Here is a 121,275-nt window from a genome sequence, read left to right on the forward strand (position 1 = left end):
TTTGGGGCAGAATAGACATTTTTACAATGTTGAGTCTTCCTGTCCACAAGCAAGGTATGTTCTTCCATTTACTTAAGTCTCTTTTGGTTTTTTGCAGTAGTGTCTTATAGTTTTCTTTGTATAGGTCTTTTACGTCTCTGGTTAGATTTATTCCTAAATATTTTATCTTCGTAGAGGCTATTGTAAATGGTATTGATTTGCTGATTTCCTCTCCGAAGTTCTCTTTGTTGGTATAGAGGAATCCAACTGATTTATATATGTTTATCTTGCATCCTGCTAAACTCTTCTATTTAGTTTCAGCAGTTTTCTTGAGGATTATTTAGGTTTTTCTATGTATAAGATCATGTCATCTGCAAATAGAGATACTTTTACTTCTTCTTTGCCAATTTGGATGCACTTTATTCCTTTATCTAGCCTAATTGCTCTGGCTAAGACCTCCAGCACAATGTTGAATAAGAGTGATGATAAAGGGCATTGTTGTCTCGTTCCGCTTCTTAAGGGGAATGCTTTCAGTCTCTCTCCGTTTAGGATGATGTTGGCTATGGGCTTTGCATAAATGCCCTTTATAATGTTGAGGTGTTTTCCTTCTATTCCTATTTTGCTGAGAGTTCTCTCATGAATGCCTTTTCTGTATCAATTGATAAGATCATGTAGTTCTTTTGTTTTATATATGTGATGGATTACATTGTTTTTCTAATGTTGAACCATTCCTGCATACCTGGTATGAATCCCACTTGGTCATGGTTAATTATTTTTTTTGATATGTTGTTGAATTGCATTCGCTAGAATTTTTTTTGAGGATTTTTGCATCTAAGTTCATGAGGGATACTGGTCTGCAATTTTCTTTTTTGTGTGTGTGTGGAGTCCTTACCTGGTTTTGGTATCAGGGTTATGCTAGCTTCAAGAATAAGTTTGGGAATATTCCATCCTTTTCTATGCTCTGAAATACCTTTAGTAGTAGTGGCGTTAACTCCTCTCTGAAAGGTTGGTAGAATTCTCCAGTGAAGCTGTCTGGGCCAGGGCTTTTCTTTGTTGGGAGTTTTTTTAAGCTACTTTTTCAATCTCTTCTTTTGTTATGGGTTTATTTAGTTGTTCTGTCTCTAATTGTGTTAGTTTAGGTAGGTAGTGTGTTTCCAGGTTTCCAAATTTGTTAGAGTACAGTTTTTCATAGTACACCCTTATGACTTTTAATTTTGGTTGGGTCTGTTGTAGTATCACGCATCTCATTTCATATTTGGGTTATTTGCTTCGTCTCTTGTTTTTCTTTTGTCAGTTTGGCCAGTGTTTTATCTGTTTTGTTAATCTTTTCAAAGAACCAGGTTTTGGTCTTGTTAACTCTTTCAATTGTTTTTCTGTTTTCTATTTCATTTAATTCTGCTCTAATTTTTATTATTTGCTTTCTTCTGTTGCCTGAGGGCTTCTTTTGTTACTCTCTTTCTATTTGTTCTAGTTGTAGGGATAATTCTTTGATTTTGGCCCTTTCTTCTTTTTGGATGTGTGCATTTGTTGATATAAATTGACCTCTGAGCACTGCTTTTGCTGTGTCCCAAAGGTTCTGATAGGAAGTGTTTTCATTCTCATTGGATTCTATGAGTTTCTTTATTTCATCCATAATGTCTTCTATAATGTAGTCTTTTTTTGAGCAGGGTATTGTTCAGTTTCCAAGTGTTTGATTTCTTTTCCCTGCTTTTTCTGTCATTGATTTCTACTTTTATGGCCTTATGGTCAGGGAAGATGTTTTGTAATATTTCAATGTTTTGGATTCTGCTAAGGCTTGCTTTAGGACTTAATATGTGGTCTATTCTAGAGAATGTTCCATGTGCACCGGAAAAGAAAATATACTTGGCTGCTGTCAGGAGAAGTATTCTGTATATGTCTATGAGGTCAAGTTGGTTGATTGTGGCATTTAGATCTTCTGTATCTTTACTGAGCTTCTTCTGGATGCCCTGTCCTTCACCAAAAGTGGTGTGTTGAAGTCTCCTGCTATTATCGTGAAGCTATCTACCTCACTTTTCAATGCTGTTAGAGTTTGTTTTATGTGTCTTGAAGCCCTGTCATTGGGTGCATAAATATTTAACATGGTACTATCCTCCTGGTATATTGTCATTAATCATTTAATCATTATATAGTGTCCTTCCTTATCCTTTGTTGTAGATTTAAGTTTGAAGTTTGTTTTGTCAGAAATTAGTATAACCACACCTGTTCTTTTTTGATTGTTGTTTGCTTGACCTTTTTTCCATCCTTTGAGTTTTAGTTTGTTTGTGTCTCTAAGTCTAAGATGTGTCCCTTGTAGGCAGCACATAGACAGATTTTGTTTTTTAATCCATTCTGCAACTCTCTGTCTCTTTATTGGTGCATTTAGTCCGTTTACATTCAGCATGATTATAGATAGGTGTGAGTTGAGTGCTGTCATTTTGATGTCTTTTTGTGTGTGTTGTTGACAGTTTCATTTTTGCACTTTTTTTTTGTGCTGAGTAGTTTTTCTTTGTAAATTGTGTGTTCCTCTTTTTCATTGTAGTTGATTTTATTTTTGCTCAGTCTTTATGTTTTTCTTGTTTTTTTTATTTTGATGTGTAGCATTGTTAGTCTTTGTGGTTACCTTAGTATTTACCCCCATTTTTCTAAGTTTAAACCTAATTTGTATTGCCTTGATTTCCTCTCCATGTGAAAGATCTTTGCTTACTTTATTTAGTCCCTCTTTATTGACTTAATATTGTCATCTTTTACGTCATGACATAACTCATTCCCTATTTTGAATGTTTTTTTTTTTTTTCTTTTAATTTTGATTTATTTTTGTGATTTCCCTAATTGGGTTGATATCTGGTTGCTTTGTCCTGTGTTCTAGTCTTTAATTGATATCCAAAATTGATTTTTTTATCCAGAGAATTCCCTTTAGTATTTCTTGTAGTTTTGGTTTGGTTTTTGCAAATTCCCTAAGCTTCTGTTTATTTGGAAATGTCCTAATTTCACCTTCATATTTGAAAGACAATATTGCTGGATATATTATTCTTGGCTGGCATTTTTTTCTCCTTCAATGCTTTATATATGTCACCCCATTGCCTTCTTGCCTGCACGGTTTCTGCTGAGTAGTCCGAACTTATTGATTTTCCTTTGTAAGTGGCTTTTCACTTTCCCCCGGCTGCTCTTAAAATTTTCTCCTTATCTTTGGTTTTGGCAAGTTTGATTATAACATGTCTTGGTGAATTTCTTTTGGGATCTACCTTGTATGGGGTTTGATGAGCATCTTGGATAGATATCCTTTCATCTTTCATGATGTCAGGGAAATTTTCTGTCAATAAATCTGCAACAATTCTCTCTGTATTTTCTGTTATCCTTCCCTGTTCTGGTACTCCAATCACTCACAAGTTATTCTTCTTGATAGAGTCCCACGTGATTCTTAAGTTTTCTTTATTAAAAAAAAATTTTTTTTTACCTGATTTTTCTTTGAATATATCAGTGCCAAGTGTTTCATCTTCAATTTCACAAATTCTGCCTGCCACTTCCTCAATTCTGCTCCTCTGACTTTCTATCGAGTTGTCTAATTCTGTAATTTTATTGTTAATCTTCTTAATTTCTGATTGCTGTCTCTCTATGGATTCTTGCAACTTATTAAATTTTTCATTATGTTCTTGAATAACCTTTTTAATTTCTTAACTTCTTTATCTGTGTGTTCTTTGGCTTGTTCTGTGTTTTGCCTTATCTCTTTCCCTATGTCTTGAAGAGTTCTGCATATTAATCTTTTGTATTTTACGTCTGGTAATTCCAGAAATACATCTTCATCTGAGAGATTCTTTGATTCTTTGTTTTGGGAGTTTGTTGAAGCAATCATGATCTGTTTCTTTATGTGATTTGGTATCGACTGTTGTCTATGAGCCATCAATAAGTTAATGTATTAATTTATTTTATATTTGCTCACTGTGTCCTAGTTTCTTGTTTCGTTTTGTTTTGATATACCCAATTAGGCTACTAGAGTGAGCTAACTTAATTATTGGGGCCTTTTTTTTTTTGAAGGTCTAATGTCCTCTGTTACCAGATGGCTAGATCTGTTGCCAGATATATGAGCCTAGGAGTCCATTCACTATTCTTGTATAGATTCAGCTCAGAGGTTCTGATAGTCAGTCACCTTGTGTATGGTGTAGGCTCTCACCTACTATCTTAGAGGAGTAGTGGTAATTGATGTATGCACTGGTTCCTGGTAGCAGCAGGGGGTCACGCTCTGAGGAAGGCAGGGGGTTGACAACTTGCCCCAAGTGTCTGTGAGGAAGGCACGTCCCTGTGTTCTGAAGCACTCTGGTGGGTGGGCTCTGCACCTGTACCATGGACATCCACTGCTTTTACTTGTAAGGACTGATAGGCTCCACTTATCTTTGGATCCCTGTCACAGGTGGCTAGTTGATGTGGTTGGAGCTTCCAGCTCTCAAGCACCTGCTGTGGGTAGGTGAGGGCCCTGTTAAATAGGCAGAGTGGTATCGAATGTCCAAAATCTGCCTCTCCACGGCACAGCTGAAGCAGTTACAGACAGACCTCAACAGATTCACCCTAGCAATATAACAGCCAGATCCTATCTGGTGTAATGGAGCCACCTGGATTCATGCAGGGGTGAAAGACAAAGTCTGTGGATCACTTGTGCCTGTACTGGAACTGCTTCTGCTCTGAGTTTCCAGATTAGGGGAGTCAGCTGATTATTCCCCCCCCCCCACCTTTGTTAATTTGTTCCTTCTCCAAGGCCAGGATAATGGCTCAGGAAGCACAGCAGGACCTATCTGAGGCCCAGGGAAATCGACTATAAGTGAAGCTGGCTGGGGCAGAGGAAGGAGGGATCAGACAGATAGGGAAGAGTTCTTTTAAAAGAAGGAGCTATTAGATCTAAAAACTAATTAGACAAAATCACTTATCTTGTGCTAAGAGTGCTGTTTTATCTCAGATTCCAGAGGCTGTGTAGCTTGTGTGTGCTGGCTGGGTCCCCACTGAGATCGCCTCAGGGATTTAGGGCTGTGTCCCGCTCTTGCCTTCTTTCACTGAAGCAGCCACATCATAAGTTCCACCACCAGCCCTGCCACTGCCACACTTCTTTCGCTGAAGCAGCTGTGTGCCCGAAAACTACCATCAGCCCCACCACAGTCATGACAAGGAATAGGGGCTAAGATACTGCCACAAGCTCGGCAACTCCTCCCTGCTTCTGCACCGTCTCTCCCTGCCCGGTCACTCAGCCCAATTTCTTAACTTGCCTTTGATGCTCAGGGTTCCTGTTTTGTCATATATATAATTGATTCACTTTGTTTTTTGGGGGTCTTTGTTGTAAAAGGGACCACAGGAAGCATCTGACTACTCCGCCATCTTGGCCCTGCCCCTGTCCTTTTTTTTTTTTTTTTTTATGTATACATCTATTGCTATATATTGACCTCTGAGCACTGCCTTTGCTGTGTCCCAAAGGTTTTGGTATGATGTGTTTTCAATCAAGGCTGTAATCCTTTATGGAAGCAGACTGCCACATTGAAATGCTGGCCTTTGGGTTTCAGCTCAGAACTTTAACCACTGTTCCACCAAGGCACCTGAAGGGTATTTTAGTTTTGTATAAAATTTTATGTTAATCTTTGTTACCCTTGTGGGAAGCTGGATGAAGGATGCATAGTATCTCTCTGTACTGTTTTTATAACTTTCTGTGGTTCTATAATTATTTTAAAATAAAAAGTTTAAAACTTTAAAACTAAGTTTAAAACAAACTTAAAAATGTATGCTCTTTATAATAAATAGAATCTTACTTTTATATGGAAAGGACAAGATGTATTCATGGCCTACAGATGAGACTTGCTCAAAAAGCAACCTATGTTTTACTGAAATTTCTTCCTTACGTTTTGCTCCTCATACCAATGAAAGAGAAAGAGAGAAATATGTCAGTTCCAAAGATCCAATGCCTACATGGGAACTGTACAATTAGAAGACTTATTATAGGAAATGCTTGTGAAGCATAAAGGAGAGAAAGCAGTAGTAGGTAGGGAGAACCATCAGACAACACTATAGGTCTGACTCCTGTGAAAGGTGAGGGGTAAAGACAGAAGACAGAGAAGAAGTCTCGATTACAGCACACTTCTAAGTAAGTTCTGGACAAGCTGAGGGGAGTTCTCAAGCTAAAATTGTCATTTATAGAAGCCCCACTTCCTGCAGAATAGTCCTACACTGGTAACTCCACTGTGCTTACACTGAGGCTGGGAACAGCCCAGGGGAAATGTGGCCTCAGCTCAAACACTGTCCTTCAACTATGCACCTGCAGCAGGAGATCTGAAAGGTGCTTTTTTTACAGCCACTAGAGTTTTCAGCTAAGTGATTTCAAAAACATAAAATGTATAATTGTGAAAATAGTATATGCTCAAACTACATGGCTATGAAGATGTAGTGTTATCATGGCTCAAATCTTCCAAATCATGTTTCTCATTCTTAGAGATCTCTGAAATGAGTACAACAAATGGTTACTGAGATGTTTTTAAAAGAATTCACTGCTAAAAACTTAATCATATGTACTCTTGAAGGACAACACAAAATTTTAATCATATGGTTTTAGACCAAAATATTTTGGGATATCACTTGGCAAAAACTAATACGCACCATAATTATTTTATGATTCTACCATTCATGCCATGTGATGTATATTTCAGGACACAGAGCTGCAGCTCAGCGTTGGCAGTACCTGTAAGAGAAGACTATTGATATCATCTAGAGCTCTATGATGGATCCAGATGACCACATAGCAGTCATCAATGACCTTTCTACAGGAAAGCTATTGTGTGGCCCCTTCAAAGCAAAAATAACTGCATGAAATCTTACCAACTTCCCTGGTAGTGATCCAAATGTGATTCTCTCTTCAGGAAGCTGAAGAGAACAATAAAGCAGGGAAGACATGAGGAGGTTTTCACTACTCCATACTCAAGACAGCACCAAGTCTTTCTAGCATAAAACAAAGCTTTAAGCATAGCAGGTGGGAATTTCTGAAAAGAACTTAATATTTATGCTCGTTTCCACCTTAATCTTAGCTCCTAATTAACACTGTTTTGACAAGTAAGATTTGAGACTCTAGCCCTAGTCAAGGCTTGTATTTCCAAAGCTTTCTGCACAATATTATTGATTGATAGCTTCTAAGTATGCTCACTTAAAATAACATCAGAAGGTAATTCTGAATTGAGGAAAGGTATTCATTTTCTTCTACTAGTTTTTAAGTCAATGAGGATGGATTTTAAAGCCTTTTTCGTTCTCTATTAAAAAAAAAAAACTCCTTCACAAACAGATGGCCTTCCCCTCCTACCACACCTGTTTTACTGGTTACTCACAGACAAAGCTTCAAACACAAAAGACACACACTGATTTACTAAAAATATTGCATTATTATAACGTACATGTTCCTTTAGAGAATGTAAAAGAACTGAGGTGTTTTCCAGCTTTAAAAGAATCACTGTTGTCATTAATAAAAACAAGATTTTACTCCATCAAAAATCAAAAGAGATCAACTGCCTTTAGTAAAACATGCTCATCATAATCATATAAAATAATAATTTGCAAAATATTAAGGACACAATTTAAAAAACCCAAATTTCACCATCCAGAAAGAATCACAATTAATATTTTGAGTAACATACTTCCAAATGTCTCTCAACATATAAGCTTATGGAATTAAATTAGGACACTACTATATATGTTGTACTGTATTCTGCTTTTTTCAATCTGCATTATGCTCTGTACATATTTCTGTGTCAAATATAAACCAAACCCACTGCTATTGAGTTGCTTCTGACTTATAGTGACCTTACAGGACAGAGTAGAGCTACCCCATACGGTTTCCAAGGCTGTAAATCTTTATGGAAACACACCGCCACATCTTTCTCCCATGGAGCAGTTGATGGGTTTGAACCACTGACTTTTCAGTTAGCAGCTGAGCACTTAAACCTCTGTGCCACCAGTGCTCCTTATGTCAAATATAGACCTTAGCAGTTATCATTTTTGATGGCTGCATAGTATTCCATTACATGGCTAGCCCATAATTTATTTTACAAATCCTGTTTTGAGTAATGATTAGGTTGCTCTAATTTTTTTGATATGCAATGTTCATATATCTAAAAAAATATTCTTGAAGGTTTATTTTATCATCTTCTTGGAATAAATTACCAGTAAAAAAAAAAAAAAAATTACTAGTAGCATAATTATTAAGAAGCCTTGGTGTCATAATGGCTAAGCATTTGGCTGTTAACCGAAATGCTGGTGGTTTGAGCCCACGCAGCAGTTCTGTGAGAGAAAGACAGGGTGGCCTGCTTCCATAAAGATTACAGCCTAGGAAACCTGTTATAGATTGAATTATGTCCTCCAAAAACTGTGTGTATCAATTTGGCTGGGCCATGATTACCGATATTATGTGATTGTCCACCATTTTGTCATCTGATGTGGTTTTTCTATGTGTTGAAAATCCTACCTCTATGATGTTAATGAGGGAGGATGGGCAGTAGTTGTGCTAGTGAGGCAGGATTCAATCTACAAGATTGGATTGTGTTTTCAGGCAGTCTCTTGAGATATAAAAGAGAGAAGTGAGCAGGGAGACAGGAGGACTTCGTACCACCAAGAAAGCAGTGCTGGGAGCAGAGCGCATCCTTTGGACCTTGAGTCCCTGTGCAGAGAAGCTGTTAGTACAGGGGAAGATTTATGAGAAGGCCAACAGAGAGAGAAAGGCTTCCCCTGGAGCTGACTCCCTGAGTTTGGACTTTTAGCCTACTGGACTGTGAGAAAATAAACTTCTTTTTGTTAAAGCCATCCACTTGTGGTATTCCTATTATAGCAGCAGTAGATAACTAAGACAAAACCCTATGGGGCAATTCTATTTTGTCACGTTGGGTTGCTGTGAATTGAAATCGACTTGACAGCAACTAATAGCAACAACAAATATAATTATTAGGTTAAGACTTACGTACTTTTTAAGAGGTTGCTATGCCTTGCCAAATTGCCTTGCAAAAGATTTTCATCAACTTATACTCTTACCACTATTACAAAAGAATGTGTATTTTCTCACTGTGGAGTAAAGAATTACTTTACTGCAAGTAATTTGGCCTTTGTTCTTTCCTGAGAGACAACTCTAAACCCTTGGAATTTCCTAAGTATATAAAGTACCTTTGTTATCTAGACCTTTAGATCACAGCTGAGGGTTTGTACTAATGGGTTGCGGCTGTCCCAGCCAGAGAGATCACCACGTGGGCTGATATTAGCTGACCTCAGTGGGGGGATAGGGGCTGATCCAATCGGTCAGGACTATGTAACAAAACAAACAAAAAAAAAACCCAGTGCCATCAATTAGATTCCGAAGCCAATAAAAGCTCTGGAAATAGAAACTACCTGGGCTTCCTGGTTGGTGAACAATTCATATGAGAGGGTAGTATGTCCTTTGGGACACGGAGGCTATGAGCTGAAAACTCCCAGACCTTGTTCTATATGTCTCTTCGTCTGTATCCTTTTTGCCATAATAGAGCTGTAATCATAAGTACTGTATAGCACTTATGATTGTGAATCATTCCAGCAAATTATTGAACCCAAAGGAGTAGTGGGAGTCAGCAGGTTAGAAGTGAGGGAGTTGGGGTCTCCTGAGCTTGTGGCTGGCATTCTGAAGGGGTAGAGGGAAACCCCTGAATTTGTAACCAGCAGGTCAGAAGTGAGAGAACCTAGGGGGTCCTGAGCTTGTGACTGGGATCCTGATGAGTAAAGGAAAATCTTGGATTTTCCTTTAACTTGTGAGATCCGACCTAGCTCTGGGTAGCTAGGGTCAGAGAAGTGCTGCATGAGCAGCTGGTGTCAGAATTAAATTGATGAGAAAAAGTATAGATTTTTATTTATTTCATTTGAGACATCCATATGGTACATTTACCAACTCAATGACATGGGCATTTCATAGGTTAGGAAGCCCTGGTAGTATAGTGGTTAAGTGCTATGGCTGCCAATCAAAAGGCTGGCAGTTTGAATCTGCCAGGTGCTTCCTGGAAACCATGTGGGGCAGTTCTACTCTGCCCTGTAGGGTCGCTATGAGTCAGAATTAACTTGACGGCAATGGGTTTGGTTTTTTGTGCTTTTGATAGGCTAAAAAAAAAAACCTTGATAGATGAAAAATAGCATCTCAGTGTTATTACTTATATTTCTTTAAATATTTCTAAAGTTGATCATATTTTCATTTCCCTATTGGCCATTTGGAAACCCTGGTGGTGTAGTGGTTAAGTGCTACAGCTGCTAACCAAAGGGTCGGCAGTTCAAATCCACCAGGCGCTCTTTGGAAACTCTATGGGGCAGTTCTACTCTGTCCTATAGGGTGGCTATGAGTTGGAATTGACTCAACCGCGCTGGGTTTGGTTTTTTTTTATTGGCCATTTGTATTAACTTTTTCCTTTGCTCATATTTCTGTTAGGTAATATTTTTTCTTGTTGACTTGAAGATCTCACTATACATTAGACTAAAAAACCTACCCACTGCTGCTGAGTCATACGCTAGACTAGGCAAAAGGAATTTACAGAATTTCTAAAAAAGATACTTTTATTCATTCTTGTTTTGGAAGGCCAAAATTTTAAATCTTATCCCCAACACATACAAGCAAATTCCTAGAATTCTACCAAGAAAAAATGCGTATTGCTAGGACATGATGATTCAAAAGGCTGTGTTTGCTGCTCTCAAAATCGAATTCAAAAGACAGTTGTACAAAGGATTTGTTTGAACATAATTTCTAACAGTCATTTCAAATTCAGTTATTTATTGGCAATGAAAATCAAGGTAAACCAAAGAGCGCAAAACTAGTTTATGTCTCCATACATGCTGCTTTCAGCTTATATTCCCTGTGAATTCTTCTTTTGTACTCTAAAATTGTAGTATATAATCTCCTCTCCGTATCATTTACAGAAAAGAACTGGAACTCACAAAGTAAATTAGCACAACAGTGTGCTCCCTTTGTGAAAGTCACATCACTACCTGTGTCCCCAGTTATGCTTTAATTAGGTACTCCACATCACATCAAGGAGAGAAAGCCATCCTCAATTAATGGCTTTCCATTGTTTCCTGAGAAACATGGTAAATTCAGACACCTACTCAACTACATCTCTAGGTGTTCATTATTCCAGAGGCTCTAAAGAATATGAAGCACAGGCAGAGGATGACTTTCTTCATTCTCACTGAGCCTAGAAAATAAATAAGTGCCACCCTTCCAGGTTTGCAGAGAAGAGTCAAATAGATCAGAAGTAAAACATACGTAGGTTCATTGCCATTGTATAAATTTTTTGTTGTTGTTAATTTTTATCTTGCTTTATTGCCATTGCATAGTTTTTTTTGTTGTTGTTGTTAATGTTTATCTTGGTTTATTTCCATTATATAGAATTTATGTTAAATTTTTTATTTATTGAGGATGTGATGCAATATATACAGACTTCCTGAATATAGAAACGATGACTAGGGACTTAGGCTTAAATTCGGGGTTGTAAAGAAACAGACCTAAAACAGAATTTCTTATTAAATGCAAAAAGAACACACCTCAAGGAGAGAGGAATCCTCTTACTTGATCAGTTCTCCTCTTGCCTTCATCCAGAGGAGAGCCCGAGCTATTTACTCAATGTGTATGTCTGTGACACAACATTCTGCTCGGAAAAGCAGCGTAAAATCATTTACCCAGGTCAGGCCACAATTAATGCAAGTTGAAAAATAAAAGTGCAGATGTCTTCTTTCCCTAACTCTAATTATCTCCCCGGGCTAAGAGCATGAGATGGTGCCAAACCTTTGTATAACATCAGAATACGGAGGTATATAAAATCCTGTCTTGTTCGTATGTTCACTATGTGCTTCATGAGGCTGTCGTATTTCCTAATCAGATTGTAAACTCCTTTTGGGCAGGGAATTTAATCTCATAATCTTCTTGTACCCCTTACAGCAGAAATGCAATGAATACTTGTTTATAGATTTCCTTGCAAGCTTTGAGAAACGAGCTATAAATACCTAAAACAAGTGTGCAACACAATTTATTCGTAATAAAACAGATAGTGCCTTGAAGAAGACATTATAAACTCTATGTAGAATTCTGCGAGACAAGATTTATTTGAAACTAATTAAAGACATGATTAATAGTTTTCATAAAAATATTGAATTGCCTCTCAAAACAGGCCTTTATATATTCTGTGTAAAGGAGGCCTGGTGGCAAAACGGTTAAGCAGTCAGCTGCTAACCAAAAGGTCAGTGGTTTGAACCCACCAGCCACTCCCGGGGAAAAGATCTGATGATCCGCTCCCATAAAGATTGTTAGTTGTTGTTGTTGTTCAGTGCCGTTGAGTCTGTTCCGACTCATACCGACCCTATGCGCAACAGAACGAAACACTGCCCGGTCCTGCACCATCCTTACAATCGTTGTTATGCTTGAGCTCATTGTTGCAGCCACTGTGTCAATCCACCTCTTTGAGGGTCTTCCTCTTTTCCGCTGACCCTGTCCCTGTACTCTGCCAAGCATGATGTCCTTCTCCAGGGACTGATCTCTCCTGACAACATGTCCGAAGTATGTAAGACGAAGTCTTGCCATCCTTGCTTCTAAGGAGTGTTCTGTTTGTATTTCTTCTAAGACAGATTTGTTCGTTCTTTTGGCAGTCCATGGTATATTCAATATTCTTCACCAACACCACAATTCAAAGGCGTCGACTCATCTTTGGTCCTCCTTATTCATTGTCCAGCTTTCACATGCATATGACGCGATTGAAAATACCATGGCTTGGGTCAGGGGCACCTTAGTCTTCAGGGTGACATCTTTGCTCTTCAACACTTTGAAGAGGTCCTTTGCAGCAGATTTGCCCAAAGCAATGCGTCTTTTGATTTCTCGACTGCTGCTTCCATGGCTGTTGATTGTGGATCCAAGTAAAATGAAATCCTTGACAACTTGAATTTTTTCTCCGTTTATCATGATGTTGCTCATTGGTCCAGTTGTGAGGATTTTTGTTTTCTTTATGTTGAGATGTAATCCATACTGAAGGCTGTGGTGTTTGATATTCATTAGTAAGTGCTTCAAGTCCTTTTCACTTTCAGCAAGCAAGGTTGTGTCATCTGCATAACGCAGGTTGTTAATGAGTCTTCCTCCAATCTTGATGCCCCGTTCTTCTTCATATAGTCCAGCTTCTCGTATTATTTGTTCAGCATGCAGATTAAAGAGGTATGATGAAAGAATACAACCCTGATGCACACCTTTCCTGACTTTAAAACCATCAGTATCCCCTTGTTCTGTCTGAACAACTGCCTCTTGATCTATGTAAAGGTTCCTCATGAGCACAATTAAGCGTTCTAGAATTCCCATCCTTTGCAGTGTTATCCATAGTTTGTTATGATCCACACAGTCGAATGCCTTTGCATAATCAATAAAACACAGGTAAACATCCTTCTGGTATTCTCTGCTTTCAGCCAGGATCCATCTGACATCAGCAATGATATCCCTGGTTCCAGGTCCTCTTCTGAAACTGGCCTGAATTTCTGGCAGTTCCCTGTCGATGTACTGCTGCAGCCGTTTTTGAATGATCTTCAGCAGAATTTTGCTTGCTTGTGATATTAACGATATTGTTCTATAATTTCCACATTCAGTTGGATCACCTTTCTTGGGAATAGGCATAAATATGGATCTCTTCCAGTCAGTTGGCCAGGAAGCTGTCTTCCATATTTCTTGGCATAGAGGAGTGAGCACTTCCAGCGCTGCATCAGTTTGTTGAAACATCTCAACTGATGTTCCATCAGTTCCTCGAGCCTTGTTTTTCGCTAACGCCTTCAGAGCAGCTTGGACTTCTTCCTTCAGTACCATCGGTCCCTGATTATATGCCACCTCTTGAAATGGTTGAATATTGACTAATTCTTTTTGTATAATGACTCTGTGTGTTCCTTCCATCTTCTTTTGATGCTTCCTACATCATTTAATATTTTCCCCATGGAATCCTTCACTATTGCAACTCGAGGCTTGAATTTTTTCTTCAGTTCTTTCAGCTTGAGAAATGCCGAGTGTGTTCTTCCCTTTTGGTTTTCCATCTCCAGCGCTTTACACATGTCATCATAATACTGTATTTTGTCTTCTCGAGAGGCCCTTTGAAATCTTCAGTTCAGTTCTCTTACTTCATCAATTCTTCCTTTTGCTTTAGCTGCTCGACCCTCAAGAGTAAGTTTCAGAGTCTCCTCTGACATCCACCTTGGTCTTTTCTTTCTTTCCTGTCTTTTCAGTGACCTATTGCTTTCTTCACAGATGATGTCCTTGATGTCATTCCACAACTCATCTGGTCTGCGGTCGCTAGTGTTCAATGCATCAAATCTATTCTTGAGATGGTCTCTAAATTCAGGAGGGATATACTCAAGGTTATATTTTGGCTTTTGTGGACTTGCTCTGATTTTCTTCAGTTTCAGCTTGAACTTGCAGATGAGCAATTGATGGTCTGTTCCACAGTTGGCCTCTGGCCTTGTTCTGACTGATGATATTGAGCTTTTCCATCATCTCTTTCCACAGATGTAGTCAATTTGATTCCTGTGTGTTCCATTTGGTGAGGCCCATGTGTATGGTCACTGTTTATGTTGGTGAAAGAAGGTATTTGCAATGAAGAAGGTGTTGGTCTTGCAAAATTCTATCATTCGGTCTCTGACATTGTTTCTATCACCAAGGCCATATTTTGCAACTACTGATCCTTCTTTTTTGTTTCCAACTTTTGCATCCCAATTGCCAGTAAGTATCAATGCGTCTTGGTTGCATGTTCGATCAATGTCAGACTCAGCAGCTGATAAAACCCTTCTATTTCTTCATCTTTGGCCCTAGTGGTTGGTGCGTAAATTTGAATAATAGTCGTATTAACTGGTCTTCCTTGTAGGTGTATGGATATTATCCTATCACTGACAGCGTTGTACTTCAGGATAGATCTTGAAATGTTCTTTTTGACGATGAATGCAACACCATTCCTCTTCGAGTTGTCATTCCCAGCATAGTAGATTGTCCAATTCAAAATGGCCAATACCAGTTCATTTCAGCTCACTAATGCCTACGATATCGATGTTTATTCATTCCATTTCATTTTAGACTATTTCCAATTTTCCTAGATTCATACTCCCCCCCCGCCCAGCTCCCCCTGCATAAAGATTACAGCCTCGGAAACCCTTTCGGGGAGTTCTACTCTGTCCCATAGGGTCACTATGAGTTGGAATTGACTCAATGGCGTATAATAGCAATATATTCTGTGTGTGTATGAATGTATGTGTATTCCCTATCATGGTTGAAAATCAGTTTTAGTCCCAGATGTGATAAATAATAAAGGACAATAGAAACACAGTGTAACAGTTTTGTTTGTTCCTGCATGAAAGGCTATTATTAGATACATCTCTAAAGCTGAACTGGAACTTCAAGTTTTGTCAGCCTCCCTCTTAAAAGACATCCTTTTACATTCAGAGGACTCAAGAATGTCCAAGTTCCTGAAATGTACACACACACACACACACACACACACACACACGCACACAGATACCATAGTTTCCAGGTAACATTAAAATGATTAAAAGACATCAAGTTTTTTTTACTGCACGCATTTTTTTTTAGAACTGTTTCATTTAGATGGCTATATAAATAAGTAATAATTTGAAGTTTTCATAATGGTTTGCATTAATGTCATTATCCTACACAAACATTTAATAACGGATAAAGAAGTAAAATGCTTTGTTAAATGTATAGTAGTCTTGGATTTTAAGAACAATTTTTCATGCTTCTCTATTGGATTTCTGACTGAACACGAAGTTCTGGACTCATGTAGTTCAAATAGGAAGACAGAGTTTTATTTGTGTTGGTAACTCCGGCTTTGCAAAATGTTTTATCTGCAAGTTAGCCATTCCTTGAAGAAATTAACATATTTTTTACTCAAGATTGGTTAAATGATCTAAAATATGATGGTTTTAGAAGAATTATTACAACTGGGAGAGGGGGATGTTCATGGTATATTAAATGAAGAAAGGAAGTTACAATAATAGTATTTGTGGTATAGTACTAATTTTTAAAAAAGCTTTATATGTGCGTATACAATTGACTTATACATAATTGTAAGACTATGCCGTCATGTTATCAATGGTTCTTTAGTCGGAGGGATTATAAGGTCTTTAAATTTTATTCTTTTTTTGCTTTTCTACATGTCCTTAATTTTCTATACTAATTTTGTATTTGATTTAAAATTTGGTTAAAAAAAAGATTTAGAATAGAGTTCACATAAAAAAAAGTTTTTGTATTCAAATGTCTCCAACACGAAGCCTATTTACCTGATCACTGCAGGTCAGGGCTCTTTGAGATACTACTTTTGCTCTCTGCTGAGAAAGAGATAGCAATGTTCCAGTTAGACCTGAACTATCTGTTGCCAAGGGACAGTCTTAGGTGAATGTCAGAATCAACAAAACACACCAGTTTGGCTGATTTCCTTAGCAACCCTATTAAAAAAAACCAAAACCAAACCCGTTGCTGTCGAGTTGATTCCGACTTATAATGAGCCTATTGGATAGAATAAAACTGCCCCGTAAGGTTTCCAAGGAGCGGCTCATGGATTCAAACTGACGACCTTTTGGTTGGCAGCTGAGCTCTTAACCACTACACCACCAGGGCTCCTTCTTTAGCACTAAAAAAACTAGGTTAGCTAAAATACTGTTTTTCTTGAAGTGATTAAAATACATTAGATTCTATCACAGGATTTCTGAAACCAAAACATCAGATGGAAAAAGGATGACACAAGGACAAAATATCAGATAGCTAGATACATTTTTTATTCCTTTACAACCATTTATTTTGGTTCTTCACATTATAGAGCTCTTTCTATGGAAATGGTTCTCAATCGTCATTAAGCACATAAGTCCTGAAGGATCCAACATGGCTTCTAAAAGTAACTAATTTTCAGTGGGGCAAGGGAGCAAGCCTCCTATAGTGCAAATCAGAATCAGGGAGAGGCATTTTACTTTGATAAAAATACTCCTAGATGGTTCTAATATCCCCTCACATTGAGAACCACTGCTCTATAATACGGTTGATTTTTGTTATTCTCAGTAGTTATGTTTATAAAGCCACTGTGAGTGCTGAATTAGTGAACACTGAGTACTAATGGAGCCTCTGGTCACAATATTTCCATCAATCAATCAATGCATAGCCTTGTTTTATGTGTGTTTCTTACTTAATATACATTGCTGATTCATAACATCAAACTCAGTGCCAACAGCACTGTAGCTCATGCCTGAATGAAGCTTATCTAACACTTACTTTCTCTATAAGGCACATCACAGCCTTTTGGTGCTTAGCAACACTAGACAACGTTTCAGCACTATGCTCAGAGCCCATTTTAAACAGCAAAATCGCTAACAAAACACAGAAGAATGCAAAAAACATGGCACTAAATAGGCTGGGAAAAGGACATTTACTTACAGTATGGAGCTGAAAGAAGGAGGCAGAGTGTCACCTTGTTTCACATCAGCTGAGAACATGCTTAGTGGGTGACTCAAAATTTTCACCATTCTGTGCATGTCCGTGAATGACCGTGAAAGCACTGTGAATATTGATTTTGGGGTCACAAATTTTAGTGAGTAGATAGATTCATGAATATAGTCCTTGATTAATGAGGATCAACTGTATTTTGCTACTTCATATTGAATGTTTAAATCAACATCACAGGCAACTATAAAAAGCTTTACTACATTCTGCTAAACATTGTTATTGCTACCTAGCCTCCGTTCCCCCTTTCTCCCTTCCTAAATGTACCCTTTCTTTCATGTTTCCAAAGCCCATGTGCTTCAGGGAATGTTGACTTGATCTCCACCTTCAGGGATAGGCCTGAGTAGTATAAGGGTAATCTCAACTCCTTGCAACAGTGGTTGGTCTAGGAATTCGGCTGTGGCATTTCCTTGGCCAAAGGACTAGTTTAGGGAGGATCAGGAGAGCCAGTCTGAGCCAATGAGACTTCAGGGAAAGTTTGCAGGGGGCTGCCGGGAAGGAAATTTTCTTGCTGTTAGGGGAAAGCCACCAAAAGAGACATGTTCTCTTTCTCTGGAAGTCATTGTGTGCACTTGTATAGCCCAGGACTTTTAGAGCCTCTCTCCCAGTGAAGGAAGCTGGCCCAAGAATGAAACAGCTTAGAGAGGAGGACACAACTGAAGGACTGCAGGGGCTGAACCAGCCCTGAAACCCTCCCTCCTTCTAAAGTACAAGGTGAATACCCTTCAGCCAGTTGGGGTAAAATATTCCATTTCTTACAGCTGAAAGCATACTAATACTGATAAACATAAATAATATTGAAGAATTCTTCAAAATGTAAGTATATCATCTCACTTATCACACTTAGAGCCCTGGCGGCGCAGTGGTTAAAAGTACAGTTGTTAACCAAAAGGTAGGCAGTTCGTATCCACCAGTGACTCCTTGGAGACACTATGGGGCAGTTAGTTCTACCCTGTCCTATAGGGTCACTATGAATCCGAATCCATTAAACGGCAATGGGTTTGGTTGTTGTCACACTTACCATGATTTGAGTGTGAACTGAGTTTCATTTCATAGATTGAAATGAACATGGAAAGAAAAGTTACTTCAGTCTCTGTAACTATTGATTTAAGTTAATCGCCTTAAATAGCATCTTAAATATTAATTTTAAATGTTTCCATTAAATACAGCACAATAATATGGCTGGGTTATAAAAGTCATACGAAGGCTTTTAGCATTCATCTTTAAAATAACGATCTTAAAAGAAATCTCAATAATGGGATTTGTGCTTAAACTATGTTTTACGTATATCCTTGAGATCTAGTATTAAAATATCAGTGCTGATAAGAACTGATTAAAATATACTTCTTTGTGAATAATTTATATATCATATAATCAAATTGAAGAATTACACTGAAGAGAAATTTCAATAACTATAGTATCAATGTAAAATAATCCTTATTGGTGCCTTTTCAGATAATGAATTAATTCCTTTAAGTTTGTTGAAATATTAAAAAAAAAAAAAAACAATATTGAAACCATAAAAATAAAAGCAGGCTTTTTTTTTTTTCTAGTGAACTCACCATTTTCCTCTTTGACAAAATGATTTCACTCTGTTCTGCAGCTTGTTTATCAAATCAGTACCTTTAGGTCATGGGGAAGGGGAGATGATGAAAAACAAGTACAAGGTAGTTACATGATTATTTTGGGGAGGGTAGGAGAAAATATTAGGAGAAATATAACAGCATTGAAAATAAACGCTTTTGAAAATTATTTAGGTGCCAAAGTAATTGTGGAAAACCAGTCTTACACCTTCGTAGAAAAATTTTCTGCCCTTCAAAGGTGCTTATTTTGGGGCTTCTGCTTTCTCTACATTAAACTTGGCGATACTTATCTTGCAGACTACAGATCCACAGGCAGTTTGCCATCCATCTTCCATTACTTACTTATATCAAATTTGCTAGATTCATACATTCCTACATATTATTATAGCATGTGGCCACAGGGGAAGTATTCAGGATAGCTAAATATTGAATAAAACACCAAAAACCAAACCTACTGCTGTTGAGTTGATTCCAACTCATGACCTATATATCTATAGGACAGAGTAGAACTGCCCTGTGGAGTTTCCAAGGAGCATCTGGCAAATTCAAACTGCCGACCTTTTGGTTAGCAGCCATAGCACTTAACCACTACACTACCAGGGTTTCCAAATATTGAATATCTGGGTTTAAATTGATTTCTATTTTGCTGACATAAAAAAAAGTGGGAAAAAAAATAGCTGACTTAAAAGACAAAGCTCTTAAACTAAAGAAAATGATTAAATTAACTCTATTCTTTTTTGTAGTTGGAGATCATGTTTGAGATTTTAGAATGGAAGACAGTATCTGAGGAGGTCTAAACAATAATATGAGCTGATTTGTAGGCTCTATTTCTAAAAGTCTAAAACCATTTTAATCCAATATGACTTTGTTTTGGGAAATCTTATAAATAAAATATTTAAATAAATGAAATTTTGAGTGAAATAAAATATCTGGATATATTACTATCTTAGAATATAACCATGATAGATTTATCTGAGGGGGCGGGGAAAGAAAAAAATGTACTGAATAAATTTCTCTCAGTATTGCGTAACAGATTAAAGTTCGTTGTTCAATTTAAATGGATTTGAAGTTATTGAACATGAGGAACTGCTATGAAGTTCCACCTTTTCATATCAAAATGATAACATTAGGCATTCATACTCATGAGAACCAGATTGGGCAGAGAGAAAGCTACGTGATCCAGGCAGAAACACTTTAGAAGAAGGGTTATGAAGAAAAGAAACCTGACTACATGTGTAAGATAAGTGCTGCCTCAGCTCTGCTCTTAGAGGTGGTAAGTTTATTAATAATGGGATGATAATTGGGTCCTTTGTGGCGGGTTTATTATACCACTTAATACTTTTTAACTGAAACCTTGAAATGTCTGCTCAGTTTTCCTAAAACTTAGAAGCTACTTCAATTAAAAAAAAAAAAAAACTTACCAATGAACTTGACTGACAATAGATACACGATAAATTTATTCAATTCCCCTGAGTGAATTCAGAGGTAAAATTTTCAAGATATACAGCAATGTGGATCTGGGTATTTGAAATTTGAAGAAACTCCTGGGAATCTTATGATGCCTGATGGTTCTATTTTGGTCCAGTTAAGAAATAGGAGAAAGCCCTTGAAAAGTCTGTATTTCTTCAGAAGAAAATTGAAGTCTAAAAGTTTGACAAAAGTAGAAAGCTACTAGCCAACTATAATGAAACAATATAGGATTTTATGTAATAAAATAATTTTTAATATTTTGACAAATGATATTTCGGTTAGGTTTAAAGTCCATCTACTGGCTAAAATCCATTATAGTTTTGTCTGTTCATTCGACAAATATTTATTGAATGCTTATTGTGTGCTAAGCAGTATTCTGAGCTCTGGGAATAGAGAACTGAACAAACAAGATCCCTGTCTCATGGAACTTAATTAATAAAAATTAATTGGCACTTGTGTATGTATATAATAATTTGTAACTTAAACAAAGATTTGTGATGCAATGTATCAAAGAAAATGAAAACAAACAAGTATTAAAATGTCTTTTAAACTTCACCCTTTTGAATAGACACCATTTTGGTGTGTTCATATTCCTTGCTAGGAATAACAGAAACCAGTTTATTAATAAACACTGCCTGGATGGTGGACAAAACTATAATATCCCATATCTTGGTATAATGCAAATGTCATAAAATAAGAATTATTAAAACTGACTGATAACTATATAGTTTAAAATATACTTAGAAAATGTCTCTCATATAGATGGGTATTGGTTTAAATTGTTCAGAATTCCAGATTTTTTAGTGTTTCTTCCTTTCTTCCTTCCATTCTTTCTCCCTTTCTCTTAACCCCCTGCCACCCTTCACTTCCTATTGGAGTAATACCCTTTCCTAGTCAGAAGTCTTGTGAAACTAGCAATTAAAAAACTGTCTTCGGTTGGATTCTTTAGAGAAGCAAAACCAGTGAAGCATGTATGTCATTGTTGTTAGGTGCCATCGAGTCAAATCCGACTCATACGACCCTATAGGACAAAGTAGAACTGCCAAAATAGAGGTTCCAAGGAGTGGCTGGTGATTCAAACTGCTGACCTTTTGGTTAGCAGTCGAGCTCTTAACCATTGCACCACAAGGGCCCCATATATGTATATATATATGTAGAGAGAGAGAGAGATTTATCTCAAAGAAATGGCTCACGTGGTTGTAGAGGCTGACAAGTCACGAGTCCATGGGTCAGGCTGAAGGCTGAAGCATCTCCTTTCTCCTGACTCACATAGTGGCAGGGGCTGATGAACCCAAGATCAGCAGGTAAAATGGTAGGCTGCTGGCTCACACAATGTGGAGGCTGATGAATCCCAAGATTGGCAGATAAGATGGCAGGCCACTGGTTCACAGGCTGCAGAGGCTAACAAATCCCAAGATTGGCAGGCAATATGGCAGACAGCTGGGTCAAATCCCAAGCAAGTTAGCTTTGCCAGAAGATCAATATATGTATTGGATGTAGGCCATACCTTTAGGAAAACTCCTCTTACAACTGATTGGCTGATCGCATCAAATCACATCATGGAGGATGACTACATGATTACATAACTGTCAAACCAGTGAGAATCATGGCCCAACCAAGTTGACACACAACCTCAACCATCACAAACACTAACTAAAAATAGAAGCTTAGTATTAAGTCATTCTCTTCTCCTTTTTCCCTGTCAAGTTTTCCTTTCTCTCCTACAGGATTAGTCACATTTTTCAAGGTTAACCTACTTACCCCTTATCCCTGGCACTCCTGCAACTTCACCTGTTTATAGTTACCTTAACCTTCAAGCCTTTTCCCAAAGCATTGCTGTAAATCTATCTTTTCTCCACTAGTTCAATAAATTATTTTTTTATTATTATAAAGTTTCTGAAATGAAATAGATGGCAAAATTCTTCCTAATGTGTCAGAGAATGGCTGTTGATTTTCCCATCTGCAGTCTGAACAAGATAAGCTTATAGCTACATTTCTTGTATTCATCTTCTTATGTAGTCATCTTTGTTCTCTGTGTATAAAGAATTGTGTATCGTTTTCTACCACTGGTGCAGATATAATTCTAACAGTGTTGCAAATTTTACAGAATTTTTCATTCTGCAATAATTTATTGACCAGGTACTACAAATTTATGCAGGACACTGTTTTAGACACTGGGGACATGGTAATGAACAAAATAGCTGTATTTTCTAATTTACTCATATTTATGTTTAGTAGTTTTTAGAAGATTATGTATTTCTGGTTAATGTTAGGATAAACCAACCAATGTCGACATTGCAGATTCTTTGCCCCCTCCCTTTTTTTTTAATTATTGATTTTATTTTTGATACAGCTCTTACCTGGGACATAAATAATTTTTTATGAAAAAAAAAACCATTTCACATTTATTAAATTTATAAAGTACACTGTTGAGGAGCCATGGTGTGACAGTGGTTGAGCTCACAGCTGCTAACCTAAAGGTTGGCTGTTCAAACCCACCCAGTTGCTTCTTGGGAGAAAGACCTGGTGGTCTACTTCAATAAAGATTACTGTCAATAAAACCCTATGGGGCAGTTCCACTCTGTCACATGAGGTCACTATGAGTCAGAATTGACTAGATGGCACCCATTAAAAACATTCTGTTATACTAACTAGACAGAGAGTGTATCTCAGTTTAATGTCCAACCATCTAAATCTAGAGTAACTAGAAAATACACGTGAACCTTCTTAAGAACTTTATTCACTATATTGAGATAATAATATTAGCATATAATTAGGAAACAAATTTAATCTTCTCCAAGCCCATGAAGATTTATGGGGAAGTAGGACATTACTCCCCCTTAGACATTATATTTTCCCCCTTCGTTATTCTAAACAACTTTCAAGATGAATCTGGCTCAAGAATGTAAGTGGTGGGCTTCCCAAAGGCTCCAACAAGTGTCTGCTTAACTGCAGAGGAAGGTTAACATGGGTATTGTTGGCATAGGGTGAAGGCTGAAGATGTGGCCCAAAACAAATCTCTTTCAAGTGTTACATTCTGTCTTTAAATGCCATGCAAACTGTTTTATTGTATCCACAATAGTTTCATGTTTGTTTTAATATAAAAACAATGTTTGAATTTCTTACCACTGATTAGCATTGTTGCTCCACAATATGATATGCTATGTTTCCACTCCAACTTCCTGGCACAGCTCCATGTGTTCAGGGCATCTGTGTATCCCCATTTGAGAATCACCAGAGTAGCATAACACAAGCTCTAACTGTTATCAAATTGTTGAAGAGATCCGATTTCATATTTTCTCATCTGTTAAACCTCCTGCTTTAGTCTGCACAGTGTTGCTGCAAAGATCAGAAGTCAATATATACAACTAGTTTATTCAACAATCTGAAGTTAGGTCAGGGTACAAATATGAAATGATTCTATTATTTTCTTTAATCACTGCTTTCAACTGTGCTCCAGTGATTCCCCTCTCCCCATTCCTTAGTAACAGCTTGGGCAGATCCCATAGCTTTCTGGTCACTTTCAGTGATTGCAATGTTCGTTCGGTCCAATTTAAAACTCTACCTTATATCCGTGTGCAATTTCACCTCCTTCTCATCCCTCCAGTTCCAGCAATTTCCACTTAAGGGAGCTGGATTGGGGAAGGAGTGGGATCAACTTTTTCACTTCCTCTCCTCTCTTTCTTTTGAATGGAGAAAGAGTGCAAATACCTGTAATTTAAAAGAGGCAGGTGTGGTCCTCTATTGTCTGTTACTGTTCCTCTAGCCCAGATCCATCAGTCTTCGGATCTATCACTTCTGGGTAGCAGCCAGCTAAATACTGAACCTCTCCTGGGATACATGTGCGTATTATTTCTAGGGGCAATGTTGGTGAGGGGCTTCCCAGGGAAATATATTCCGCCCCAGGAAACCTGCCTAACTCAGTCACTCTTGTCTCTTGTTCAACTGCTTTTAAAATCATCCCAGTTCCTTGCAACTTACTTTGGAAAAAAAATTCATTGTCATTGAGTCGATCCTGACTCAGGGCAACCCTATGGGACGGAGTAAAACTGCCCCATAGGGTTTCCAAGAAGCAGATGGTGCATTCGAACTGCCAAGCTTTTGGTTAGCAGCTGAGCCCTTAACCTCTGCACCATCAGGGCAAAATACACTGTGTTAATGAATGGATTGGAATCATGGATAGGTAGGATTGACAGAGCAAATATAGCAAAATATTAATGATTGTGTACCAGGTAGTGGGTATATAAATGTTCAATGTACAATTCTTTCAGCTTTTCTATAAGTTTGAAGTTTTTCTTAATAAAATGTTGGGGGCAATATATGCATGTGTTATCTGAAAAATAATATTAAGTTTGAAGAAAAAAATTCATCCCAGTTCCATCCCACATTCTACAACTCATAGCATTTTGATGTTGTATTCTTCTTACCTGGTGGCCTGTCCTGTCCTCTTGGATAGGGTGCCACCAAGATGGCTCAATTAAAGAGGCCTCTCACCACTGTGTTCCTTTGAATCTCACATATTTTGTCACAGTGAAATGTGGATGCAGGCTGCTAATCATAATCTCTCTGTCTTTCTCCTACAGTCTTTCTCTCTTTTCTTCCTGCTCTGGTATCCACAATGAGCTGATCAGCCCATCCTCAATCTCTGTGACAGATTCTCTTGTACCTACTTCTTTTTGCTTAGCTTAGGATGGGGAGGGAAAAAGCTCCCACCCTCTACAACAGAAAAGTTCTTGGCCTTTCACTCACCAGTCCTTGGCCCACTATCTTTGAATATAGACTTAAGTGGGTGCTGGAGTGATGGTTATAGAGGGCAAAGCCACTGTGGTCATCTCTTACAACTCAGAGGTTTCTGGGGCTTAGTTGCCTTGGGTGCTCCTTAGAGTAAGGGAGGACATAATGTCTCTTTGTTGTTTTGGGGGCCATGGTTGAAAACTCTGGGGCAACAGGAAAAGACCCCACTCAACATCCTGTTATATGCGCTAGAATTTGCTTGAAATGTACACATTTATGCAAATATAAGGCACTATTAGGCAGCAGAAACACCTGAGGTAGTTCAAGAGGGACAATTTTGTGGTTTATGTACTCATCAAGGGATAACAGCATAGTTATATAAAAAAAAAAAAGTTTTATTTCATTCTTATACCACCTGTGAAATGGTCCAACAAAGCTTGCTAGCTAGGCACTGAGTGAGCTACTGGTACTATTTCTTAGGGATATGAATAAGGAGTTGAGGGAGGGTTTTCCTTTCTCTGTACCCAGGCCATGTATTTAGAGCCTTCCTCTGAATTCAAAGGGAGATATTATTGATTGTTTAATTTATTCCTATTGTTTGTTTTAACACAGAGATATAGAGGATAGTCTTACACCCTTCAAGTGTGCTTGTAATATTCACATTAAACTATAATCCCTGTACCAGAGATATTTCATAGCACTGAAGATTCTGTGTTACCATTTAATGGCGTCAGATGTATATGGGCCAATCACATGCCCAGAAGCCTGGGGAGTTTGTCCACCAGACTGCTGAGTAGGTTGGCACCAGCTCTTCCTCCACTATTGGCTTCAGTGTGCCAAAAGGAAGCTTTTTAGAGGGAGAAGGAAATTGACACACACCAAACATTATGCAATAGGTGAATTGAAGTCCCATAATGTCATACAGTGCTTCCTAATGTCACAGTAGTGAAGAAGCGGCTCTTTCTACCCAGCACCTGCCATCTGTTCTATCTCTATAGTGGGTTAAAGAATGCCCCTCCAAATTCATGTCCACCTAGAACCTCAGAACATGACCTTATTTGGAAATAGGATCTTTGCAGATGTAATTAGTTAAGGATCTCAAGATGAAATTGTCCTGGATTTAGAGGGAGGGTTATCCTAAATCCAATCACTGATGTCCTTATAAGGAAATTAGAAGGTAATGTAAAGATAGCAGAGATTGAACCGTTGTGTTCTCTAGTCAAGGAACACCAGAGATTTCTGGCAATCACCAGAAGCTAGGAGAGAGGCCTGAAACGGTTTCTCGCTCAGATCCTCCAGAAGGAATGAACTCTGCTGACACCTTGATGTCAGGCTTCTGGCTTCCTGAACTGTGAGAGGATAAATTTCTGTTGTTTCAGTTCGTGATCATTTGTTATGGCAGTCCTAGGAAACCAATGTAATGCCTATTCCTAAAATGAAAAAAAAAAAAAAAATGAAGCCCTCTCAAAAGTCTGCTGCCTCTAGTGTGTGTTCACTTCATCAACGGCACAGCCTTCCCACAGCAATCCTGAGCCCAAAGCTCATCCCAGCCTAAAGTAATCTCGTAAAGAAGGTGTGCAAGAAATATTGCTTTTCTTTATATTCTTAAATCTACTTCCATCTCCCATTCTACCAAGCAAGAGGAAATTCTACCTGTCTCCACGAATGAAGTGCTGTGTGGAGGTACTGGGGTTCTTACACAGAGCAAATAATGGAGGAGTCTTGCCAGGTTTTGCCCTTGCTGGTCACTGTTGGGAGGAGCTCTGGTGTGCAGTGGTTAAAGCGCTCAGCAGCCAACCAAAAGGTCGGTGGTTCGAACCCACCAGCCGTTCTGCGGGAGAAAGTTGTGGCAGCCTGCTTCTGCAAAGATTACAGCCTTGGAAACTCCATGGGACAGTTCTGTCCTGTTCTATAGGATTGCTATGAATTGGAATTGACTCAATGGCAACAAGTTTTGCTTTTTGGTTTTGGTCACTGTTGAGTTGCCATAGTCCAAGGCTACAGGATTCTGTAAGTATTGTTAGTTTGCTGAGTCTGTGTCAAGTTAGGGGCATAAGAATCCGTGCTAAGAATGAAAAATTGGGGCCTAAGGTCTTGCTTCCACAAGGCTATGCCAGGGAGTAGAATGTGGGCTCTTACCATACTCACACTACCAACACCCCTTTCCTTTGCAGTTTTGGGCAATCTCTTTTCTTTTCCCTACTACTCTCTTTTCCTCGCCCTTCAGAGACAGTTATCATAAACACCTTAATGAATTTAGGCCAGAGTAACTAACCTGTGGCTGGTAGAAGTTTTTGGTTTTGTCTCACACAGTGCTGGTTTTGTTTGTTTTTAACCAAAACTAGTTACCAGCATTTAAAAATTAGATGAGTTCACATACAAATTAATAATTCTAGCTTCTCATGAAAATTTGGAAAATCTGGCATTTGTTAGAAGGCCACAATTGGCTGGAGCAGAGAAGGGCTGGAGCAGGGCTGGAGCAGGGAAGGTCTGCCCCTTAAGACAGCGATGATACTCCCACTCAGGCCCTGAGAGTCCACTCCACGGCTTTACAGCACCTACCTAACCTGCAGATAGATTTGACTTTGGAATTGTCTGCCATGATCTTTCAAAAGGCTAAGAAGAGGGACTCTTTTCGGGAATCTTATCCCTAGGCCATAAACAGAGATCAAGGTGAGGGACTACAAAGGATCTGATTATCTTTGCAGAAACTGGAAGGGAAACATCACAAAATAATACTACAATAAATTATCCCTTTATACTAACAATAACAATAAAAGTAGCTACCTTATACAGAGATTTCACGATAGCCTAGGCTTGTCACAGAAGTGATGCCATTTAATTCTTACAGAAACTTGTGTGAGGTAGGGGCTATTTACCTATTTTACAGATGAGAATACTGAGGTTCAGAGTCACAAAGAACCCAGGTCTATATGACTCTTTGCTACTAGGTTACACTGCCTTGCCTATGATAGATCATAGTGGCCAATCTTCATGACATCAGATGTTGGATTAAAGAAGTCAAGTCACCTTGGCACTATTGACAAGTACTAGTTACTACCTACCTACCTGCCTACACACACACACACACACACACACACACACACACACACACACGCTTTTCAATGGAGGCTATTTTCTAAGCATCTCCTGAAATCAGGATATGGCATCATGCTTTTACAAGTAGCAGTTATTCAATAGATATGCTGATTTTGTTTGTCCTGGGAACTTGCCTTAAATTTTACTGAGTGTGTGTACATGTATTTGAATGTGAATTGAGGGGGGACTGCGTGTGTGAGGGGGGACATGAAGGTAGAAGGAGCTGAGGAAGGAGAATACAACTCCTGATGCCACCTGTGGTGGACCACAGAAATTGCTGAAAAGATAAATAAGAGAAATCCTACAGAGTATTTTTCGAAAAATATAAAATAGCTGCAGAAAAAGGAAGGCTTACAATGAGTAAAATTGCTTTGTTTTGTTCTATTTTTCCTTTCTTTTGGTAAACACTCACAGAAATAGAAAGCTAATACGATTTGCTATTGTATTGGCAAGTTAATTGAGAATAAAGCCTTTAATTTGCGTGCTTATAGTCTAATAAATTTCACATTGTCTAATAAACAAAAATTACATGTTATAAGCATTTATTTATGTATTTTGAAATAATAATTGGTATTTCAAAAACATAACAAAAATTTCACTCATGAATTTAAGCTAAAATATGATGATTTATGCTAGAATTGAAGTTACTATTGTTTAATATTGCTTATTAGAAGAAATTAGATTGTGAAATAACAGATAAGGAGACTATAGATGTTGATGAAATTGTAATTTAATTTCTAGATGGGAAATTTCATGTCATTATCTTGTACAATAGTAGAGAACACCAAGCCAACTAATCTGATGACTTTCTAGTAGCTCTGGTGAGGTGATTTTAAAAGTGATAATGTTTTTTGATGGGGGGAAAAATAACAGATAAAAGAAACTATGTGAGAATTTTATTATATGAAAAAGTTTGTTAATTAATTTTACTGATTTGCTGATTTTTCATGACCTGAGATCATTCTCTGGCTTTCAGTAATGATTTGTAACCTAGCTTTTAAGCCCTACTGCATATCCTAAAGAAAAACAACAAGATGTATTGATGGGCAGTTTCTAGTTTTTTTACAGCTATTACTTAAAGTTTGAGACTGTTTATATAAGAAGATAATAGCTAAATGGCATTTACTAAGTTTAAGCTCTGAATTAAGGAATTATGTATACTATCATTTTATAGCTAAAACAGAGTCTTAAAGAGAAAAAATGACTTTCCTAAGGTCACCCAGCTTGTAAACAGCAGAGGTAGGTCCCAAACCCTGATCTCCTGAGATATTCTTTCTATTTTGGACACTTGCTCTCATTGGATTGGCTGCCCTTTGCCTAGTTTAATGCTAGTTTCATGCTAAGTAATGTTTTAACCCACTAATAGCATTGTATTTTGCTTGCTGTTATTGTTTTGTTTGCTACTCTTGGAGTATTGCCAATCTGGACACATTTATTAGAACTGTCAACAGAAGATATGTTAAATGACAACATTTGGTATTGCATCATGAAATTTCAGACTGTAGTAAACTCTACAGGATAAATGACAAGTTTCTTCAATAAAGAATCTCAAGGGAAAAAAAGTGGGAGTAGGTACCTATTGTTTAAAAGAGCCAGGAAACATACTACCAATGGATTGTTTTAAATTTGTTTGGATCCTAATTCAGACAAATCACTGAAGAAAAATTGTAAGATGATCAGGAAAATCTCAACAGTGCGTATATAATGACAGACACTAAGAAAACTGCTGCTAAGTTTTAGATATAATAATGAAATTGTTGAATGTTTAAATATTTTTTAAAATTTTATCCTTAGAGGTACATATTGAAAGAGATGAATAGATGTGACATCAAGGATTTCCTTTAAAATAATACCTTTGGGGATGGGGCGAGGTGGGGAATATAGAGGAAGATGATTTGTCTTGAGGTGATAATTGTTGAAAGTTGGTTCTGGATACACGGGTGTTCATTACACTGTTCTGTCTACTTTAGGCATGTTTGGTATACTTCGTAAAAGAATACATTGTTGAAAGATGAACCCAAAGTAGATCTTTATTTTGATTTGATATTGAATAACGTTTCACTTCAGGAAAGCCTTTGAAGAAGCCTGAAAGGGCCTTAAGGAGTACTGGTGCTACAGTGGTTAAAGCTATCCACTGCTAACCCAAAGGTCGTCGGAAGCGAGCGGCTCCTCGGGAGAAAGATGTGGCAGTCTGTAGTCCGCTTCCGTAGAGATTTACAGCCTTGAAAACCCTAAGGGGTCGCTATGAGTCAAAATCCACAAGAAGGCAGTGGCTTGGGATGGGAAAGGGCCTTAGAAGTAACCTAGTCCAATCTTCACACCCTCCCCTTTTCTTTTGAACACAAAGCAAGCAAACAAACCTTCAAGGCCAGAGATGAATACGTGACTTGCTCTTAAAGCAATGACTTCTAAGTTTAGAGAACAAGCAAACAGTGGGAGGGATTAGACCTATGGCCATTTCCTCGTGCTATCTCGTTTCTGCTGCTGTATTTTCCCTCGTCACCTGTTGTTATGATTTGCTTTTGTTTTTCAAAGCAGAATTATTACAAAATTTAATATTAAAAATGTCCGCACTGTTCCCTAGTGCGCCCCCCTCCCCCGTCCAGTTTCAAGCTAGGATAATCTCCCAAAGATTTCTAATCTTTCCTAAAATAAATCTTGCAGCATGGATGTAAAGATAAAAATGCCAGTTGACAGCATCTGGTCATCCTTCTTAAGTTTAAACTTGATTTTGCTAACTAGTTTTTTTTTTTAATGTGGTCAGGGAGTAGAAGAATCTATCCCTTTAATTTTCCTGCCCACGTGACAATGTTTTTGTTTTAGGGTAATTTCTAATGTACAAGAAATTCCGAGTTTGCGTCTGCGCCAACAGATACAGTAATGACCGTATTGACACTACTGGTTTTCAAAGCGCAGAAACTTCAGGTACCGCGAGAGAACAATTTGGGGATTTTCGAGTTCAAATTTGTCATTATTTTTCTGTGACTTAATTTTCTTAACAGTGTTGATATTGAGGACCTGAACTGAGCTACCTTTTTTTTAATTTAATTCCCAATGACATATTTCTCAGATTGTGTCTGAAGCATAAAACAAAGAATACGCTACATTCACACTCCTTAAATGGGGTTACGCGGCTTCGGCAAGCGTTTACTGCTGTACTGCGCCTGCGCAGCTGGTCCCCCCCATCCCCCCGCGCCGGCTTTTCCCGGTCCCGCTAGCAGGGGGCGCTGTGAGGTAATGAACAAGAAGAGTTCCCAGGGCTCTGGAACGCTGTGTAAAAGGGCGGCCGGCAGAGCGGGCTGAGAGCCATTCTATCCTCAACTGCCGTGGTCTCTATGGCCCTTTGTCCTCCAGCCTCCCCCGGGCGCTGGGCCTGTGGGCCTGGTTGCTAGGCGGAAACGGGGCGGTGGCGGAGGCCGCGGCGGCTGCCCGGGTGTTTGAAAAGCGGCTACGGAGGCGGCAAAAGGTCCTCGGGCGGCGGGCTCTCTACCTGCTCACAGGCCCGGCGGCAGAGCAGCCTTTGCCTTGGGTTGGGGCCGGGTTAAGGGCTGAGCTGGCGGCCCGCGGCAGGGGAGCCGGGCGCGCTGCAGGTAGCAGCGGCGTCAGGCCGCGGAGCAAGGCCCGAGCGTCAGGGGCCCGGGGCGGGCGGGCAGCAGGGCCGCTGCCGGGAGTCCTGCCTGGGGCCCCGGGCTTCCCGCGACTCACCCGCGCCCCTCTCCCCCCAGCAGACCCCGCCTGCGGGCCGGAGACAGCGACCATGGTCTCCAAGTCTGACCAACTGCTCATCGTTGTGTCCATCCTCGAAGGTGAGCGGCCCCGGGCTTGCTTTTGCAACTGCTGTTGCCAGAATTTTAAAAGAGTAGTGTGGGACCGAGGTTCTGTTAACTTTAAAAACCCTGTCATCTTTGCTTTTATGATTCCCAAAGACTTGTTCGCAGTTGTACGAAGTGAGGTTTGTTAGGCAATTGCTTTAAAAATCTCCCAAGGGAGCATGAGAGCTGATAGGGATAGGTGATATTTAACGTGACTAGCTGTAGCCCCAGAGAATCTAGAAAAAACAATTTCCTTCAGAAGCAGCATGCCGATGATTTTTATATATGAGCTGAAAGTACCTGGAAGACACGTTCTCTTCAGCCGCCTCCCGGTGATAGCATTTGTAACAACTTTGCCTTTGACTTGAATAAATGCTTCTCGGAATTTCAGAAGAATTTCGGAAGCCGTTTCCTTTACCAGTCTTAGGGAGGACTTAGATGACTGCAGTTGTTAACGTAGGCCTATTATACATATTTTGAATTTTTTTTTGTGGTTGAATGAGTGACATTTGTTTATTAAAGGCCTGAGTGTCCGGCCCTAAAGCTGAAAATATAAGACTGGTCCTGGTTCTAAAAGCTAACAGAATCATGGAGAATGTGTCAGCAAATCATCGTGATGTGGAAGGAGTAGCCACCTCTCACTGGGGAAGTTGGAGAAGGGTTACCAGAGGAAATGACATTTTAGGAATTTGCTAGGGGAAAAAAGGGCATTTCAGGCAAAAGGAAGAGCAAAAAGTATATAAGGTCTGGAAAGCAAGGCATGTTCTGAGGTTGCTTAAATTCTTTGTGATGGGAAAGCAGAGTGCAGGAAAGTGGAGAGCGTTGGACCTGATAGGTAGACTGAAGAAAGGTTATAAATAAAGTGGTAAGGAGCCATCATCTTGAGCAGGCCAGAGGCATGGCGATATCTTTGTTTTTTTTTTTCTTCTTCTAATGGGAAGGTATTTTGTGGAGAAGAAACATTGTTTGAATAAGGTCCCTGGGTGACCCTAATGGTTTACACTCTGCTACTAATGTGAAGGCTGATGGTTTGAACCCACCCAGTAGAACCTGAGGGAAAGAGGGAAAGACCAGTTGATTTACTGCTGTAAAGGTTACAGCCAAGAAACCCTTATGGAGAAGTTCTACTCTGTTACATGTGGGGTTTCCATGAGTCAGAATCGACTCTAAGTCAACGAGGTTTTTTTGTTTGCTTGTTTGTTTGGCATTGTTTGGAGGGTGAGGGGGAAAGGAACGTTGTAAACCTACTTTTTAAGTTTTTGTAAAAATTGGACATAAGACTGACCAGAAGCCATAAAGAGTCAGATATAGGGCGTTTTAACTGTTAGGTTGCTGATTGTTTAAAGACACAACACTAAAGTCTTCTTATAATTTGATGAACACGCTTTTGAATTAGAACTGTGCCCCAGGCTATGAAGAAATGGAAATATAAGGTACTGTCTCCCATCAAGGACCTAGAAGAGAGTCTGTCTACTTGAGGAGTTCAAATTACTATGCAGAAAACAATATGTTGGGATGTTTTATAATATTAAAAATACATGATACGGGCTATAAACATAGGTTTTGGGGTGGGATAGAGATGATGGCTGAAGTGCCTTGTGTGATACGTAAATCTTAGATTGGCTAGGATACAAGGAAAACCATTCCAGGCAATCGGACAACATAGGCCAATGTGGGAATGAGTATTGGGATTGGGGTTAGGAGAGTGTCATGGAACAGTGAAGAGGCCAGCAACATGACCAGGGTATAAGAGGATAACTATTTAGGAGTATCAGGGTGAGAAATAAGCCTCTGAAGGTAGAGTTAGTAAGGAGCACTGGTGGTGCAGTGGTTAAGTGCTTGGCTGCTAACCAGTTGTAAGGTCAACCGTTCGAACCCACCAGCTACTCTGAACGAGAAAGGTGTAGCAATCTGCGTAAATCTCTGTAAAGATTATAGCCTTGTAAATTTATGGTGCAGTTCTGCTCTGTTCTATAGGGTCTCTGTAAGTCCGAATTGACTCTATGGCAACGATTTTTTTTTCGTTTGTTTGTTTAGCTAGAGAAAGTAGGCCTTGGAAGGATCTTGAAAGCCAATCCAAGGAGTTTAGACTTAATTTGCTGAGGAATAAGGAGACAAAACCTATTGCTAAACTGGAGAGTGTTTTTTCACAGGGTTAGTTTAGTAACGTGCAGGCAAGAAAACCAGGAGTCAGGGATGTCAGTTAAAGCTTGTTGCCACAAACAAACATCAAAAATTGGCATGTGGTCCTCCGTCCAAACTGTTTCTCCTCTGTGTTTGTATTTCCATTTGTTGTCACCACTCTGTTGTTTTCAACCAAGAACCTGGTAGTCATCCTAGATTACTTCCCCATGCCCAGTTTCCAAATGGTCGCCAAGTATTGTTGATTTTATTTTCTGAGCAATAAAAACCCATTGCCATCGAGTCGATTCCAACTCGTAACAATGCTTTAGGACAGAGTAGAACTGTCCCATAGGGTTTTCAAGGCTGTAAATCTTTATGGAAGCTGACTCTCACACCTTTCTCCTTTGGAGCGGCTGGTGTGCTTGAACCTCCAGCCTTTCGGTTAGCAGTCGAGCGCTTAACCCCTGTGCCACCATGGCTCCTTTTCTAAACACCACCACCAGAAACCGCCTCCCCCTGCCAGGGCTGGTGACTGTGCAGTGTCACTATGACCCAGTGTGGGAGACCTACAGCAAGTGGTGGTGCCACAGGGAGCATTGGAACGCCTGCCAACTCCTGATTAAAATTACAGGGTCAGAGCAGGAGGTGAGGAGGGGCTGAGTGTCCATCAGGGACAACCATGGATACCACCAGTTCACCATAACCATGAAGGAGCTTGGGGGTGTGATGTGGACACTCACAGGTGTGGAATTGAGAGAAATGGAACTGATCTTGGATTCCAAGTTAAAGTGGCTGTTGATCCAGCAATTCCAAGAAACCCACCCAAAACTGAGAACGCCAGCACATCTAGCTTCCTCACCTTCAACCATCCAGACCACCAACAACAGCAGACTGATGGCTCTTACTAGCCTCCTCACCAGGTCCCTGCTCTGCACCATCCACTTTGTGCTCCTGACCTTTGTGAAGATGCGCTTGCTTGGTGGCCTACTCTGTGTCATAATGTGGCTGAATAGACTCACGGACCACCTGGGAGAAACTGAGGCAGCCTGACCAGGAGACCTGCAGCCCCCATGCCATTGATGCTGTGTCCAGAGACTGAGCCCTTCAGATTGGATGAGCCTTCCAACCTCCCACCAGGGCCCCTGCTGAGGGGAAAGTCCCCTGGTCCTGGCCTGGGAATACACTCTAGCTCCTGCCCTGCTCATGGCAACTCCCAGGGCCCTGACAAGGCCTCTGCCTTTTTCAACCTCCAGCTAAGGAGGGGATAAAGGAAAGGCTGTGGTGGTCCCCTTAGACCCTGTTTCCTTGATGGCACCTGTAATCTCACCTGTGTGTCTCCTCCCTGGTGCCCCCTTTCCTGGTGGCTCTAGGGTGGCTATACCAAAGATAATTGACTCTTAAACATTGTTCAGGATTCTGGCCAATAATGGATTTCAAATTCCAGGCCAACTACGAAGTACAAAAAAAAAACAAAACCTGTTGCCTTCGAGTCGATTCTGACTCAAAGCGACCCTACTGGACAGAGTAGAACAGCCCCATAGGATTTCCAAGGAGCAGCTGGTGGATTCAAACTGCCAACCTTTTGGTTAGCAGCTGGACACCTAGCGGTGGTGCCGCTAGGGCTCCATACAAAGTATAAAACTTGGAATAAAGCAACAAACTCCAGAGTGTGTCTCCCATGGGCAAAGATCCTCAAGGGCCGAGCATACAGAGATCTGCTGAGTCCACCTTCTGTTCATCTATACGTGGAGAAAGGGTTGCCTGAACATGGATGATTGAAGACAGTCTTGGACCGTCACTCAACTAGGGTCTTTTCTGTTTTCACTGTATGTTTCCTGTTAAAATCTTTGAATTAAAAAAAAAAAAAAAACCCAAAACAAATCTGTTGCCATTGAGTCGATTCCGACTCGTAATTACCCTATATAGTAGATGCTAAATAAAAACTTTTGTGAATGCCTTCCTTAGGGATTCTCATTATCTACCTGATCTTTTTAGTAGTCTGTTTCCTCAATGTTTGATTCATGTTTCTTATGAATCCTGAAGGTGAATGTATGCGAGTATGTTTTTGGGTAATTAATGGAATGTATGATAAGTCTGTCACCCATAACACGTCGATTTTAAAAACATACACTAAGTGATTCTCTTTGATTTTTATGCACTTCCAATTAATCTGTGTGGTCTTGTTCTTCCAGGTCGTCATTTCCCTAAACGTCCAAAGCATATGCTTGTTGTAGAGGCAAAGTTTGATGGAGAACAGTTGGCTACTGATCCTGTGGACCACACTGACCAGCCAGAATTTGCTACCGAGTTAGCTTGGGAAATTGACAGGAAAGCACTTCATCAGCACAGGTGACTATTATTTTCTTTTTTAATAATTTTTTGTTGTTGAGAATATACACAGTAAAAACATAAACCAATTCAGGTTTCTACATGTACATTTCAGCAATGTTGATTGCATTCTTCAGTTGTGCAACCATTTTCTCCCTCATTTTTTAAGTTGGATGATTATTATTTTCAATTTAAACTGCCATCTCTATTCTTCTTCTTTTTTCCAGGCTGTTATAAATTTGGAGCCCTGGTGGTGCGGTATTTAAGAGCTTGGCTGCTAACCAGAAGGTCAGCAGTTTGAATCCACCAGCCACTCCTTGGAAACCCTATAGGGAAGTTCTACTCTGTCCTATAGGGTCGCTATGAGTTGGAATCGACTGAATGGCAATGGGTTTGGTTTTTTTAGTGGGTTATAAATTTATGAAATAAATTTATATTTGTCCTATTAGATTACAGTATTAATAATAGTAGTATTTATTAATTTTTTAAAAAATGTGCCAGGAACTTTTCAAAACACTTTGTTGTATCAATAACGCATTTAAACTTTAGAACAACCCCATAAAGTGGGTGTTATTATTTTCCCCACAGTACAGATGAGGAAACTAAGGTGTAAGAGGTTAAGTAACTTGCCCTTGATCACTCCACTGGATAGTGGTAGAACTCAGGCAGTCTAGCTCCAGAACCTAATCTGCTTTTTTTCTCTTTTTGACTAATGTGTGACACTAGACTACTATTCTAGTAGTACCATACATATGCCTAAAAAAAAATTAAAAAAATACCCAGTATTAACTATGGATTGAAATTTGTTGTAATTTGTATTTCAATTTCTGTTATAATTGCTATTAATTCATTTATTGTGTAATTTATCTGGCTTGCCCAGGATATATAAAGATGGTCAGTGAAAAAGTTATAAGGTTATAAAAATTATATTAGAGATTTTTCAAAATTTATTTTATATTTAATTTTAGACATTTAAATATTTTATCAGTGTATAAAACAGGTTTAAAATTAAAGCATTTTATTTTTTTAATGAACTTTTGTGACTAGAAGCTGGCAAGAATATCGATAGCTTTAAAAAAATTAAAAATATATTTCCTTCATGGGAAACACATAATCACTCCAATATTTCTGCTTTCTCAGTAAATCAAAATAGAAATTAAAAAAAAAAATGAAAGTAAGTAGAAATTTATTTTCTTTTATTGCTAGATTAGTTTATGAATTTATTTGAAATAGTATTAAATTCTTAGTGAATGTAAGAATTTTACATTTCTTTTCAGTGACATCTGGAGTGTCCCCTTAGAGTAGTGCTATGAGAGGTTAGTGCCTGCGTTTGTGCTTGTATTTACAACTGTGCTAGTGCCGAGAGGAACCACTCTGATTGTTGTAGACTAATAAAATAACACAGGTAAATTGAATATGTAAGTGATGATTTTGTGCCAAGTGCAGGATTCATGGTAATTTCAGTAGATAAAAGCCATGGCGGAATCTAATGGGCTCACTGTATAAGCCACTGTAAACCTGTTAAACCAAACCCCTTGCAATTGAGTTGATGCCGACGTGTAGTGACACAATAGGACAGAGTAGAACTGCCCCATAGAGTTTCCAGGGAGCACCTGGTAGATTCGAACTACCAACCTTTTGGTTGGCAGCCATAGCTCTTAACCACTACGCCACCAGAGTTTCCAAGCTACTGTAGGGGTTCGGAACAATTCAAGAAGAGCCTGTGCTGTATCAGTCAATATCATGCTTACAAAACATTGTCATCTGTTAACATTAAGTTACTGTTAAACTTTATGGTTTTATGATATTTAATTCCTAAATTTATTTTGGTTTTATAGTTATAAAAAGAGCTGTGTGCATATATGTGTATTTGTCGTTTTATGTTTGTAACAGTATAAGAAAAACTTAACTTAAAACCAATCCCAAGGATAATATTTGCCTCTAAAAGGGCTGTGTACAATACAGGGAAACCCTGGTGGCATAATGGTTAAGTGCTATGGCTGCTAACAAAAAGGTCAACAGTTTGAATCCACCAGGCGCTCCTTGGAAACTCTATGGGACAGTTCTACTCTGTGCTATAGGGTCGCTATGAGTCAGAATTGACTCAGCGGCAACAGGTTTTTTTTTTTTTTTTTTAATACGATACAGAGGGGCCCTGGTGGCACAGTGGTTAAGAACTGGGCTGCTAACCAAAAGGTGAGCAGTTCAGATCTTCCAGCTGGTCCTTGGAAATCCTATGGGGCAGTTCTACTCTGTCCTATAAGGTCGCTATGAGTCGGAATCAACTTCACAGCAACAGGGTTTTTTTTTTTTTTTTTTTTTTACATACATTACAGAAGTTTGAGAAATATTGACCTACTGGATAGCCTCTTAGACAAGAGAGACTAAAATTTTGGCATGTTCTATGTATTAATTAATGAATAGATAAGTAGATGTAATTAATAGTTCATTCTCCAGGTGAAGAGTTTTGCAGAAAAGTGTGGAATGAAAATAGCTTATCCAACAAAACTATAATTGATTTGATAATAGTTGGCACTTGAAAAAAGGCTAATAGAAAATTCAATATTAAACAAAAGCCATTTTATTTATCACGTGAATTATGTTACAGACTACAGCGCACTCCTGTCAAACTCCAGTGTTTTGCCTTGGATCCTTTGTCTTCAGCCAAGGAAACCATAGGTTACATTGTTCTGGACTTAAGATCTGCTCAAGAAACAAAGCAGGTATTGCCCTTTAAGGCATCTTGTTAAAGATAATGTTAGTTGATTGTTTTTAGGAGATATCAGGTCGGTGAATAGAACACAGAATATTGGACCTGATAGATCATGGGCTTAAGCCAATATGGCAATTCTCGTGTTTTATCTTACGAATTTGACTTAGAAAATCCTGACCCTTTTAAACATTCCTTCAACCTAGAACTATTGTTCTCAAAGAAACTTCTCTCTAAGCCTAAACCTGTGTCCATGTTGCTGTTCCCTCAAGCTCAACATGTTCAACTCCTGAGCTTTCCTTTCAAAGGAAAGGAATATTCCCTTTAATGAATGGTAACCACTCACCTTCCAGTTACATGAGCTAGAAATGCAGAAGTCGTCCCTGAAACCTCCCTTTCCCTGCTTCTGTAGTTATCCTTTCCAGTTGGTTCCTTCCCCCCATCCGTCTGCTGCGTTTTCATAGCTGCAGCCCCATCCTAAATTACTATCATTTCCACCTTGGCTATCTCTTCCTGTTTTTTCAATGCCTTACATAGTAGCCACAGTAAGTGAATTTACTGAAACACATTTATGCTATGTAACTTACTCCCTCCATCTTACCCTCCCCCCCGCAAAAAGAAAAATCCTCCTGAGTGTATTCCAGTTGCCACAAGGATAAAACCAAAGTTTTTACCATGACCTATGAAGTCTGACCTGGCTTATCCTTGGCAGCCAGTATCTCTAGGGAGATGTTCAGGTAGTTCTTGGTGCTTCATTCTGTGAGAGGCCTTTATGTTTCAAAACCAATCAAGTACATAGTTTATACCTAGAACTCCACCATTAGACCTTTACTTTAGTCTTTTGTTATAATTTTTATTAACATTAAGCTTTTCATTTCCTATTTTGATATATAGTGAAAAAATGGAAATATGTTGGTCAGAAAAGGTATAATAGGAAGGAAGCGTGAAAAAGGAGGAATTAGGGAAACTGAGAATTGGTAGGTTTTTCTTTTGTTGTTGTTCAGGGCATGAAGTAAGATTGAGGGTTTAGGGCTAAAGGTAGAAAGAAATATATTTGTTTTCTTCCCATTAATATTCTACCTGTTGAAGCATAGGAATGGAGGCAAGGAAGGCGATCTAAACTTCTACTTAGTTTTTTCAAAGGGAAGTTCAATTGAAGGTTTCCTAAGCAGGATTAATGTCTTTTGTGGGCAATGTGGGAAAAAATATTTTAAAAGAGAGGAAAGTGCTGAGACGCTATAAGAAATTTATTTAGAACAACAGAGAACATTTCCCAATACTTCCTTTTTTTTTTGCCTATTAACTGTTAAGGTGTGTTGTTGTCATTCTCTAGGCACCCAGATGGTACCAGTTACTGAGTAATAAATACACCAAGTTCAAGTCTGAAATACAGATAAGCATTGCTTTGGAAACAGATACAAAGGCACCAGCAGATAGTTTTAAAGCAAAGGGAGCACCCCCTCGAGATGGAAAAGGTTTGTGCATCATTTCTAAGGACATTCTCTGAGAAGTTCCATTTTTGAACTAGAACTTTTGGAAGGGGGGCTATTACAGGGAAATACACACAGGAGTCAAAGCTGATTTTAGTGCTTGGGGAAATATTGTGACATTGTTACACGTGTAACACTTGAGGCTCTTAGCTCTTGTTTACATCTTAGAAATAGGGAAAGCTTTTCTTCCCCTATTTGACAGCTAGCAGAAAAAAGCAGAATATTGTATTGTTTTTAAAAATTGCTACTTAGGAAGATTTCCTTCTTAGAACAAGTATAGGAAAGACTAATACGCTTAGGCTGTTTTCTGTTTATTAACTCAACAATAGTTTTAACAACCTTCATGTTTCTTTTTAAATATTTTTGTGTTCTAATTTTCGCTTGGAATGATGAAAATCGGTTGAGATTGGATGAGATGAAAATGATGAAATTGGATGAGATGATCTCTAAAGTCCTTCCAGTCTAGTATGTTTTGATTAGACCTCCTGTGAAAATTTTCTTTTATCTAGAAATCAGAAGCATTTTCAGATAGAAGCAAATAGTGAAATTGAAATAGTATAATTGGTGGTACAATATGTTTCAGTCAAACTGGATGTAATGTCTTAGAATTATATGTAAAATTAATATTTATAACACTGGTTCTGTGGGCTCTTATATTCTTAGTTGAGAGTAGTGAATTTATAAATCAGTGTCTTGTCCCCAAAGTTTAATTTCTAAATTGCTTTTTAAGTTGAGATTATGGGAATTGTAGCTCAGAATTTTAGCAGAAGCTGTTTTTCCTTCAACTTCTTTGGCCATCTCTTTATAACCTTTGGATTTTCCTTCCTCTTCCCAACCTTTAAATGTTAAAGAGATCTCATCTTGTTCTGTTTACAGTCGTCCCACATGATTTTATCTATTCCTGTGACTTCAGTTAATCTTTTCTGTGCTGAAGACCTGCACCCAGGCCTTCAGAATCAAATATCCACCTGCCTCCTGGACATCTCATTTGGACATGACTTGTAGGCCCCGTAAACTTGAGATGGGAAAGCTGAATATCAGAGTTGCTGTGTTTGCAAAGATGCCATAACTCTAAGTAGTGAAGCCAGGATAAGCACTCAGAAGTCAGATTCCAGAGCCTTTATTATTAATATTTTTTTAGTTAAAATTTTACTTAGATTTTTTTCTGTTGTGAAGCAATGTCAAGCTTATAGCAAAGTTGGAATGATAAAAATAATTTTTTTCCTGTACCATTTGAGAGTAATTTGCCTCCGTAAAGTACATACCTGAATAGAAGGCAGTGGTGATTCGGTGGTAGAGTTCTTGCCGTCCGTGAGTTTAGCTCTGAGTTCAATTCCTGACCACCATACCTCATACACAGCCACTCCCCGCCTGTCACTGGAGGTTTATGTGGTACCAGGATGCTGAACAGGTTTCAGTGCAGCTTTCAGACTACGATGGACTAGCAAGAAAGACCTGGTGTTTTCTTTCTGAAAAATCAGCCAGTGAAAACCCCCTGGATGGTGGGGATGGCACAGGAACGGGCCCTATATTGTACGTGAGGTTGCGATGAGTTGGGCTGACCCTACGGCAGCTAACAGTAACAGTGTACCTGAATACTTAAGTGTTTATTCATGTAAATAAAGGATATTCTCCTACATAACCATGATAGAGCCATCAAAACTGAGAAATGAGTGTTAATAATACTTTAATATAACATTGATTCATTACTACCATCAATCCCTATTCAAATTTTACCAGTTGTCCTCATAATAACCTTTTATAGCAGAAGTGTCTAGTTTAGGATGAGGTGTGGCATTTAATTTGTATGTCTCTAGATTCTTCTTCAGCCTGAAACAATTCCTCAGTCTTTTCATGGTCTTGAACTTTTTGAAGATTACAGAACAGTGGTTTTCTAGAATGTCCCTTGACTTGGGTTTGTCTGACGTTAGATTGAAGTTATGCACCTTTAGCAGAAATCTCACAGAAGTGATACTATGTTCTTCGCATTGCATTCTGTTCAGTGGTGAATAATTTTGATTTGTCCTATTACTGATGTTCATTTTAATTACTTGATTAAGGTGGTATGTGCTAGTGTTCGCAATTGTACATCTTTTTCCTTTGTAATTATGTAATAAGTGTTTTGTAGGGGGGTATTATGAAAATATTCTGTTCCTTATGCAACCTTCAACTTATGTATTTATTTATATCAGTGTGGACTCATAGTTTTTTCTTTTTGTTCAGTGGGTTACAGTCTTTAACTATCATTATTTATTTGTCACAAATTTGGCCAGCAGGAGCCTGTTTTGTCTGAGCTTGTTTAGACTGTCCTGATCATTCTTTGAGCTTTCTCTTGCTTTCTGGTATAAGAAAATGTTCCAGGCTTATCTTCACTTTCCCTGTCTCAGCCCTGAATTCTGCTGTTTATCCAAGAAGTCCTTCCTCTTAGTAAAGAGTGAGTTTTAGACGTCAAGATCTGGGTGCTAGGTATGCTTGTTGCTATTGGGGTATTGTTGCACTTTTCAGTGGACAAAGTGAGGAATATGTGCATGTATGTATACACACATATGTCTACACATATATATATATACGCATAGATACATGTGTATATACACAGTTGTATCTATACACATATACCTTTACATCTGTATTTTTGTATTTATATAGAACAACATGAATTCACATCGACAATTCCAGTTTTAGTCCTATACCACAAGATTAATTCTAGCTTTCTCCCTTTCCGTACTTGTAACTCCTTTCGCCAACAGTGAGAAACCTGCCAGAGCTAATAGCCTTAACTTCTAAGCTCTACTGCCTTAAAAAAACCAAACCAAACCCAGTGCCGTCAAGTTGATTCCGACTCATAGCGACCCCATAGGACAGAGTAGAACTGCCCCATAGAGTTTCCAAGGAGTGCCTAGGGGATTTGAACTGCCGATCCTTTGGTTAGCAGCTGTAGCACTTAACCACTATGCCACCAGGGTTTCCTACTATATAATAAGAATAATAGCTACCTTTATTTATGTGCTTAGTATTTGGATACTGTGCTAAGTGGTTCACTTTCATCATTTAATTTAATCTTCCCAACAGCCTTATAAGAAGTTCTGTAGAGGAAAAATGGAGACTAAAGTTGTGCAATTTTCCGGTTCAACTAGTAATTGACAGACCTGGGATTAGAACCTAGGTGTCCATGACTCAGCAATCTATGCTCCTAATCATTATACTGTTTTCATCCAGTGCTGCAATAAGCATGGTATCTCTTTAGGATTAACTCCTAGAAGAGTGATTGCTTGGTTTTAGGATATGCACATGTAAAATTCTGATAACTCCTACACAGTGTCTCCAACAAGTTGTACCATTATATACCTACCCATATTGAAAGTGTCCACTTAACCTGCATTCTCCCCAGCACTGGATATGGTCTGTTATTTCAGTTGTGTGTGTGCATATTTAACCAATTCGAAGAACTGTAGTCCCTTTCGGTGCTTATTTGATTATATTGGCTCGCTTCTCAGATTTGTTTCATGATTTTTCCTTACTAGAAAACTATCTAAATGTTGCATTATGGCATTTTAGAAGAACCTTTATGGTCTGACTTCCGCTCATCTCTCCATCATGTCTTTCTATGTGTTCGACTTTGCTCTATGATGCAGCACACCACGTCTAGTTCAGTTTCTAACCACATGTGTTTTTTTGCTTCTGAGCCTTTGTGTGTACTGTTTTTCTGTTTGGCACACTCTTTTCACGCTCCCATTCTCTATTTAGGAACCATTCTTTTCTTAGCCAAATCTTTTTACTTCTTCAGTTCCCAGTTAGGATTCACTTCCTTTCAGAAACTTGTGTTGAATGTCTTTTGTATCTGGTTTATTAAATTGAAGTTTTAAAGTGATTTATATTGTTTCAGAATTTGGTTCTCACAAATAAAAAAATGTTGGTTAAATAACAGCTCTTGGGAGATGGTAAGAAATGAAAGGAAACCTTACTAAGATGTTAACAGTATCTCTGGAAGCTGCCAAGCGAATTGAAATGTAGAATCAGCTTTTAAAAATCTTGTAATGGATTATGTCAAACTATAATGCAGTTTAATTGTGTTTTACTCTGTTAAGTACCTGCCAGCCTGTCTGGACTTGACCCCAGGGACATTGTGGCAGTGCTGAATGAGGAGGAAGGCTACCATCAGATTGGACCAGTGGAGTATTGTACTGACTCCTTCATTATGTCGGTGACCATAGCATTTGCCACCCAGCTGGAGCAGGTAAAACTTATACTGACTCATAAAGAACTTGAAAACTATTTTTTAAAAACTCTACCTTCTAAGGTAATAAAAATATTAGTAAGTAGACTTTCACTTTTTAATATTGATTTTGAAAAATGTTTTCTTTCGTACCAGAAAACATTTTCGTTTAAGGAGGGGAGAAAAAAAGGTATGGATGATCTAGACGATGGTAAATAATTAATTAAATCTGTCAGGATTTAGAAGAATGACCACCAGTAAATGTTGTTTCCCATTGTATTCTGTGGCATTGTGAGGATGGCATGAAAGGGGAGTGTCATTTTTTTTTTTTTAAAGTATTGAATAATTAACTTTTTAGAGAAATTTGCAATGTTGGGAACATACTGTTTCAGTGGCTGTTGGGTCTGGGATTAGGTTTTATCCTATTTATAAGCTAACAAGATAGCCTGTTACTGTTTCGTGGATGCTGGCAGAAGACATGGGATTCTTGGGTGAGAGACAAGGGACTTTATTACTTTTGGCACAGCGGACAGCATGAATATCAGCATATTCCCTTCAGTTCCCCTTACCTCCGAGTCCCACGGGGACTACACTGAGGTACCCAGGTGGTTGCTCACATGTAATAGGTTTGTGTTGCAGCTTCAGAACACTGAACCTGGGGAGTCCAATGCTTTTAATGTAAGCAGTAAGCAGACCTGGTCTTTGTCCCAGAGGACATGTTATATTATTGCCCAAGGTTTCTACTTGCATAAAAAAACCTGGGAAATGGCCTGGGTAAAGGAACAGTCAGGGTCTCAAAGTCTTGGCACACTCAGCAGGAATGTACAGGAAGCTTAAGATCCCATGGCAGATAATTAACCCATTGCCCTTGAGTTGATTCTGACTCATAATGACACTACAAGACAGAGTAGCACTGCCCCAAAGCGTTTCCAAGGCTGTAATCTTTATGGAAACAAATTGCCAAATCTTTTTCCTGTGGAGTGACTGGTGGGTTCGAGCCGCTGACCTTTTGGTTAGCAGCTGAGTGCTTAACCACTGTGCCGAGAGGACTCCTTTGGCAGACAATTAGTGACCTCATTTTTACTTGACTTGCCAAATTTGTCAGGTAAAGGTTTTTCCTAGGAAATGTTGATTTGCCACAGTGAATTTATGTCTACCAGCAAAAGCTCTTTTTATGTATGAGCTCTTTCTGGATTCTCTCTTCCTCTCCTAATTAGGTATTGTCATTCCCTTATTTCCACTTCTTCTATGTACTTTTGTTTTCATCCACCAGCTTCCTTATTTTTTTTCTTCTCATAAAGCCCTGCCTGTAGTGTGTCCCAGCTTAAAATGCCATTTTGGTTTGGGCAAAGCCAAGTGTCCACTGTATTTTTATTTATTAACTATGCCTGAACACTCGTGCGCACTTCAGATAATTAGGAATCTACTGTTCTTTACTGTATTTTTAACATGTGCAAAACATTTTGAATTGCCATTTTATTTTTAATATTTTTTGACTCCCTGGAAAGATTGAGTGGCATAATTGTTAATATATATCTGTAACTTACTATGTTTTATGTTGTGTGTAATAGGCATTGTCCTATGTACTTTGCATATGTTGAGCATAATCCTACAGCAACCATAGGGGATTATTATTTCTATTTTAGAGATGAGGAAACTGAGTCTTAGGGAGGTTTTACAGCTCATAAGTGGCCCAGGTGTTTCTGATCATAGGGTCACATTCCACATTATTGTTTCCACATTATGCTCTGTTGTCTTTAATAGGGTTTGGAATAAGATAGATTCAGTATTTACTACTCCTTTAACTTAGGCACCTAATCTCTCTAAGGTTTACTTTTCCTCAATTGTATAGTCATGATACTGCCAGCTTTGCAGTTGTGCATGGGTGGGTAATGAGATAATATAAGTACCTGGCACATCATATTGTTTAGCTTGTTTGAGAAGTTACACTTGTATAGTAAAAGCTTGTTATGGGTAATTGACCTGTTGAGCTCACAATTAAAACTAATACAGTTCTTGGTAATGCAGGATGACTTCTTGGGACATATCTTTGTGGCAAGCTCTTTGCTGTCTCTATTAAAAAGTAATCCCGTAGGCCATCTATCCCTTGATACTGCTTACTTTGTCGTGTTTGCTTTTTTTATTCTTTACAGACAAGCCAAAGTTTTTAAAAATTAGTCACTGAAGTTTTTCTTCTTAGTCAAGTCACAGGCATTGTGGGAAAACATCTAGCAGTAAATAAGCAGACAAACAAAAACATCTCTTTCAGATGCAAAATAGTGATTTCTAGGTTGTAGTAGGATGGAGGAATGAGTTTGAAGCAAGAAGACTGAGTGGCAATAATCTTGTTTTTAAATATTGAAAATGAAGGGTAAAAAAAACTCAGTCTCTAAATTCCAGGATAATAAAGGATTTTTAAAAGAATCTGATAATGAGAATTATTTATAGTTAAATGTACTATGAACTATATACCACCACTTCTCTGTCAGTTTGTCATATTCCCGGGGCCTGCGTGTTGCTGTGATGCTGGAAGCTCTGCCACCGGTATTCAGATACCAGCAGGGTCACCCATAGAGGACAGGTTTCAGCCGAGCTTCCAGACTCAGACAGATGAGGAAGAAGGACCCGGCATTCTACTTCTGAAAAGCATTAGCCAGTGAAAACCTTATGAATAGCAGTGGAACATTGTCTGATACAGTGCCAAAAGATGAGCCTTGCCAGGTTGGAAGGCACTCAAAAGATGACTGGGGAAGAGCTGCCTCCTCAAAGTAGAGTGAACCTTAATGATGTGGATGGAGTAAAGCTTTCGGGACTTACATTTGCTGATGTGGCACAACTCAAAATGAGAAGAAACAGCTGCAAACATCCATTAATAATTGGAACCTGGAATGTATGAAGTAATGAATCTAGGAAAATTGGTAATCATCAAAAATGAAATGGAACGCATAAACATCGATACTCTAGGCATTAGTGAACTGAAATGGACTGGTATTGGCCATTCTGAATTGGACAATCATATAGTCTAATGTGCAGGGAATGACAACTTGAAGAAGAGTAGTGTTGCATTCATTGTCAAAAAGTACATTTCAGGATCTATCCTGAAGTGCAACGCTGTCAGTGATAAGATAATATCCATACGCCTACAAAGAAGACCAGTTAATACAACTATTATTCAAATTTATGTACCAACCACTAAGGCCAAAGATGAAGAAATTGAAGATTTTTATCAGCTTCTGCAGTCTGAAATTGATGGAACACCCAATCAGGATGCATTGATAATTGCTGGTGATTGGAATGCAAAAGTTGGAAATGAAGAATTGGTAGTTGGAAAATATGACCTTGGTGATAGAAACAATGCTGGAGATCGAATGATAGACTTTTGCAAGACCAATAATTTCTTCATTGCAAATACCTTTTTTTACCAACATAAACAGCAACTATACACATGGATCTCACCAGATGGAATGCACAGGAATCAAATCGACTGCATCTGTGGAAAGAGATGATGGAAAAGCTCAATATCATCAGTCAGAACAAGGCCAGGGGGCGATTGTAGAACAGACCATCAATTACTCAAATGCAAGTTCAAGCTGAAACTGAAGAAAATTAGAGCAAGTCCACAAAAGCCAGAATACAACTTTGAGTATATCCCACCTGAATTCGGAAACCGTCACAGGAATAGTTTTGACGAGTTGAACACTAATGACCAAAGACTACACTAGTTGTGGAATGACATCAAGGACATCATACGTGAAGAAAGCAAGAAGTCATTGAAAAGACAGAAAAAAAGAAAAGACCAAGGTGGACGTCAGAAAAAACTCTGAATGAAACATGCTCTCAAACATCGAGCAGCTAGAGCAAAAGGAAGAAATGATGAAGTAAAAGAACTGAACAGAAGATTTCAAAGGGCGGCTTGAGAATACAAAGGTAAGTATCATAATGACATGTGCAAAGGGCCAGAGATAGAAAACCAAAAGGAAAGAACGTGTTTGGTGTTTCTCAAGTTGAAAAAACTGAAGAAAAAATTCAAGCCTCGAGTTGCAATAGTGAAGGATTTATGGGGAAAATATTAAACGACTCAGGAAGCATCGAAAGAAGATGGAAAGAATACACAGAGTCATTATACCAAAAAGACTTAGTTGACGGTCAGCCATTTCAAGAGGTAGCATATGATTAGGAATTGATGGTACTGAAGGAAGAAGTCCAAGCTGCGCTGAAGGCATTGGTGAAAAACAAGGCTCCAGGAATTGACAGACTATCAATTGAGATGTTTCAACAAACAAATGCAGTGCTGGAAGTGCACACTTGCCTGTGCCAAGAAATATGGAAAATAGCTTCCTAGCCAACTGACTGGAAAAAATCCATATTTATGCCAATTCCCAAGAAAGGTGATCCAACTGAATGCAGAAATTATAGAACAATAAATATCACATGCAAGCAAAATTTTGCTGAAGATCATTCAAAATCAGCTGCAGCAGTATATCAACAGCGAACTACTAGAAATTCAGGCCTGATTCAGAAGAGGACATGGATCCAGGGATATCATTTTTGATATCAGATGGATCCTGGCTGAAAGCAGAGACTACCAGAAGGGTATTTACTTGTGTTTTATTGACTATGCAAAGGCACTCGACTGTGTGGATCATAACAAACTATGGATAACACTGCGAAGAATGGGAATTCCAGAACACTTGTGCTTCTGAGGAACCTTTACATAGATCAAGAGGCAGTTGTTCAGACAGAACAAGGGGATACTGAGTGGTTTAAAGTCAGGAAAGGTATGTGTTCAGGTTCTATCCTTTCACCATACCTATTCAATCTGTATGCTGAGCAAATAATCCAAGAAGGTGGCCTGTATGAAGAAGAACAGGGCATCAGGATTGGAGGAAGACTCATTAACGACCTGCATTATGCAGATAACACAACCTTGCTTTTTGAAAGTGAAGAAGGCTCAAAGCACTTGATCAAGACCAAACACCACAGCCTTCAGTATGAATTGCACCTCAACATAAAGAAAACAAAACAAAAATCCTCACAACTGGACCAATAAGCAACATCACGATAAACGGAGAAAAGATTGAAGTTGTCAAGGATTTCATTTCACTTGGATCCATAATCAACAGCCATGGAAGCAGCAGTCAAGAAATCAAAAAACACATTGCATTGGGTAAATGGGCGGCAACAGACCTCTTTAAAGTGTTGCAAAGCAAAGATGTCACCTTGAAGACCAAGGTGCACCTGACCCAAGCCATGGTATTGTCAGGCACGTCATATGTACAATGAATAAGGAAGACTAAAGAAGAATTGATGCCTTTGATTTGTGGTGTCGGTGAAGGGTATTGAATATACCACGGACTGCCAAAAGAATGAACAAATCTGTCTTGGGAGAAGTACAACCAGAATGCTCCTTAGAAGCAAGCAAGGATGATGAGACTGAGTCGTACATACTTTGGACATGTCAGGAGGGCTGTAAAGTACAGAGTCAGCGGAAAAAGAGGTGGATTTACACAGTGGCTGCAACCGTGGGCTCAAGCATAACAATGATTGTAAGGCTGGCGCAGGACCAAGTGATGTTTCATTGTGTTGTGCATAGGGTTGCTATGAGTTGGCACCAACTTGACGGCACATAACAATGTGAAATATATACGGTCATCTTTTATTAAAGTTATTTGGATTTGACTATGGAAGAAAGTAAAAGAAAATGAAAGTCTCTTTGAATTTCAGTCCTCAGAAATAATACAGAATGGCTAATAAACTTCTTGCCTGGTTTAAGATATTAAATGCTCTGGGCTAAGATTTTTTTTTAAAAAAACCTCATTTCATCTGTGTAGTAAAGCCTGTGATAGTGGTGTAAGGATTAGGTGAAATATGCCTGCCAAAAAACCGAACCCATTGCCGTCAAGTAGATACCAATCCGTAGTGACCCTAGAGGATAGAGTATAAATGCTCCATAGGGTTTCCAAGGAGTGGCTGGTGGATTCAAACTGCTCACCTTTTGGTTGGCAGCTATATCACTTAACCACTGTGTCACCAGGGCTAAGGAGAAATAAGTATGTGAAGATAAAGCTCATTTTAAAATGTTTGACTGTGTTGATTCAAGGACAGGCTGAATGAAATAAAAAAATTCTTAAGACAAACTTTACAAAATTAAACTAGTAATTTGGTTACTAGGGATTTAGAAATTTTATTTCTTAATTTTAAGAACTCAATAAAAAATCATCAAAGTTTTAGCAAATATTTTTGGAGTGCCTCAGGCATGCTAAGTACCTCTAGTAGTTTAGAAAGTAATACTCTTTTCTTTTCCTTAAATGTTTAGTTAATTCCATGTACCATGAAACTTCCAGAAAGACAACCTGAGTTTTTCTTCTACTACTCGTTACTGGGGAATGATGTTACAAATGAACCCTTCAATGATTTGATCAACCCAAATTTCGAGCCAGAGAGAGCATCTGTTCGCATACGCAGCAGTGTAGAAATTCTTCGTATTTACCTGGCTCTTCAGTCTAAACTACAGGTGAGTGTTGCAGCAATTTTTTTTTTTTTAATACATGATTTTTAAATGTTAGGGAGGTACTTAAATTCTATCCTACTTAAGTAGTGGAGGTCATCTTAATACCCCCTCTTTTGATTTTTTAAGGATTGTCCTGGCTCAGTGAAGTCATTGGCGTAAGAGTTACTTGAGTATTTTAGGAAATAGACTTTTTTCCTAGTTATTGAGAAAAAAGGAATATTGGTTATTGATCCTTTATAAAATTGTGCCTTGACCCCAGAGCTTTGGGCACAGTCAAGGTTTTAGTGCGAGTGAAAATAAAAGCCATGGGCTCAGAGTATTCTCAGAAGTTAGACTTTGCATGCATTTTGGCCAGGAATGAGGAGAGAGGTATTAAGAAATTTTAGTAGAACTAAATTTTAGAGGCGGTTCTGAATATAAGATATTTAGTAAACTGAAGACTATACAGAATGATGAAAAGCAGGAAATAAGCAGTTTGAATTATTTTATATATTAACGTGAGTCCTTACCAAAAGGATTAACTTCATATTATTTTGATTCTAATGGACATTTAAGTCATAAGAATACTTTCTCTTCAGCCCATTAAAAAATCACACGTAATAACATTAAAGCTAATTTACAGATTTCCCTTAACTCTGTCACTGTTGTCATTAGAGGTAAAAATATTTTTGTAGGATGATTGCTTATAAGGGGAAAGAATAGTATATAACGTATACCTGGAACAGTATTCTTTTGTAGTTGTCAAAAGGTGGTGATGTGGAACTTTTGATTAGCTATCATTATAAACTGGGTGTGTGCGTGTTATCCTTATAAACAGTACATTCCACCCATTTTACTGTTAAACATTGAGTTTTGTATATAAAGTCTAAAAGGCAGAAAAGGAGAGAAACATTCAAGGTGTTTATGGGTGAATAAAAGAAAATTATTTGAGGTTCTGTCATTTTTAAAGCAGACTTGATCCACTGACTTATTTTTTATAACTGTTTAAAATGTTAAATACATTTAACATGTTTTTGTTAAAATGGAAATAGAAAAAATTTGAGGTTTCTCTGTTCTATTTTAACAGAACAACCCACTGTTTTGTTTTCTGTTATTTTAAAAAAAAGTATTCTTAGATATATGGAAGAAGGAAGAATTCAATATTGGTTATGTTCTGTTTTTTTTTTTTAATACAATGCCCATGGAAATGTATGGGTCTTGTTTTAGGAATTTATCTTTTAAAAAAAAACATATATTTTTTTTTTTGCTTTTAATTATTAAACTTTCATTGTTATTTAATATCCTTATTGATCCTCTTTAGAGAACTGTATCATTTCTGTCAAGTAGTGTCATAATAGCAGAACCAGAATTGGATCTGAAGTTTGCTGGCTTTCTCTTGAAGTTATGTTTTGTGTGAGATGATCTCCAGCTTCATTTTCTGCCTTCCTCCACCTGAGCACTCTAACCCCTGGCCATATTGCCTTCTTTGAACAAACGTTTATTTTGCTGTATGTCAAACACTTGTTAGACAGTGGATAAGTACGATCACAGCCCATTTTGGAGTTTGGAGTTGATGGTGCAGTGGGGAAGACAGCTAAGTAAACAGGCAATTAAAATTCAATGAAATAGGAAGGTCAGTATTAGCATTGAACTGGTCAGGGGGCCATCACCTGAGCTTGGACTTTATGCAGTATCTCATTAAATGGAAAATTACTTTGAACTTCCCGGAATGTACCATGCTTCCTCTCACCTCCTGACCTTTGCGCACAGTTTTCCTTGGAATGACTGTTTCCCTTCAATGTCCCCAACCTCCTCACACACTGCTTTCTCTAAGATAACTCTTACTCCATCTACAGATGAAACACTCCATTTATTCCCTATCTGTCCCACAGTACTTAAAGAATGGGTGATTGACATGATATACAGTGAGGTTAGAAAAGTACGTAGCTTTGATTTTTATGTAGAGTATCATTTTATAATATACAAGAGTTTTAGAAGAGATTTGGCCCATGTACCTTTTAGTTGTCCTTATTAACTGGCATCTGTAATTTTTTTTTTTTAGCAAAATATGGCACGTATTAAATAATTGAAACAGTTTAGTTGTGTTTACACTTGTGTTCTGTGTAAGCGAGGAGCCTGCAGGCCCAGTGGTTAAGTGCTTGGCTGCTAAACGAAAGGTTGATGGCTCAAAGCCACCAGCCACTGTGCAGGAGAACGATGTGGCTGGCAGTCGGCTTATATAAAGATTTACAGGCTTGTAAACTCCGTGGAGCAGTTCTACTCTGTCCTGTAGGGCCACTATGAGTTGCAGTCAACTAAATGGCAATGTTTTTTTTTTTTTCCTGTGTAAATCACAGTGTATTTGCTTGCAACATACAGTTTACAGTTTCAGGAAATTTGAGTTTGCTTTTTTGACACCTTGTTTTCTTGCTGATAAAGAATGCACTTTTTACTATTCTTTTGATACATTTTAACATATTTTTATTTTCTTTTGCAATTTAACTTGTATGCCAAAGTTACTGAAAATAACTTAGTAACTAACTTCATTGTAAATCCTCCATTTATATTTTTAAATAAATTCTACATTTTAAGAGAAATTGTATTAAAGCATTGGGAAAGAAAAAAGCCCCCCCCCCCCAAAAAAAACCCCAACCCTTTGTTGTCAAGTCAATTCCAACTCATAGTAACCACATAGAATAGAGTAGAACCGCCCCGTGGGGTTTCCGAGGAGCAGCTAGTGGATTCAAACTGCTGACCTTTTGGTTAGCAGCCGAACACTTCACTACTGCGCCACCATCGCCTTTTAGTGTAGGTAAAATATATTTTTTCATTCAAGTATGCAGATATATAAAAACTAATTTATGCATTTAGCACTTTATTATACAGTTGCCATGTGTATGGTAGTACACATGGGCAAAATATTGAACAATGCAGGAAGTACCAAAGGAAGATGAATGGAACACACAGAGTCACTGTACCAAAAAGAATTGGTTCATGTTCAACTGCTTCAGGAGGTAGTATATGATTAAGAACTGATGGTATTGAAGGAAGAAGTCCAAGCTACACTGAAGGCATTGGCGAAAAACAGGGCTTCAGGAATCGATGGAATTCCAATTGAGATGTTTCAACAAATGGATGCAGCACTGGAGGTACTCACTTATCTATGCCAAGAAATTTGGAAGACAGCCGCTGGGCCAACCAACTGGAAGAGATCCATATTTGTCCCATTTGAAAGAAAAGTAATCCAACAGAATGTGGAAATTATCGAAAAAAATCATTAATATCACATGCAAGTAAAATTTTGCTGGAGATAATTCAAAAGTGGTTTTAGAAATTCCAGCCAAGTTCAGAAGAGGGGATATCATCGCTGATGTCAGATGGATCTTAGCTGAAAGCAGAGAATATCAGAAAAATGTTTACCTGTGTTTTATTAATTGTGCAAAGGTATTTGACTTCGTAGATTATAACAAATTATTGGATAACATTGTGAAGAATGGAAATTCCAGAACACTGTAGATAGATCAAGAGGCAGTTTGAAGAGAACAAGAGAGGATACTGCATGGTTTAAAATCAAGAAGGGTGTGCATCAGGGTCGTATCCTTTCATTGTACTTGTTCAGTTTGTATGATGAGCACATATTCCAAGAACCTGGACTGTGTAAAGAAGAACGTGGCATTAAGGCTGGAAGAAGACTCATTAACAGCCTGTGATGCTGATGACACAACCTTGCTTGCTGAGAGCGAAGAGGACTTGAAACACTTAAAAAACTACAGCTTTCAGTATGGATTACACCTCAACATAAAGAAGACAAAAATTCTCACACCTGGACCCATAAACAACCTCATGATAAACAGAAAATACTGTAATTGTCAAGGATTTCATTTTACTTGAATCTACAGTCAGTGCCCATGGAAGCAGCAGTCAAGAAATTAAGTGATGTATTACATTGGGCAAATCTGCTGCAAAAGACCTCTTCAAAGTGTTTAAAAGCAAAGATATCATTTTGGGGACTAGGGTGTGCCTGATTCAAGCCATGGTGTTTTTAATCTCCTCATATGTGTGTGAAATCTGGACAGTGATTAAGGAAGACCGACGAATTGATGCCTTTGAGTCGTGGTGTTGGCAAAGAATATGGAATATATCATAAATTGCCAGAAGAACAAATAAATCTGTCTTTGAAGAAGTACAACCAGAATGCTCCTTATAAGCAAGGATGGCTAGACTTTGTCTCACATACTTTGGACATGTTATCAGGAGAGACCAGTCCCGTGGAGAAGGACGTCATGCTTGGTAAAAGTAGACGGTCAGCAAAAAAGAGAAAGATCCTCAGTGAGATGGATTGACCCAGTGGCTGCAACAGTGGGCTCAAACATAGCAATGATTGTGAGGATGGTGCAGGACCGGGCACTGTGAATCAGAACGAACTTGACAGCACCTAACAACAATATGGTAGTGTAGTGAGATATTAAAGTAACCGTAGTGCACAAAAAGGGATAGAAAGGCGATATTATATGAGTATTTAGTAAAGAAGAATTGAAAAAGAGGTAATGGCTTCATTATTGAGATACTAGTAAACTTTTTGTTTTATCACCAGTTTTATCGTATATGAGGACCTCATATTTAGTCATGTAGTCTTTCATGAATCATTTTATAACATTTTATTTACTTATTTAAAAGAGAGGAGAAGATATAAAACCCTGTTTTTTATTTTATTTTTTCCCTTCATATTAGATCCATCTCTGTTGTGGAGACCAGTCACTTGGAAGCACAGAAGTACCATTAACTGGATTACTCAAGAAGGGCAGCACAGAAATCAACCACCGTCCAGTCACAGTTGAGGGTGCTTTTACCCTTGAACCCCCAAACCGAGCCAAACAAAAACTTGCACCTATTCCTGTGGAGCTGGCCCCAACAGTGGGAGTGTCTGTGGCTCTGCAGAGAGAAGGCATAGACGCCCAGGCAAGTAGTGACTCTCCTTCCTTGCCCCCACTCCCACACAGCTTCTCCGGAGTTGCCCGAGATTACTCACAGAAGTTGAACCTCAGAGGAGTTATCTAGCATGAGAACGTATTACTATTAATTAACGGCCTAAAATATGTGATACCTTCTCTTCAAAAAGGCCTTTTGAAAAATGGCATGGCTTCAACTGCTGTATTTTTATGAATGATTGTATCCAGAGACTGTTTAGCCTTTTGGGACATTTCTCTCATGTAGTAGAAACCATTTTCCCCCTTGTATTCAATGAAAATGGCCGAAAAAGAACTCTGGTATAGAGAACATTTTTAGACCTAGTTTCTAGCAATCTGCATTAATGGTATCTTTCTGGTTGGCACAACTTGAGTTCAGTTAAGCTTCTTAGCTCATTAGTGCTTTATAGTACTCATACTCTTTAGCCAATCTTTTGTACAGCGATGGGAAATTACAGTGTTTTGATTATCAGTTATTAACGGTACATTCCACCCCTTTTTAAAATCAACTTTAGTGACCTTTCAAAGAATTGACCTTTATGTAGATTGTGAATTAAAGATATAAAAAATGAAGTGAGATTCTAAGATAAACATGCATACGCTTTTAGAGGGGAGTAGAACAAATGCAAGAAAAATCATACTAGACATCTTTTTTTTTTCTTTTCAATAATATAGACCTCCGTTATCCTGTCTTGGTAGGAGTAATCATTGAGACACATATGCCTGACTTCTTTTCTAGAATACGGTTTTTTACCCATCAGGATGCATTTTGGTTCTCAGCTCTGGATATCATATATCCTTCCTGTTCTTCCTTTTTCTGGTCCTAGATGCTATAAGAAAATTTGCAAATTATGAAGAAAAATAGACTAGGAATATCCAAACTGGGAAAGCAAGCTTGTATTTTTAAAAAACAACATCAAGTTTTTTTGCTTAATTATGAAGGAAATTTCTTTGCAAATTGTACTTTATTTAAAAATTGTTTTTAGTCTTTAATTGAATTAAAGACCCAGAATGAACATGAGACAGAACATTCACAGAAGAGAGCTTTAACCCCCATAAAGGAAAAGACACCCACTGTGCCAAAGTCACCAAGTGTGTCCCCTGCACTGCCTCACAACCAGTCACCTCCAACAAAAGACGATGCAACGGAAAGTGAAGTGGAAAGTTTACAGTATGATAAGGACACAAAACCAAATCCAAAGGGTAAGGATTTGTTTTTACAGATCTTTTAGGTATCAGATTTTGCAGCCATTAATATACGTCTATGAGACCTTTAAGGAGCCCTGATGGCACAGTAGTTCATTGCTCAGCTGCTAACCAAAAGGGCAACTGTTCGAACCCACCAGCTGCTTGCTCCTTAGTAACCCTATTGGGTTTTTCTACTCTGTCCTGTCATTTTGCTATGAGTTGAAATTGACTCAGCAGCAGTGGGTTGAGCGCTTTCATGAGTTCTAAGGAAAAATTATGTATTTTTAAAGAACTAATAATGTGTGGTGATATAAAAATTTTCAATTTAAAGTAATTGCAGTGTGTTTAACTTCATAATAGAATTTGCTTTTAAAAGGTAAGAGACTTTACAAATAGCAGCCTATTCAAACAAAATTTAAGAATGTAGTTCTTTCGATGGGTTTTTTAAACTATTAAACTCTCAAATATCTTGAATTCATTGGAATTTTAGAGAAAAGAGCTACTAGCTGCCTTTTTACTTGAATCCATGCCCATGAAAGCAGCATCATACTTGGTAAAGTAGAGGGTCATTGAAGACTCTCAACAAGATGAATTGACACATTGGCTGCAGCAGTGGGCTCAAGCATAACAACGATTGTGAAGATGGTGCAGGACCTGGCAGTGTTTCACTCTCTTGTACTTAGAGTTGCTATGAGTTGGAACCAGCTGGACGGCGCTTACCTCCACCAACAAGCTGCATTTTGTAGTAAAATCAGTATCACTTTTGATCCTAATATTGAGCCTGAGTATTCATACATCCTCTTTTATAAAAATTTCCATCCATTGCACTTGAGGACTGCAGAGATATTTAGAAGTGTAATTAATTAGATCAGTGGTGGATTAGGAGTTAGAAGTCCTGGGTGCAAGTTCTACTTCTGTCACTGAGTAGCTTTATGACTTGAGCTACTCACTAAACATCTCTGGTCTATAATATGAAAGGGTTGGAGTAGCTATCTCTATCTTTTCAAGTTTTAGCTTTTTGTTATACTATTTCATATACGCCTAAAATAACCAAAACTAGTTTTTAAAAAGTGATATCTTTTACCTGAACAAGTCTCAAATACAGCCCTTTGAATGCTCAGTTATGTGCTGCTACTTTTGGAAATAAATTAATGCCTGCCAGACTGTAGTCGTACATTACTGCGTCAGTCCTGTATGCTTTACACAGTTGTAGGATGGGAATTAGAGCCTAGGTTGTTGCTCAGTTACACTTGATCGACTATGTAATTTTGGACAAATCACTTGAAGATACTTATGCTTCAATTTATATGCTCATTAAACCAAGTAGTCCAATATCTTCTTGAAGGTGAATGAGATGATAACTTTAAATTGTTTGATAACTTAAGAGAAACTTTTAGCAATTTTTTTTTTTTGAATGTTCATTTTAGCCATGAATTCTTCTGTACCGGCTTTGGCCCAGCCAGTGACCACGTCCAACGTTTCAGAAACAACTTCAGGACAGAAGGTTGCTGTTCCAGCAGCATCACATCACTTTTGCTTTTCAATAGACTTGAGGAGCGTCCATGACTTAGAAGTTGGTTTTCCAGTCAACTGTATATTAAGGTGGGGTCTGATTTTGTTTCTGGGTATTATTTCCTAAAGAGAAGTGCCTCTCCTCTGTTTTGAGAGCTGCAGAGAAAGAAATGTCACCAAAGAAGTTACAGGCAGTCTCCAGATTACAAACGAATTCCATTCCTAAGTCTGACTTTAAGTCAAGTAGGTATGGAAGTTGGAACAGTTAGGTACGGTTGATATCTAATGTCAGTCAAATGTTTATCTTGGTACACAGTATATAGTATACCTTTCTATGCATTAAAACCATTAAAGAAACACTTCAGATACACTAAAACTTCTTTAACATAATAATACAGTAGTGATGTTTTGATGAACGTTGCAAAGTAGTGCCCATGTGTTATTATGAACCATTGTGAGTACCTCAGATTTGTAATGAATAGGCTTTATGGGGTTTGGTTTGTAACTACGGGATGTACGTAAGTCGAATGTTCATAACCCAGGGACTGCCTGTATAACATTTGTTAGATTTGTGAACTAAAGGGGTATAAGGCTTTGGCATAATGACCTTGAATTTGAACCAGGCTGGCATTGGTGATACAAGAGGTATTATTAGTCTTGCCTAGTCTGGCATAATTATAGGTATTTATAATAATTTATCAGTTATTCTCGTGTGCCATCAAGTGGATTCCAACTCATAGTGACCCAATATGACAGAGTAGAACTGCCCCATAGGGTGTCCTAGGCTGTAATCTTTACAGGAGCGGATTGTCAGGTCTTCTGGGGAGTTGGTGGGTTCCTACCGCTGACCTTTTGGTTAGCAGCTGAACTCTTAACCATTGTAAAACTAGTCCTCCTTAATTTATCAGTACTGCTATTTAAAATACAGTGGGTCTTGAACTTATAACATCTGGAAAAGATGCTATAGGTTAAAATAATGTTTTTCTATGAAACTATTATAATTGGAGGTTATATTCTTAATACCTATATTTCATAGCTATGAATCTAAATACCATACTTAATGACTGTGTATATGAGATGTAAATGTAATTGTATATAATCTGTCAGCTGAATGGATTACATAGTAGTTTGTTTTTAATGATGTTACATTTTCATAGATGTTTATACTGTGTCTAATATAATAACATGATTTGGGGCTGTCTAGCTTCCTTTGCATAAATTTCTTTGGAACAAGCATTACAATTTGAAATAAATGTCTTGGTCTTTCTGTGATTAAAGTGAGAAAAATATTCTGCAATCTTGGATTGCCATTCCCAGGAGTCTCAGCAATTACCTTGTTCCCTGCTGTTATTTGAGACAAAACTGCCTTTGAGATGGATAAATTAATTCATACTTGCATCTTATTTTTTAATTATTTTATTCTTCTCTACCTGAAATTCTCCAGGTTTTGGTGCAAGTAATGGACAGAATCAAAGGGACTAAGCACTGAGTGTGATCCTGAGTTCATAGAATGGATGTCTTTCCATCTCAGCTTAAGTTCTGCATATTACCTGAAGTTTGAGGTTGAAAATCATTACTTAAATGTTGCTTTTATTTGAAAATTGAAGACTAAAAAAAATTTTTTTCCTCACAGACATAGCTTTTCTCAGGGTTTATGTAACATCTTTTAGAACTGCTGTTAGAAATAGAATTATTATTACTTATTTTTTTTTTTTATTCTCTATTTTAGGTTTTTTTTTTATCCTACACCCTTAACTGTGATCTCTCTTCTGGTGCTACTGGAGAATCTCATTTTAGGGTACCTAGACAGAATAATATAGAAACATAGGGAAGGAAATCGAAAATAAGGTGCTGTGAGGTGGAAACCTAGTACAAGCCACTTAGGAAACACTAATACTAGGTTTTGTGTCTCCTCATTGCCATAAAGGCCATTGTGCTTGCAACGTGCCTCGTATTAGAGGTACATGGGCCACATAAGCAAAGAGCTCAGCCTTGTGAAGACAACAGATTCAGAAATAAAATTATATGTAAGGAAGACTAGTAGTTTACCTGGCAGGGATAAGGGAAAAGACTGTTTTAAAAATAGGAAATAAATAGTTATGATCCACTTAACTCTTTACATATAATTCAGTTGATAAAAACTACTGCTTCTTTGACTTAAGGCATTTTTAGAAATGCTGGCCATTTAGCTTTCTCTCGGTTTGAAAATTTTTATGTAATCATGCTGTTCATTGGTATGAAATTGTAGTTTTGCACTATAAAATGGAATTCATGAGACAACACTGATATTTGAAAAAGTTTAATTTGTGGTAGCTTTGTTTAAGTTGTTTGTCTTTTTTTTTTAATCACTAAATCCAGTGCTGCAGTGGTAAACCAAAAACCAAACCCATTCCTGCCAAGTCGATTCTGACTCATCACAACCCTATGGGACAGAGTAGAGCTGCCCCATTGAGTTTCCAGGGGGTGCCTGGTAGATTCGAACTACTGACCTTTGGGGGTTAGCAGCCATAGTTCTTAACCACTGTGCCACTAGGGTTTAGGGTTGAATTTCTGGGGCACGAACTACCGCTCTGAGATGCCTTGGTTTCAGTGGATGTATAATTATATACGAATAGGGTGGATGCAAATGGTGGTTCTTACAGGAAATGCAGTTTTTACTGGTAGAGTTTAAATTCTAATTTTCATATGTGAATAACAAGATACAGTATGAAATATGTGTGACTATTGTAAGGTCTTTATATTTGGCTTTAAATACAAAAAAAAAAAAAAAAAGTTCAGCAGCAGTCAGTTGTTCCTTCATTTATCTGGTGTGATTTTTATGATGACAGGAAGTGGTAGCCTTTCGTCACCCTTTAATTCACCAGTAATACATTTGAGTTGTTTTCATCCTTACTTCTCTCTTCAAAGACAGATGACTACGTTTGCATCATTTTGGAGTTGACTGAGGGTTTCTTTGCCCATAAACGATTAGGACACTATTGTAAAAAGGAAGCTAGGTATATAAATTAATTCTGCAAGTATTTCTTGAGTGTTTACTATATGCCAGAAACCCTGGTGGCATAGTTGTTAAGTGCTACGGCTGTTAACCAAAGGGTCGGCAGTTCGAATCCGCCAGGCGCTCCTTGGAAACTCTATGGGGCAGTTCTACTCTGTCCTGTAGGGTCACTATGAGTTGGAATCGACTCAATGGCACTGGGTTTGGTTTTTGGTTTTTACTATATGCTAGAAACTGTCCTTGTTCCTGGAGTGCAAAGATGAAAAAGATAGATGTGTGCCCTCAAGAAACTCAAACAAATGGCGGCTTGGTTTTTAATTAGTCAATTTTACCCCTAAATCTTTGCTTGTTTGGAGTGTATCAAAATGATTATCTCTTTCTTATTTGGTGTTACTGCCTTCAAAATACCAGAATTCTCTTTTTTCTCCAGAGGGACGTTGAAAGATTATCTGTTAAGCAACTTTGTAAACTAGTGTTACATAAATAAAAGCATTTTCTTTTTTATTTCTGTAATGTTTACTTACATGATTAAAGCCTATCTTGCTGTGTTTCTTGTTTAATGTAGTCAGTCTTAGTATAAGGAATTCAGGATATTCAAAAAAGTTTCTATATCAATACTGAAAATATTTGCGTAATTTGAAAGTTCGTAATAATAGTAAAACCATCATGTTTTTAGATGGTTAAAATCTCTACCATTTTTCTATTTTAAAAATTCTATTTGATCTGAGAGGAGCCTTGGTGGTGCAGTGGTTAAGTGCTTGGCTGCTTACTGAAAGGTAGTCGGTTTGAACCAAGCAGCAACTCTGTGAAAGAAAGATATGGCAGTCTGCTTCTGTAAACGTTACAGCCTTGGAAACCCTATGGGACAGTTCTACTCTGTCCTGTAGGGTCGCTATGAGTTGGAATTGACTCCATGACAGTGGGCTTGGTGTTTTGGTTTTGGTATTTGATCTGAATGTTCAAATTTTCCTTTAGTTTTTTTTTTAAATCAGACTATAAATTTCATCTGGAAACTGTAGTTAGACTTTGTTATTCTTACATTCTAGGTACTCCTATCCATTCTTTGGAAGCGCAGCTCCCATTATGACTAATCCTCCTGTAGAAGTTCGGAAGAACATGGAAGTATTTCTGCCCCAGTCTTACTGTGCATTTGATTTTGCAACTATGCCTCATCAGCTGCAAGATACCTTCTTAAGGTAATAGGTACACTATGTTTATGAATTAATTTTCTTAAGTAACAGTAAGTATTAAAAAGAGAAATTCCTATAGGTTTAAATCCAAAGCAGTTTATGCATTTGAGATTTGAGAAACAAATTGACCAATAAACCCTGACATCTTGCGCTTTCACTGCAGTCTTACGTGGTGACGAAGGCTCTGTTCAAATTTTCACATCTTATCATTTGCCTGGGTTTGGATATTTGAACATTGTAAAAACAGGATCTGTGATTAATAAGGCAGTCTTTCCTTTTTGTACTATAATATATGAAGATAAATAACTAAGAACTAAATATTGTTGCTGTCTCACTGAATCATTGTAGTATGTTATTTGCGTTTTCTATTTTTTCATCTGTAAACTGAAAGTGTTAACCCAGCTATCCGAAATGGGCTTGTGAATAAAAATGAAATCTATGAAATGTCTTTTTTCTTTCTCAGTATCACAATTCAATTTTGTAAGTTATTTTAAAAGAGAAAATGAATGGTAATGAAAAATGATTTAACCATTTGTAGAAATAATAGTTTTTGAAGGTTTTTTTTTTATTGAATGGCAAGAAGTCTAGAAAATATAATAGTATTTCGTATTTGTTACCTGTGCGACTGAGTCTTTAACAATTGTGTGTTAGATAACATTCTAGGTAATAAAACCATCTTTCACTACATTAACAGAATTCAAAGATGTTAGTTCAGGAAAGAATTTAGTTCAGAGGTGGTAGATATGAACATATTTCTCTCTTCCTTAGGATTCCATTGCTGGTTGAATTATGGCACAAGGATAAAATGAGTAAAGATTTACTTCTCGGAATTGCAAGAATCCAGCTTTCCAACATCTTATCTTCAGAAAAAACTCGGTTTTTAGGTGCTAATGGTGAACAGTGTTGGCGTCAAACTTACAGTGACAATGTGCCGGTTATAGCAGCACAAGGGTAATGCATTTTGCACAATTAATGTCTGCTTTGCTTTTATTAATCTAGTGATTCAGATTTGCTAACCCAAACCACAATCCTTTCATCTTTTTTCTAATCATCTTCTGTGACCTGTGGGGCTATATTCTAGTTTGCTTTCTAGTTTTCTTCTCATCCCCATTTACCCTCATGAAGTAAAGAGTCTCTGTGGTGTAATGCTATAATACTTACTCAGACTGTTGACTTTTTCTTTTTCCCTCTCCTATTAGCTTGACAATTTTAAATTCACAATGTTTTCTTATTTAGTAGGTAGTAACTCTGGTGGCATAGTGGTTAAGTGCTACAGCTGCTAACCAAAGGGTTGTCAGTTCAAATCTGCCAGGCGCTCCTTGGAAACTCTATGGGGCCGTTCTACTCTGTCTTACAGGGTTCCTATGAGTCGGAATCAACTCAATGGCACTGGGCTTTTTTTTTAACTCAAGGTTAAATTCATAATGTATCTTTACATTATTTTACATTGGACTGTGACTGTTTTTTACTTGAAAAATATTTAAAACTTCTACCTCAGATCTAAAGCTTGAGAATGTTACAAGTGTTCGGCAGTCAGAAGCAGTTTTTAAAATAGTACGTTTGCTCATTTATCTTTTAAAAATTAACAGTAAAATCTTAAACTCAGTTTAACCAGGTATATCATATGCCTTTATTTTTAAGACGTAATAAGAATGTAGAAGGAAATCAGGCTTTTGTAAAAATCTGAGATCTAAAAGTCGGTATTATTGATATGTCTTCCCTTATTCTTCCCCATCCATTGCCACTTCCAGAGACTGAAGGATTTAGTACAAGTTTGATTCGCTTGGAGACCTGGGAACTGGTTTTCTGGAGAATCAGATATACTGGATAGCTGAAAATTCTTTTTGTTCCAACTCTTGTTGTTGAAAATCTCTCTTAAAAATTAGTGTTCTTTTCTGTCTTCACAAACACAATATGAAAATAATCAAGTTATTAATAATTGGAAGCTTTTTTAATGCTATTTGTTCTGAATGTTAACTTTAATTGTACTGAACTGTAGACACAAAGTTTTAGGACATTTATCTAAGTGAGCACTTCACGTATGTTCGGGAATTTCTTTCAGATGTGGTAGTGTTCCATTTTACTTTATTCAGTTCTTCTAATATCTGTGAAATTAGGAGAAGACACCTCAAAAGTTGGTTAAGTAAGAGTTCAGGTGTGTGGGATCTGTGCATGTTTTGTTTGAGGGTTTATGTGATATATTTAATTTAGACAAAACCATGTTTTTTTTGTTGTCAAGATTTTATTTTCCCGTAATGTTTTTGTTTTTGCTTATTTAATGATAAATGCTGCATGTGATTCTATGGTGCAGAGAGTTACTTATTATGATAAAAATAACATATAACTCTCCTAGGCATTATCTTGAGGCAATGTCCGTGTCTAGTAAAAGATTTATGCACAAATATGTTCATTCCAGCAAAAATGAAGGGAGAAAAATTAGAATAACCTGTATAATCAAGAGTGAGGGAATTTTCAGGTATCTTTTACTACATATATTTATTAGTATATTTTACAGGCATTAAAAATCACATTTTAAAATTAGTGTCTATGACATGAGAAAATGCTCCTGATACATGTAGGAAAAAAGCAAAATTGTGTTAACGTGTAGTTGTACACATGTACCTACGTATACATAACACAGAGAGGAAGAAAATAAATATTAGCAGTGATTACCTGTAGGAGTAACATTTTAAATTTCTCCTTTATACTTTTTGGTTTTTCCAAATAATCTGTAGCTGTTTTAAATCTTTTTGTAGTAAATGTTGGTATGTACCTTATAGGTGTTTGTGATGATAAAATAAAATCATGTATGTGGAAGGTCTTGAAGCCTGTACAAACTGCTATAATTTAGCAGCAAGAATTTCAAGTACAAGAGGTGTTGCCTACTCCTTGATGCTATGGCATTGAGGAGATAAAAGGAAAAATAATACAAAAATATTTCCATGAATTTTAGGATTTTTCTGATTTCATTTATAGGTCAAATAACAGAATAGTAGATCTTTCTTACACTGTGACCCTAGAAGATTATGGACTAGTAAAAATGCGTGAGATTTTTGTCTCTGAGTCATCTCAGGTAAATATAATTGAATATTATCAAATTGTTCTTTAAAAGGAATCTAATGGATGTGTGTGTATGAGCGTGTCTGTTTAAATATGCTTAATTATTTATATCTTAGGGTTTACCAGCTCTACCACAGAAGCCATCTTCTCTTCCTCCAGCACTTTGTCCTTCAGAAATCCAGACAGAGCCTCGTGAAACCTTAGAATACAAAGCAGCACTTGAACTAGAAATGTGGAAAGAAATGCAAGAAGACATTTTTGAAAATCAGGTTACTTTTTAAATGTTACTTAAAAAATCTATTTTTGGCTGTTCAGTATATTTTTTCTTCTCCATAGTAGCTTTTCTCTCTGTTCCATGGCTACCCTGTCTAGTTCTTTTGAATGTCAAGAATACCTTACTCTTTTCTTATTTTTTTTTTGAATACCTTACTCTTAAAAATTAAGAGAATAAGAAAAATACTTGAAATGCAACAACTTGGCAGAAGCCACTCAGAAGGATTCCCCTAAACTTTGTCCATGATTCTTTAGCAGAATTAGGAATGAAGGTTAGAATTCAGAGGTTAAGGACTTGAAAGTTTCTTTTAATCTCAGGTACTCAATTAGGAGCAGATTGCCCTGAAACCTGGCATCACCAGTATCCAAAAAAGAGTTAGAAAACAAAGCTCACTTTTAGCTTAATACGGTCCCAAATTATATACTTTACAGCTATTACTTGCCTCAGGCATCCTCCATTTCTTATTAAAAGAATAAGATGAAATGCCTGAAGGAACACATGAGTGATCAGTATTAGTTATTTAACTGAAAACAACTGATTAATTTATTTGAAATATTTGAGTTTTTACTGTAACTTCATTTCCTTTTGTAGCTAAAGCAGAAAGAACTGGCTCATATGCAAGCTCTTGCAGAGGAATGGAAGAAAAGGGATCGAGAGAGAGAATCACTAGTAAAGAAAAAGGTAATAACTTGTGTAGAAAATTGAAGGGGGGAATGAAGAATATTAATGATAGTATCGTGTATATGAATTAAAGAAAATCTCTGGAAGGATAAACTAATTATTGTGGTTATATGTGGCATGGAGGAAGTGAATGAATGGGTCGGAGGTAAGAGGGAGGTTTTTCATTATAAACTGTTTAGTGAACGATGCAAATGTATTACCTATTCAAAAAATGTATAAATACTAAAAAATGAGTATTATAGAGAAAAAGCCTCTGTATGAAAAAGAAATTAACAGTTATATATAAAAATTTATTGTAATCTGTCAGTTAATTAAAAAACCTCCAAAACTTTTAAGAATTAAATTATGAAATAAAACACATCTTTAAAAATGATAACATGAAAGGAGCCCTGGTGGTGCAGTAGTTAACACTAAGCTATTAATCAGGAGGTTGGTGGTTTGAACCCACCCACTGGCTCCATGGGAGAAAAGACCTGGCGACCTGCTCCTGCAAATATTGCGACCTAGGAAACTTTATGGTGCTGTTCTACTCTGTCACATGGGTTCACTATAAGTAGAAATTGACTCTGCAGCACCCAACAAGAACAAGTTGTGCTTTAAAAAATACACTAAAAATGATAACGAGGTCATCTGATCATATACCAGAAAGCACATAGTGGTTTGTATTATTTCTGTCAGAAAGTCTCCTGGTCATTGTTATCTTTGATTCTCTATATGTAATGTTCTTTGTTCCCCTCTCTCTACTGGCTTTTAAGATTTTTTCTTTACCATTGGTTTTTAACAACATGGTTGTGGTGTGTCTTATGTGCTTTATGTGTGTTGGTGTGTGTCTGTTTATCCTGCTTGGATTCTTTGAGCTTCCTGGGTATGTAAGTGTATAGTTTTCATCAACTTTGGAACATTTTGGGCTGTTATTTCTCCTAATATTTTTTCTGTTTCTTTTTCTCCTGTCATTCTTATATTTCTGCTTACATGTGTGTTGGACTGCTTGATATTGTCCCATAGTTAACTGTTATTTTTTAAGATTTTTTTTTTCTCTGCTTTGTTTTACATAGTTTTTGTTGCTGTGGCTTCAAGTTTGCTGATCTTTTCTTCTAACGGGTTTAATTTTTTGTTACACCCACTCCTCACTTATCAACTATCTCATTAATCTGACATTTTGCATTTACAATAGTAAAAAATCTACTGTCTGTTTTACACATTAATAATGTGATGGGCATGATGGCAATGGCTGCAGAGTGTCCCTTCCCTCGAGGAGAGTCTCCGGATGGCCTCTAGGAAGCTGAGCTGTGCTGCCCTGCATCCTCTGCTCCCTCCTGCTGGCAGGGGCACTGCGTTTAGCTGCCGTGTGGGGTCAATCTCCTCTGTGGCCACGGCCTCCGGGTGGATGCACAGGCAGCACTGAGCCAGTCTGCACCTGTTCTGGGTTCCCAGCTCCTATGTGGCCTAAGGCCCTGCAGCTCAAAATTCCTGTGACGTGGGAAGAGAGGAAAGAAGACGTATCAGAGAGGGTATTTGGAAGAAATGTGTGCAAGTTTAATGACATCCCAAAGTGAGCTGAACTAGGCCTGGAGCTTCTGCTTCAGTGAGGCCAGGTATATGGCCGGATCCCCAGTGCCCTCGCAGGAAGTCCCGAGCCTCAGTGAATCTCTAGGCCCAGAGGGCAGAGCAGACACTGGGATCATGAATGCAGGGCTTGCAGAAATGAGAACAGAGCCCTGGAGGCAGCTCCGCAAGGGAAACTCTGACCCAGCACAGGAGGCAGGCGAAGTAGTTAACCATGGGCCCTCCGGTCACACAGCCCAGCTTTTTCTAGCTTTGTCTCCAAGCCTCCTCCACAGAGAAAAAATCCATAACCGGACCCATCACAGTAATGAGCATATCAGTAAATCTTAAAAAAAAAAAAATAAAAATCTTAGCTGCTATTATTTCTATGATCACATTTTCTAAATTAAAAAAATCGGACAAATGGGTGGTCTGAAAACAGAAGGAAAAACCTCCATTTTTGCATAACGCCAATTTTCACATAAGAGCCTGGTTTTAGGAGCCTAGCCATGCCGTTAAGTGAGAAGTCGGCGTAATCCCACATAGCATTTTTTTTTTTCAACTTAGCTTCTTAAGTTTTCATCTCTAGAAGGTGTACTTGGGTCTTCTTTTAAATAATCTTTCACTTTCTCTTTATCATGTTCATGTTTTCCCCCATATTCTTAAGCATCTGGAACTTATTTATAATAGTTTATCTGGTAGTTCCATCATCTTTGTCATATCTAGATCTGATTCTACTTCTCCTTGTTATGGGTTTGGGTTATAATTTTCTACTTCTTTGCATGCCTGCTAATTTTCTATTAAATGCCAGACATTGTGAATTTTATATTGTTGATTGCTGTGTTTTGTTTTATTCCTTTAAAGAATATTGAATTTTGTTCTGGTGTGCAATTAAGTTACTTGGGATGAGTTTGATCCTTTTAGTCTTTATTAGGATGGGCCTAGAACATCCTTTAGTCTTGGACTATTTAACAATATTCACCTGAAGACTCTCTGTTGCCTAGTGCATCACAGTGTCTTTCCCCTCTGGCTGGTGGAAATATAAACTATTCTCAGCCCTGTCTGAGCTCTGGGAATTGTTCGTCCTAGTGCTTTTCAGTGGTAATTTCCTCCTCCTCATGGCATTTCACTTTTGACATACATTGTCAATACTCAGCTTAAGATCTGGAGATCTCCAGCACTCACCCTGTATGTATTTGCCCGCTCTCCGCACAAATTCTAGCTGCCCCAGCTTCTCCAGTCTCCAATTTGTTAATTTCTTTTTATTTTAATAAATTGAAGTTTTTTTCCCCCCTAAAACAATGTATACCATGTTTAGTACTTTGAGGGTTCACCTGGAGTTAGTTTAATGTTGGTGGAAAATTATGCAATCATTTAAATTAGTTTTGTTTTTGTTGCTCGGCACAAAATAATGAGCTAATAGTAAAGCTCACTTAATATTATGATGGAAGAAAGGCCTTGTGATCTTCTGAAAAATCTGCTATTGAAAATCCTGTGGAGCACAGTTCTTCTCAGACACACATGGGGTTGCCAAGCGTTGGAATCAACTCAAGAGCAACTGGTTGAGTTTTTTTTTTTTTAAGTTCAGCCTTCAAACTAAAGGTATCACCTAGTTATTAGCTCTTTGATTCAAAATGAAATGTGAATTAGCCTGTATAGTAAAAAAAAAAATAGATTATATCAAGTTGTTTTGTGCTGTCAAGTCAATTCAGAGTCATAGTAACCGTATATGACAAAGTAGAACTGTCCCATAGGGTTTCCTAAGCTGTACTTTACAGGAACACATTGCCAGCTCTCTTCTCCCATGGAGCCGCTGGTGGGTCCAAACCGCCGATCTTTTGATTGGCAGCTGAGTGCTTAACCATTGTGCCACCAGGTCTCCTTTTATCAAGTTAGAACCCAAATACATTAATTAGTATTTTCTAATAGTAAATTAATATTTAACTCACATGATCTGCAGCTAAGAATGTATATTATTGTAGTTGATTTGGTTTTTATGATCCATCATTTACCCTATTTTGGTCATCTTTTGAGACCATTTCGTAGGGATTTTCTTTTTTTTTTTTTTCCACCTAAAAAAGAGCAGATTGTTTCTCTAGAGAGTCTTCTGATTGGTAATGTAATACATCCTCCTGAATTATACATAAACTTTTTCCCTAAATAAATGAAGCTTAGGTTATCTTGAAGTAGATTTTATAACATTCATTTGTGGCTTTTAAAATGAAGTAAAATATTTGCATGTATGCCAGGCCTTTGCTTTGGAAAACTAGTCTATGGGTAATTTTCTTCTCCTTTTACAGTTTGTCTTTTATGATTACCTGATGTACAGATGATTATGCTAAACCAATAATTTTCAACTAATAAATTTGCCTTAAACTAGCATATGATTACAACATTTTGGTTCCTGTTCTGCCCCTTGGGGCAGCTGAGATAATGTTTACTCTGTCTTCCATATGACTGCCCGTCGGGCAGCAGAATGTAGTTATCATGTAGAAATAAAGAAGAAAGACATCAATACTACATATGTAACATTAGGTTTTGTAGGTAATATCATGTTTTCACTTTGATGAAGATTAACAGGTTTTGCCAGGCGGACCCAAGGGGCATTCTTAACAGAAAACTCCTCTTGAGCAAAGGCAGAGAAGTTTGAAATAGGGTGCTGCATTAAGAAAATTGTATGTAATTTCCTATAGGAAGAGGAGAGGAAAGAGTGTGACTCGAGAAATACGGTAGGAGAGGTTTACAGGGGCCAGAGTGTGAGTCATCTTGTATTTTATTTTAAGGTATTTAGATTTGATTCTGTAAATGCTCTCAGCCAGGGTTCATTGAGAAAAGTAACCCCTAATGCCCTCAGTCTCACGGCAACCCTAAAGGACAGAGTAGAACTGTCCCATACAGTTGCCAAGGAGTGCCTGGTGGATTCAAACTGCTGACCTTTTGGTTAGCAGCCATAGCTCTTAACCACTATGCCACCAGGGTTTTCAGGGTCGCTATGAGTTGGAATTGATTCGAGGGCAACTTTTTTTTTTTTTTAAATGCCCTAAAGCATCCATTATTCGTAATGCATTAACTTTCTCCTATACATCTAGAATGGTACAAGTCATATACCAAATAGAGAAAATAATCATTCACATAATTTTCTGTGTTCTGTGGTTCAGATGACGAACAGTGTCTGAGATAGATAGAAATTTGAGGAACTTCTTTTTTAAATGATGATTTTTATATAAAGGAATAAGGTAATCAGATTTTAAATTTTGAACAGTAATTCTAACGGGAGCATAGCAGGTAGAATAAAGGAATGTGAAACTACAGACAGGGAGAACAGAAAAGCCATGAGCTATGTGAAAGAAAATGAAAGCCAAACTAACAGTAGCAATAAGATGATGGAGAAAAGGATAATGGGTGTTAAAGAGATGGTATTAAGGAGGCTCAAGATCTCAAGCCTTAAAGAGTACTTAGTGCTGCCCTGTAATCCTATTACCTTCCCGGTCAATTCATCCTCTCACTTTCCAGGACAATTAATTCATAATTTTTTTCTCTTACCAAATAACCTTCCCTCATGCTCTCACTTTGATCTCTCCCTTTCTAAAATAATTACTTACTTGGCTTCCGTTACTATATTCCAAGACTTCCAACCAGTTCGTTCCAGTTTGAACCCATTCTGAGAATTTGCATTTCTAACAAGTTCCCAGGCAATGCTAATGCTGCTGGTTAGGGACCAGTTCTGAGAACCACTAGTACAGCATTGGTTCTCAAAATTTATTATATGTAAAAATCACCTGAGAATCTTAAAACGTAGGTTCTCTTTCAGTATATCTGGAACGGAAATGCAAATTCTCAGCAGGGTTCAAATCGGAATGAACTGGTTCGAAGCCCTGCTATGTTCTCCAGGTATTCTACTCTCTCCAGTAGTCTCTCCTTCCCAACTTTCATGCTAGATCCTCCTCTTCACCCTAACCTGTAAATACTGACTTTATTGGTTTGCCCCAGGGCACAATCCTTGAATCTCTTCTTTTCTCTCTTCACACTCACTCTTTAGGTGATCTTATCACTTTCTTGGCATTGTATACGTCAAATTATATACATTATACATAAAGTAGAAATATAAATTTATATATGTCACTTCTATTAGATACCTATTATATATACACACGTGTATATACATATACTGTCTGTCTCCCTTCTCAACATTTTCCCTGGACTCTAGGCTCTTTAGCTGCCTTCTTTACCCTGGCAGTTGGCTGTGTAATAAGCTCCTCCGTCATGGCATGTCTAAAAGTAAACTCTGTCTCCATTCTCTGTAACTTTGCTCCTACTGATTCCTCATCTTAATCAAGGGTATTGCCTCTACCCGTTTGTTTAGGCTATAGGCTAAGTCATTTTTGATTCTCTTTTATGACATATCTAACTCAGTAGCAAATCCTGTTGACTCCATTTTCAGAGTATATACTGGAAATTAACTATTATACTACCTCCATTGTTACTCTCCTACTTGAAACCATCACAATCTCTAAAACTACTGTAAGTACTTCTTGACTTGGTATCCTTTCTTTCATTCCTGGCCCCTGTACCAGCAAAGCATGAGACTTTTAAAATATAAGTCAGAGTATGATTATGTACTCCCCTGTTGAAAATTCATCCTACTGCTCATGACACTTAGAATAAAACCTGAAGTTCTTACCAGGATCTACAGGGCTTTACGTGATCTATTTCCTGGCTTTCTCCCTAACTTCATCTTCTGTTCACTAAGTTTGTTCCAACCAAAGTGATCTTGTAGTTCCTCAACTGTGCTAAGCCACCTACCCCTTTAGGGACACTCTTCTATCAGAGTTGCTTTCTTGTCTCTGTTCAGAATAATGTCGGTGAAGCCTTCTCCCCCAGGTATTAACTGTCTCCTCACCCTGCCTTATTTTTTCATAGCATTTACCTATCGTGTTAAATATTCATGTGTTTGTTTATTGTCTTTCTTCTCTCAGAATATAGGTTCCACAGACTTGTTTTGCCCAGTGTGTACTAGGCATATAATAAATATTTGTTGAGGTAAAAAAGATTATGATTTCAGATTTTTTTTTTTACATCTTTGAGTTTGGGGTATATGCAGAATATTGAGAAGGACATATTCAGCAAAGTATTTGGGTATATAGGTCTGAAACTCTGCAGGGAGGTTTGGCCTTGAGTATAAATTTGAGAGTTCTTAGTACCTGTGATAATATGTAAATAAGATTTACCAAGGAGGTGTAACATGAGGGGAGAAATCCTGAGACAGAACTCTGGGGAGCACAGATGTTTGGGTTGCCAGAGGAAGAACATATGCTTTGAATACTCCCTCGCAATCCTCTTCACCTCTGACTTTCTATATGGCTTTGTAAGTGTCACACTCAGAACCTGATACATTTTTGTTAGTGTTTTGGATAAGGGTGTAGAAGGCATGCTCAGCAGATGAGGTGGTAGAGTTGACAGAATCAGTATACAAAATGATACTGATTGGTTGGTATGCTGAACCTGAATCATCAAAACGAAGTTTAACAAGGTTAACAGTTTGTTAACAAATTTAACAAATTCTGCAGTCAGATTAAAACAGTCGGACAAATACACAATGGGCATAGTTGTGCCAGCTTTAAAAACAAACACAAAATCCCTGGGATACACACACACACACACACACACACACACACACACGTATACATATGTATGAACACGCATATTTATACTATATACATATATGTGTATACACATATACATATTTAAAAAAAAAAGAACCTGTTGCCATTGAGTCGATTTTGACTCATAGTAACCCTATAAAGGACAGAGTAAAACTGCCCCATAGTTTCCAAGGAGCACCTGGTGAATTCAAACTGCTGACCTTTTGGTTAGCAGCCATAGCATTTAACCATTATGCCACCAGGGTTTCCTGTATACATATATACATACATATATATATGTGTGTGTGTGTGTATATGGTTTTTTTTTTTACATTAACAAAAAGTATGACTAAGATCCTCAAATAGCAAAGGTGATTTTAGGCTAACAGACATGTGGTATCCTAGTTTTTGGCAGTACATGTTCTTAGATCTCTGAACTAGTGAGATCACATCTGAGTACCATATTTTTTAAAGGACTTTGTCTAAAATCTAGACTCTAGATTAAATCCACAGGATTAGAGAATATGGAAACCGTAATATGTGAGTAATAGTTGCAAAAACGTGGTTAGATTTCCCAGGCTTAAATATGGGAAGATACTTAATTTTTTTTCTCTGACCAAGGGTTCAAACTAGGATTAAGGAGTGGCAGTAGGAAAGGATGGGACCTGGGACCTGGAGACTGGTTGGTAAGGAGGGTGGAAAAACTGATTTAGAAAGTCCCAGTAAAAATGCTAAGTCTGACTTAGAAGATAGAAAACTGAGAGAGTCCTGTATCCATTATAGGCTGAGCAAGTAGGCCTCTTATCCTGACTAGAACTCATATCCTTAAAAATAGACCCAGGTAGGACTCTAGGCTTATAGAAATTGGGGTACTAGACTAGGAGCCTGACCAGGAGCTCTGGCTTAAGAAGAGATCAGGATCTCAGTTACTGGAATTGTATGTAGTACAGGGTCACATCTAAACCTTTAGCTAAAAGCCAGCCAGTGCCGTCGAGTCGATTCCGACTCATAGCGACCCTATAGGACAGAGTAGAACTGCCCCATAAAGTTTCCAAGGAGCACCTGGCGGACTGACTTATAACTGACTAGCTGATCTGGCAACAGTATTGGTTCCAGAGAGAGAAAGCTTAAATGACTAGCTGAGGACACCAGAGGGATACTGGGACATTGAACAAAGCAGATTTTAAGGAGGTAGGTTTTGACTAAACATGGGATTTTTATTAGCAGTCTGACTGCCCTATAGGTGATTGAACTCCTGCAAGAGATTAAATAAATATCACTAGAGATATCCAAGCAGAAGCTGGCTGCGCTTCCTTCGTTAGAGTACAGCAGAAAGGATTGCTGCTTTGAGTAGGAAGCAATTTATGACTTCTTCATTCTCAGATCCTGTTTCAGTGACATATTTTTTCTAATTCGTGTTTTGAATTTGGGGGAAAATGATGTAACTTTTCTTTTACTATATTTTAGGTGGCTGAATATACTGTTTTAGAAGGAAAACTTCAAAAAACCCTAATTGACTTAGAGAAGAGAGAGCAACAACTTGCCAGTGCAGATTCAGAGGTACTTCGTTCGTATATTGTATGTTTTCATTTCGTTAGAGAGTCTGTATATTAAGTTCATACCCTTTATTTCTTTTCTTCTAAACATGTAAAATATATTTCATGGAGATTGTCTTTCAGACAGTATGAAGGAAAGTGCTCCATCTGAGCAGAGCATGTTTTTTATGTTAGAATTTGAGGAATAGGTAGAAAAGTGTTTGTTATTTGAAATTAAGCATCATTCATCCAGCAGTGGAATTTTGTGGTTAACTTTCCCATTGTATGGAAGGAATGGATTGCTGTATTGCCTAGAGAAAAATGTACCACCAGCTCAGGGGCCTAAAATGCTGATACTGCTCGAAGGGAGAAGGGAATTTTGTTGTAAAAAAATTTGGTATAACACGCTTATGAAAATACCTCACAGGGGAAGGACAAGGTTGGCAAACAAATGTAGGAGGTGTGTATTTGCATTAAAATACAGTAGAACTTCTTCCACGTTAATTTTATATGCCCCTTGCCCACCCAAAATCGATTAAAATTTAATCAGTAAATCACCCTAACCATGTCTTTATGCATTGTTTTGGGATTTCTAAATTGTTTAGATGTTTAAACTTAAATATATATGGAAATAGTTTTGTTCCTAATACTAAAGTTCTGTTACCTTCTACATTATTAGGTAGAGAGAGAGAAGTTTCTAGAAGAAAAAAAGCAATTTGGGCATATAAGCCTATATAATAAATGGACTTTATTCAAATGGGAATTTTAAGTGGTTAGGGCCTTTTCAGGAGCCCTGCTGGCCCAGTGGTTAAGCGCTCAGCTGCTAACTGAAAGGTCAGCAGTTCGAACCTACCGGCTGCTCCATGGGAGAAGGATGTGGCAGTCTGCTTCTGTAAAAATGTACAGCCTTGGAAACCTTGTAGGGCAGTTCTACTCTGTCCTATAGGGTTGCTTTCGGTTGGAATCAACTCGAGCACAGTGGATTTAGGTAGGGTCTTTTCATCTGAATTCATATGGGTTTTGTATATTCTTTATATATTAGTATTTAATAATGATTGACTGAAAATTTATAATTTCAATATTCTTAAGTATTAAGCAGTAACTGAAAAGGATCTGAAAGTGAATTTGTAAATATTCTGAACATTTAAATTGTATCTAAGGATAATAGAATATTGGACAGTATAATTCAGCTAGTAATAGGCCAGCCTCTTAAAGATGCACTTGTTTCAAGCTGCAAAGAGAAAAAAAGGAACTACAGTCAGAACGTGAACGAAACTTCCAAGAACTTCAGGACTGTATCCGTAGGGCCAAAGAAGACTGTGTTCACCAAGTAGAGCTAGAAAGATTGAAGATCAAGCAACTAGAAGAGGATAAACACCGACTTCAACAGAAGGTTGTATAATATAATACCTGTCATCTTTTTACATTTAAAGTTTATTTGTATTCTAGGAAGAAATAGTTCATTAAAAAGTGATAAAATTCACAGTAATTTGCACTACTAATCATAATTATTGCACTGAGATGCAAATATACTGTAATTTAGATCTTTTTTTTCTTTTAAGTCAAAAGCTACAGATTATATTGGATTAATTTTTTTTTTCCTTTTTAACTATTTGCATGAAATTATGCTATTTTTCAGGTGACTCCCAACTTAAAGTCTTTTTTTTCTAATAAATTTCCTTGTAGCAAACAGATATTCTTCACATGTCACAAAATGAGTTAAGAACCAAATTTCACGAGATAATTTTCTGTGCTCCTCTCCATTTCCTCATCTCATACCCACCTTTCAGCCCATCCTACTCCACTTTCTGTCCCTTTCACTCCAACCATCCAGCTGTCACTAAGGTCAGTGGACGTTTTTAATCGTCATCTTAGTAAAAAGTCTTGACAGCACCAGCGCTCTTGTCATTGTTTCTGTATATTCTCTCGACTTCTGTTGCATCACTCCCATTGTTTTCCCCTACCTTTCTAGGCACCTCTCAGGCTGTTAAATGTTGGAATTCCTTCAAGCTCAGGACTTACTTTGTACTAAACAATTCTACCCATGGCTTCAGAAACAATCTGTACATCTGTGACTCCCACATTTATACCCCAGACCTTTCCTTTGCATTCTAGACCCTTATGTCTAACTGCCTTTTTGACATCTCTACTTGATGTAAAGGCATTTAAACTCAGCATGCCATACCTTACCTTCTCCGTTAAGTATTCTCTATTTCAATGATAGGCCCCTTCAATCTGCTTGCCATGTTGTAGCCAGAATGATATTTTTGAAATTTGGGATCATGACACTTCTCTTTAAAACCTTTTAATGGCTTCTTAGGCAATAAGAATTCTTACCTTGCGCTACAGGCCTCTGCATAATTTGGTCCCAGCCTACCTTTTGTTTCATCTCCCGCTGTTTCACCTTTGTTGTTTAGTCTCCAACCACATGGGTCTTCCTTCAGCTTCTCAAGCATGTCATGCTCAGGTCACCCATAGAATCTTCATCTACACTACTATTTCTGAGCCTAGTGAATTCCACTCATCTTTCAGTTTTTAGGATCACTTACCCAGGGAAATCTTCACTGATCCCTGCTCCCCAAGGTTAGGTCAAGTTTTTGATACATGTTCTCATAAGACATTGTTCTCCTATTTTTTTTTCTTTATATTTTATATAAGTTTGTTTTTGTTAATGTGATGATTTGATCAGTGTCAAACTCTTTGCTTCATAAAAACAGGAACAGTGCTTTTTTTGGTTTATAGCTGTATGCCTGCAGCCCAGCCAAATCTTCAGCACATAACAGGAACTCAATGAATATCCGCTAAAAGAACGATCAGCTGTTAAAAATTAAACTTACCTTTCTTAAAAATTTCAGCATAGATTAGATATGTGTGATGAATGCATTCAGAGTCTTCAGTCAATTCTGGCATGTCGACCTGTTTGACAGCACCTTCAGAGTCAGATAAGGTCACAATATTAAGGTTGTTTTTTTTTTTTTATAAATATGATTGTTACCGTGGGAGGGTCTCACTTAAAATATGAAAGATAAGGTTGTAAAAGTGGGCAAATGTGATGGGATTCGCTATTAATGCATCCCTTCTTCCACTTATCAGGAAGATTCAGCCATTTAGAACAAAGATTCTTAAAGTGTTCAGGAGGGCTCTTAAAAAAATGCGTGATGTCAGTACCCCTTCCCACATTGACATAATTAGCTTGTATTTTTGTTGGAAGAACCTGGATGCTGGTATTTTGGATAAATTACCCAGCAGTAATTTGATTTTGAACCACTGGTCTAAAACATAATCTAGGACCTGTGGGAAAAGAACTCCGGGTGGGGGAAGGTATGGGCAGGGTAAGTTTCTGGGATGCCCAAATTGCTAAGTCCACGCACTCTATACATTTCACATCTTATATATAGGAAAGCTTTTTAGACTCTTGTTCTGAACCAGGTTACATGAGCTATATACACAATTCTAACTAGAAGGCAGAAGGAGCAGTGAGAACTGTCTGTATTCAAATACATAAGAATTCAAAAGTGCCTGTATTCAAATATATAAAAGGGGATACCAGAACTCAAAAATCGCTATAGTTTATGGGCCCCTTAGCAAAGGAAAAAGAGTCTACCGTGCATTAGTATCTTATTGCTCTACAACCTAGTACGATAATTGTTTACGATAATATGGTGGCAAAACTACTAAATGCAATATTAAGTTTATTACCTTTTGTTAAAACAGGAAAGTCAGTGAGATACTTTTAAGAGATTTCTATTCAACTTTTAAAATAAAAGTTTGAATGTTAACAGTGATCAACTTCAGTTACATGGAAAATATTTATATGTGGAACACCTCATTACCTAAAGATGCTAGATAAATTCTAATTAGAATTGTTTTTGTTGACATAAAAGAAATTATTATTGATGTTTTGAAGTTCCATTTTTGCTACAGATTTTTTTTCAGTATTTCAAATCTGGTTCTTATGTCTTAGGAGAGTGATAATTGGTTTATCTGGTGATGGCTGGTCATATCAGTATATGATTTTTGGAAGCATCTTGAGCAATGCTCTTTTACATTTGAATAAACAAAAATTCCCAGATTTGAAAAGAACATCATTAAATATATATATATTTGCAGTTCTGCAGCTCTTCTAAAGGAAATTATAGTGTTTAGTCAAGGCAGTCTACGTCTCTGTCTCTCTCTTTTTTTTTTTTTTTTACTTTTTTAGAAAGTAGTACATGTTTTCATTAGAATGTTATTCTAGGGGATGAGAAGATCCGAAATCTATTTATGCGTCTGCTACTAACTAGCTCTTTGGCATTGCCTGAATTATTTAGCTTTTTGGCCCTCAATTTTTTTTTACTTATGAATATGAAGAGGCTGGACTAAATAATCTTTAAATTACCTAAAATCGTAATAGTATTTATGACATTCATACAGTATCAAATTATAAGAATAATAATAAATATTACATTACAATTAAGTTTTTATTTTCATGGATAACAGTCTGCATATATATAATACCCAGTCTTTTCTTAGATCTGATACCTTAAGAAAAATATAGAGAAGATACCAGTATTTTTATATGATAACTTTCTGATTTGCCAGGTAAAAGTTAACAAAAACATTCTTATGATACTGGGTTTATAAGAAATTCCATATTGGTAAAAAGATTTTGTACATTGTAATCAGTTGATTTAATAATGTTTTTTTTAAGATTACTAAGAATCTTTATTTTCCTCATTACACTTCATTTTCTAAATTTTCTGCTATGAACATGATTTAGAATAAAAAGATTTGAATTCTGTAACATTAAACTTGAGTATTTTTATTTTAAAATGGATATAAATACTTTTTCTTTTTTTAATGCAGCTTAATGAAGCTGAAAATAAATATAAGAATTTGGAAAAAGAGTTCCAACATTTCAAGGATCAACAGAGCAGCAAACCAGAAATACGTCTACAGTCTGAAATAAATCTTCTCACCTTGGAAAAGGTACCATGTCAGTTTTTTTCAGCATAACTATTCCCAGTGATCAGTTTGTAAAATCAGCAAATAATACTTGCATACAGAATGTAATAACGTTCCACTATAGTATTCTGATAGCAAATAAAAACGCATCAGACAATTGAAGGTACATGACATTGTCGATACTTGGGTTTCTTGGCTTGTTATCAGTTATAAACTCCCAAAAAGCCTATTGTCACTGAGTCAATTCTGACTCATAGTGACCCTGTAGGACAGAGTAGAACTGTCCTGTAGGGTTTCTAAGGCTATAATCTTTAGGGAAGCAAACTGCCACATCTTTCTCCTTCGGAGCTGCTGGTGTGTTTGAACTGCCAACCTTTCAGTAAGCAGCCTGAGCACTTAACCACTGCACCATCAGGGCTCCATATCAGTTGGAGCTCATACTAATTAGAGCTCTTATTTGCAAGCAGCAGAAGCTGACTAACTGTAAGAGTGAAGGAATTTACAAAACAGGAAAACTGAAGAACCAGTTTCAGAAAATAGGCAGGAACCAGAGGAAGCAAGGTACAGCCAATATCTTGTATCAAAACAGTTTACCAAGCTGCTGTTGTTGGTGCCATCACAGCTGCAGACAGTGCCATGTTATTGAATTGTGTATCCTCTAATTCTGGTGTCACTCTATTGAACTCTGTTTTGCTGTAGTCATTGTGAATACCTCTGCTATTGGTTTCCTTAGCCTCTCTGTATCGCGATTCTCTAGGTTTAGAAGTAGAGGTAAAGTTGAGAGTTTGAATATGGAAATGGCTTATAACAACTGCAGTGGGGAATTTGTTAGCATTATTGATGGGAGAATGATTGCAGTTGAGGTTAGATTGCATATTTTTGAAGAGAATTTTGTCAGCACTGTTATAGCAAAGTTTAGCATACTCTCTTCCCTTTCCCCAATGAACATAGGCTAGTGAAGGTGGCTAGGATTCAGAGACAGGTAAAATGAAAGCCATGGAATGGTAAGATCCTAGAGAGACCGTATTTGAAATAATCGACATTTGGCCTACTAAAGGGACAGGGAGAACAGAAAAGGGTCAGAAGACCCAAAAGGTCACTGTCACTGAAGGTTGGTAAAGTGAAAGTTAAGATGTTTGATTGATGAAGGGAAGAGCTGTGATTTTAAGATCTTGGAAAAGGATTTAGCTATGTGATGGTGGATTGGAGGGATGATCATATCTACATATTGGTTTCTGAAGTACAGTGGAGGTAAAGTAATGAAGTCAAGAAACTTTAAATATAAGGCATTATGTGAGATGAGCTAACTGAGGAAAAGTGTGAACCTAGCACTAAAGTTATCAAGTAAAGTGGGATAATATCCAAGAATGGTATTTTCAGACCATGTGATTTCAAGCTCCTTTAGGGACCGTTGTGGGGCATGGGAATGGCAGATAGTGCTCTAAAATCCTTCACTTCAGTCGGAGTCCTTGCTTCTTTCTTGAGACAGGTTTAACTTAGAGTATTACGAACCTCCCTCAAAAAATGAAAAAAACGCTTGAGAACTTCTGACTTATATGTTGATAGATGGCAGTGAAGAGGCAAGTATAAATGAATAGACTAGATTTTGAAACAGGAACCTTTGTTGAACAGCTATGGTAGAGTAGTAATCAGAAAGTGGCATTGGGGAGCAAGAAACAAACTTGTAGGTTTGAGAGAATGGACTAATGGATAGCATCAACAGAAGAGTGCCTGAGCAAAGTAATGCCTGGTCTCTGTTAAAGTGTGGTAGGGGGACGAAGACTACTGAATAGCTCCAAAATCTTTTATTTCATAACTTTAACACGGAAAACCTTAAAGTTTATGTTGAGATATTATAGTTCAGTATCAGACTGTGGAATAGATTCCTTTAGGAAATTCTAATAGTCATTGTGATTGTTTCAGAACTGCTGCAAACCAAACCAGATGATAAGCTTTCCAAGGCAGAGACCATGTTGTAGCTATCTTCATGTTACCTGTGCCTAACACAGCACCCTGTACCTTGTAGTATTGAGTAAATATCTGTTGATGGTGATGATGAAACAGCATAACCTTTGCTGCTCAGAATCTCCGATCATTCATTCATTCAGCAAAAATTTATGGAGGGCATATTGTTTGTGCTTATTTCATCTTGGTACAAAACAGTTTTGAGATGGTTGTTGTTGTCTTAGGTGCTGTCAAGTCAGTTCCGACTCATAGCAACCCTACGTGCAGCAGAAAGAAACACTGCCCTGTCCTATGTCATCCTCGCAGTCGTCATGCTTGAGCCCATTGTTGCAGCCACTGTGTCAGTCAGGCTCATCGAGGGTCTTCCTCTTTTTTGCTAACCGTCCACTTTCCCAAGCATGATGTCCTTCTCCAGGGATTGATCCCTCCTGATGACATGTCCAAGTATGTGAGATGTAGTCTCGTCATCCTTGCTTCTAAGGAGCATTCTGGTTGTACTTCTTCCAGGACAGGTTTGTTCATTCTTTTAGCAGTCCATCGTATATTCAATATGCTTCACCAACACTGCAATTCAAAGGCATCAGCTCTTCTTCAGCCTTCCTTATTCATCCTCCAGCTTTCACATGCATGTGAGGCGACTGAAAACCCCATGGCTTGAATCAAGTCCACCTTAGTCTTCAAGGTGCCATCATTGCTTTTCATCACTTTAAAGAGGTCTTTTGTAACAGATTTGCCCAATGCAACGCGTCTTTTGATTTCTTGACTACTGCTTCCATGGGTGTTGATTGTGGATCCAAGTAAAATGAAATCCTTGCCAACTTTAATCTTTTCTCCCTTTATCATGATGTTGCTTATTGGTCCAGTTGTGAGGATTTTTGTTTTGTTTGTGTTGAGGTGTAATCCATACTGAAGGCTGTGGTCTTTGATCTTCATCAGTAAGTGCTTCAAGTCCTTTTCACCTTCGGCAAGCAAGATTGTGTCATCAGCATAACACAGGTTGTTAATGAGTTGTCTTCCAGTCTTGATGCCATGTTCTTCTTCATGTAGTCCAGTTTCTTGGATTATTTGCTCAGCGTACAGATTGAATAGGTATAGTGAAAGGATGTAATCCTGATGCACAGCTTTCCTGACCTTAAACCAATCAGTATGCCCTTGTTCTGTTCGAATGACTACCTCTTGATCTATGTACAGGTTCCTCATGAGCACAATTAAGTGTTCTGGAATTTCTATTCTTTGCAATGTTATCCATAATTTGTTATGATCCACATAGTTGAATGCCTTTGCATACTCAGTAAAACACAGGTAAACATCTTTTTGGTATTCTCTGCTTTCAGCCAGGATCCATCTGACATCAGCAATGATACGCCTCATTCCAAGTCCTCTTCTGAATCCAGCTTGAATTTCCGGCAGTTTCCTGTCAATATACTGCTGCAGCTGATTTTGAATGATCTTTAGGAAAATTTTACTTGTGTATGATATTAATGACATTATTTGATAATTTCCACATTCTGTTGGATCACCTTTCTTGGGAATAGGCATAAATATGGATCTCTTCCAGTTGGTTGGCCAGGTAGCTGTCGTCCAAATTTCTTGACATAGATGAGTGAGCACTTCTAGTATGACATCCATTCGCTGAAACATGTCAATTGGCATTCTGTGTATTCCTGGAGCCTTGTTTTTCACCAATGCCTTCGGTACAGCTTGGACTTCTTTCTATTGGCACCATCAATTCCTGATCATATGCTACCTCCTGAAATGGTTGAACATCGACCAATTCTTTTTGGTATAGTGACTCTGTATTTCTTCCATCTTCTTTTGATGCTTCCTGGATCGTTTAATATTTTCCCTGTGGAATCCTTCAGTATTGCAACTTGAAGCTGGAATTTTTTCTTCAGTTCTTTCAGCTTGAGAAATGCCAAGCGTGTTCTTCCTTTTTGGTTTTCTATCTCCACCTCTTTGCGTGTGCCATTATAATATTTTGGTTTGTGTTCTCAAGCTACCCTTTGAAATCTTCTGTTCAGCTCTTTTATTTCATCATTTTTTCCTTTTGCTTTAGCTACTCGACGTTCAGGAGCAAGTTTCAGAGTCTCTTCTGACATCCATTTTGGTCTTTTCTTTATTTCCTGTCTTTTCAGTGACCTCTTGCTTTCTTCATGTATGATGTCCTTGATGTCATTCCATAGCTCATCTGGACTTTGGTCATTGTGTTCAACACTTCAAATCTGTTCTTGAGATGATCTCTAAATTCAGGTGGGATATACTCATGGTCGTACTTTGGCTCTTGTAGGCTTGCTCTAATTTTCTTCAGTTTCAACTTGAACTTGCATACAAGCAATTGATGGTCTGTTCCACAGTCAGACCCTGGCCTCGTTCTGACTGATGATATTCAGCTTTTCCATCCTCTCTTTCTATAAACGTAGTTGATTTGATTCCTGTGTAGTCCATCTGATGAGGTTCACGTGTATAGTCTCTGTTTATGTTGGTGAAAAAAGGAATTTGCAATGAAGAAGTCCTTGGTCTTCCAAAATTCTGTCATGCGATCTCTGGCATTGTTTCTATCACCAAGGCCATGTTTTCCAACTACTGATCCTTCTTCTTTATTTCTAACTTTCTCATTCCAATCACCAGTAATTATCAATGCATCCTGATTGCACGTTTGAACAATTTTAGACTGCAGAAGTTGGTAAAAAGGTTCAGTTTCTTCATCTTTGGGCTTAGTGGTTGGTGCATAAATTTGAGTAATAGTCATATTAACTGGTCTTCCTTGTAGGTGTATGGATATTATCCTATCAATGACAGTGTTGTACTTCAGGATAGATCCTGAAATGTTCTTTTTGACAATGAATGCAATTCTATTCCTCTTGAAGTTCTCATACCTAGACCATATGATTATCCAATTCAGAATGGCCAATACCAGTCCATTTCAGCTCACTAATGCCTGTGATATCAAATCAATGTTTATGTGTTCCATTTCATTTTTGACAATTTCCAATTTTCCTAGATTCATATTTCTTACATTCCACATTCTGATTATTAATGGATGTTTGCAGCTGTTTCTTCTCATTTTGAGTCGTGCCACATCAGTAAATGAAGGTCCCAAAAGCTTGACTCCATCCATGTCATTAAAGTCGACTCTGCTTTGAGGAAGCAGCTCTTTCCCAGTTGTCTTTTGAATGCCTTCCAACCTTGGGGGCTCATCTTCTGGCAGTATATCAGACAGTGTTCCGCTGCTCTTCACAAGGTTTTCAACGGCTAATTCTTTTCAGAAGTAGACTGCCGGGTCCTTCTTCCTAGTCTGTCTTAGCATGGAAGCTCAGTTGAAAGCTGTCTGCCATAGGTGACCTTGCTGGTACTTCAATACCAGTAGCATACCTTCCAGCAACACCAGAATACACAAGCCCCCTCAGTTTGACAAACTGACAGATTCATGGGGGTTGAGATCATTGGTAACTGTTAATGAATTCATCAGCTATTTATTGAGTGCCCTGTATGTTCCCAAGACAAACAGCCTCCTCATTTTAGAAGAGAGAATAAACAAATAAATGAACAAGATGATTTTTATTAGTGCTAAGCATAAGCATAACAAAAGTAATTAAAAGGATGGTGTGATGGTGAGTGTGGCACTGTAGGTGACATGGCAGGACAATGCCACCCTACAAAGGCTGGTCAGGGAAAGTCTCTTTGAGGAGATAACCATCATTTGTGGTGAGTTGAGATCTGAGAAAAGGAGGAGCCGACAGTTGTAAAGAGCTATGGAAGTGTCTAGAGAGCAACTGCAAAAGAACAGATGTAGGAGTAAGCCTGAATTGTTTATGGAATAGGAAGGCTAGCCTAGCTAAAGCATAGAGCGTGAGGGGAGGAGAATATACAAGAAAGGTTTAAAATATAGGTCTTTTAAACCATGGCAAGAAGTTTAGATTTTGTGCTTAGTCTGTGAGAGTTGCAGCACAATAGGAGTTAAGAGCATGGACTTTGGAGTCAGATCATCTTCATTCGAATCCCGGCTTTCTGCCACTTAGAAAGTGTGTAAACTTGGCCAAGTTACTTTACTTCTCTGTACCTGTTTCCATATCTTTTAAATGGGGATAATAAGGTTGATGAAAGGATTAAATGAGTTAATATTAATAAATTGCTTAGCACAGAAACTCGGGCATTATAACAAATGTTAAGAAAAATAAACAAAGTTTAAATAAATAATGGGATACAGTAGAAGGGTTTTGAAAATCCACCTAGTATGTAGAAAATGTGTGTAGGAGGACAAGACTTGTCTTTTCAGCTGAAGACCCTTATTCAACTGCTTTCTCAACATCCTTTCTTGAATGTCTTAGAGCAGCAGTTTTCAAACTTTTTGGTTTCAAGACCCCTTTACACTATAGTAGGTATTTCTGTAGACTGTCAATTGCCTGAGCTATCTTTTGCTCCCCTCATTACCCCTGCCAACAAAACCACAGCCATCGAGGCAGTTCCAGCTCATAGTGCCCCTATAGGACAGAGTAGAACTGCCTCGTAGGGTTTCCAAAGTTGTGTATCTTTGTGGAAGTAGACTGCCACATCTTTCTCTGATGGAGCAGCTGGTGGGTTTGAACCGCTGACCTTTTGGTTAGCAGCTGAGTGCTTTAACTACTGTGCCACCAAGGCTGCTTTCTTCTCACCCCTACATCCACTTAATTACAAAGTGTTGTTAATTTTATGTCTTACGTATTTGAACAGTCTCTTCATTTTTTCCTTTTCGACCATTTCTTTATTTCTCTACCAGTGAGTTTAAATCCAGCTGGGTGTTTCTCACCCCTCCTTTGATAATATCAATTCTTAAAGTACTTCTGTGTTTATAGGTATGAGCTCTGTAGTATCTACCAGAAGTATTTGAAACGTTCATTTAGACTGTGTCTCATCAGCTGTAGACCTGTTAAGTTGGTGTCAAAGAGTATTTTTAGTTTATCTTGGGGAATTCAGAGACTAGATGTCCAAATTGTAACAGAAGCATTATCTTATTCATCTTCTCTGAATATAGACTGGTTGGCTAGATAATATCCATCATAGAAATAAATTTTAAATAATTTTTAGAATTTCTTTTTCCAGCTACACTTTTACCAAAATGATAAAAATAATTAAACATATCAATAGCATAAGCAGTACCATGAATTTGATGAAGGTGAACAAGAAAGAGAGAGGAATGCATAATTGAATTGCTTCTATACTAGACCTGATGAGTTTATCCAGCATGTTTAAGTGCCTGGTATAACAAGGCTTCTCAGCTCTTCTGGAAATTCTTTGCATAACTTTTTGGAGCCAGAAGAGGGCAGAATGTTATTTCATAAGTAGTAACAGATAAAACCGCAAAAAAGACGTAAGTTAAAAAATACCTGATGTACTCTAAAATTTCTGGTTTTGTCTGATTGAGAGCTTGTCGTTTTTTCCTGATTATCCATATTCTGAAATATAACACACATATTCCCATTTTCAATGAAATGATCTAAAAATAAGTTTACATTAAGATACAGTTTTAACAAATACAATTCTTGATTCTTTTTATTATGTAAGAAGTGAATAAGAGCTTATGATTGTTTTAGCTGAGAAATACCTTTTATATGGCTTGAAAATAATTGAAACGTTAAAACAATAAATTATGGGAAGCATTATAATTTAGGGCATATAGAGTTTGAAAGGGCAGATAAAAAATACAGAAATTTTTAGTCATGGTAAAATTTATGTATTTAAGAATATATGGTAAGTACCTACTGTATGCTCACACCTGTCTTAGGGCAATGGAAAAGATGAGGGAAGAGAAAAGTACATTATTTTTTTGGGACCTCACTTTTAGTTTGTAATGTAATTGGGGAGATGACTCAGCGATAAACAACCATGTATAATCAAGTACCAAGGAATGTGATAGAAACTCTTTGCAATTTAGAAAAGAGGAACCATTTGGCATACAGAATATAATTGTTTTAAGACAGCTTTATGTAGAGGTAGAATTTGAACTGAGGTTTACCTTTAAGATTTAGATAAGCAGAGAAGAAAAAAGAAATTGGCAGGCTCAGAAAGTAACTTGGGTAAGGAGGGGAAACATAGGAGGCACAGACCTGGTTGGAGTAGAAGGTTTCTTCTTGAGAAACACTCAGAGTAGATTGAGCTGGAGTGATAGAAATTATATTTTGGCCTACCTTGAAAAGTAATCAGGAATATGGGTTCAATACTGTAGACAGATAGTAGCTATTGTCGATTTTTGGGTAGAGAGTGAATTAATCCAATAGTAGTTTGTAAGATTTGTAGAACGAAGAATAAATTTGAGGCTGGAGAGATAAGAACTTCTTATAGTCAAGGTAAGATGAGAGTTGAGAAGAGCTTGCATTAAGAAAATGGCAGTGGGAATATAAAGGAATAAAGCTGAAAAATACTTAAAAGGAGAAATCTATAGTTCTTTGTGAGAGATTGGGCCTGGGAAATAGGTGATTAGAGACAAAGACAATGCCATACTTCAATAAGAGAACTAGAATCATGGGTATGTCAACAGTAGAAACAGGGAAATGGAGAGCCCAAAAACAGTAGTCCGTACTTTCCACCTTCGCTGGCTTCTGAAGTGACTAAGTCCTGGGCTGAGTCTTCCTTCGGGAGTCTGTAACTTGGCTTATAGTATATTACTTCAGTTCATGGACCAGTAACCCTAAAAAAATCCTTGTGCACAGGATTACAGAATTCTCAAATCTACTTAAAAGTGTTCTCGAGGTCTTTTAATGCCCTGAAATTATATTAAAATTTTGGCTGTGAGTATTTTTCTGGGAATTAGGTCCATGGATTTCTTTAGAATCACAGACATATCTGTAACCTTAAAAAAGAAAAGTTAGGAACCATTGATTTGGTAATAGGAGTAAATTAGAAGAATGAGATTTGTCTCAATTTGTAATCAGTTTCTTCATTTGATAAGAATAAAGAAATTATAAATTAGGACTATACCTGTGTTTTAAATTAGTGTGAATAACTATGTAGATATGAACTATTTTAATAATTACAGTAAAACTGATGTAACCTACCCAGACAGCTTTTTCTGATGGAGTTGGTCCATTGGGTGTAAATGGTAACTCTAGATTCATTCTTTTCCTAACCCTCATCCTTGGGCCCATCCAAGATTCCAGACCTTCTCCGAGACCCGTGGACATGATCATTTTTTTAATTGGGTACTACTCTTACCCCACAACCATAAAAAGATTTTTGTTATTCCTCAGAGGTGTGTCCTCTTACATTACCAAGTGATACGTATAAATCATTGGGACATAAGTGGAAGAGATCGTCTTCAATAGCCTCAGCAGTATTATTCAACTTAAGTATGCTTGAACCCAGTTGTGAAATGTCAACACGTTTAAATCCAAGTACTAGGGATCTGTAAGCAGAAAAGTCCTTGACTCCATGTAGTCATATATTACTGCAGAGAATGTTCTGGTCTCTTGTGAAGGGAATTTGGCAGTTGTGCTTTTACTTCCGTTTTAGTTTCATGTGAGTTTTCTGAAGTTTGAGTTTTTGGATAGTGCCTTTGTTTTTATTTTCCTGTAAAATATTAGGAGTTGTGTGTGTGGGAAAAATTAGACTTGGTATAAAAAAATAGACTAGTTGAGAGTAATAGTACTTTACTGTAATCCAGGCAGATTATTACATTACTACTTAAATAGTAACACTGTCTGTTGGCTACATGAATTCATTTGGTACTTGGTATGAAACGTTGAGAGAGTAAATTGCAAAAACATAGCCAAGTTGGCTTCGATTCATGCACAACAGATTGCCTGCTGCAAGTATAAATAGCCATATTTTTAAAATTGAATCACTTTAGTGTTTATATATTTGAGGAAAAATAGAAAATAAAAGTTCTATGTATGTTATTAAGGAACATTATTTTTCTTACTCTTGGGTATATTTCAACATTCTGAAAATATTTTTGACTTTGTTTTCTTTCTTAGTAAACTGTGTTCTGTTTTCAGTGTTCTTCAGTGACTTTGCCAAAATATAGTTACAAAAGTATCTCTGCTAGCTTTCTTCATTATAAGACAAACTCCATATAATGAAGGCCTTCAAAAGGAATAATTTGGTTTCTAAGATTCAAAGTGCCAGCCAAACTGGAATGCTAACAGAACTGCTTTTTATAGAAAAATGATTGTTCACTTTGTGGGGAATCTTTATACAATATACATGTTTTAAATACATTTATAGTAACTGTCTGGAGGTTAAGACTAATTCAGTTCTTTTTAGTATAGGCTGTTAGGCAATAAAAATAAGACCATATTTTAAACACGAAAATGTTCATGTGCCATAATATTTATAGTAAATTATATAACAGTTTTAGATGATGTCGTATGTTACGCTACATAAACTCTTTTCTTAAGCCAGACTCTTTGTATATATTATCTTTCAGTGATTGTACACAGTGGTATAGTGTTTCACTTGATACGATTTTAATCACTGTTAGGTTGAACTTGAAAGAAAGTTGGAATCTGCAACTAAGTCCAAACTGCATTACAAGCAGCAATGGGGACGAGCTTTGAAAGAACTTGCCAGACTTAAACAGGTATGTAGTTTATAGCTGATGATGGATTATTCTTTTTATGTCTTCTGTTATGTTCAAATGTCTGCATTTGAATTGCCAGTGCTATTTTTGAGATTAGGGGATTTTTTTTTTTCATGTTGTATCCTCCTTTTGTTACTTAAAACTAAGATAATTTTTAGGTCCTTTTTTATTTTTTTTTCTAATTATCCTTTTTCCCAGAAGAAATTGGGAATAATATCTTTTATTTTCACTTTTCCTCCTTAAGTTCTATATCCCCCTGCCCCATTGGAAGTGCCTTTTTTGGGGGAAATTTAAGGATAGCTTAAAAAAAATTTATCACATCCTCAAATTTAAAAACATATTTTAAATGTTTTTCCTAAGAAGGCACAGAAATTTATTCCATTAAGAAATGGGATCACAGGAAATTTTTGTGTAATTTTAAGAGTTTGAAAACCTTTATAGTAGTTTCCTGAATTCTTCTTGTGTTACATTTTTTTCCCCTTCTGGCTATGATATTCTTGAGAAATTAATTGTAAGGGTAATTTCTCCAAATAATGATGACCTCTATTTGTATGAGCAAGGTTTTTATTCTGAATCTATCTACTTGGTCAAAAACTTTTAAGGGTTAGTAATGGTTAGTTTATTCCAAATTTTGCTTTTTTTATTTTTAATGTATCCATTTTATTCTGAATTAAAATTGACACATAGGGCTTTTTGGGTTTGTATTTTTCCTATTGTGTCTTCATAGCCCTCAAATACTATTAATCATGTCTGTGGTATTATACTAATGCCTAACCACCTTCATAGAGCAGTATATACTAGACTACCTGAGAATAGAAAGTGGTAGACAGTTTGATCTAACATAGTTTATAGATTAGTTGAGATTATAACCATTGCACATGAAGACAGGTAGTTATATATCACTAAACATAAAACATTATACAAAGTGAATATATTATATAAATGTTCACAGAACTAAGGGTAGATGAATAAATAACCAAGTATAGTACAGAGGACCTCCTGTATTCAGGGCACTTCTTTAGTATACAGATGTAAGTAAGATACACAGCTTTCCCTCAGGGAGCTTATAATTCAGTAAAAAAGAGAACACCACTATAAATATAACATTTACTGCCTAATTGTAAGAGCCCTGTAAAGAGTGATAAAAAATGCTCAGAAGGAGAAAGTACATCTGTTTCATAGGACTTAGAGGTATTTTTGAAGAGTTTTTATTTAAGATGGACCTCTAGAGATAAGCAGGTAGGGTTTTAATAGAGGAATTGATCGTGATATAATATTGGGGAAATGTTGTAAATCTAATGGATGAAATATATAACAGAAGGGTGAGGTGGAAAAGCACAGGCTACTTTTGTAGAACAAAGGAAAGCCCACTTAGAGCCCATTTCATTACTAGGGATCTGAACTAAGTGGTAGTGGTAGGAATGCAACAAGGAGGTTCTTGTAAGAGATATGGTTTTGGTCGATCTATAGTACAAAACATCTGACTGGAATGCAGAGTAGAAAACCAAAGATGATGCTAAGGGCTCAGGCCTTAGTGACCTAGAAGAAGAGTTTCCAGTATTGGAAATATGGTTCTTAAGAAACTGATTGGAGAGTGGGAAGGAAATAGGACCTGTGAATTTGGACATTTTAATCTTCGCGTATGCAGTTCAGCAAGCAGCTAGGAATATGGATCTAATGTGAGAAAGAATGGGTTTAAAAACAGAGATGAAAGAGTCCTTTTGCGGAAGTGATCACTGAACTGTGACAGATAGAACTTAGAATTCTTGTGTTTAAGAAGGAGGAAAGAAAGCTAATGAAATAGCAACTAGAGAGAAAGAGTGATGATAATTGTAATGATACTTACAGAGCAGTTAACATTTATTGAGGGCTTACTATATGCCAGATCCTGTGCTAAGCCCTTCATATTTTTCAGTTAATCATAACAAAGGTTCCTATATAGTAGGTAATGTTATTATCCACAATTTATAGATGAAGAAATTGAGACTTAGAGCCTTTAAGTTGTACATGATCACACAGGTACTAAGTAGTAGAGCTAGAATTGGAGCCATTTCACCAGAGTCCAGAGTCAGGCTCTTTCCTTTTCATAATGTTATGGTTTAATTATATAGAAGCCAAAGAATGAAAGAATTTCAGGGAGAAAGAAGCTGAGCCATGGAAGACTTTGGTCTATGAAAGAGAATTTCTCTCTGACAGAGCACTGAGGGAGAAGTCATGTCTTGGCATACTCCTGGCAAGGAAGATGGCATCACTGATTGTTAGACTAGCTCTGATAATGAGAATTAAAATGTCTTTGAAAGAGAGTAAACTCATATAATGTCATGATGCCACGATATTTAGATCCCAAGGTATTTGTATGTACATATGATACAATACAGAGAAGTCCCTCTGGATTTGAGAGCAAGGAAATAATATGATAAGCTATTAAAAATAACAAGATATACTGTCAGGGACATTATACATAGTAGTTAAGGATACAGCTTTGGAGTCAAGAGACACGGATTGAATCTGGCTTTACCTCTTCATACCTCTGCAACCTTGGTAATTTAATCTCTGATTAGTGTTCTCATTTGTACAATGAGATAATTTTTCTTATAGGTTCTAAGAATTAAATGAGAGGTCTGTAAAGCATTTAATACGGTGTTGCGTGTATAATATGTGCTCAATAAATGGTAACTACTATTAAAAAGTGGAGCCCTGGTGGCCCAGTGGTTAAAAGCTATGGCTACTAACCAAAAGATAGGCTGTTTGAATCTACCAGCTGCTTTTTGGAAACGCTATAGGCAGTTCTACTCTGTCCTATAGGGTCGCCATGAATGGGAATCAACTCGATGGCAACGGGTTTGGTTTTTTTGGATTATTAAAAAGAGATGAGCCATAAAAGCCATTGTGTTGTGTTCTTGGTTTCAGTCAGTGAGGACCTAATTGGATGGTAGATTTGAATATTTATGAACAGAATATTGGAGGGATTTGTGGCTGACTAGCTCTTTAAAGAAATAGTAGGCACCAATAATAATTTAAACATTTTAAGTCTGGAGAACAGGAAGATGTCATACAGTAATAGCAAAAGGGAAGTGGGTTAGAGTGTAGTTTGAGTATTAATAGTAGTTTGTTTTTAGATGGTAGTTTTAACAGATGTTCTGCAGAAAACTGTACTGAAGGAAAAAACATGTAAAGAGCTAAGTGTGCTGACATGCAGGTGTCAGTCTGTAAACTTCCTAAAGTTTGGGCATAAAGGGATGTGAGCGTATTGAGTCTGGAGAAACATTTGTAGTTAGTTCATTTGTTTATTCTTTCACTCATTCAGCAAGTGCTTGTTGAGAGCCTGTTACGCACCGTGCACAGCATTAAATGCTATGGATACAGCAGTTTTCTCCTGTGTGGAACTTAAAGTTCAGTGGGGAGAACTGATACTTAACAAGAATATAGCAGGGTATGGGAAATGCAAGCAAAGTCAGTAAAAATTAAAGAAAATAAATATTAGAAAACCAGGAGGACAACTGAGCATTAGCTGGGTTTGGGGTATTGTTAATCAAAGGTAAGGGAGAAATGCTTCAAAGAGAAAACATTTCAAATAACGCTATTCGATTTGAAATCTTTTCAAGTTTTAAAATAATCGTAAAGGGGGATGAAGTAGAAGATAGTGCCTGCCATTGAAGAAGTTGAGTAGTGAAGGATAACAGAATGATGTAATGGTAATTGATTATAAGACAATACCAAAATCACTTGAAAAGATGGAAGAGTTATGTTAGCTGTCGATTAAAGCATTTTCTTTGGAAAAATTAGTAATAATTGTAATGAACTGTAAAAACATAATTCTGTTGTAATTTGGCATGTTTCTTACTAAGAAATCTTCGTGCAAGAGTTTACTTTAAATATATTGATATTTAAGTCATGTTCATATGTTACATTGTTTATGTTGTTCACCTTCTGAGGTGGTATTTAAAAAGGAAATAAATCATGTTTTGAATACCAAAAAAACGAAACCTATTGTTTTTGAGTCAGTTCTGAACCACCCAAAGTCATGGCTCTTTGTTTTTCACACTGGGATATTGAGATAAATAATTAAAAGCAGATTCCGTGTGAAAGGCTCCAACCCAAGTAACCCTTCTTCCTAACATTTGCATCCTCGTACACTTTTGCTGTCTTCTGTGTCTTTCCATTTAATCAGTTATTTTCCATCAACCCCTTCTTCCTATGTATTTTTCTACCTTCTTGCTCAAAAAACACTTGCAGAGTATTTTATCTATTTTTCCTGATGACAGGATACTACAAAAGTTCAGGTGCCATCTTTCTCTTGAGTTACTGTGTTAAGAAAACATAATGTGAAATAACCTGTTCAACTGTGAGATTTCTTTGTATTCCATGAAAGTTAGAAAATAATAGTCTCATTCTTTGAGTGCAGCGATCTTCACTGCATTCTTACTGTAGCCCAGTTTTATTCCTCACCCCACAAACTTTCTGCTTTAGAAATTATGCTGTAAACAAATTTCAAGGTCACTAGGCATCACTGATGTTCTGCAGACTGCATTTGAGATGCAACACTTTGAGAAAAAATGTAATGGACCTGAGAGTACCATAGTGAATTGTACTCTGCCACTGGCTGTTTTCGGAAGATTAAAATTGTAACTTCATCAAATTGGTACATTTCGTACGTGTGAAAATTACTTCAAAAATTTTCCCTAAAACTTTTTATTCGCAACACATTTATTGTGTTTGAATATAAAATTGGAATCCTCTATCTGCTTTTGTTCAGAGGATTGTTTGTGCAACTTCTTGTTTAAATTGGATTAGTACCATGTTAATTTTACATTGCCTCTGGTGAATAGCCACGGGGCTATAATCTTTGCCAGTAATTTGTCACAGCAAAATCCTCTGGAGGGCCATGCAAAACATTTGTGTAGTACGGATTAGACGGCGAAAGCCAAATCTTAGATTGTTAATAAATGTTAATGACAAAACCCAGCTGGTAAAGCTTGGAAATAAGATCTAATACTTTGGTGCCCCTTGCCAAAAGAATGTTTAAACAGAGATTTCCATTACTCAAAGGTGACCTAGTATAGTCATTTTGTGAATTAAAAAAGCATAATCTTCTAATTATTCAGGGAAAAAAATCTTATGATTCTCAACCATAAAAGTTTGTGTTTCCGAGTTATATGCTTTTTTGTTCTTTGGTAACTTTAGTACGATGGCAACAGCTGTGACAATGTAAAATAAGTAAAATGTGAAATGGGTCTTCCTTTAGAAAACAAGGAAACGATACCCATACATTCTGGGTTTGGTATCTTGGGACAGAATGTAACATTGGCTTTAGAAAATTCTCCTTTTTGGACATTTAAGAGGCAGTTTATTTTATCTCTTTCTCTGCTCCATGATGATGAACACTACAGAAATGTTTTAATACCAAAATAAATACTTAAATTGGTCTACAGTTGGTCTATCTAACTTAAGATTGTCTGCTTTACTCCTTGTGTTCTAAGGAGTAACGTATTTACATATTTACTTGAAAGCATTTTTTGACACCTCAGAAGATAGTTATGTATGAAGAATAAAAGCCACTATTTAAAAAAAAAAAAGAATTGTTAATGAGGTATGAATTTGTCATTGAGAAAAATTTAACATTTTATTTATTGCGTCAGATATATTAAAACTATGTATGTTTGTCCTCAGGACAGAAAAGAGAACTAAGATTTTGAATAGGATGTGGGTCCCTTACCATATTTGTGCACAGTAGATCTGTTTAAAACTAAGCTGATATATTTAGTTAAAACAACACAGACTTCATTGGCTGACATCAGCACTATCTTGTCCAGCCTCCTGCTTATCCACTCAGAGTAATTAATTTGATTAATTTATAAGTAATTTAGCCAAGGATGGGATGTAAATCTTTGTTTAAGAAAAACAGTTGGAGGTCCAAGTCTTGGTTAAAAACTGTGTCTTGAAACCATCCAGGCCCTCCTACTGACTTGTCAGCTCTGGGTTATTTTCAGAAAACTTTACTTGAGTTCCTTAGCTTAGTTGTAAGTTTTTTCCCACAGACTTACATGGTATGTGTGAGTGGGAGAGTAAGTAGTGGCCACTTTTTAGCGGCTGTTTAGTCTAGTGTATGTATGTTTACATCTCCTCTCTGGATTTATAGGCAGCCAAGGCAAAATAAAGATTATACTCACTTGATTGAGGAGCCTTTAACCCAGAGCACCTGGCAGCAGAGAGGATTTCTTTCACTAACCTCTAATTTTTGTGTGTCTGTGTGTGTATAGTTGATTAAATTAATGCAGTATACTTGATTAAAAATGCAAGGCATTTAAAGGCTTTTTTTTAAGGTTTTAGAGTAAAAATGTTTAAAGTTTTATTAAAAAGTTGATTTTACCAAAGAGCCTAAAATTGAAAACTGACTTTTCATTATTTTTCTTTCTGCTTGCAACCATACATGCTCAATGTAAAAAAAAAAAAGGCAGAACTAATACAGAAAATAAAAATTAACCAATAATACATGCTCCTTAACTAGCAATAGCAGTTTAGTATATTGTCCAAATTTTTTTTTCCGTTTATTTTTTAAATAATCACTTCTTAAATGAAATATATTGTAAAGAAGATATATGACTGTATGTGTAGTTTAAAGGGAAAAAGAAAAGATTCGTATACCCCCTTCCTTAAGAAACAGAGCATCATCAATGTTTTGGAAGCTTTCTGTGTGCCTTTTCTCAACTGTATCTTCCCCAGAGGTAATCACTATCCTCAATTTGCTATTTATTATTCCTTTGCTTAGGGTTCATAGGGTTTTTTTTTCTTTAATCTATAATATGAATTATGTTAATACATTTTTCTAACATTGAACAAACCTGAATTCCTGAGATAAACCTTACAAAGTCATAATTTTTTTTTCTTGTGCTTTACAGGAAAGTCTATAACTCAAGTTAGTTTCTCATACAAAAATTTATACACACATCATTATGTGACCCTAGTTGCTATCCCTATGATATGTCAGGACATTCCTCCTTTCCACCCAGGATTTCCCATGTCCATTCAACCAGCTCCAGTCCCTTTCTGCCTTCTCATCTCACCTCTGGACAGGAGCTGCCAATTTCATTTTATGTCTTATAGTCCAGTCTAATCTTTATCTGAAGAGTTGGCTTTGGGAATGGTTTTAGTTCTGGTTAACAGAGAGTCCAGGGGCCATATCTTCTGGGGTTTCTCCAGTCTCACTCAGATCATTATGTCTGGTCTTTTGACTAGAATTTGAGTTCTGTACCCCACTTTTTTCCTACTTCGTCAGGGACTCTTCGTTGTATTCCCTGTCAGGGCAGTCACTGATGATAGCGGGGTACCATCTAGTTCTTCTGGTCTTAGGCTGATGGAGTCTCTGGTTTATGTGGCCATACAAAGTCATAATGTTTAATATTTTTTCTAAATTGGTAGATTCATTTTGCTAGTATTTTGCTTAGGATCTTTAAGTCTATGTTTAAGAGTAAAATTGGCCTCTAGTATTCCTTTCTCTTATTATTTTCTCTGGTCTTGATAGTAAGGTTATTCTAACTTCATAAAATGTGCATTTCCTTTTTTCAGTTATCTTTTTTTCTATTTGCATAAGATGGCCACTATTTCTTGAGTATTGTAATAGTCTATAAAGCTTTTTGAGCCTTATATTTTCTATCTTAATTATTGATCGAATTTCTTCAATTATAAACTTATTCACATCTTTTTTATTTCCAATTCAGTTCTTAAAATTTATGGTTTTATAGTGATTTGTCAATTTCATATAGCATTCAAATTTCCTAAGTTGCCTAAGTATTTTCTTAGCTGCTATAGCTGTAGTATGCCCCTTTTCATTCTAAATTATTCTTTTACTTGTTTACTTATGTATTTATTTATTTGCCCTTTTTGCCAGGCGTATGTTCATTTTATTAACCTATGTAAAGAACTATATTTTGGCCTGTTTAATCTTCTGTTATAATTTTCCTTCTACTTTTAGGGATTTTAAAAAACTAAGTTGATGTTTCACTGTTTAGTTTTGAACCTTTCTCTTTTTAATATAACCATTTAAGGCTATTAATTTCCTTGTGGATATCACTTTAATAACAGCCCATAGATTTTGCTGTGAAGTTTTTTTTTTAACTTTTTATTATGGAAATTTGTTAACATAAAAAAAGAGATAATTAAAATGAATTCCTGTATTCCCATTATCCAGTGTCAACTATCATCAACATTTTGCCAATCTTATCTATTTCCTGTTCCATTTTTGGTTCTCTTCCGTTTCTGGAGTAATTCCAAGTAAATCATTTTTCTATGTATGTATTTCAGTGTGCATCTCTAATGGATAAGGACTGTTTTTTTTTTAATAATGTGTCATTATCATACCTAACAAAGTTAACAGTAATTCCTTAATAGTTAATATCCAATCTATGTTTACGTTTGCTCAGTTATCTCAAATTACTTTTGAATTTCTGTCGTGATTTCTACTGGAACCCTAAATAAATGTCTCTTTAAAGTTGTCTTTTTGTTTTTTGTTTTTTTAACCCATTTTTTTGTGTACCTCTGGCAATGAAATTTGTTAAGACTTTTTTTTTTTTAATAATTTATTTTATTTCGTTGTTGAGAATATACACAGCAAAACATATGCCATTTCAGGAAGTATTTTTGGTTTAAAGGTTATCTCAGGGCAATAATTTCAGGGCTTCATCCAGCCCCTATGAATCCAGAAAGTCTAGAGTCCATGAGAATTTGAAATTCTGTTCTGTATTTTCTCCCTTCTGCTCAAGATTCTTTTATAGAATCTTTGATCAAAATGTTCAGTAATGGCAGCCAGACACCAGCTAGTTTTTCTGGTCTGATGGCAAAGGAAGCAGTTGTTCGTGGAAGCAATTAGCCACACATTTCATTTCTCCTCCTATCCCTGGTTCTCCTTTTTCCTTTGTTGCTCCAGGCAAATAGAGATCCATTGTGCCTTGGATGGCTGTTTGCAAGCTTTTTAGATTCCAGGCACTGTGCAGTGAACTAGGAGATAGATTTGTTTTATGGCCTAGCGTGGAATCATTTTTCTCAAATATTTAAGAAGTACTTGAAAATACATTTTCCAATTTTAGGATACATTGTTCTTTAAATGGTCTTTTGACTAAGCTTGTTAAAGGCAGTGTTCAAATTTTCTGTATCTTTTCTAGTATTTTGTCTGTTTGATCTATCCATTACAGAGGGAGGTGTGGTAAAATCTCCCATTCTAATGGTAGATTTCTCCATTTTCCTTTTTCACATCTTTTGTTTCTTTATATAATTTGAAGCCATGTTATCATTACAATGTCATATTTTCCAAGTGGGTTGAACTTTTATTATTATGTAGTTAACCTCTTTTGTCTCTAGTAATATTCCCTTAAAGTTTGTTTTGTTCCGTACTAACTTAATATTTCCTGCTTTGTATTGGTTAGTATTTACTTTCAATTCTTGTCCTCATGTATTAGGTATGTCATTCATAGACAGCATGTAAATGGATATTTTATCAGTTTTTTACCTGGAGTTTTCATTCCCTTAACATTTATCGTGATTACTGATAACGTTTTATTTTATTTCTACCATCTAATTTTCTGACCTACTTTTTCTAGGCTTTATTTTCTCCTTGCTTTCATTTGGATTGATTAATATTGTTCTTTTTCTCATCCGATTTTTTCACCTTTACAGATCCTATTTTTCGTCTATACAGGTTTTTAAATGATTACTCCTGTTCTTTTTTTGTGGTTACCTTAGGGGTGTTAGTATCCATATTGAGTTTAACAAATCCAAAGGTAATATCTTTAAAGTTAATACAAGGACCTAAGAGTAATTTATCTCCATTCACCCTCTTTCCAATCTTTTGTTGTAAAGTATTTTAGTTCTGTCTTTTCATTTTTTAACTCTACAAATTACACATTATTATCACTGTTTTATATAATATTTAATTAGATTTATTATTTTCCTTTGCCTGTCATTCCTTCTTGGATCTCAGATCTTCTTTTTGTGCTCATTTTCCTTCTTCCTAGAGTACATCCTTTATGGTCTTCTTTTTTAATGAGAGTTACCAGTAGTAAACTGTCTGTTGTAAAATCTGTTTTATCCTTGTTCTTGAAAGATAGTTTCACTGAATACACTAGTCCAAGTAGATAGTTTTCTCTCAGCACTTTGAAGATATTTTCCAACTTCTTTTGGCTTTCTTTTCTTCTTGTTGTTGAGGAGTTAACTGTTAAAATAATTTCATTCTTTAGAAGGTAATTAATTAGTCTTTTTGTCTGGATGTCTTAGAGATCTTCTCTTTGTCTTTGGTATAGGGTTACTGTGAGTTAGAATTGACTTGACGGTAATGAGTTTTTTTGTGTGTGTGCCCCTTGCCGTCAAGTCAATTCTGACTCATAGCAACCCTATGGAACAGGGTGGAACTGCCCCATAGGGTTTTCAGGGCTACAAATCTTTAGGAAGCAGACTGCCACATCTTTCTACTGCAGAGTGGGTGTCTGGTGGGTTCAAACCACCGACCTTTCAGTTAGCAGCAGAGTGCTTAACCACTGTGCTACCCGGGCTCCTATTAGAATGGTTGGAATGAAAAAGAATACCAAGTATTGGCAAGAGTATGGAACACTCACACACCATGGTGGGAATATTAAACTGGTATGACCAATTTGAAAACTGGCAATATTCACTAATGCTGAAATTCTTATACCCTGTAGCAGTTTGAATCCTAGGAATATACCCAAAAGAAATGCTCACAAGTATGTGTCAAAATACACGTACAAAAATGTTCACATCAGCATTATTTATGATACAAAATGGGAAACTACGCAAATGTCCCTCAACAGTAAAAGAACAACAGTAGAATGAATAAATTGTATATTCCTTCAGTGAAATGCAATACAGGAATGGAATGCTATACAGAACAACATAAATGAATCTTAGAACCAATGTTTTGTGAAAAAAGCCAGACAAAAAGTACTATATACTGTTCAATTCCATTTATATAAAAGTTCAAAGTAGTCAAAACATTTGTTGTATTAGAAATTAAGGTAGTAATTATCTTTGGGAAAGAGTGGGTAGTTAGTGACTGAGAAGAAACAAGGGATGTCTGTGGTTCTGAAAACGTTCTGTTTCTTGATCTGGGTGGTCGTTACTTGAGTGTTTACTTTGTGAAAATTTATTAAAATTTACACTTGTGATTTATCAGTTTTCTATTTGTTGTAAGTCAATAAACAGGTTTATTTTTAAAAGATGAAAAATACCTATTGATCCAGCTATCCCACATTGGGGTTCTGTCCTAAAGAAAGTAAAGTAATTGTACCTAAAGAAATACGTATAGGGATTCATGAGGTTGGATGATGGGGTGTTTTAGTGTGACATTGTTTATAGTACCAAAGTGTCCGTCATTGAGGGAGTGGTTGAATAAGTCATGGTGGATCCATTCTGTGGCATGTTACAGATTTATTTTAAAAGAGAGGTTTTATCTGTTGAGCTGGAGGAGTTGTCAAGTTAAAAAAGCAAAGTTAAGACATACCGTTTGTTCCACTTTTGCTCAAAACATACAAATATATGCATATGTGCACAGATTTTTGTATGAGCATGGAAAAAAATGTAGAAAGGCTTATTATTTATCTGAGGTGGAAGTGAGATTAGTGACCTGTGCAGGGATGACTATGAAATTTTTCTTTGTACATCTTTATATAATTAACTATTTCTTAGATGCCACTCTCACCATTAGTAATTGTGGAATCTCATTGTATTGACAGTGGACTCTCTTGTCTTCAACTTCTGTTAGCCTGTGATACTCACCTAACCTCAATCACTGGGCCATGGGTGATTATGGACTTATAATAAGGGGAGAAGTAGTAGGGTATTCTGAGAGGATCTGAGCATTTCTAGGTAATATGTGACTCATAGTATTGGCAGTGTGTGGCTATATCATGAGTATTGCCAAATAGGATTATAATCACAAATCGCAGTCCTGTGAAATAAATTTGTTCCTAATACTAGGGATCTGGTTTCTTTCTTCCTTCCTTTCAAGCGTGAGCAAGAAAGTCAAATGGCTCGCCTTAAAAAACAGCAAGAAGAATTAGAACAGATGAGACTACGTTACCTGGCTGCTGAGGAAAAAGATACAGTAAAAACTGAGCGACAAGAATTGTTGGATATAAGAAATGAATTGAACAGGTATCATAACTAAAAGATTATAATTTTTTTTTTTTTAATAAAAAACTGAAGTCCTAATAGGATAATCTTTTAATTGGTCATTGGTCTAGGGAAGGTATAATTTCAGGTCTCTCAAGGATAAAGTAGATCATATATAAAGTATAGCAGACTTGTACAACAGAAAATTTATGCCAGTCACCATTATACTTATTTTTTTTGCCATATGTAGCTATATCAAATCTATTTAGCTTTTTTGTTTTCATTCATAGCATTAGGACTTGAAAATTTATTTTTGTGCGACCATTTCAGGATTACTGCTACTGTTTTAAGGTAATTGATTATATTGAATTTTGAATTTAAATAAAGCATAAGAAATTTCAGGTTTATATTCTTGATATCAATAATAAAATACCACTTGTTTATTGAGCCTTTACTGTATGTCAGGAATGATGTTAAATGCCTTCTATGTTTATCCCGTTTTTATCTTCAGAGCAACTCTTTGAGGAAGGTATCCCCCTTATAGAGACGAGGAAACTGAGGACTAAACAGATTAAGTATGCTTCTCAAGGTTACACAGCTAGTAAAACATGAAACCATAGTTCAAATCTAATTTCGGAGATTGTATTTTTAATTGTTATGGTACACTGAGAGCCCTGGTGGCATAGTGGTTAAGAACTCGGCTGCTAACCAAAAAGTTGGCAGTTCAAATCCACCAGCCACTCCTTGGAAACCCCATGGGGCAGTTCTAGTCTATCCTATAGGGTAGCTATGAGCTAGAGTCGACTCCATGGCAATGGGTTTGGTGTTTTTGTTTTGGGTTTTTTTTTTTTTTTATATATATATATACTACACTGGGCTTCTCTGTAGTGTCACGTTGATTTTTTTTTCCAATTGTACTTTAGATGAAGGTTTACAGAATAAACTAGCTTCTCATTAAAACAGTCAGTATACATGTTGTTTTATGACATTGTTTACCAATCCCACGACATGTCAACGCTCCCTTCTCGACCTTGGGTTCCCTATTACAAGCTTTCCTGTCTCCTCCTGCCTTCTAGGGCTTGCCCCTGGGCTGGTGTGCCCCTTTAGTCTCATTTTGTTTTATGCGCCTGTCTAATCTTTGGCTGAAGGGTAAACCTCAGGAGTGAGCGTCATGTTGATTTTAATTATTATTTCAGCAGTGTTTCATGTTAGAGAAGAAAGGTAATCATTAGGAAGCACCATGAGAACAATTTTTTTTTTTTTGGAAGAAGGTGGAGGAAGATTTTTTAGCCTAGCTTATCAAGGGACTTTGTTTCAGCAAAGCATATATATTTTATAGAGTATCCCTTAACATCCCCATGTGTAAGCTGGAAAAATGCAGTTACTGTGTATTAGGTGAGATCAGAGCTGAATTAAACAACTGCATTTAGAATATTAGGAATCCCTGGGCGGAGCCCTGGTGGTATAGTAGTTAAGAGCTCTGCTGCTAACCAAAAGTCGGCAGTTCAAATCCACCAGCCACTCCTTGGAAAACCTATGGGGCAGTTCTCTGTCTTACAGAGTCACTGTGAGCTGTCATCAACTCAGCAGCAACCGGTTTGATTTTTTGGTGGTTTTTTGGGTGGTCCAAATGGTTAATATGCTCAATTGCTAACCAAAAGGTTGGCAGTTCAAGTCCACCCAGAAGCTCCTCAGAAGAAAGACCTAGAGGTTTGTTTCTAAAAAATCAGCCATTGAAAACTGCGTGAAACACAGTTCTACTCTGACACACATGGGGTTGCCATGAGTCGGAATTGACCTGATGGCACCTGGGGAAAAAAAAATTTAGCGTATTTATGAATAAATGTCAGTTGGGAACAGTCATGGTCTATAGTATCATACTGCAGGGCTCAATCTGTGCTACTGTTCTTTTGTATTCTATATTGTAGACTTTAAGGTATTACAGAATAATGAATTATGATGTAACATGATCCTTACCTTCCAAAATTTTCCTGTCATATACAGCACTTTTTTTGTTTTAGTGCAACAAATATGTATTAAGCCCCTGTTGTTTGCTAAGCACCGTTTTGGTGACTTAAGGAAGATAGCCATTTTGCCTGTCGAATTTGGAGATCATACAAAATTGAATTGTATCACTAATGTCTTAATAAATCAAGGTTCAGAGAACTGAAACCAACAAGATTAGATGTATCAGAGGCAAAAGCAGAGTCCTCTGTTTAAGTTACACAAAACATCACTTACGCGATGGGCTAGACATGACAAGAAAAGAGCTCATGTGAGGAAGCCTGGGAGGATTCATGTAGCCCCAGTACTTCTCTATGTAACTGGCTACAAAAATGTTTTAATTCACAACTGTTTCTGAATTTTGTCTTTATAAATAGGATGCCTCTGGATTGCTAATTAAACATTTTTTTAGCCAGTTACATAGAGGACTATAAAATTATATCTTATTAATTGTGCATTCTTAATTAAATTATAGCTTAACTCTATATCCAAATTTAGTGTTACTGTCACTGAGTATATTAGATATTCTTAGTGCCTGTCCACTTTCAAGGCAATATGATCAACAGTTTTCTATTGCAAATACCCAAATCTCAGGCTGGCACCTACTCTCGTTTTTTCACCTCCTAGATGAGATCATCACAAACGTAACTTGAAGATACCCATACAGTGTCTTAAAATGCAAACCACTTTGAACTAGGCATTCACGTTTATATGGGCACATTTATATCTACAAATAGAGATATAAGCTCTATAAAAATAAGGACTTCTTAATTCATTGCAGTATCCCAAAACCTAGAACTAGCACAAATATATATTCGTTGAAAAACTTTAGGAAAATGTTCATATTAAAAACAAGAGTAACGACAAAAGGTTCACAGCACCTGGAGATAAGCAGTGAAAGATGTAAATGATGTTGCATCCAAACGATGGAACATCATCACACAGCCGTTTGGAAGAACACTGAACGATGTAGCAAATAGTCACTGTATACATAAGTAAAAAAGTAGTGCACAGCATTGCATACGTAGTATCAAAAATTTTAGAGAAAACGCCTATTTAAAATACATATGCTTTTTTTTTTTGATTGAAAAAAACTCAGATTATCTCTGGTTGGTAATATTGCAGGTGATTTTTATTTTCTTCTTTATACATCTCCAAAATTTTCTACAATTTTCATGTATTACTTTAAAATGAGGAATGTATTGCTTTTAAAACTGCCTTTTATAAAAATGTGCTGATACTGACTAGCCGAATAGAATATTGGTTTTTGTTTATTTTTTTTTTTCTGAAAATATTTCTAAAAACTTAAATGATTTTGTTACGAAAGCCAAAGTAGTATTTGTTGCCTGTGGTTCTTGCCTTCTCAGGTTAAGGCAACATGACCAAAAACAGTACGAGGACTCCAGAGAGATCGCAACCGGAAAAATGGATAGCCCCCATGGCAAAGCATTGGAAGAAGGTTTGGATGATTATTTGACCCGCCTAATAGAAGAAAGGGATACTTTAATGAGAACGGGTGTGTATAATCATGAGGATCGAATAATAAGTGAACTTGACCGGCAGATCAGAGAGGTTTTAGTAAAAAACAGTGCCAGTAATGAATAACATTTGGGAAATCTTTATAGAGACTCCAGGTCTAAATTTTAATTTTATTATAAGACCCTCAAAAGGGGGGTAAAATGGATTTTTACCCAAAAATTTTCAATTTTTTTATAAGCAAAATTTTGTATGTTACTGTATAGTATTTATTTGATTTTATTACTTTATGCTACCTCTCCCACACTGGTTTTATTGTAATTGCTTTTTGTACACTCATTTTAAATGACTCTTCAGTGTTTCTCATAATTTACAGTCTGATGGCTAACTTTCAAAACGGCTTTTCACTAAATTTGTTATAGGAAAAATGACTGCAGTGATTTCTAGTTACATAATTTTTCATGTTGAGCCAAAAAACTCTATGTTGCACTTTAACAATGCTGTGTCCTTGTTCCATTTGAATGTAGATATGTTAAAAGTTGAGACCAATTGTAAGTGTAACCAGTTTTATTTAACTCACTTTGGATGACCTGTCTTATTTTTTCCCTTTAACTTGTAACATTTGCAAGTGACCAATTTGCAGACAGAAAGTAGAATCAAGGCAGAGAAGCCATATGACATTGGATAAGAGGTAGTCATTTACTTAAATAAAATTAATACAGATTAAACTTGTTTCAAGAGCTATTGAACTTTCAAATTTTCAGCATACTCTTTTATGAATATGAAGTAATAGGTTAACATGGTTTTCTCCGCCATTCTTGTGCTCAAGATTGCATTGTATTCTTTTGTTGGAATTTAGAGATTTTTTTTTCCAGCAATAGTAATGTTAGTTGCTAATTCAGACGCTTTCTAATACAGAAACAGACACTAAAGGCATTAGCTGAGAAAACAGAGTAAAAATCTACTGTTTTTTACTCCCCCTGATTTTAATGCGTCTTTTTCAAAAGTACCTAAGATTAAGTCATTGGGTTTACATAATGCCATGTCCATATAACTTCAGGGGCTCCTTTGCATCATATTCTTCAGAGCCAGTATTGGCCCTCAAAGCAGCACTTTCCACCTCCTTCTACAGGGTACCGAAAAGGTTTATTAGCAAATTCACAGATTAGGTGAGTCTTACATATGCAGTTTTAAAAATTCTGATTCCCAAAGATAGTAAATTTAAGTATATGCTTTAGGAAGTATATATTATTTACCAGTAACCTTCATAAAAGCAGAATAGGCTATTTGGTAATGTTAATTTTCTCTTATCTTCCAGTAGGTATATTTCTTGTTTGTGAAGTTAAAGTTCCTACCTACTTTATATGCTGTCCTTATTAACAAAGCACTAATCGTTTAAACCAATCCAGCAGTAAATAACAGGAAAAAAAAGGATGACTGAATAAGAGGATAATGAATCTGTGAATCGTAGCAGGAATTTGAAAGATTAACTGTGATAGACATTTTCTCTCATTGATTTTGTGCTGCATGAATAGAACAGAAGTGTTCTGTTTCAGAAGGTCTCTGGTAAAGTACTGTGACTGTTTACCTTTGGGTGTATTGTGTGCTGTGTGTGACCGTTTTCAAACACTAGAGGGGGCCTTAGATTTAAATAAGCAAAAAGAATTTTTTTGAAAATAAATATGTGGTTTGTTTTGCTATCAGTAATGTGACCTTTTGGCCGTGTAACTTAACAAATAAAATCATAATGGTATGCATCTTTGAGTTCTTGAGCAGTCCATTACTTTTGCTTCCACGCAGCAAAATGCAGGGCAGAGTGCTTGCCACTTCCCATTTCAAGTCACTTTGTATTTTTGTTTTTTTCTCAAGTGCTTACGTTGCAGATATTTTTATATGTCATAAAAATTGGGAGTGTGAAACTTAACACCTTTGTAATCCTTCAGCTACAGCCATTACATTTGTAGTGACATTTAACATATTTACATTGATTGCTTTACTGAATTGTCCATGGCTGGAGTTACAGACTACAACCACAAGTAGACAAATGAGTGAGTGAACAAATGAATGAGTTTCTTAATTAGTGCATAAAACAGCAGACCTTTACCAAATATTTTAAAGTGAAATAAAATGTACCTTTAAGATTTTTGTGATTATATTTGATGGAGAAAGTCTACTTCCCATGTCTAAAGCTGGCACATACTGCGTTGGAGTGATATGTCATTTCTACCAGGTATATATGTTAGTAATTTGTAGCTGGACCTGAGTTCCTGTTGCTTTCAACAGAGGTGGGAGTTTATATCTGATTTAAGGACATACAGAGAATCTGTTATCAAGGGGAACCAGTCCCTGGAGAAGGACATCATGCTAGGTAGAATAGAGGGTCAGCAAAAAAGAGGAAGTCCCTCAGTGAGATGGATTGACACAGTGGCTGCAAAAATGGGCTCAAACATAGCAGCAATTGTGAGGATGTCACAGGACCAGGCAGCATTTTTTTCTGTTTATAGATGGGGTCGCTATGAGTCAGAACCAACTAGACGGCACCTAACAGCAACAGAAGCTCTGCACAAATTCAGGGCGGATAGTCTAGTTTGACCAGGTGATTTTAGTGAAAGTTAATGGCTACTTTTTGATCCTGAACACTAAAGGTAAATTGTAGGATCTTTGAAATTTAGAATTGTAATACCTTCATATTTTCTAAAATTAAATCTTATTACCCTTTAGAAAAGAGCAAAAACAACAAAATAAAACCAAAGCAAATAAATAAAAACGACTGTTTAATTTAGCAGATAGTCCAGGCTGTGGACTTAAATGGTAGAGGTAATTTTTTGTAACAAATTACTAGTTCCCTAAGTTAGACTTAGTATCGTTTCTGTTGGTGGTGATCTTATTGTTGGTTGGTGGTCTTCTTAATTGGTAAATTTGTGTGGTGGTATTGAATAAAGTCTAGTTGAGTGATTTTTAATGTGTTATGACTTGAACATTTAAATCCATCTTTGATGTTTGTGTTTTGGCAATTGTAACATAGCCCTTGGAACCCAGGCTTTTCAATGTGCACTTACTCTCCCACCTGTTCTACAGCAGAACCATGCAGCTTCTTTCTACCCAGTGGGCCCTCCACTTCCATGACTCAGGAGATAAAGATGTAAGGCATCTGTCTTGGTGTAAGTGGGAAGATACAGAATCGTTTAGTAACTGAAGTTTTCACTGAAACCAGAAGAACTAGATCTCTCCCTGCTTTTGTTATATAACGTCTCTTTGGCGTCAAGTTAGAATCCACTTTTGTTAGGAATGTAACTGTAGAAAGGCTGCTATATACTTCAGTCTCATTTTATTTGGTTCTCTGGGGGTTGTCTTTATGTTTTCATTAGAAATGTTTTTACAGATGTAGGCTCTTCAGATATGAAATTGTTGAAGTGGAGACTCAGAAGTTTAGCTTTCAGGTTGAAGGGGGGTGAAAATCTGTTTAGAAAGATTAATTCATAGATAAATAATTTACTGACTCTGATACATTAATGTACCATAATCCCTAGAGGCTTTTAAAGATGTAGTCATTATATTCTTAAGGTTTCTAAAAACGTTAAACCTGTCATTCATAATAGGAGAGAACTAAAATTAGAACCCATTTATAATTTCTTCTTAGAAACATTTCATCCACAAATTCATAGACAAATATTTTTTCTTTTCCAAATAACTTATCTAATAGTTGGACCGCACAGCCACTTTCTTGATTAACATGTTAACTAGTCAAAAGCAAGCAGATACACTGGATGAAGTGCTGAATTTTTCCCTCAATATTTTAGATTAAAACTTGGCTACAGCTAGCAAAATATTTTTGCAAAATCCTGCTTTGCCATTATTCTAAATTTTATTGAATGCCAACTGAGTAGAGAGAGCCTAAGCCCGTAGATTCACAATATACTGTTCTTCAGCAAATTCTCATATTAGGGAATAGATCGAGTGGGATTAAAAGTGTTATTAAAGTACTGGTTTCATTTCTATGAGTTCTTTCTGTAATACGTAAAAATGAGAAGGATTTGGTTACTAAAATTTCCATCCATTTGTGAGAAATTTTGAATTCAAACAAGATGATTATTGCATTGCTCATTGCTTGAGTTCAATTCAGATTGTGAGTAAAATGTGATGTTCTGAAGATGGTATGTCCAGTCAAGTATTTGAGCCATTAATATTCAGCAGATATCTTTAGTCATCTTGTTTATATTGGATGATAATGTAGCAGACTGGTGTATTCACCTGATTGTTGCCTGGAAGAAGGAAATTTTGATTCCTGACTTAGCTTCATTGTTGGCAGATGAGATTAATGATCTTTTCTTGGTCTGTGGCAGAAGTCTATTTAGGTAACTAACTGAAATTTGTCAAATTTGCGCAAAGAAAATAAAAGCCCCAAATAGGAAATAGCTTTGTAAATAGTTTTCAGAAGTAATTTAGCCCAGGGACTTTCTTTTTGCCATTAAAAATTGAATTTTCCAGTCCACGTTTAACCTACCACTCTTTCACTGTTACCAAGTCACACTTTTCTCCCTTATCTCCTTAGAATAGGAATGTGTGCCTATTGGCACCAGGGACAAAATTTGCCTTAAGAAGATACTTTAAAGACCCCACGTGGGGGGAAGCCTACAGCCCAATTTTCCTTTTGTCTATATTTTTCTTTGTAAGGTCTGTAAATTTGTCATATGATTTATGCTGGTTCTGCTATTATGCCTTGTATTATTGCTTGAACCTCAGTGTCGTTATCTAGATCTTTCTGAGCATTTCTGTGAACACAACACACAGCAGTATAATTACCATATTATGGAGAAGCAATTGTCAACCTATACATTCTGAAATGAATTCCGAATTTGAAATTTGCTCTACAGACACACAGATAAAATAAATTGAAGAATTAATCCACTCAACCAATATATATATTTTAGCAACTATATAAAAGTGCTTTATTTACTGTAAAATTCTATATAATTATGAAGAATGAGATTTACACATTTCCTCTGATACTAGTAAATTGTGAAGGTGACGGTAGATCTCGAGTCCCTTCATGTGGTCACAGCAAAGAATGACCAAAAAACATATCTGCATTTCCTTCTCATCCTTTACCCTGATTGGTCTACCTCTTCTTTGATAGCATCCTATGATGCAGTGTACACAAAATCATTTCCAATTACATTATTATTAAAAGCTCTGATAAGTTGCTTGTTTTATGTCAAAAGAGACTTTTTCTTATATTCAGTAAGAGTATTTGGATACTAAATTTGATGCTTAAAAGTGTGTTTGAACCAGAGGAGAAGTTTGTGTCATAAAGTACATTGGATTAGCTGCTAGTTTCATGGAAACTTTAGAGGTCAGCTTATAAGGAGGCTAGAAAAGACAATCTGTTGATAGGCCTGTGCTCCAAGAAAGCTGGCTAGCAACAGAGGGGTAGTGTTGGCAAACTCAGGTAGAATCTAATGTCTTAAAATCCACGGGCTATAGTGCATTCTGTAGAATGTAGCAGTAGCCATCTTTGGGTACAAGTGATATTAGTGGTCAGGCAAGAAAAAGCGTTGAACAAAATGTTACATCCATTCCTGATAAAACTCCCAGCGGACTAAAAAATAGAAAGCAACTTCCTCCACCTCATAAAGGGCGTCTATGCAAAACCGACAGCTAATGTTGTACCGGTGAATGACCGAGTGCTCCCCGCCGCTCCCCGCCGCCCACCGAAAAAAAAATCAGGAACAAGACAAGGATGTCTGCTTTCACAATTTTTATTCAATATCGTACTAGAGGTCCTAGTCAGTGCACTAAGGCAGAAAAATAAAGGCAGATTGTAAAGGCAGAAGTGAAACTATCTTTGTTCACAGATAACATGCTCATCTATGTAGAAAATTCAGTGGAATCTACAAAAAAGCTACCAGAACTAATAAGTGAATTTAGCAAAGTCGTAGGATACAAGATCAATATACACAATCATAACAGCATTAAAAATATGAACTATTTAGGAATAAATCTGACTAAAGTGTGAAAGACCTGTGCACTTAAAATGATAAAACATTGCTGAGAGAAGTTAAAGAAAACCTGAATAGTGAGACATACCGTGTTCATATACTGGAAGAGTCAATATTGTTAAGGTGTCAATTCTCCCTAAACGGATCTTCAGATTCCATGTAATCTTCTCAAAATCTTAGCATGTTTTCTTGCAGAAATTGAAGAACTGATTCTAAAATTCATAAAGAAATGCAAAGGACCTAGAATTGCCAAAGCAGTTTTCAAAAGAACAAGATTGGAAGACTAAGACTGATTTCAAGACTTAACCACAGTCATCAAGGCCACAAGTATATGGGCAGGTGATTTTCAACAAAGATGCAAGGGCAAATCAATGGAGAAAGGACTGTCTTTTTGACACATGGTTGTGGAAAAATTGGATATCCATATGTAAAAACATAGACTTTGAGTCACACTTCATACCATATACAAAAATAAACTCAAAATGGATCATAGATCTTAATGTAAAATCTAAAATTATAAAACTTCTAGGAGAAAACCTTTGTGACTTTGGGTTAGGCAAAGATTTCTTAGACATGACACCAAAAGCAGGAAGCATAAAAGAACAAGATGATAAGTAGAACTTCATCAAAATTTAAAGTTTGCTTTTCAAAACACACCGATAAGAGGATGAAAAAACAAGCCACAGCCTGGGATAAGATATTTGCAGGTCATTTATCTGATAAGGGACTTGTATGCAAAAACATAAAGAGTTATCAAAAGTCAATAAACAACCCAATTTATTTTTTAAAAAATATTTGAACAAATGCTTCACCAAAGAAGATATGTGAATCTCTAATAAGTACGTGAAAAGATGCTCAAAATCATTACCGTTAGGAAAATGCAATTAAAACCACATTGAGATATCACACTATCCAACTATTAGAATGGGTAAAATTAAATAGACTGACCACATCAAGTGCTGACAAGGTTATAAAGGAACTACAACTCTCATACATTGCTGGTGGGAATGTAAAATGATACTTTGGAAGACAGTTTGGCAGTTTCTTAAAATATGAAGCATATTCCTACCATTTGATTTGCTATTCTCCTCTAGGTGTTTATCCAAAACAAGGCATATGGCCATATAAAAACCTGTACGTGAATGTTCATAGGACCTTTATTCGTAATAGTCTAAAGTAGAGACAACCCAAATGGCCATCAACAGATGAATGGATAGACTATGGCATAGTCATACAATGGAATACTACTCAGCCATAAAAAGGGATGAGTTATTGATGTGTGCAACAGCATATGTGAATCTCTGAACAGTTATGCTGAGTGAAAGAATCCAAAAGAAGAGTATACACTGTGAGACCCATTGCCATCAAATGAATTCCAACTCATAGCAACCCTCTACGACAGAGTACAACTGCCCTATAGGGTTTCCAAGGAGCAGCTGGTAGATTCGAACTGTGGACATTTTGGTTAGCAACCAGGCGGTTAACCACTGTTGCCACCAGAGCTCCCTGTAGGATTCAATTTACAGAAAGATCTAGAAAATGAAAAATGAGTCTATGGTGACAACAGATGAGTGGTTGATTAGTATTGGGGTGGGAGGTGAAGAAAGGGACAGGATAGAGGGATTACAAAATAGCACAAGGAAATTTTTAGGGATTGATAGATGTATGTTCATTATCTCGATTGAGGCGATACTTAGTGCGATTTCAAGGTAAGAGATATGTTTTCTTTGATACGTTATCATCACCCTATTTCATATCATAACAAAAGGAATTATTTTGACACTACTATCGCAGTGGTTAAGAGCTCGGCTGCTGACCAAAAGGTAGCTGTTTGAATCCACCAGTCACTCATTGTAAACCATATGGGGCAGTTGTACTCTGTCCTCCTATAGGGTGGCTGTAAGTCAGAATTGACTCAACGGCAATGAGTTTTTGGGTTTCTTATTATAAGGTGAGAGCCTTGGCGGCTCAGTGGTTAAGAGCTGGGCTGCTAGCCAAAAGGTTGGCAGTTTGAATCGACCAGTTGCTCCTTGGAAACCCTATGGGGTGGTTCTGCTGTGTCGTATAAGGTCACTATGAGTCAGAATTGATGGCAGTGGGTTTGGTTTTGGTTTACTAGGTGGGAGGAGCCCTGGCAGTGCAGTGGTTAAGTGCTCAGCTGCTAACCGAAAGGTCAGTGGTTTGAATTCACCAGCTACTAAGAGGGAGAAAGATGTGCAATCTGCTTCCATAAAGATTACAGCCTTGGAAACCCTATAGCGCAGATCTGCTCTGTTCTGTAGGGTTGCTGTGAGTCGGTATTGACCCAACCACACACCACAACAAATTGTAAAGTGGCACAAATGGTAAAGCACTTGACTACTAGCCCAAAGTTCTAACCTACCCAGAGGTATCTCCAAAGATCTGTTTCTGAAAGCTTACAGCCTTGAAAACCCTATGAAACAGTTCTACTCTGCACACATGGGGTTGCTGTGAGTCAGAATCGACTCAAGGGCAACTAACAACAACAATTAAAAATAAGGCTCAGATCATTTGCAAGCATATCATACTCATTTTCTTCAACGTTGTGTAATTTGCCTTGCCGTATTAATACTACTTCAATTAAGGTTGTTTCCCCCTTTGCCTTGCATACACGAATAAGCCCAGTCTAAAATTGCTTCTTATTATTTACTAGTTCTTATCCTAGTGTCCACCTATTCTCTGTCCTTTCATTTTCCTGTACTTTTTACAGAGGCTTTTGATTTTTTATACTTCTGTGAAATTCAAACATCCATTTTAAGTAGGTGCATCCATCTTAATGCATTGTGTGTTCTGATACGATTGTGCTCAGGCATTTATAAATCGAAATAGATAGCAGTTTATTTAAAATCACTTTATTTCTCCTTCATATTATAGCTAGACATTAACTTTATTTTCTAAAATTTGTGTTTAGGTGGGCAATATTGCTTAAGAACTTCATTTCAGGATAGTAAAGGAAGAGTTACAAAGTATTTGTTATAAAGAAGAGGCTTTGTGTCTGACGGGGATGAGAACTAGTGCCTCTTGAAAAGCTCACAAGTGCACCTTATGAGACATAAATTAAAATCTTTATACCATTTTGAAATTGTGTAATTCAATGATGTAATTTTGAAATAGAAAATAGTTGAAGTGTTTATTCAAAGATAAATGATGCTTTATACAATGTACACATTATACATTCCATTACAGAGTGGAATATCATACAGCAATGAAAATGAATGCAGAAAGCAGTAATTCTCAGTATGCCTCCCCCCAGTCCATCAGTAGCATCAGCATCACCTGGGAATGCAACTTGCTCAGGCCCCACACCTGGATCTACTGAATCAAACTGGTGGCGAGGCCTGACAGTCTGTGGTTTAAAAAGCCTTCCAAAAGGCAAACAAAGCCAAACCTTTTGCCATTGAGTCGATTCCGACTCATAGCGACCCTATGGGACAGAGTAGAACTGCCCCATAGAGTTTCCAAGGAGCACCTGGTAGATTTGAACTGCCAACTTTTTGGTTAACACCCACTACGCCACCAGGGTTTCCAGACAAGCCTTCCAGATAATTCTAATTTACGCTAAAGTTTGAGAATCACCAAACTAGAACTATGTCTACTGCTATGGGTAAATCTTAGAACTACACCACCAACTCCCATTAATAAAAAGCAACAGGCAGAATAATGCACATAGTACAATACCATATATCACGTTTGCATAGTGGTATGTATAACATGATTCTGGAAGAATAGAACAAATTGCCCCAGAGTTTAAGACTTGGGCCCTGGCTGAAGACAGCGAATGGTTTAAATACCTCCTAGAGTCTTGCTATTGGAACTGTCGTTTGTGGGACGACAGCATCAGCATCACCTGGGCGCTTGTTAAAAATACTGACTTGCAGACCCCACCTGAATTTACCGAATCTGAGTTTGCATTTTAAAAACATCCCCAGGTGTATTTTATGCACAGTAAAATTTGAAAAACACTGGACTAGAAAGCCATTCCACAGTGGGTTACCTCCTCCCCCCATGGAAATATTTCACACCTGGCTCTACACATGCACACAGGCACGCACGCACGCACGCTTAACAAGAATTACTAGAACTGGTCCTATTACACCAACTCAGATAGTCTATATAAGGAGACGAGGGAAGTGAGGTGGAAGAAATTGTTGGAGGTCTGAGTGATCAACTTAGGGAAGGATGACACTGGAGCTTTTTCCTGTGGTATGGGTTGAATTATGTCCCCCCAAAATGTAAGTCCTAACCCCGTACTTGTGACTTTGTTTGGAAGTAAGGTCTTTGAAGATGTTATCAGTTAAATTAACATAAGGTCATACTGGAGTGGGGTGGGTCCTAATCCAATATGACTGTTATGAAAGACAAGAAGATAAACAGAGACACAGAGGGAAGACAGCCATATGAAGACGGGCCGCGATAGAAGTGAATTGTCTACAAACCAAGAAATGCCAAGGATCAGTGGTGGCCACCAGAAGCTAGGAGAAAGGCATGGAACAGATTCTCCCTTACAGACTCTAGAAGGAATCAACATGGCCAATACCCTAATTTTGGACTCCTAGCCTCCAGAAAGAAACCCTGGTGGCATAATGGTTAAGTCCTACAGCTGCTAACCAAAGGGTCGGCAGTTCAAATCCTGCAGGCACTCCTTGGAAACTCTATGGGGCAGTTCTCCTCTGTCCTATAGGGTCACTATGAGTCGGAATCGACTCGACGGCACTGGGTTTGGTTTGGTTTTGGTTTAGCCTCCAGAACTGTGAGAGAATAAATTTTTTTATTGTCTTTGTTATGGCAGCCCAGAAAAACGAATACACCGCCCCCCCTTCCCTTTTCCTCCTCCTTTCCTCTTCCCCTCCTGATTGGAGATCCAGGTGTGAAGGATTCTAACGTAATCACTCATAATGTTTGATGGTGCCTGCAAAAAGGGAAGACAGTTGTTTTGCTCCTCTTTGGGACATCTATTAAGGCTTTGGATTTACTGGCTGCAGCTTCCTGATGAGAGATGGCGGGGTGAAGACAGCAGAGGGGCAGTCTGCATCAGTATTGGAGGTATGAGGGTCCTGTGAGTCAGGGGAAGGTAGCTAGGCTGAGCCAACTTGCTGGGACCATCAGAGAGGTACATGAATGAGAGGTTACTGGGTATATATACTTCCACCCCTCACCCCCACCCCAGGTATTAGAGTTGAGGAGGGTCCGAAGAGGCCAAGCTGAAGATGGATGTTTCATATCAGAGACGGGCAGAGGGGGAGCTCCATAGGTTCCTCATCATCCATTTCCCAAAGAAACCTCACACTTGTGACTGAGGAGACTGTTGTCTTTGGACCTGCCACAGAGCATACATCAAGGGCCACCGTGTTAGAGAAACTGCCACAATGCCAAATGAGACCACGAGGGTGGCCAGGCAGATAAGTCGGTCCCTTTTGCTGTCTCCCTCATCTTCTCCAACCTACGGGAGAAGGTAGAGGGGGGAGGAGGGGGTTCCCAGAAACTGCCGGGCCACCCCTGAGAGTGCTTCAGGGCTTGTAAGGACTGGAGTAAAAGAGCAGTGGTGCCTTCTGCCCACCCAGGGGATCCCCCACCTCACAAGTCAACCTAAGCTGGCAGAGGGAAGGAGAGTAAGTGAATGCTTTTTAAAATAATTTTATTTTTTCAGTAGGTAGTATATTTACATGGTTTAATATTTAAAGCAACTACAGGCTACAGGTGAAAAATACACCTTCTGCACCCCAGTCAAATGGTACTCTTCACCAAAAGAAAACTAGCAGTACAGGGTGGTCCCAGTTATGTCTGTTCAGATACCACCTGACCACTCCACTTAAAATTTCAGCCCCTCCTCCACCCCACCCTAGCATCTCTGACCACATTACTTAACCTGCACTATTTGTTCCATAGCGCTTAACACCTTTTACCATACTACATTAGTTTCTTTTTATTATAATTGTTTATTGTCTGTTTCCCTCTATTGTAATGTTGTTAAACTGCTAATTAGAATTTGTTGAATTAATGAATGAATGGCTGAATAGAGGTAGGTATGTAGAAAAAACTTAAAAGAAAACACACCAAAATATGAATGGTAGCTCCTTTTAGATGATGTGATTATGGGTGATTGTTATTTCCTTCCTTATACTCCCCTATATTGTACAGATTTTCTGCATTGAACATGTATACCTTTAAAAAAAAAAAAAAGCCAATTTTGAGCTTTTTTTCTATAGTTGCATTTTTAAAATGAATATTTTTTATAAATATAAAATTACAATATAAACCTGAACAAGCATATGCCATCCTCTGCCAGCACCCACGGTGGTCATCCCTCTCATTGGGAAATGTTGCAGTCCCTTCACAGAATTTGTAAAGTGGTCTAGTCTTACCAGTAACGCACGTGTCGATATTAGTGATAGCTTTACATTTATTGTGTTTTTATTATGCATTATATTGTGTATGAAGAACTTCACAGGAATTTGGTTTATATATTTTATAGAAGAGGACTACTGTACAAGTTTTAGAGATATTAGGTATTGTGTTCAGGCTACTAAGCAGTAGAGTCATTTTGGAGCTCAGAAGACCAGATTCTAGCTTGGGCCTCTAACGTTGTCCATACTACCAACCTCTGATAACCCTGCCAGTGATGCAGAGAGCTACATTATAAGTCACCTCAGCTGAATTAAGGCAATAGCCTCCTAAAAGCTCTCTAGGCATCTGCCCTTACCCCACAGAGTCTAATCTCAAAAATGATCCCTGACCCTTCAGCTCCCTGTACTTTCTGATTCCCCACAACGCAATCGGAAGCTTTGCTGCATTCATTTATGCTCTGTTTTCTAATGTCTTCATAAAGAGATCTTTACACCCATTCCCTTTTCATCATTATCTCAACATTCAGGAATCATCTTGGTACAGTGATGTCACCTAATTTGTTTTCCATGCTGAAAATAAAAATAGCAATCAGAGTTTCTGCATTAACATTCTATGAGCCAGGGTCCCGAAAATGTTATTATTATTTTTTAATTCTGGTGAAAGTAAACACAGCCAAAGATATACCATTTCAACAATTTCTACGTGTACAGTTCAGTGACACTGATTACATTTTTCAAGTTGTGCTACCTTTTTCACTATCCTTTTCACATTATTTCACCATTGTCTTAAACTCACTGTCCCCTAAGCTTCCCATTCGTTGCCATCCCATCCCATGTTGTTGTCAATTTGATCTCATAGGTAATTTCTTTAAAAGAGCGCAATGTTTAAAGCAGATGTATTTTACTAATTAAAATAAGCTACTTTTTGTGACCATGTATATCTTCTATAACGAGGGAAACGTGTACATGTGGTGTGTTTAAAGGTCGTTAAGCTAGAACTCTAGGTAGATCTTTATGAATCATTCTAGATATTCTACGTTTTCAGAGACCTCCTGAGATAATGATCTTACAATCTTTTTTCATCAAGCTGCAGCAGGGTTTAACATCTCTGAGAATCAAGGAATATTTCTATCTGCCTTAGTTCTGCTTGCCACTAGCAAGTCTGAATGGTGCCTTTGTGGCTGTGGTCAGGCATTTAGGCATGTGCTGAAGACAAGAAAAAAGGAGCAGGAGAGAGACACTTCCTTTTTTTTCCTAAAGTAATGGGGTAGACGGAGTAATGACAATAAAAAGAAAGGTAAGTAGGGGAGAGAAAAAAAAGAGGAAAGACACTACATGAACAAGTAGCAAATATTCATTGAGAGTCTTCTGTGCTAGCACCCTATGCTGGGTGCAGCCAGATGCCAAAGAGTGATTAATAGTCTGTCCTCAACGAGTCTCTTGTAAGAGGGGAGCTCACAGTATAGTCTTTACTCCTTGTCTTCTTCCATACACTGTTGTTGTTGGGTGCCCTTGAGTTTATTCCAACTCATAGTGACCCCACATGACAGAGTAGAACTGTCCCGTAGGCTTTTCTTGGCTGTAATCTTTACAGGAGAAGATTTCCAGGTCTTTTTCCCACAGAGCTGCTGGGTGGGTTTGAACTGCTAAGCTTTTGGTTAGCAGCCAGGCGCTTAACCATGATGACACCATGGCTCCTTTCTGCA

General features: G+C 37.3%; 1 protein-coding gene across 6 annotated transcripts; it reads left to right on the forward strand.

Annotated features, from left to right (window-relative positions):
- The first annotated feature begins 31,731 nt into the window (after window positions 1-31,731).
- CEP120 (centrosomal protein 120) lies at window positions 31,732-108,962 on the forward strand. 6 transcript variants are annotated; one of them, XM_023548733.2, is made up of 21 exons: window positions 31,732-31,855; window positions 32,118-32,195; window positions 36,518-36,674; window positions 39,262-39,376; window positions 40,697-40,838; window positions 44,939-45,087; window positions 51,383-51,580; window positions 56,288-56,515; window positions 57,510-57,726; window positions 59,139-59,313; window positions 63,265-63,414; window positions 64,177-64,359; window positions 66,385-66,481; window positions 66,585-66,737; window positions 67,334-67,423; window positions 76,078-76,170; window positions 77,377-77,538; window positions 80,991-81,113; window positions 91,510-91,608; window positions 103,622-103,767; window positions 107,097-108,962. In XM_023548733.2, exons 2-21 carry the CDS (start codon window positions 32,147-32,149, stop codon window positions 107,332-107,334), a joined length of 2,964 nt encoding a protein of 987 aa, XP_023404501.1. In that variant the 5' UTR covers window positions 31,732-31,855; window positions 32,118-32,146; the 3' UTR covers window positions 107,335-108,962. The 6 variants fall into 6 exon arrangements, 5 of the variants coding, with proteins under 5 accessions (XP_023404501.1, XP_023404510.1, XP_064131942.1 ...); XR_010319224.1 differs by lacking the exon at window positions 31,732-31,855 and adding an exon at window positions 104,237-104,300 and having other exon boundaries at window positions 32,026-32,195; window positions 107,097-107,285; XM_064275872.1 differs by lacking the exon at window positions 31,732-31,855 and adding an exon at window positions 104,016-104,076 and having other exon boundaries at window positions 32,026-32,195; window positions 107,097-107,285.
- Window positions 108,963-121,275: the final 12,313 nt, after the last annotated feature.

Source organism: Loxodonta africana, chromosome 2, assembly GCF_030014295.1.
Source record: "Loxodonta africana isolate mLoxAfr1 chromosome 2, mLoxAfr1.hap2, whole genome shotgun sequence".
NCBI classification, from domain to species: domain Eukaryota; kingdom Metazoa; phylum Chordata; class Mammalia; order Proboscidea; family Elephantidae; genus Loxodonta; species Loxodonta africana.

What these genes read in the sequence shown, in the direction of transcription:
- CEP120 (XM_023548733.2), top strand. Translation starts at nt 32,147, where the DNA reads ATGGTCTCCAAGTCTGACCAACTGCTCATCGTTGTGTCCATCCTCGAA. An exon ending in TTGCCACCCAGCTGGAGCAG is followed by an intron (nt 45,088 to 51,382) that starts GTAAAACTTATA and finishes TTAAATGTTTAG; the next exon opens with TTAATTCCATGTACCATGAA. An exon ending in CTGCAAGATACCTTCTTAAG is followed by an intron (nt 63,415 to 64,176) that starts GTAATAGGTACA and finishes TCTCTTCCTTAG; the next exon opens with GATTCCATTGCTGGTTGAAT.